Consider the following 112,149-nt stretch of genomic DNA (forward strand, 5'->3'; position numbering starts at 1 on the left):
TAGCATTAACTATTTCCATGATGTTTTTTTGTTATCTTCCCTTAGGTTTCCCTAAGCCCTTGCTAACTTAATGTAACTTTGAGGCTGGCCATACTTATAGGGCAGGGCTGGACCAGATGATCTCCAGAGGTCCCTTCAAACCTATATTAGTCTCTAATTCTAAGCACTGGGCACCTAGAAATTCAACACTTTGTTACTTCGGGCACCTTAGCAAGTACATAATCCAGCCCCTGTCAGAGTTTCACAAGTTATGTTTTTAAATAGCACCTTTGTAATTCTTTTGCACGTCCTTTTCCACAGAGATGCTGTTCCTCCTGCCAGGAATAATACTGTCTGTGCAGTTCCTGTTCCTTGGCTGCAGAAGCCAGTTTGGCAAGAGGTGAGATTGAATCAATGAGAGCCAGCCTGCAGTCATTGGCCACCTCAGTGATGTGCAGGAGAATCTAATCACAGCAGAAGTCTGGCAGGGCTCTCTTAAAGGTGGAGACTGTGCTGATATGAGAAGTGAAGAACAACATGAGAAAGGGAAGCTGCTGTTAGCTATGTTTCTGTGAGGCAAGTGGAGCTGTAACAGGTCTTCCAGACCAGTTAGAAAAAGATGAAATTGAAAGGGAGCAGCCAACAGAACTGTAGCTTTTGCCAGGCAGCTCTCTGCCTTCCTTGTCCCAGAAACAGCTTGTGATCTTTCTCAGAATGGCAACTGACTGGATCTTACCTGGGGAGGGAACAGAGATCACCCTGTGTATGCAGGGAGGCCATATGGGGATTTCCTTGCTTTAATTTTTGATGACTGTTGCATGCTCTGGCTAAAGGCATAAAGGCATGGTGCAAAACAAATTGCTATATCCTTCCAGATGTCATGATCTCTCCAGCAAGCAATATTCAAATGTGACTATTCTTGTAATCCTTGCACAGCATCCCTTGAAGAAACAAAGATTCTGCAGAGAAGCTCCCCAAGACAAGCCAGCACCCTTGATTCCTGACCACTGCAAGTCATCCTTGCTCCACAGACTTTCAGGGTAACTAGATTTCAGAGCAATAGAAGAGACGGTCTTGAAGGCATCTGTTCTGGCAAGGGTGCTGCCTTTGCAGTTAGTGCGGTAATCTAAATGTGTAGGTATAAAACTTCAGTTTTCTTCCCTCAGAGCAGACAAGTGAAGCTGGGAGTCTTTAAAAAGAGGCATGGATTCTCAAACGTGGGATAGATGTGAACACTGATAGTGGCTTTCCCTGGGCTCTACTGAACTAACATTTCCAAATAAGTAGTTATAATATAAGGTATGTGAAGCTACAGGTCCACTAGTCAGCAGGTCAAACCCTGAGGAATTTCACTATAGACCTTGGAGCTAAAATTGATCATCTCCTGCTGTCCTGCAGTCCTGCTGTGTCCATGCCAGATCAGCCTACACCTTATTTCTGCAAGTTAACACCCTGCGTTTCAACCTGCCTTTTTAAAGGAGACTTTGTCCTGCCTGTAAGTATACGAAACACTTTGTGATTTGTCTCCAGCAGTACAACAGCTATGGCATGTTCTTCACATAAGAACAGATGCTAACTTTCCTCTAAGATCTCTGAATGACCTTTCATTTTGGCTGTATTTTTCAAAAGAAACAGTTTATGAAGAGGGAAGGAGGGATTTTCTCCCCTACAAATATTCTAGCACTCCCTCTCATGATTGGTGCAGGTTATGTTGAAAATACTCTTTGCATGTGATATAGTGCTCAAGAAGCTCCTTTAAGTCATTTACCCTGCCAGAATGTTGTTACTTTCAGAATCTCACTTTACATTAAGGCTTTATCTCTAGCAAGTTAAACCTGCTGTAACTGGACTGCAGTTATCCCCTCTTTCCATGTATGGAAACCGCCTATCAGCATAGTTGTAAATTTTAAGACCAGACGATTACAACTATTTCTTCTAGTCTGTATTCTGCAAAACACAGATCAATGTAACACTGAAGTTTTTGACTGCTTCCTCAAGTTAAGCAGAGTAGCCCTGATCCAACAGAAAGAAGGGAGGTAAACAACTGAAGATTGACTCTTGTTCACGATTTGGGCATCACATCTCTAAAAAATGATGTTAGCAGATTTGCACTACAACCCTCAGCTGCAGAGCTTGTCATATGCAACAACAGGAGGGAATCTGGTTGAGGATTAATTTGTTATGTGATTCTGTCTACCCTCTCCCCAAATATTCTGAATTATGTATTTAAAGAGCAGTGTAACAGATACAAAGAGAGAACATTATATTGAAAGAACAAGTTCTATGTTAAAGTTTACACCAGATGCATCTCAGCAATCTGGACACAACTTGCAATAAATAGCTCCATTTTGGAAAACAGCATTCTTTACTGGCAAACACTCTTCTGTAAACTGTACTAATACTGATATAGGTGCTGCTTCTTACATTTTTAGGCTCTGTGCATGTGGTAGTCTTTCATACAAAGTCCTGTTTCAATCCCTTCTCCTTTCCCTTTCAAGAGGTTAATCGCTCTCTATGCAGAAAGGCCAGCGTGGGATTTAAATACAGGTTAAAAGAGTGAGAATCTATATTCAGAGGCTAAAGGAGTTAAAAAAATGCACTTTTCATGAAAATCCCTCTTCACAGAGAACACGTTTCACTGAAAGGCACCGAGGGTTTGCTTGGATGTTTGACTTGAACATCCTTGATTCCAAGGGCACAGCATTTTACAGGATTAAGCTTCACATTATGCAAATTACTACATTAAGACTGATTCACCTCTCCGAGTTGTTTTGTGCCTTCAGGAAGATATGATCTCATTCAGCTGTAGATATTAATCTATTTCCCAGATGGCACACAACCTTGCATTCAAGAACAAAAGGCAGCTTGAATATAGAAGTCCCCTAGGAAATCTGCAAAAACCCACTGAAAATATGTGGAAGTATCTCCCTGTTCAACTGATTACTTCACCACTTCATTCACTCCATTGCGTGGGATATATCCAGGTGCTTTGCAGCTTGCTGGGCTGATGCATCCTTTAACTCAGTTGATACACAAGCCTGCACAGTACTTAGCCTCCCACTGCTTTGTTGTAAGGGATATAAAATAAAGGCACTTATGGCAACCATTTCAGGTAAGCATCAGCAGCTCTAGTTTGAAGTTCAGTCTTTGTGAATACAAGCATGGGGCTGCACAGCGAGGCTGGGAGGCTCACTCAAAAAGAGAGATGTAATCTGGTTCTTGGTCCTCTTGGCCACATGGGTAAAGCAACAGCTCCTTCCCCAAGGAAGTGATGGGTTCATCCTGTTGATATAGGATATGATTAAACACCACCTTTCAAACAGACCCTACCTATCACAACATCATGGGGTGGACAGCAGTTTCCCTGCCTCTGTTATGGTGTGCACTTGTTCATCCCGCTGTGTGATACAGCTCAGTGCCCCAGGAAACCTGGGGAAGGACCCACATGGCCAACCTCTGTCTTCATAAAAACAGTGTCTGTGCTTGGTGCAGTAATCCAGTGACAGGATTCTGGCAGTTCTCAGAAAGGGCTGCGCTCGTCTCATAGGCAGCTGCAGTTTCTATGGTGTGAAATGCTGCCCTGCCTAGAAAGTGCTGGAGCGAGGACTGTGCAGCATGCAGGTAAGCAGGATGGGGTGGCTGTGGATCTTGGCTGCGTTTGTGGGGGGGACAAGGGTGAATCCTGGAGAGAGCACATGCCCTCTGCTCAGGCAAGCCCTGTTCTAACAACGGAATTCCCTGATAGTACAATCTCTGCTTCCCATCTCGTCCTCCACCCTAGCAGCAGATGCATGGTGGGAACTTCTTTCATGGTCAGCCGGTAGGTGATAAGCAGAACCCACTAGAGTGCTTCAGCAGAGTGGGTTCACCCTGCCCACACCTGCTGTAGTGCAGGGGGTCTGTAGGATGCTTTGCAGACTGTGGGCATGGCTCTATCTTTAGTATAGATATGTGCAGCCAGGCTTTAAATCCTCTGGCTCTGGTACCAATAGCCGTATAGCTCCTGCTTTCAATAATTTCAGCCTGAACTGTGAAACCCATGCAAGAAGCAAGTTCAGGTAGCCCAGGTAGAGCTCTATATAGCAAATGAACATAGATATTTTCCTCGTGTCCAGTTTTGTTTAGCCATGCCTGTATTAGTCTAGGCACTTATTTAAAAGAAACATGGATTTTAAATGAACCTTTAGGCAAAATGATTGTTCTGTCCCTGGGCAGATCTTAGAGTAAAGGAATGAACAATCCATCTGGCCCTCCTTGGAGCCCATGTAACAGCAGTCAGTGCTAGTAAACACTGCTGTTATTGTTGCAAGAACCTGCCAACCTTCTTACTTTCCTTCTATTTTTCATCTTTGCTCAGTATCACACCTTGCCTGCTTTGAGATATAAAGATACCTCATTCTCTTTCATGCTGGAGGCAAGCAGGATTTTCTGCTTACCCAACTTGCTGGGACCCCACAACCATGGCGAGAATGCAAAAAAAAAAAGGAGTCTGCATGAGTATGCTGTCACCTCTCACCTTATCAGCATTTCTACTACATGGTGTGTAAGTAACTTGAGCCCTGTGTGCAAGTTGTTCTGCGCACTTGAGGGGGAGTGAGTCAGGTCTAAGATGTTTGAGATGTGTTAGGTTACCTGAGATGTACCCATCAGGCTGGCATACCCTTCTGGAGAAGCACACAGGATAACCAATGGCAGCTAAAATGGGTCTAGTTACCTACTTTAAAACAACTGAATCTATTCTTTCTTATTTTTGAAGTGCCTTGAGTCAATTAAACAGTTAATGAATTCCTTGCTAGACATTCACCTTGTGGTAGTCTACAAGGTCAGCCAGTGTTGAATGTTGTAGCTGGTCCACTCCAAGGAAGCTGTAGGAATCACTGGAGGCATCAATGAGGAAGTGTTTACATCCTTCCACAGACCGATAGGAGAGCACATAGCCTTTGATTTTCTCACTGATGCGGACCAGAAAACCCCCTGGTACTGTTTTATTCAGAAGCTCCTCTGCTTTCTTAGAAGTTAGGATACCTGTTCAAAACCAAAACGCAAAACTGAAGGGAGAAAAGCATTAGTGCAGGACTGGATGGAACAGTTCTCTCAAGAAATCTGCTTTACCATGCTAAAACCAGTCCATGGCACTTCCGTCCCTTGCATTGTGTTCTTGACCAATAGCCCAGGAAGAACAGTACTGCCATTTCTAGTAAAAGACCATGGCCACGTGCTAACTGTTCTTTATGTTAACTGCTCCAGACTTGGCTGATTATGAATGACAAATGTGCAGGGCTCAAAAGGACAGTTTCTGTGTTACGAGAGAGAACAGCATTGCAGTGTGTTGTATGTTGATTCCAGTACAGCAGGGCTGCGCAGACAGTGATTGTAGGTCCTGTCAGAAGGCCATGCAAACATTGAAAGCCCAGTTACAAGAGGATAACGCTTTCATTGCTGCAGTCTTGGATTGAAGGGGTTTCCAAAGGAAGGGAGTTGATAGATGGGATTATGATGACCCATCAGAAATGGGATGGAAAGGCGATGTATGATGAGACGTGGAGGGAGAATGACCTGGGGCCAAGGATGAGTGCCAAGTGTGCCCAAATCTCTCTCACCCTGATCCAGACAGTTACTGGGGTGACCGTGCATCCAGTACAGGGAGGCAGGGGTGGCACAGAGGTACAGGGTATTTTGAAGATCTGGCCTCTGTTCTAACACTTTAGCTTGCCCTTTGTCATGATGCTAAAGGAATTTAAACTACATGCATAGATATTTAAAATGAAAAACGTAGCCACCTTTGAAAAGCTCCTGGGACCAGCCTGTGGCAGCAGCTATGTTAGCAGAAACAACTCCTTAAAGAGTTGGGTTGGGGCATAAATGCTCAGGACTCACCGTGGAACCAAGGCGCTATCGTGTCCGTGGTTTTCTGATAGCCAGCTCGGAGAGGGAATTGCTCCTCTTTGAACCACTTGATGATGCTTTCTTCAGTGGAATTGGAGATTGTCCTCTGGATTCCCTCTTTCCTGTTAGAAAAGACCATGGTTTGTGCATCAAGTTCAAACGACAGCTTTTGAGTCCTTGGCAGGACTTATTTTGTTCAGGATGTTAAGAACAGCCCTAAACAGAAGGCTTACACTAGTGCAGCTGTCAGCAATATTATATGGTTTTCAGTGGGCACCCAGCATAGAAGATGTGTGCACTCTAGACTTCCGATGCTCTACTAAATAAACCTGTTATCCTCTGGGGGTGAACAAATAAGTCTCGTCATGCCCTAGGCTGGAATATAGCCTAGACTCTGTATTTTTCCCTGTGGGGTGTCTTCTTCACACAAGGAGAGCTAACCATTCCCACCTCAACCATCCCATGCTAGAGCAGAAGAATCTCATCCCTTCTCCCCTCCACAGGGTTTTCCTTACCTAATTGCTCTCCCATTTGCCATCGCAGGAGGTAGAAGTTTAGGCTTGGGGGGGAGAGGCGGATATTGGAGTGGTCGCCGATCTCCTGCTGTGGCACCCTTGGAAATATCTGCCTGCTTCCCTCTGTGGATGCCCTGCAGTGAAAGCCTCCTGTAGTCATCCCTGGCTTGCCGTGCAAGGGAGCGTCTCTTCTCATCTGCTGCCTTGGATTTCCGCACTGGAACAAAAAAGGAGTCCTACAGGAGCGAACAAGCAGGCAAGTTTTAAGCTTGCTGCCCTTTGCCCATCTCCTGCTTGACAAAGTGGAAGAATAACCTGTTTCACAAGGTGAAACATGTACTCAATTATGAGACCATTTGCCACAGGTGTCCCATTACTTTTGGGCATCTGCTACTTAACGGGGTCCAGTTTTTATTCCTTCAAGAGATTAAAAATCTGAGTTCTTTCTGGACATCAGGTCCCTTTGTACTTAGAGACTACTTGGTTTTGTTTCAGATGCTGACTCCTGGTTCAGACATAGATTTCTGTAGTGCCTTTCATGTGGGCCAGCACAGGGGGAGGGCATTCGGAATAAAAGCTGCTGAAATGACCCCAAATCAATCCTTTGAAGGATTTTAAAGTGATGGTCATTTTCTGAGGGTGGGAGGGAGTCTTACTGAAACCATAGCAGAAAGTGGAGAATTTGGCTGGGTATTTTTGTTTGGTATAAAACTGCCTTGATTTTCTAGGTCCAGCTCATCCTGGAGTCTGTATGAGTAACCAGCTCTCCTGTTGGTCTGAGTTAGGCTAGTTCTTTCCTTGCTTTTATAATCAACTTCAGATTTTTTTTTTTTATCAGTAAGAAAATTAAAACCCTTGGCCTGAAGTAGAAACAATTGGTAGTACAGCATTGCCATCTACTGAGCAGCAGGGGAGGAACTGGGAAAAAAAAATGCATCAGGTTCTCCTCCAGGAAGTATTTTGCAGCAGTGACGGATACTACTGCAAGTCTCATACTGCTTGCTGTTTTCCTTCCTATCATTGGGATTCATTACACGAGACAGTGCAGCAGGGCTCTGCTTAGGTGGGATCATGCTTGGATAACAGGAAAGCCCTTTTTAGTTAGTCCCTGTCACTCATTATCCTTGTCCTCAAGAGCAATGGTCACTACAAAGTCCTACAAAAGGCCAGCTTCTAGTTTAAAGTTAATTATCCTGGCTATACTCATGTGGTTCCTATTTGTTACTTGTTTTAATGTGGTATCTGTAGGAAAAATTTTCCATTTCCCTGCCCAGCTCTAGTCTCAATGCTGTGTGAACTCAGAAATATTTCTGATAATGCAGCACTGTATTTCTTGGCAGTACTCTCCACCCACCGACCAATTATTCAGTTCCAATGTGGCAGGAGAAGGATTGAGATGATGCCACAGAGCCCTAGGATTTCTCAAGCCCCAGAGGAAAAAGTCATCCTAAGATCTTACAGGATTCCTGCCATTCAGGCTCATTCTCATCTGATTTCTGCAGTGTCGTCTGGCTCTCCAAGCTGGGGTGACTCTGTGGTATTGCCTCCTGGGGGGCTGTGGTCTCTTCTCCTGAATTTCTCCTCTGTGCTTCCTTTGTCTATGAAAGAAACAGCATGTTCAGCTTTGTCCCAGGCTAGTTTTAACCCTGCCTTTTAGCTAGACTTGAAATACTGGGATCTCCATTCTTTATTGTGAATCCCTCCGATTTCAACAACATACAGACCCTCTGTCTTTACTGCAGGTGACAACAGAGGAAGTAAGGGAAAACAGTCTACCAGCAATCATCAGGAGCATCTCCCTGTGCTGTTCCCCAGCCTGCCAGCCTGGCCTGTTTTGTATCATCTCCAAATCGTCGCACTGTACGTGAGGAGCATGGCAACGCTGGATAAAACTGGTCCAAGAGTTGAGGATGTTCTTGGGTCAGATGAGGCTCTGAGGCTGACTGGGACTTTAGGATAAAGTCTGGGCCTCACTCAATATGTTAGGAGCATCCTAGGTTGCCACTTACCTGTTGGAAGCCATGCTTCCTCACATGGCAGTCTGCCAGCATCTGGTGAACATCTCTGCTTTCCCTCTGGGTGGAGGAAAAGAGCAGTGAGAAATAAATACAGTGTTAGGACCATTGGTCTTTTTTTGGAGTAATAGGTGTTTAATGCAGAAGCAGTGATGAGGCATTTATGTTAAATTTTGCCAGCCTTCTCTGACAAACATTGGGGTTTTTTCATCATATTAGGCCTAATATGCCACAGGAGGAGAATTCAAGGGTGTCAGGATTGTCATAAGCATGCCTAGATTTGCTATGTGATGCTCCCAAGTGCTCCCAGAGAGCAGTTCCTTCCTCCCTCCCTCTAAAGCAAGCCCTAGCAGAACCTGCCATCCACAGCTTTACCTGCCTGCGCTTGTTTGCTGCTGTGGCTGGGGTGCTGCAAACCCCTTCTCATCAAACTGACCCAACTAGCTGCATAGCTTGTGTTCACTCTTCCCTGCAAACCAATCTAGCTACCCTAGCAGCAGTCGCTAGCCGAAACCTGCCTCTGAAGATGAACAGTTAGACTTGTCTTTGAGCAAACATCCACCCACCTCCCTGTTGGACCCAGACTGCCTCCCACGGCACAGTGAGCAATGAGTTAACTGTACTGTGCTGCTTACCAAGGACATGCTTTGTTTTATCTCCATTGCCTACTTGGCTAATATTTAATATGAACACAGCTTTCCAATTTCCTTCTCCTTGACAGGAAACTAGGAACTTCAAATGTGTGTGAAGCAGCTTGTGTTCTTAGATCAGACCCCTGTCCCATCCAGCAGACAAAGCACAATGTGCAGATCCCTCAGGTTAAATGGGAACTGGATCCCAGAGAAAGCACTTTAACGACAGAGGTGAGAAAAAGCCCATCTCTGGGCCTAGAAAATGCAACAGGGGTGTTTGGTCTGGATCCCTCCTTCTAATAGCAAAAGCCCCAGAAACGTGGGAAGAAATACTAATAATATAATGATAGACAAAACAAGTAAAGTATACAACCCCCCCTCTGTTTCCATGTGCAAGACTTTAAAAGGGGTTTAGATTTTTTTGGTGGTGGTGGGATTTTTGGTTTGGGGGGGGGGTTGCCCTTTTTTTTTTGTTAGCTGTGACTAATAGCTTCCTTTCAAAAGAAAAAAAAATCTCCCACATAGTTGCTCAACTTTAGCAAACAGTGCTAAGAAAAACCCCATGTGATTCAGAGGCTTTTGATAAAGGAGACAGCCACTCCAAATTCCCTTCAGTATTTTGGTAGCAGCGGGAGAGGCACTTTGCCAAAACCCAACCTTCAGTTATCATACTGAAATATGGAGTGGCTGCGTAATAAAAGAATGTACATTCATACAAGTTAGCAGCACAAGGCTGAATGAAAACTCTGCTGAATGAGATTGGACTTCTCCCATGAAGTTGGCAGGGTGTTCTGTTCCTTCTGTTCAACTTTGGTTGCATGGGTTGTTAATTTAACTCATCTGTTTCTCAGTTCTCTGCAAATGGCTTTTTGTAGCCAGTTAAAAAGTAGAAATGTATTTATTACTGGAGAAAAATATTTCTGTAATGAAATACCACAGCAAAGCAGACACTGTAGTTACTGCATTTGGAGTTGTCCTGTGCTATGGAGGTCATAAGCTATTTTCTAACTATTTTAGAAGAACAACAAAAAAGAATAACATAAAATAAGCGTGTCAGAGGATGATGGTAAAATTATCTTCATCTGTTCTTTTATACAAATAGATGATTTGTTTGAGGGCTGTGGCCTTGCATGTACAGATCCTGGGATAACCTCCCTGGTCTTGCCCCAAAAGCCTTCAAAACCAGCCACAGAGCAGGAGGGAAAGTACTGTGACCCTTGTTTTACTCACGAAGAATGGAAGCAAAGGAATCCAGAGTAACTTATCGATTAGTACAGAGCAGATCTATCCCAGCTGAGAATAATACTCAGACCTCCCAAGTCCTAAGGAAGGATGTACCAGCACGGCTTCTTCTCTGGCTACAGAAGAAAAGCCTTAACAGTTACCTGGCTTTTTTTCTTCTTCAAATTTCTATTTACAGCAATCAGGATTTGCTGCACTTCCTAGATCTCAAAGCACATGTTTCAGATAGTTATGAAGAGAAGGGGGAAAACTACCTTTGCGAGCTCCTGGCTTTTCCCTGTTGTAGCAGCAGCAGTTTTTCTCCCATCTTCCTTCTTTTCCTCCACAGTGCTTTTTTTATTCGCGTGAAGATCTGTCTCACTCAGGACTCCTGGTTGTGGATGTAGAGACCGAGTTACAGAAGAGTCAGTCTCTCTGAAATGCAAGAGAGAGAAGACTTAGGAACCCAAGGGAGTCACTTTCTGCTCTCTGAGCATCTTGTGAGGAAGCTGCACGTCAGCAGAGCAGTGCTGCGATGAAGCGACGTGCATGCAGGCAGCTATCATATCTCCAAATCAGGTAGGTGGAATAATTAAATTAATGACTCGTGGTGAGTAACTGTCATCTTGCTGTACATGGGCACCTGTCGGTGAATCAGTGTAATCCAAACTCATCTCCTGCTGCAATAACAGAGTTAGCATTTCCTGTGGTCTGCAGAGGGTACTGCGCAGGAGCCGTATCATCACGGGAGGCTCAGTGAGCCAGGGCAAGCCTCAGGCTGGAGCTGGTCTCTGCCAGCATTGTGCGTACTCACAGAAAGTCAACCTTTGCCTGTGCCTTTTGCCTGCGAGTTGAGTGTGACAGTGGTAATCACAGCCCTTACAGAAGACTCCAGCCTCTGGGTCCCTAGAAATGCCTTCTCCTCCATGTCTGCCCACTGAGTCCTCCAGCTGAAGGGTGCTTACCTGCCCTCCTTGCCTTGCTCTCTCGCTAACCGCTTTGCCCTTTGTGCCTGGATCTCTTCACAGATGGCCGCGTACGATTTATCTGAAGGATGCTCACCCATCACCCAGACCCAGACATCATTGTCAGCGCCAAGCTTCCATGTCACCGACTTCCCTTTGGCTGGAAAAGAAGCAGCTCTTTGTTAAACACAGTTTGCTCGGTGGCTCCGTGCAGGGCCTGTGTCCTGCCTGCTGTGCCCTCCTGGCTGCTGCCGATGGCAGAGCCTCTCCAAAAGTAGCTGTATGTGGCGACAGCTTGGCTGAGACGCAGCACGCACCTCCCATTTCATTTCATGGTGCTGAAGCCAGGTCAGTGAAGGAGGCATTTCTGAGTCTGTGGGCAAGGGAGAAGACTCACCGCTGTTTCCCTTCTTGCTTTAATTCCTTGCTACTGCCCTCCCCAAACTGTGTGACATGAACTACCTGCAAACAGAGCACGTGGGGAAGAGCTGGGAGAAGAGTGCTATCTTCCTAGCAGCCAGCATGCTGTGTAATCCTGGCAAGGGGACTTCAGGTCTAAAGGCACAACGGGAACCCCCCTGCAGATCTGGTGCCCCAGGACAGACGTTCAAGTCCATGGTTATTTTATAGACAGGTTCAGAGGCCCCATTTAGTGGGAAACTTAATGAGATTCATCTCCTGGGGGCAAGTAAGCCCTGTCTTCATAGCTAGGGGAGTTGAGCAATTTGGTCAAGGACAGAGTGTCTGGGCCAGGGAGTAAAACCATTGCGTGCCTGGCCCAAACTACCCCATTGCAGGTGGGTTTAGTTACGGTTTGGAAATATGACTATGATATGTCCCTGGGAGAAGAAATTAACAACACATTACCTCCTATTTCTAGGGAGCAGTTGACTTGGCCAGATCTGTGCCAGAGGGGGAAGCAGCCGGGAGGCAGAGCCTTACCTTTTCTCGGCAGTGGCTTCTTTGCTAAAGCCTTGTCTGCAGCAGCTTCTCTTTCCTTCCACCGTCTGATTTGTTCCTGCCTCATCTTGAAGAAGAGGATCTGCTTCTGCTCCTCGCTGAGTTCTGCCAGCAGGTCAGGATCAATGTACATGTCTGATAATATCTGTTTCAGCATGGCTGCAGGTTTCAGTTACACACGTTTGTGGCAATGATCTCCAGGGATCAGATCCTCTTCCTGGCTCCGACAAGAGTCCCTCCCCGCCTGAGCCTGGAGCAGGAATGCAGGCGTGCCAGAGTAATTATACTTCTCTCTCTTTTTTTTTTTTTTTTTTTTAGCTCAGACTTCCTGCACAGACCAAAAAAAGTAAATAAGTAGCTTAAAACCTGCTGTTAAGATTCTTTGAAATAAGAGGTGAGCTCAGCTCCCACGCAGCCCCTGTCCACTCTGCTGGGAGAGCTAGCCAGAAGGGACGAGTCCTGGAGTGGGGAGGTTGTGTTGATACTCTGATAAACCCAGCTGATAGTATATCAAAAGAGAGCAAGCGCTGCCTGTTACCGTCATCAGAGGTGGGGCTTGGCTGTGCCCAAGCAAACATTCCTGCTGGGCAGGGAATCAATGAACCCACGACTAGACAGCTCCTCCTCCTTCCAAAGAGGAAAACTTTGATGATCAAAAGCCCAGCCTGCCTTGTTTTACCAAAGAAAGATGGGGAGTGCTTTCAGCTCTGGTTTTGAGGTGGGAGTGGGAATTTTGGGGTGCTCCTGTCCATCAAAGGCAGCTTCACAGCAAGCCAAGGGATTGCAAGTAGTGCAGCTGGTTTGAAGAAAGACAACTTGCATGGTCAGCAGCTGAGGAGCTGAGGCAGCTCCAGTCTGACACGTCTTGCTGATGCACCTTGCCCATGCTGTGAGCCTGGCATGGGACATCCCTGTCTGACAGGATGAAGCAGGGAGGTATGGTGACCGGGAGTTGGGGATGAGCCTTCTCATTTCTGTTTTGTTTCTCTGGTTACTTTGTATTATCCCTATTAAAAATGTTAATTCCAGAAGCATGGAACTGGTGTTCCAAATATGTATTGCTTTTGTTTAAACAAATGGCTTTCTTGATTAAAAAAACAAAGGCTTTTTTGGGAGGTGGTCTCATCTGGGCAACGCTTTCTGAGTATCCCCCTGAGAGCAGAATTGTTCCAGCTCAGCAGCCAAAGGGGCTTGGGCTGTCCTTGAGCCATGGGAGGTGGCAGCTGTAGAGAGGGAAGAGCTTTTTGTGGGGAGGGTGTTGGTGAACAGTCCCTCATTCCTTGGGGTACCTGAACTGTCTGTTAAACTGCAAAACTGGGGAAGACTGCTGGAGGATTGCTGTTTAAGCTTCACTGCCTCCTGCTCCTGAGCACCACCTGAAAGAGAAGTCATTTGCAAACAGATCAGGGTGTCAGAAAAGCACCTTTAAAAGCAGAAATGGGTCCCTTAAGCTTTTAGTTGTGTTTTTTTTAAGATCAGTTCAACACAGGACAGTATAAAGGACACAAATATTGGGGTTTATTTTAGGTAAACTGATGTCTTCAGAAGGTACTTGGTGTTGCTCTGATTGGAGGGGACATGACAATCTCTTTGTCTGAGCCCAAGGTGGGTTTTGTTTGGAGAAACCACCAGGGTTGCATCCTTTGTGGGTCTGAAACAGTAACTGAAGTGGATGGTAGCTCTGGGCATGGTCTGAGCTTGATGATCTGGCAGAGATGCCTTCCATGGGTCAACAGAAATTAATAACAATGTCTAAAATTGAAGGGCATTTTAACAAAAGAGACTTGTTGCATGCGGGGAGGTGAAACACTTTTATTCCCTTCAGGTGAGAAGGTATCATTTGCGCTTTGTGTGGGCCAAACACTGAGCGGTTTTGTTAAACAGAGGACACTCAATACCTTGCCCAGGGGGAAAAAAGGCCAGCCAGCTGGTCAGGCTCTGTCTTCTGGCTCTGGATCAGCAGAATTACTTTTTCCCCAGAACTTCAAGACAGTCGCAGTTCACTAGCCAGAGGGATGCTTGGAAAAGAGGATGGCCAAAAGTCATCCTGTAAGGATGTCTTTGCTACAGCTGAGCAGTGGCTGTGTGCGGCTCTGGCTGGCAGGAGCAGCTGGAACTGGCTGGAAGTGCAGATCATGAGCTCGAGTCCTGCACTCTTCCTCTTCATACAGCAGTGAGCAGCTTGAATCCACCTCACCATCACATCAGTCCTCCTCCTCACCCCTTGGCTGCACAAGAGGCATTGGACACAGCCCAGAGTGGCTTATGTTGCAGAGTTAAAATTTGCAGTGAGCAAAGCTGCGGTGGTTAAGCTGTGTTTCTTTCCCCATCTCTCCCAATACTGCCTCTTGGTGCTCTAGGTCCCCTTCCTACCTCTGTTTGGGATGTGCTTCTGTCTTTGAAAGTTCCTTCTTGTATCTTCTGTATCCAACCTGACTCCTGCCTGACTGGGCTTTCTGTTTCCCCCAAAGCACTTGGGAGACATAGATTGTTTGTAATTATTGCAAGTCTTATCCTTAGTTAAATTAGGCTTCCTGGGACATGATGCATGAGAAGCCATGAGCAGAACACATGCAGCACATCCATGCTGCTCTGGCTTCTCAGGAGTGGGAATGGCTTTGCTTTGGCGTTTACTTAGAAGGACATGATGCACTCTGCCATATGCAGTGGTGACAAACCGGTCCCTCTTTCCACGCCTGGGGACACAGTGTGTAGGAGAGGTAGAAGGGCACTCAGCAAACAAGTTTCATGGTATTGATGTAGTTTTGCAGCGTCGGGTCTCTGTAAAGTTGGTTATAAGAGGAAATTTACAATGCTGTGTCCCAAAGGTAACCTTAAAAGCACCAGCTATTTTAACACTGGGAAGTCACATAAGCATTTTGAGAGGTTTGCAGTATTTCTTTTTTAGCAGTCACTTCACTGAAGATCTTAGGAGCTGGAAGTCCATATAATATCAGTCATATGCTGTTCCCAAATTTTGAATGAAAGCCATATTACCGACACTTGGCCAGAAGTGTTTTTGCTGACGCTGTTCCAGCTGTAAGTAGTATATTTACAGCTCAAACTTAGGGAAGCCAAGGACTGCAGTAATGGCAGTGGGACCTCTGAGCAGGTAACTTGTAGAAAAACTCTGCTAGAAGTCTTGTTAAACTTTCTACTGCTTGTATTTTTTTCATGAGAGTGAGGTAGGAGCTGTTTTTGTGGAGAAACAGGAGACAAGAGTAGCCCAAAATAGCAAAAATTAAGTGGGGAGAGGTGGAAAGCCAAAACAGGGCTTTTGGGGCTCTACCACTTGTATATAAGATAGTTGACTTGAAAGCCATAAGGGTAAACACAATTCAAAGGTTAAATGACCCTTCAAAAAGCAAGGTCACACAGCATTTAAATTGCCTGCCAGAAAGAAACCTCTTTGTGCTCCTGTAAATCATCTACCATTAACAGGGGAAACATAAGTCCATGAATACACATAAAAGTGCAATCACTTTGAGAAGAGCTGGCATGAGTTCCTGCTCACATGTGACACTTCGGCCACCGACAGTCTCACGGTACAAGCCCATCTGGCATCCTAGTCCTGGTCCTCACCATCAATGCTGCCAGCAGAGAGAAAGGTTCTCCAAGAAAACAACAGACAAACATACATAGATAGGCATTTGATATGATTCACACCAATAAATCAAATAGGAGGGTGTAAAATGAAATAGGGGACAAGTTGAATGGTGGTTCTTGGGCTGATTTTCTGGGAGGCAGCTTCTTCAACCTGCTGTACACATCTCTGCTGTAAATGTGACAGTAACTTTAAACTAAAAATAACCCAAGAAACTCAAAGATGAGAAGAAAAGCGAACACAAGGAAAGCTGCTTCAGGGTACCGTCTGATGAGCTGAGAGCATTTCCGTTGTCACAAAATAGCTTTTCCCATAAAAAGCAGATTAGACCAGAAAATGATGGGATTCAGAAAATGATGGGACTACATTGCTTTGAATCAAGAGCTTCTCCCTGGAGCTGGTCTTCTGCTCAGCAACAAGTGGCTGCAGAGGCACCATTGGGAATTATTTTCCCAGGCCAAGAGGATGGGCCAGGAGAGCATGATTGAATTTCCTTTCCCTTGCCAAACTAAGCCCTGCAGCACCGAGGAGATATTTTGCTTAGGTTTTGCTGTATTTGTTCAGTTCCAGGCACTCCAATGCCATCACCTCCCTGTCAGGCTTTAGGAAGGGCTTTCTAATTTTTTGCAGAAGTTGAAGGAAAGCAGAATTACCAAACCCACCTCATATCAGCGTGGCAAAAGCTAACTGCTCCCCCAAACCTTGCTCTCAGTATGCAAGCCTTCATGGGTTAACTGTCATACATTGGTTCATAAAATGCACTTTTGTTAAAAAATATTTATGTTAGCAGCTGCACCGGCAATGTTACTAACAAAATATCCTTCTAGGCTTTGGGTTTTTTAGTCTTTGTTGGCTGGTGGTTTATTTGTTTTGTTGGGGTTTTTTTTGTTGTTGTTGTTGGTTTGTTTTTTATTTTAAATCCTCATCCTGTTCTAAATAGGGGAGTGATTCATTCTTCTCTGTTTGATTTTGCTTCAGCCTACCATTTTCTGTTTCAGGCGGAAGGAAAACTCCTGGTTTGGTCATAATAGAAGGAAAATATGACTGTACGAGCTTGGCCCTCAGAAGACAGAACTAGACCTGTTTGTATCTTATTTAGCATAAATAGATTCTGTGTAAGGCTGGCATATAACACTTGAAAGAACAAACCCCGTGAAGTCACCACAACATGAACTACCTCGAAATTACCTGTATCTGAAATGACTTGCCCCATAGGTCCCTGATTTTGCTGGAGGAGGCACGGCTTATCTTACAGCAGGCACAAGTGGATGGGGATGGCAATAAGGAAAAATAATTTGATACAGCAGTGGTCACTGAACACAGTTTGAGGCCACATGGCTCTACTTTGAAGAAAAAGTTTCCTTCCCTGCTAGAATTAAGTACAAATACTTCTTGATCTAGACATAGTGAGAATCATCTTCCTATATCAAAATTACTTAGAGAATTACCAATTAAAAGGTCAGTGTGGTGAAAAGGGTGAGGGCTTCTATAGGTTAACACACAGGATCAGCTACCCAACCAAACCCAGCCACTCTAAGATGGGATTTTTTCTAACCATGACACCTAATTTAGTCTGTTTGCAGGTTTTGAACAACTTTGGGGTTTTTTTTGAAATGAAAACTGCAACATTTTTATTTGCTAATTGCACTGGATGGCTTTGCCAGGGAAAGACCATTCTTGCAAGCGGGAAGGAAGCTATTATGAGTAGCAGTGGGCACACAAAGCTGCCATTTACATTTTCCACATAGTTACTCATTCTTCTAAGCCCACAGTTGTTCTGCACTGATATAGTTTTGCCACTGTAAGCCACAGGGCAAATGAGAAGTGTTGGCCAGAAGCAGCTCTGAGCCCCTCAGCCCTGGCAAGCATAAGGGCTGTGCTGGTGGGACCCGGGATTGTCCCAGCTCTTCAGTGGGGACTGCTCTAGGGGGGAGAGGTGCACCCTGACGAGTCTGATCCTGTCCCAAACCTCTCCCATTTCAGAAATTATTTGCTGTTAATGCATTGCTTGGGCATTGTGGAAACGCAGGATAAAACCCATGTCATGTGTTGATATAAATTCTGTGAGAAGGAAGGGCATTAGTTCTTGCCTATAACTATAAACTGCTTTTAAAACTGCATGCAGTTATTAAATTGCATGTGCTACTAAGGGGAATAAATCATTTGTGTGAAGACGAGGCACCCAGAAGGCAGGGATCCGAGTCTGTGTCATCCCCCAGGGGACTCTTGGCGGGGGGGGGGGAATATTGGGACAGAAAATGTGATGAGAGGAAGGTAATGGGTAGAGAGGGCTCTGTTAGATGACAGGGGTGAGACAGAAGCTGTTCTGGAGGACTGGAGAGATGGAAATCTGTTTTCTCTTGCAAATAAAGTATGTTAAACACCTGTTGATCTCCCCTTTCTGTTAGCTCATATGTGACACTCCTCATTTGCCTGGATTTGGCACTCAACGCACAGCCCTGGTTGCTGCTGAAAGGATTGAATCCATCGACCAGGAAGCATAATGATGCCATGGGGTTTTAGCCAATTCTTGGAAGAATGGGTATGAAAGAAGGTCTGCTCCCCTTTCTATTTGAAGCACTTGGGAAAATGAAAGCATCACACCACTTCAACAGTGCTGGATGCCCCCCATGTGTGTCCCAATGTCACCAGTAGCCCTCTGCAAGGGGCCGGCCCCAGTGGCTCTCCCTTCCCCCAGGCATACACTTGTTCCCACGCCTTCCCCATCCTCACCTGGCCCCTCGCACCTACCTCCGTCACTCCCCAGCCTCAGGAATGGCTTTCTGGGCTCCCACCTGGCCTCCTACCTGATGGAGTCACTCACCCCATCTGTTTTTTCATGAAGAAGCCCCAGCAAGGGGCAGAGCCCAGCAAGGAGCTGCCCAAGGAGCCGTCCTTGTGCTAAACGCGTGCCATGGTCCTGGGGTGCCAAGGCCCAAAGCCCAGGGTGTTGGTATCGGTGTTGCGCCTTACCGGGCCCCTGCAACTCACTGAGTGCTCCTGTGCCCGTGGCTTCCCCCCTTTTCTGAAGCCATACTATCTGCTAGTGTCAGGGGCACTGCAGGATTTCCAGCCCATCCCCAGGGAATGTCCCAGCTGATTCCTGCACCTTGTACCTTGTGTCAGTATCCTGGAGCTGATTTCAGGGCGATGGGTCTCCCTGGCCCTGGCCCAGTGGGTGGGAAATACTGGGAAAGGTGCTTAAAAGGGTTCAGGGGAGAGAGACCCTTCAAGTGGGGAGGGTTTGGGCCACGGGTCCTGTGCCTGGAGTGCCCAGGGTGCCAAGAGCACGGTTTATCTCTGATTCCTGTCCACACTGATGCAACCAACACGGACCTTGTTCCCTCAGTTCTGGGATGAGTCCCCAGCGTGGCCCATAGCGCACCCTGCTGCAGGATGAGGAGAGGATCTGGACAATGCCCTGGTAGTGAGGCGCTGCTGGGGGGTGACCAGGGAAATGAGAGAGGACTGGAGGACGCTTGGTGCTTGGGCTGCAGTCATGCTTACCTACAGCAGAAGCTGTCCTGGGCAAGGCAGAGATCGAGCAGGAATGGGACAGGGGCAATGAGCAGGAGCAGCTTGGGGGCCAGGGAGAAGCGAGGTGGGGACCAGAACAAGGGCACCTGTGTGGAACCCCACTGGAGGTTGGTATCTGGTTGCGTTGGTCCCCAAAGCCTCGGAGGCCAGCATGCACCAGGCTGAACTCAATGACTGAGACAGTCTCTGGGGGAAAAGGTGCTTTTCACACCGTCTTCAGATGTCCAGCTCTTTACTTGAGGTGTGTACAACAGCTGGAATAGTCATTAACTCATTAGTCCCTATTTAGAAAACGTACAGTTATGACAGTTCATATGCAAGTTGTGACAGTGATTGATTTACAACCCTGTCAAAAGCCAAGATCATATGAACAAGCACAAGCTGTAATAAGCCAGAGCAGAAATGAACTGGAGCTGAAGCCGCACATCAACAGGAGATGGAACCAAAATGGAGCTGTAAATAAGCTGGACCCGAAATGAAGCCAGAGAAGATGAAATCCAACTGGAGCCTAAAACATACTGGAAGTAAAACCAAGCTGGAGCTGTCCATGAGGTGGACCTGAAACAAACCAGGGGCAGAAATAAATGATCTGAAGCTGCAAATGAGCTGGACCTGAAACGAATTGGAGCTGAAACTAACCAGGGCCATGCATGAGCTGCAGCCACAAACGAACTGGAGGATCCAGGAGCTGGAGAAGAAGCAAAACAGGGGCAGAAGCAACCGACCTGAAGCTGCAACCGAGCTGGAGCTGCGAAGTCCCTGCAGAGTCTCTGGGTGGGTAGAACTGGGCAGGGGCAGGCAGGGCTGTCCCCAGGCAGGAGCAGGGCCATGCAGAGAGCAGGCAGCAGCATTGTCTTTGGAGCAGGCAGCCCAGCTTTTTCCTGGGGGATCTATACCCCGTGCAAGTCTTTCTGGCAGGGTGGCTCCTGGTGTGGCTGAGGGTCCTCCATCCATCTGTCCATCTGTCTGTCCCAGTGCAGGGAGAGATGTGGGACAGTCAGAGCTCCCTATGGCACGGCACAGCCCAAAGAGCCCCTGGAGCTGCTGCCCCTGCAAACCCTGCAGCCTCCTGGGCATGGGCGACTCTTCCTGGCCCCTCAGCAGTAGCTCCCCAGTGCCACGCACCTGCAACAGGAGGGAAAGGAGAAATGGGGATGGGACATCAGAAACCTCCCATTTCTCCCCAGGAGAGAGCCAGGATCTGGTTGAAAAACCCACCCGCCCCACGCAGAAGCAGCAGCTGCACAGACAGATGACCAGCAGCCCTGGGCTGGGGCTGACAACTCACCAGTGCCAGTGGGATCTGGGCCAGACCCCAACACTGCCTGCCAGCCCCGAGGGACATGCACCAGCACCCACAGTGACCCACCAGCTCTGCCCCTCTGGCACCGGGACCCCTCCTTTCCCCCAAGGGCCCGGCGGGGAGCCCTGCCAGGAGATGGCATCTGCCCTCCCCATCCCTTGGCCGCACCACTGGCAGGACGAGGGGCAAAGCCAAAGTGCCCCGAGCACAAAACCACTCCCCAAGCTCTGGCCAGGTCTGGCTCCCTTGTGCCCGCTCGGTCCCAGCACCCCGCTCCCAGGGCCGGGGACATGACCGATGACCCCTGCCCACCCCTCCACCCGCAGGGACCATGCAGGGACCCATCCCCTCCTGTGGCACCGGAGATTCCCCAGGTCCCGCTGGCACAGTCGGTCCCTCCAAGCAGGTCCACTCAGCTGCCGCCTCAGGGCTCTCCCCTCACCCAGCACGTCCTTACCACCGGCATCTGCTCCCCACCTTGGCCCCGGCACTCTCCGCCGTGCTCGCCCAGGCGCCGGGATGAGCCTTCCCCACGCTCCGGCCCAGCCACGCGGCCTCGCCTGTGCCGCCAACACCTCCCGAGGGACCGGCAGCACCGGGACGGCCGTAGCTCCCCGTGCCCGGCCAGGCCGGCTTCACCGTGTCACCCGTGGGGCTGCAGGCGCCGGCGCGGATCCCTGGAGCGGCCTCTGCTCCCACCGCAGCACGTTTTGAGCGGGAAAAGGTGGTTTTCAGTAGAAGCAGGGCTTCGTGCGGGGCCCAGAGCCGCCCCAAGGCCCCACCGTGGCAGTGCCCGACGCTGCCGGCTCCGGCCCTCGGGCATCGCCTGCGAGGGTGACGCCGGGCAGCGCTGAAGGGCTGAACCCCGGCGGAAACCGGTTCCCCCCAGCAGCAGCTCCCACACGCACCGGTTCGAGCTCTCCCCGGGCCGGAGGGGTTTGTCCTGCCGGCAGCTGCTCCGGAAAAGAGCTGGGGAGAAGCGAGCGGCCGGGAGGAGGCAGCCCGGGGGCAGGAGGGGTCACCGGCCGCTCCGGGAGACCCCCAGCCCTGCCCGGGCCCCCTTCTCGCCCAGGGGACGCGGCTGGGAGCCGGGACCGGGAGCCGCTGGCGCGATCGAGCTGGGGCCGATCCCGTCCGTGGTGGAAACGCGGAGCTGCCGGGGACCCCCCGCCCCAAAGGCCGAGCTGCGGCTGCTGCCCCCGAGAGGGGACCCCAGAGAGCCGGTGCCGAGACCCGCCGGGAAAATCACCGGGCCCCAGCCGGGCCCCCGCGGGGGATCCCGCACCGGGGCGGGGGAGGAAAGCGAACCGCTCCCCCGCGGCTGCCAGCGCAGGCAGGGCAGGCCGGGCAGCGGCGGCAGCTCCCGCAGCCCCGCGGCCGGGAAACCCGGCGGGCAGCAGCCGGCGCGGCGCCCGCCCCCGGTCACCCGTGGGTCCCGGCAAGAGCCCCCAGCCGAGAGCCGGGGTTCCGGCCCCGGGAGGGGTCGGGGCAGCACCGCGCCGCCTGGGGGGAGCGGCAGGGCCCGCACCGACGCCCCGGCAGCGGCCCGCAGGCAGGGCGCGGACCCCAGCTCCGGGCAGCGGCCGGCGCCCCCGCTCCCGCACCGGAGCCAGCGAGCGGGGGGAGAAGGGAGGAAACGGCCGCGGGCCGCCGCACGGTTCGCCGGGTTCGCCCCGGTTTCCCCCGTTTCCCTCGCCCGGCCCCGTCCGGGGACCCCGAGGCCGGAGCCGCCCCGGAGGAGCCCCGGGGAGCCGGGACACCCGGGTACAGCGGCACCCTCGCCCCGGCTCGAAGCACGGGCGGGGAGACGCGGCGGCGGCGGCACCGGGAGCAGCCGTGGCGGGGAAGCAGCCTCAGCACGGGCCCCGGGCTCCCGGAGACGGGTCCCGGGCCCGGCAGGGCCCCCGCTGGCCAGAGACCCGGGAGCCGGGACCCCGCTTCCCGCCGGCCCCGGCCCCGGCCCCGCTCCCGCCGCCGCTGCGCTTCCCCCGCCGGTCCCGCGGCAACGGCGCCCCCTGGCGGCCGCGGCGGGGGGTGGGGGGTTGAAGCGGCGGGGCGGCCGCGCAGCTGCCCCGCACGGTGGCGCCCCCTGGCGGCCGCGGAGCGGCACCGCAGCTCCCCCCCCCCCTCCGTGCCGTCCCCGGTGAGACCGTCATGGCGGCCGGGCGCGACCCGCCTGGCCGCTCTGCGACACCCGTCCCGCCCTCACCCCACAGCGCCGTTGCCCCCCCGCCAGGCTACTCGCCCACGTGCCTGCCTATAACATGGCTGCGCCTGCCTCTCCTTTGCCAGTGACCAGCTGGGATGTGGGTCAGGGAGGCCCCACAGGCTCCCCGGGGGATGCCCACCCCAAAACCACCTCACGCCTCGGCCGCCGGCCCTTTAAACCTGCTTCCCACCCTCCGTGCCCCTTGGCCCAGCCGGCGGGTACGGCCGACGGCGGAGGATGGTGGGGCCGCGGGCGGCAGAGCTGTCCCGAAACCCCGCGGCAGCCATTAAAGGGGCTGAAGCAGGGGGAGAAGCGTGGCCGGGCGGGAGCAGAGGCGACGCAGGGCTCCTTTCCCGGCCCCTCACGGCTGGCACCGAAAGTTTCGCAGCGGTGTCCTGCCGGGGAACGGGGCATCGCCCTGCCGGCACTCCGCCGCATGTGATCCGGGGTGGACTTCACCTGACGGGGCGCTGCCCCGGACATGGTCCCGCCACAGAATCCAGCCCGTCCCGAGGTTGCGGCAGCTGCCGGCGAGGAGGACAGCCGGCACCACGGACACCCGCCGTCGGCCACGGGGAGGGAAGACGTGGCCAGGGAGGAGCTGGGCAGCCTCCACGGCGTCCCCCTCTACAAGTGCTTCGTCAAGGCCTGGCCACAGGTGGAGGCTTTCCAAGTCCGGCCAGCTGACCTGCTCATCGCCACCAACCCCAAATCGGGTGAGTGGTCCTGGGGAAGGGTGCAGGTGGGACAGGGTGACGCCAGCCCTTGCAACGCTTTCCCTGTGCTGTAGGCACCATGTGGCTGAGCAAGATCCTGGGTGAGATATACCACAACGGCGATGTGGAGAAGTGCCAATGGGATGCCATTGTCAACTGGGTGCCCTTCCTGGAAATGAAGGCCCCCAAGATGTCGAGCAGTGAGTCTCCCAGCCCGGCTGCCCCCCTTGGGTTGTGTGGGGAGGGGGCTGAGCTGGGGTGGGGGTGAGGGTCCTGGGGTTCACACTGCTAAGCCCCCTGTCCCACAGGCATCGAGATGCTGGAGAAAACCCTGTCCCCACAGCTGGTGAAGACCCATCTCCTGGTCCAGCTCCTCCTGACCTCCTTCCAGGACAAGAACTGCAAGATAACACCGTGGGTGCCCCCCGTCTCTCTCCCCATCCAGGTGGTAGGGAGGAGGGCATTGCTCTGCACCTCCCAACCACATCCTCGACTGTCCCCAGGTCATCTGCATGGCCCACAACCCCAAGATGTCATCTTTTCCCACTACTACTTCTACCAGATGGCCAAGATGCACCCTGACCCCAGCACACTGGGTGAGTTCCTGGAGACCTTCATGGCTGGCAAAGGTGGAGGGCTAAGCCCCAGGGTGCCCATCCTGAAACACCGTGGGGAGGGTGTTCCTCACCATGCTACTTTTCGGCTAACCCCTTGACTGCATCCTGCAGTGGCCTACGGGTCCTCGTATGAGCACGTGCGGGGCTGGTGGGAGAAGAAGCAGGAGGAGCAACTCCTCTACCTCTTCTATGAGGACATGAAGAAGGTGAGGGTGGGATGGAGGGGAGGGTAGCCCAGTTGCCCCCCCCAGGCTTTTTGCCAGCCTCCCCATGACAGCCACCCTGCAGGACCCACGGCAGGAGGTGCAGAAGATCCTGCATTTCCTGGGCAAGGAGGTGGTAGAGGGGACAGTGGCAAGGATGCTCCACCACACCTCCTTGCAGGAGATGAGGAAGAACCCTGCTGCTGACTACGAGACCATGCCCACTACCCTGATGGACCACAGCCTCTCCCCCTTCCTCTGGAAAGGTGGGGTTGGCCAGCGGTGGAGGCTTTGGGACAGGTGTCCCTGGGCTGTATTGCAGTCCCTATTCATGACTGCAAGTATTTTGGGGGTATCAGGATTTGCCCCACTCGTTTTCTTGCCCCCAGGGATCACTGGGGACTGGAAGAACCACTTCACCATGGCCCAAAACAAGCATTTTGACCAGCACTACCAGAAGCACATGGCAGGCTCCAACCTCAACTTCCAGATGGAGGCGTGAGGGGCTCATCCCCCTTCCTGGGGGGAGCTCTGCTTCTCCCCACTCCCCTGGCAGGGAGGGTGGGTCTGGACAGACCATCCTTGTGCCAATTTGCTTTTCCCGCTGTGATAAATTGGGATAAGTGGAGGGCAAGCCATTGCCTGTGGGGAAAGGTGAGGGGGCTGAACCCCCCAAATCTGGGACAGTGGCTGGGGACACCCCTATGCTCAGTGGGTGGGAGGGTGGGTGTGCATGGTGGATTTTTAGCTGGTGGTGGTCAGGCATCACCAAGGGCGGGCATCCTCCCAAAGACCACTGCTGGCCCCCAACGCCTTGGGCCACACCAGCTCCATCCTACCAAGGCATCTGGAGGGAGCAAAGATCAGTGAAGAGTGGAAAAACCCCAAAGCTCTGGTGAACCCGCTGCCCTCGCAGCTTTTGTGTGTGCAGGAGCTTTCATGCTTCTGGGTTGTGACAAGTTTCTTGACAGAGCGGGCGGTGTCGGGGCTCGCCCCAGGCTCCCTGGCCCCGCCGGAGCGTGTCAGCCCATGGTTTGCAGAGCAAAGCCAAAGGGAAACACCTCCCCACCGGTGTATTGGCAGCAACATCACCGCTCTTGCCAAATGGGGAACCCACTCTGCAATCTCCAACCCGGCTGTGCCCAGCCCTTTCTCAGACATGGCTGGAGCAAACCAGTCCCCATCCCACTGGGGGCAAGGGTTTGCTTTAGAGCCCCAGATTCCCCAGTTATGCCCCGTTTCCAGCCTGTTCTTGAATTTCCAAGATTGCAGCTTTTTGGCAAGGCAGTCTTGTAAGCTTGCTTCATCCCCAAAGAGATGCAACCCAGATCTGATTCCTAAAGAGCAGCAGTGCTATAAGGGAAGTTCTCCCACAGGAATAAATCCTTTCCATGCATCTATTTAAATGCCAATGGAGATCTCTGTGCTTCCCCAGCTCCTGGCTTTGCCTGCAGGGTTTGCACACACTGCCAGTTTTGCTGGCATATGTACAGCTGGATGGGCAGGGAGGGCATGTCCCTGCCAGCAAAACACCCAAGCGCCTGACATGGCCTGTCCCGCCTCACTGGGAACTTGGCTCTGGGGACAAATCAGGGATGTTTTTCTCAAGGTTGCAAACAGGCAAGCTGCCCCTGCCTGGCTGCCATCTCTCCTGCCCTCCCTCCTCCCTCCCGGCTCGAGCTCGCCTGTGGGAAGCAGGTAAGGAGGAGCATTTCACCACCACCGGCGCCTTTAAGCCCTTTTCCCAGAAGCATGATATTGGCTGCACTGGTGCTGTGCAACCCTGCAAACTTTGGACCCATATTTGAGTGCCTGGGGAGGGTGTGGGGGTAACCAAAGCCTGACTCCCACATTCCACTAGCAAGCCCTGCACCAGTGTGAGGAGCTGGGGACATCCACGGGGGTCACCCCTGGATAGGGACGGGGTGATGTTCAAACCCCCTGCGTTGTGGATTGGGATTTCCTCCCTGCTTTTGCTACTGTGGGTGGAGGGGGAAGCTGTGATTCCTGTCCCCCCCCCCCCCCCATCTGTGTGTTTACCGGGAGGCGCTGAGCACAGCACAGCTCATCACAGGTGTCTGGGGACCCTTCCCAGAGGGGCTGCGTCCCCATCCCCACTCGCCCCTTCCCTGCACTCCTCGCTCCACAGCGCCGGGACCAGGTTGCGTGGGGTCCCTTCCCTAATGATGTTCACCAGCCTCCTGCAGCCCCCAGCACCTCCCGGTGCCTCCATCTTCCACACAGGGAAGGGAAAATAACAAATCCTTCCCAGGCTGTGGGCAAAGCTTTGCCTCCTCCCTGCCAGAGAGCCCTATGCAAGAGGCAGGTAAGGGGGAGACCCTGGCCGTGGTCAGGGGGCTCAGCCCATTTTGGGGTGCCCTGGCCTCACAAGCAGAGCACCTGCGTGGGGGGTGCAGGGGGGCTCGGAGGGGCTCGGTGTCCTCGCAAACCGCTGGGAGACAGAGGCGAGCCACAAAGCGTCTCTCCAAAAATTATGGCATGGGGGTTTCACAGCTGGCATCTCCAGTGTTTCTGTCCTGGCCAGCAGGTGGAAATGTATCCCGGGGAGAGTCCTGCAAGCCCTGGTCCCTGTTCCCATCTCCTTCAAACCCTCACATATCTCCCCCAAGCAGGGTTTCCCTGTGACGCCGTGCAACAGCCGGGGGGCTGGCAGAAAGCAGCCTGAAACCCCAGCCAGCAAAGCCCCTGCGAGGTTTTACACCCCACGAACAGCGCTGCCAGCTTGGTACAGGCAGCTGCCTACTACCCGTGCTGACCTGAGCCCACCAGGGCCAACCGTGCCCCTCCAAGATCCCTGCAGCCCCCAAAATCCCCACAGAGGTAGATGCCACCTCCTGGGATGCCAGCAAACGGGGCAACAGGTTCCTTCCCATGGCTGGGACGGCTGTGTGCAGCAGGGATTTTGCAGACCCCAGGGAATGAGATGTCCCAGTGGTGCTCCCCGCTGCCAGCCAGCCCCCCCCCCGCATCCCTGTCCCCGGCAGGATGGCCAATCCGGACACCTACCTGCGGCAGCCCTGGCGCACGGTGCACGGCATTCCCATGGTCAACGCCTTTGCCCATGACTGGGAGCGGATCGACAACTTCCAGAGCCGCCCCGAGGACATCGTGGTGGTCACCTTCCCCAAATCTGGTGAGCGTCCCCGGGCACCGGAGAGGGGCAGCGCTCGGGGAGGGAGGCAACAGCCTGCAGCCCCCCCGGGTTGGGACCTGGGGGAATGCCGAAAGGCAACGCTGGTGGACGGTGCCCCTCTGGTGCCTGAGACGGGGCTTCGGTGGGAATGGCACCAGCCAGACGCGCGACCTCTCCTCGCCAGGCACCACCTGGGTCAGCGAGATCGTGGACATGATCCTGAAAGGTGGCGACCCTGAAGAATGCAAGTGGGATGCCATCGTCAACCGGGTGCCCATGCTGGAGTTCGCTGCCCCCGGGGAGATGCCGGCAGGTTGCGGAGTGGCAGGGGGTGGTGGGAGGCAGTGGGTGCTGCATGGGGGGCAGGCTTGGTTTGGGGGGGGGCCCAGCCTGCCGGCAGTGTGAGCGCTCCTGGGGCAAATCTCCTCTGCAGGCACAGAGCAGCTGGAGGCCATGGCGTCTCCTCGCATCATCAAGACCCACATCCCAGCTTGCATCTTGCCCAAATCCTTCTGGGAAAACCGCTGCAAGGTAACAGGCTGGAGAGGAGACACCTGGAGGGACCCAGCAGAGATAAGGGGGGGACCTGCCCTGCCAGGACCTTGCAAGTCCCGACGTGTCACCAAGCTCTCCACAGATGATCTACGTGGGGCGCAACGCCAAGGATGTGGCTGTCTCCTTCTACCACTTTGACCTGATGAACAAGCTGCACCCGCACCCCGGGACGTGGGCCCAGTACCTGGAGCAGTTCATGGCTGGCAGAGGTGGGGCAGGGCACACCTGTGGGGGGTCACCCCATATGCCTCCTCCAGCTCCCCCACTGACAGCCCTCTGGCTGCTCACCCCACGCAGTGGCATATGGGTCCTGGTACGACCACGTCAAGGACTACTGGGAACGGAGGAAGGATCACCCCATCCTCTACCTCTTCTATGAGGACTTGAAGGAGGTGAGGCACCAGGGTGGATGGTGGTTTGGGGTCTGGGGGGGCGTCAGGAGGGGTGAGCGTTGGCCTGTGTCCCACAGGACCTCCGCCGGGAGATTGCCAAGGTGGCCCAGTTCCTGGGGCGGGAGCTGCCGGAGGCGGCGCTGGACACCATGACCCAACACACCTCCTTCGACGCCATGCGGGACAACCCCACCACCAACTACAGCATGGTGCCCTCCCACCTCATGGACCAGGGCATCTCCCCCTTCATGCGCAAAGGTGAGCGGCCCCAGGGGGGTCCCAGCACATTGTCCCCCCTGGCCTCCGCTGAGCCCCGTCTCGCCCGGCCCCAGGCACTGTTGGAGACTGGAAGAACCATTTCACCGTGGCCCAGAGTGAGCGCTTCGACCAGGACTACGTGCAGAAGATGTCGGGCACTGACCTGTGCTTCCGCACCCAGATCTGAGGAAGCACCGCTGGACGCCCCCCAAATCCAACCCATGTCGATGGCACCGCCACCACGCTGGGGGCTCCTTCCCCTCTCCTGGGACTGCTGGAGAGAAATAAAATGTCCTCTCTGATACCCCCCCACAGGATGCTCACTGCCCTGTGCCTGTGCTGACCCCAACCCAGCCTTCCCCCGGGGCTGCTGGCCTCTCCTTGGGTTGGGGACAAGCCGGTGCCACCCCATGTCCCCTTGGCTGCCGTGGTGGGGGGATTGCTGCCAGGATCTTGCAGGATTGCAGAGGATTCTGGCAAAACTGTGTGCAGGGAAGGTGCCAGCTGGGAGCGGGCAGCAAGAGGCAGCCTCCCCGTCCCCACGTTGGAGGGGACACGGGCTGGGACCTGCGGGTGGGGTTGGTGGGTCCGGAGATGTCCGCCGTGGCTCCACAGGGAGATCAGCGGCCACTGGCTTCTCCCCGCGCTCGCTCCTCCCTCCCGGCAGCCGCAGCGCTGGCAAACATTGCTGCCCTCACCGGCCCTCCCTCTTCCCTTCTCCTGCCTGTAAAAAGCACTGTGGGGCCCCGTGTTTCCGTGTCCTCTGCCGTCACCCTCCCGGCGTCACCCTCCCGGCGCAGAGCGGCACAGCGTTAGGTGAGCTGGGTGCCCTGCGGGTGCCGTCTGGGCGCCCTGCCCACGTTCAGCTGCTTGGAGCCGTGTGCTGTGGGGTCCAGGGCAGTGGGTTTGGGGTACTTTGGGGTGCAGTCGTCACCCCTAAACCTTTCGCTGGGCTGGGGGCTGCTGCAATAACCCAGGGGACCCTGTTCCCTTCTCCCCTGGGGTGCTGAGGCAGGGGGAGAAGCGCCTGGCCTGGATGACGCTGGCACCCCACGGGCTCCCCCCAGCCCTCACTGAGGCACGGGGTGGGCTCCTGCACCCCCAGATGGGACCCCCATTCCCGATGCGGGCGCAGCGGTAGGGCTGCGGTGACCTCCGGTCCCTGCACAGGCAGTGTCACTGCCGCTCCCCGGGCAGGTACAGTGCCAGGTACCCGCGCTGCCCTGGCCAGCGGCCACCGTGGGAGGGCGAGGGGCCCCCCCTCACCCGCCAGCCCCCCACTTGCCCCCCTCGCCGGCAGGATGGCCAATCCAGACACCTACCTGCGGCAGCCCTGTCGCATGGTGCACGGCATTCCCATGGTCAACGCCTTTGCCCATGACTGGGAGCGGATCGACAACTTCCAGAGCCGCCCCGAGGACATCGTGGTGGTCACCTTCCCCAAATCCGGTGAGTGTCCCCACAGCCACCAGATGTGGTGGTGCTGGGTGGGCGAGCGTGTTGTACGGCTGGGACCTGCTGCCTGGGGGGTCGCAGGACATTCGGGGCTGTCAGGACAGAGCCATGTGGGATTTCCCTTTGCCCCGATGCTGCCCGGTTGGGGTCTGGGGGGCTGTCAGTGCTGAGCCCCCCAACACCGCCCTGTCCGTCCCCTTGGTGGGTTGCTTTCCTCAGGCACCACCTGGGTCAGCGAGATCGTGGACATGATCCTGCAAGGCGGCGACCCCGAGAAGTGCAAGCGGGACATTATCACCAAGAGGGTGCCCATGCTGGAGTTCTCTGCCCCCGGGGAGATGGCAGCAGGTAGCGGGGCGTGGGGGCTTGGCCGCGGGCACCCCACTGGGGGCTGAGCCCAGGGCGACTCCACAGAGGGCCTGCTGGGGATGTGCTTTGGGGTCCCCCAGGGACGGACCTGCTGGCCACCATGCCCTCACCCCGTGTGGTGAAGACCCACCTGCCCACACAGATCCTGCCCAAATCCTTCTGGGAAAACCGCTGCAAGGTAACCCCCAGCTCTGGTCTCTTCCTCAGGGGGTATTGCAGCCCCCCTGTTCCCCTGGGGCAGGATCCCCCACTGCTCCCTCCAGCATCCTAAATGGTGTTGGGAGCCCTAGGGGCTGGAGCATCCCCCCCTGTTGGGGGTCCTGGGGCTGCCCCTCGTACCCCACAGCCTCTCCACAGATGATCTACGTGGGGCGCAACGCCAAGGATGTGGCTGTCTCCTTCTACCACTTTGACCTGATGAACAAGTTTGAGCCGCACCCCGGGACGTGGGCCCAGTACCTGGAGCAGTTCATGGCTGGCAGAGGTGGGGCAGGGCACACCTGTGGGGGGTCACCCCATATGCCTCCTCCAGCTCCCCCACTGACAGCCCTCTGGCTGCTCACCCCACGCAGTGGCATATGGATCCTGGTACGACCACGTCAAGGACTACTGGGAACGGAGGAAGGATCACCCCATCCTCTACCTCTTCTATGAGGACTTGAAGGAGGTGAGGCACCAGGGTGGATGGTGGTTTGGGGTCTGGGGGGGCGTCAGGAGGGGTGAGCGTTGGCCTGTGTCCCACAGGACCTCCGCCGGGAGATTGCCAAGGTGGCCCAGTTCCTGGGGCGGGAGCTGCCGGAGGCGGCGCTGGACACCATGACCCAACACACCTCCTTCGACGCCATGCGGGACAACCCCACCACCAACTACAGCATGGTGCCCTCCCACTTCATGGACCACAGCGTCTCCCCCTTCATGCGCAAAGGTGAGCGGCCCCAGGGGGGTCCTGGCACATTGTCCCCCCTGGCCTCCGCTGAGCCCCGTCTCACCCGGCCCCAGGCACCGTTGGAGACTGGAAGAACCATTTCACCGTGGCCCAGAGTGAGCGCTTCGACCAGGACTACGTGCAGAAGATGTCGGGCACTGACCTGTGCTTCCGCACCCAGATCTGAGGAAGCACCGCTGGATGCCCCCCCCTCCAGTCCTCCCCCGCAGCATCTCCAGCACCACCCCAGCCTGCCTGTGTCTCACCGGCCTCCCTGCGCCAGAGGGACTTTTGCAAAAATAAAGAGATTTATTTTTGCATCTTTCTCCCAAATTTGCAGCCGTGTGGAAGCTGCTGCATTGCTACAATGTGCTGCGAAGCCTCATCCCACCTCGCATTGCCCCAGGCCCACATTGCCCAGCCAGGACATGCGTGGGAGATACACCTGTGCACCTTTTTTTGGAGGAATAAAAAAGGCAGTATGCAGTACAGAGGCGTTTCCAGCACGCGATGAATAAATGTTGTTGGCAGCTTCCACATGTGCATCTCTACCATGGCCGGGGCTCACACAAAGTCCTGCACCCACTGCCTCCTACCTCAGAACCCCCTGTGCTGATGTCACACTTTGGGAGGGACTGGACAGGACAGGGCACGGTGATGGCCATGTCCCCTCCTTGCTGCTGGGGCCGTGTGGAAGAGATGAGGTGAATGGGATGGGGATAAAACCAGCCCCAGGGTGGCCGGGGGATGGAGGCAGCCCGGGAAGCTTTGCACCAATCCTTCCACCCAGGAGCAACGAAGCTAGAGGCAAAAGAAGGATTTTGCCTGTCGCTTTTGTGCTGTTCAGCTCCCAGGGACCTGGAAGCTGTTATGCTGTGCCAGTCTTCCCACAACCACATCACCCAGCAGGTATTGGGGGTCCCCAGAGGTCAGAGGAAAGGGTTCTCTCAGCTAGTCCCCCTCCCACCGTGGCCAGAAAAACCACAGCTAAAGGGCACACTGCAGCATATGATGCAGCCAGGGAGCTGGAACAGCATTGCTAAAAGCTGGTGCTTTTAAAATCATTGGTTTTACGTTGCAATCATTTTAGGAAGAGGAAACCAAGTCAGATGGTTGTTGGGTCCCAGTTCCTCAGATGCCATCCTCTCCTGGCCATGTTCATCATCTTCTTTTTGGTTTGGTACACGTGCAAGAAAACTTGCCTGCAACCTGGAGGAAATATTCATTGCTCGTAGGCACGGAGCATCTCTGAAGATGCAATTTCTTTCCCAGGAGTGGGTGAACTAGGCCAAGAGGTTAAAAAAAATGATTGGCAACCTGGGGGACAGGCAAGGTTGACAGGGATGCAGCTAGGCACATCCCAGCACTGAAACAGGGGCTATTGGATGTGAAACAGCTCTGCTGTTCTCCAGGGATGAGACTGACAGTCAGGTGGGACCTGTCCAGCAATACAGACAGTAAAACTGAGTTACATCCCATCATTCAGCAAAATCCTTGGAGTCTGGCCATTAGGTACCACAAACCGAACAAAAGTGGGGGTGGTGGGCATTGCAGCAGAGATAGGTCTTGTCTCCTTGGATGTGTGGGGACAAAACAAGGAGAAAAAGAGAAGATACAAAACCGCGATCCGTCATTGGAAGAAATGTTATTTCAAGTCATAATAAAATAATTGCTTATGGTTTCTAGTTCTGTCTCAGATGCTGGGAGCTTCTTTGTGTTGTATGATGCAGTTTGTGTATTGCTTGGTTTTTGTGATTTTTCACAGGCTCTCAACCTCAGCTGTCCCCACTTACCATGCAGTCTCAGTACAAACCAAACTGAGCCAGAGATGCCAGAAGAGGATATGGTAAAAATAATCCAGGTAATTACAGGAGCAGACATACCTGAACTGGCGGGCGGTGGCTTCAGCCACTTCTGTCATACAGACAAGATGCCATGTAGGAAAGGAGCTCGTGAGCCAGATGTGGTTCCTTGTGTCTGCTCACTCTGTAGTTTTGTCTCCTACAAATCTACCTTCGAAACCCTGACTCTCGTGACATCCACCACATCCCCTGGTACATTGTAACTCCCCTGGGGATTCACTTTTCCCCCACAACTTGTGTTTTTTTTGAGGTCCCTTACTTCAGGCACTGAGATACTACCAGCAATTCATCCACATTGACCTTCCTGATCCTTCAGGACTCTATAGGCTTTCTTCACAACACAGCCTCCCTCAGCTTTGCAATTTGTTTCCATTTTTGTGGAAGCACGCAGATTTGTTTCTTGTTTCCCCAAAGCATCTCTGGTCTGTTAGATGACTCTCTAATGACACTTCTTTCCTCTTCATAATTCAGATAGCAGCTCCTGTGAAATGTATAGGGGCATCAAACACACTTCTGGAAGTGCTTTCATTCACTACTCTTAATGAAAACCTTTTTTTTTTTTTTTTTTATTTATATCTTTTGTCCCCTGGGTTCAAAGTACAATCTTAACAGCAGCTGCCCTTCCTGCTGTAGATATGGTCCTTGTTAGCAGCTGAAGACATGCAACATAGCCAGCTAGGGGAGGCTAAATTGCTGTGCCCCAGAAGTTTTGTGTGGACCCAAACTGCTAAGACCCCAGGAAAGAAACAAGTATTTGGTTATGAGGCCAGAGGAGTGATTGCAGAAGTGACTTTGCCCTTAAAAGCACTATCTGGCAAATCAGGGCAGGATGAGTGCAGCTCCCTCATAAACACCGTTGTAAACGCAGGACTTTGAATCCCTTGATATGAATCCAGTGCCTCTCTTCCCACTGCTTGTCGATGCCAAGGTGTGACGTGGTGGGTGAAAGCCGCGGCAGGGACGGAGGAGCCTTCCTTCTCATGGCCGCGTGCAGACACCCAGGAGTGGAGCCATGGACCACAGGAGGGGTTTTCTGCTGGCTTAGGGGCAGGAGCTCAGGGGAAGCGTGTTCACAGTAAGCGTGGCCAAGGGTGCTCCCACATCTCATGCAGAGGTCCAGACATCCGAGCTGATGACATCCAAAGCCGAGAATGTTCCCCCATCTCACTCCTCCACCCTCGAAACACCCCAACACCCCACACTGTGGGATACAGCAGCCCCAGCTGAAATCCCACCCATGCCTCCAGTGCAAACAGTGGAGGAAACACAAACCGATCCTGGTGAAGTACCCCCAGGGCTGAAATGGCATCCCTCACAGTTAAGAGGTGAAGCCCAAGTCCAAACCTCCAGACCTGACTTCCTGGGAGCAGAGGGGGTGCCTCCATTTGCCTCCCAGACAGACGTGCAGAAACACTCCTCCACGCTCCAGTTAGCAGCAGATGAAGTGCTCCGCTCTGCATCCGAGACCAAGCCACAATGGGTCAGCTCCAAACCTGTAATATCAGAAGAAAAGCAGTCTCTGCCTTCCCTGCGTGCTGAAACACAAGAGGAGTCGTGGTCACAGGCAGTGCTGGCAAGGAGGCTGTCTCCGAGGACGCGTGCCGAGGCCGAGGTGCAGACTTTCCACATGGATATACCTCTGGGGACTAAGTGGCAGGTGTACCGCTTGTGTACCGAGGCCCAGGTGCAAACCTTGTGCTAGCAGCTTTCCAGTGTCAAACAGCAAAGCTTCACTCCTCCAAGACACCAGTGTGGCTTAGGACCTTGGGCAGGCTGCATCCAAGTACGAAAAAGTTATTTCTGATAAATTTCCCCTGGCCAGAAATGAACTTTGCTCTACTTACAAATTTCTTTTTTAGACCGGAAAGCCAGCAAGAATCTACAGTACAGCAGCAGGGTTGTGTACAATTGGCGGATTGAGTCAAAATTTAGCAGGGATTTCAATCTAGTTTTCATTCCCCTGCAGAGCTGTAGACACACAAATGCATTGTAGCATGTGAATACATTACTACGTGGCTCAATGGGTGCTGGCCAACCATTCAGGGGGACCCCTGCTCCATGATAGCCTGGTCTTTGTCCAGCTTGTTCCTGGCCCAGGGTCATGGTTTAACCCCAGCCAGCAGCTAAACACCACGCAGCTGCTCACTCCCCTCCCCCCAGTGGGATGGAGGAGAAAATTGGGAAAAGAAGTATAACTTGTGGGTTGAGATAAGAACAGTTTAATAGAACAGAAAAGAAGACACTAATAATGATAATGATAACACTAATAAAATGACATTAGTAATTGTAAAAGAATTGGAATATACAAATGATGCGCAGTGCACTTGCTCACCACCCGCCGATTGACGCCCAGTTAGTCCCCGAGTGGCAATCCTCCTGCCCCCACTCCCCCCAGTTTATATACTGGACATGACGTCCCATGGTATGGAATACCCTGTTGGCCAGTTTGGGTCAGGTGCCCTGGCTGTGTCCTGTGCCAACTCCTTGTGCCCCTCCAGCTTTCTCGCTGGCTGGGCATGAGAAGCTGAAGAATCCTTGACTTAGTCTAAACACTACTTGGCGACAACTGAAAACATCACTGTGTTATCAACATTCTTCTCATACTGAACTCAAAACATAGCACTGTACCAGCTACTAGGAAGAAAATTAACTCTATCCCAGCTGAAACCAGGACACCCTGCAGCAAACTAATCCACTAAAATAAATCAGTGGCAAGCTGACCTGGCACAGGGAAAGGCTTGGCATGGGAGCATGAGCAGCAAACATGCATGAGAAGGTGGGAGGGAGAGAGCAACTGCCCCTTTCAGGCTGGTGAGCCATTAGACGAGGCCCACCATGTCTATACCCTCAGTATTTGTAGATTTGCATTGGACGGATGCTGGCAAGACAGAGGTGTGCTGTATCTGCAGGCAGCTTTGGCAAGTCTCTGCTGCTGCACCTCACTGCAGAGCTGGCAAAGACAGGGTGCAGCACCTCTTCTCCACCAAAAATGCACAATTCGTAGCAGGGACACAAAGCTTGGCCTGGACCTTCTCTCATTTCTTTTTTTTTTGGCATTGCAGAGTGTAAACGGCTCCAGTTCAAGCCACGCTGGTGTCTATACACTTACATGCCAAGGTGCCCCTGCAGCATTGCAACAGCAGTGAGAGGGTTCATAAGATCTTAAACTGAATCAATAAGAACAAGTGAAATGCTATAAACCTAGCCCGTGGTATTTTTGTCCTACAGCTGCAAGGTAGAGGTATAAAGATACAATTTAGCTGAGAAAGGTGGTTATGGTAAGGCTATTTCAGCTCATTAACCTTTGCCTGATTTTCCCTATTACCCCTGGGGATTACATGAAAGTAGGAGTTTTACTGAGCACTTGCACACGTGCCTCTGCAAACTTGCTCAATCCACTCACTTCTCTGTACTCAGGGATGAGCCAACCTTGATATTTTCCCCATCCAGCCTTCCCCTTACCCCCCCCCCCCCCCAAAACAAAAAAGAGGTAGTCAAGTCTTTCAAGTCTCCCTTCAGTCCAGAAGCTGCTTTATTGCAGTAAGTGACAGGAAAACCACAGTCATTCGGGCCTTCTCAGGGCAAAAGCTTCCCTTTTCTACCCTGGCACTGAATTTTTGAGGTGCTGGCTGGCATCAAGGTTTTCTAGAAATAAAGGTGCCATGTACACCATAACCCCCATTCAGCAAAACAGCAAAGAGACCTGTATGTGGAAAACACTACCTTGTATTGCCTAACTTTTGCATAACTCACCTTTGCCTTGAAAAGCCTGTCATTATTTAACAAGGCTGGAGGTTGCATCAGTGTCCGCAGCGCTTCTACTTAGTAATGCTAGATGCGTGAAATACAGACACTTAACACCATCTACTTTCTTCAGGCCTGCTTTTCTCTTATTTGTTGGTTTTTGTCCTTTAATCCTCTCAAAATGCTTATCTTCTCCACATTAAGAGTAATCTGAGTATCATCTATAAAAGCTGGCCATGGAAACATCACAAATTGAACCCTCTGGTTCCCCTAGTAATAGCTCTCATTTGCTATGGAGGAATTAGTTACTGAGGGGTTAGAAAGGAAACCCAAGTTCCCATCTGCCCTAACCCACATGAACATGGCCTTTCAGTAGTTGCTGGAAAAACTTTAAGTTTCTTATAGGACTTTCCCACATAAGGTAAATTAGCCTGAAAAAAGATATTATCATGAATACAAAGGTCCATGGAGAGATCGTAGCGAAACTCCTAGCTGTAAGGCCCAATTACTGTTGAAACATGCTGGCCTAATTGCCCTGAATTCGGAGGGTTTAGAAAAAGTCAGGTTGAAGATTATGCACAATATTTAAAAACCATGGAGGTGCATTTTTAGATTCCTATATTTGCAGGTCATTAAGAACTTGCCTGGATCTCCAGAATCAAAGGCCACACACCCAGCCCAGGTAACACGCCAACTTTCAAAGAACACTGCAAACAAACCACAGGATTTTCTCTTTGTTCCTGTGGACAGTTTATAAACAAGTCTATTACTTAACAAACAATTTTGTTTTGCCAGCTGAGACCCTAAAGGGAGTGAAAAATCTTTTTAACAGTCAGATATCAGATTTCTGAGCTACAGGATGCACAGTCCTTCTGAGAATCTAGCTCTGTAATAACATTATAATATACTCTAGCATGGGGAAGACCATCTTGACTGTTAAATTACTGGAGCATAACAAAGCAATGAATAATCCCAGAATACACGCCTTTTTGTGATCATCCCATATTGTATTACTTCTTCCTTTTGAAAAGCCCAGTTCAGAGAGTAACTTATTTAAGCTCCTTCTCCCTGATACCCAACCTTGCCAGAGCAGCCCAGGCAGAGAGCAGGTGAATAGCAAGAAACAAGCAAACCGGTGTAGCAAATTGCACCTTGCAACTCAGAGCACGATGCTTACGTACCTTGGAAGACTCCGCTAGGTAAGAGTTTCTTGCTGCATGGCATTCATTCCCCAAATTGTGTTGGATCGAGTGTATCATTATATGCATGGGTTTTAGTTGTCATTTTGGCTCCTGGTGGTTAAGAGCTCCTTCCAGGACACAGCGCCTTACAATCAAGTGTTGACTTTGCAAGTGAGAGCCACCCCAGAAGGTGTGGGGTTTGCTCTGAGAAGCACCTTTAGGGCCCAGGAGGGCCCCAGACCCATGGTTAGACACCTGAGCTGAACCCATAACATCTTTGGGTTGGTGGTGATATACCCTAGACCGTAGCAACGAGCTCCCGGCGTTAAGAGTTGTCTGGGAGCAGTCGGAAACCATCTGTCACATACCAGAACAAACTACATGTTATTATTGGCATTATCATCACCCAAATGAACGATTTGCTGCCTTCTCTCAGCATGGGAAACATCAACACTTCTAACACCTCACCCTGAAAAAGGATGCTGCTTCCAAGTCAGTCACTTAAATGTACCCTGTGGCCTCTCCTTCCTTGGCCTGCCTCTGGCATCGCTAGTTCAGGGCAGAAAAGCAAGTAATTTGCTTGAGTATCGGAGCTGGCATACCCAGGGGACTGGCTCACTTGCAGTTTCTTCCTCTGTAAAGATGCACCAGCTTGAATTAATGGTGAAGCCTGGAGAGGCAGCAGCTCTCCACAGGGGCTGGGGCACGACTGCCATTAATTCATATTATTTACCAGCAGGGACAGGGCTGTAGAAGGGTTGAGGAGGCTTAAGGATGACTATGGTAGCATTTGCCACTGCTAGTCCCATCACAGGTGTCCCTCCACCTTGTGTTGCCCGGGGCTGTTGCCCCAAGTCTAGCAATATCTTCAAGTAAGCACTCCCTGTAGCACTGCTGCCTGTCAGTTAAGTAAGCCCCTGTGCTGCTTCTGGAAAGAAAGGTGGAGAAATGTGGGAAACTCTCAGAATAAGAGAAATATATCTTTAAGTACAGGTAGGTTTGCTGCCATAAGTAATAGAAGCATTACAGTATACAGCTACCACGGCTCAGCTGTTGCAATTGAAAACAGGCATTTTAAAATCAGATGTGGTCATACATTCTCCAGCAAATCTCAGTATTCTCCAGTATTGGCAGCAGTGCCACTTATTTGCTAATACTTATAGTAAATCTGCCAGCATTTACTGATACAGTAATTACACAGCTAGAGGAGATCCCATTATTTGCTTTTATTTCACGGTAAGGATTCCTTGGAAAAACTACAGAAAGTATAAAAAACCAGAGGATTAAATTCTTCTTGTGCAAAGGGAGTAGTTTGAAGGCAGACCTTTGACAGCAGCAGGAATTGCTGCCACCCTACTAACCAGGGAAAGGGGCTCCCTCAAGGGGAAGCTAACAGGGTAGAAGGCAGAAAGGCAAAAGCAAATCACCAGGCATCCTTTTCTGTCTTTTCAGACCTGAGACCAAACGTGGGTTTTAAAAGCCCCACCTGTGCAACAGCAAACTCTTGCTTTTGCTAGAAGTGCTAGTAAAGAGCCATCAAACACAACATAAAGGTGCAACACTCCCAACTGGAACGGAAAACTCCCAGGCTATCTAGCCCTTAATCCTGCCATGGCCACAAAAGCCACTGGCTCTAAGAAATACCTCCAGCTGCTCCTTTTTCAGGTCGCTTTTCTAGGGCCCGTCTTCTGCGGGAATGTGCTGGTCTGGCCGACAGAAGGCAGCCACTGGCTGAACGTGAAGATAGTTATAGAGGAGCTCATCCGGCGTGGGCACAGCGTTACTGTCCTGGTATCCAATGCTTCCCTCTTCATTAAGCCCAGGGCTGAGGCTGCGGCGAAGTTTGAGGTCTATAATGTGCCCTTCAGGAAAGACACTGTTGAGAACCTGATCGAGGATGTGGTGGCACTGTGGCTGAATAATAGGCCAACCACCTTGACCTTCTGGCAGTTTTACAAGGAACTGGGAAAACTGTCCAAAAACTGGCACCAGATGAACAGGCTAATGTGTGATGCCGTGCTAACCAACCGAGAGCTGATGGCCCATCTGCAGGGATCTAGCTATGACCTGCTGCTGTCAGACCCGGTGACCCTCTGCGGGGACCTCCTGGCTCTCAAGCTGGCCATCCCCTTCATCTTCTCGCTGCGCTTCTCCCCGGCCTCCACTGTGGAGAGGCACTGCGGCAAGATGCCAGCCCCGCCGTCCTACGCGCCCGCAGCCCTGTCCGAGCTCACCGACCGCATGTCCTTCGGTGAGAGAATAAAAAACATTGTGTCTTACCATCTGCAAGACTACATTTTCCAGAGCTACTGGGGAGAATGGGACATCTACTATAGCAAGGTCTTAGGTAAGCCTTCTGCTACTTCACTTCTCATTACACAGCCTCCCGCCTTACAACCTGCACAGCTAGGAACCTGGCAGGGTCGCAAAGTCAAGGTCTGAGAGAGGTCAGCAAGAAGTTTGTCATTATGTCCCTATGTGGAAAAGGGAGTGGGCCACCAGGGTCCATGAGCTGCACCCACTCCCCTGTCAGGGTGCTGTGCTGCTATGCCATTGCATTGAGACGGGGATCAGTGGTCATCCCAACTGATGGATTTGACTGCTGTAATTATTTTTAATGTGGAGGTTGAAACAACTTCCACACCATATAGGGCCCTCAGCAAGGGAGCTCAGCTTACACATTTCCCCCTCCAGTGATAGCTTGCACAGAAAGCAGCAGGAACAGAGCTGTTTTCCTAATCCAAAGCACCATAACAAGGAAGGCGGAGCTGGTCAATTAAGAGCCAACCCGCCACCCTCAGTAGCAATACTGAAATGCGTTGTGGCTTTGTAATAGAGACTTCACTTACATCACCAGTCATATAAAGGCAATCCTCTCTCCACAAAACAAATTTTATTTAAAACACACCCTCCACCCACAAGCAAACAGTCAAAGTGACAAGTTTTCCTTTGCAGGCTTTTCTTCTGGACTGTTTTAAGTGAGTATGTAGAAAAATATGTTTATTGAAGTATTAATCACATGTGATCAACATGCCATTTCTACTAACCTCACACTGAGCTAATGAAAAAGAGCACTTGTAAATCTCTCAGGTGCAATTGGCTGCAAATACCTGCATGCTGCAGGACTCCACAAGTACACCGAACTGTTGTCATGTGCACAGCAGATAAGGTATCTCAGCTTGGCTTCTGTCCTGGTTTAACCCCAGCTGGCAACTGGCCACCATACGGCCGCTTGCTCATTCCCTCCCCAGTGGGATCAGGGAGAGAATCAGAAGGGTAAAAGTGAGAAAACTCGTGGGTTGAGATAAGAACAGTTTAATAATTGAAATATAATAACAACAACAACAATAATAATAATATAAAAATTGTAATGAAAAGGAAAATAACAAAAAGAGAGAGAAATAAAACCCAAGAAAAGCAAGGGATGCAAATGAAAAACAATTGCTCCACCAACTGACCGATGCCCAGCCAGTTCCCGAGCAGTAGCCCCCTGGCCGGCTTTCCCCCTAGTTTATACGCTGAGCATGGCATCACATGGTCTGGAATACCCCTTTGGCCAGTTTGGGTCAGCTGCCCTGGCTGTGTCCCCTCCCAACTTCTTGTGCCCCTCCAGCCTTCTCGCTGGCTGGGCATGAGAAGCTGAAAAATCCTTGACTTTAGTCTAAACACTACTTGGCAACAACTGAAAACATCAGTGTGTTATCAATGTTCTTCTCATACTGAACCCAAAACATAGCACTGTACCAGCTACTAGGAAGAAAATTAACTCTATCCCAGCTGAAACCAGGACAAGGACTGACATTATTTCCTAATTGCACATCAGAAGTGTGACCACAAATCAAACTGTTTAATAGATTTTCTGGTTCAACTTGTAGTGCGTAATAGGCACCTAGTGGCAGGCAGGACAGCCCACACCATCACCTACCAGCTCTGGCCTCCCGCAATGCATGCTCTGGAATAGGCAAGTTCACATGAAGACAGTCTTACTCCAATACTGGAGTCACTTGCCATGTAGTTTCATCCAGTTTGAGACGCAAATTTTTAGCTGCAGCCCTGGATCACCACCTTAAGTGCATGGATGATCAGTGGCTTTATAAAGCAAAAGGGTGCCCACACAGTGGGTGAACATCTTCGCTGCACACCCAGCTGTGCCCCAAAGAGCCAGAAGAATGAAAAAGTCACCTCTTCTACCAAACAGGTAACATCGAGACTGTAGTTAGACAGGCAGGAGGGCCAGGATGACCAACAGGACATGGTCCTCGCTGGGCTGAGCCCCCCAGGTCTGACAACTCTCCCTGGTGCTCCAGAGGAAGCACATCTTCCAGCTTCAGCAAGCTATTTACCACCAGATGGTACCAGCTAGTCCCAGTCACCTTTTTCCCCAGGAAAACATGCCATTACCCAGGACAGGACTTCATGGCAGCTACCTTGGCTCCCTGCCCTCCGGAGCAAGGCAGTGTCACGCATGCCCAGCCCAGCTTGGGAGCGCTGCTGCTCACGGTGAAGGAAGGCCACAGGGGCATTGCCACGCAGGGCAGGCTATGGCTGGGCAGGAGGTGGTGGTGTGACAGTGCTGTGGCTGCTGGCTGTGTTGGGCTGGGGGACCGGGGGGAAGGTGTTGGTCTGTCTGGCTGGCAACAGCCAGTGGCTGAACATGGAGTACATACTCCAGGAGCTTGTGGTCCGGGGCCACGAGGTGACCATGCTGCTGCCTTCGTGCTTCCTCATCCTCAACCCCACACAGCCCCTCACCCTTCCAGTTTGAGGTGGCTGAGGTGCCGATCACCAAAAAGGAGATAGATGGCTACCCTACTGGAAGAAGCTTTCTCTTCTTGGTGTTACCAGGAGAGAACGCTACCTGTCTGGGAAAGTCTTTACAAGCTAGCTCAACTGGTGTACAAGCAGGAGAACAGAACCAAAATAATTTGTGATGAAATCCTGAAGCATGAGGTGCTGCTGGAGAGACTGAGCGCAGCCACCTTCGATGTCCCCTTGGCAGACCCACTGGCACCCAGTGGGGTTTGCTGAGAAGCTGGGTATCCCCTTCATGTACACCATCTGGTTCTCCATAGGCAACATGATGGAGTGGCTCCGTGGGACACTCCCAATACCTCCTTCCTACCTAATAGCAGCCCTAAGCTGCTTAACAGATAGGATGTCCTTCCTGGAAAGGCTAAAAAACATCTTCACCTACACAGTGCAGGACATCACATATCATTACCTTCTCTGGGAAAGTTGGTGATGTTTTAGGTAAGACTGCTCTTACTTCCAGAAATTACATCATCTGCTGTACACACAAGAGTAAGTACCCAGAGCTTAGAGGTTAAGGCACAAGGTAGGAGCAAGACAGCTGTGAACTCACTCTCCTTCCCCCAAAACTCCTGTGTCAAGTCAAACAATCCAGGCAAGTACAAACGTTACCTGTTAATCCTGACCTGCTACACTAGTACAGCTAAGTCCAGGTACTTGTAGGATAGGTAAAACAGTTCTAAAGCCACTTGAAACAGAGCTCATCAGTCATATTCATAGATGAATCATGACAAACACTAAGAACAGCAAAATAATACTATATACCCACCAAACACTAGTACTGAATTAAACCTTTTGAAGTAGAAATAAAAAATGGTTTTGGAAAGCTATACAGCAATACTGCCTTTTTCCCCCTAGCACCCTTCTGGCTTGCTAGCTTAACTCAAAATGAGAGATAATGGCCTCCTCTGGTCTTTTAAAGGCTTAGGAGAGCAGCTGAGCCCCAGTTTGCAGTGATAAAAGGCCCTCAGCAGAGACATGGTTCTTTGCTTTTCTGAAAGTGTCTAAAAGAAATACTAGAAGATAGTTGTATTTATTTGTGAGTTCTTTTTTAAACAACAGTTGCATAATTATTTTCACATTTTTGCTCTAAGTGATTATTGTAATGCTTAAAAGGAAACAGGGCAAACATACATGCATTGTTGGTGGGCAGATAAAATGGATATTATTTCAATATGATACTCTAAATATTTTTATTTATATTTCACTAGTAGGGTGTAATTCTGCTAAGAGAGCTAAGTTGTTAACATACCCTACTATTAGAGTACCTAGCTGTGTGTTTACTTCTGTTGCTTATCATATTTGACGGAGACTAGAAAATCTTGTGCTGGCAGAAGCATGGTTTGCTGATGTCCTGTTGTGTAAGCCTCAGAGCTGCTTGGATCTTGTCTTGTCTTTTTTATTGTTAAATGTGGGGTTTAGTATTTAAGGCTACATGTGCAATACCTCTTTTATTAGCTGTGTTAGCTTAGCTGTTCTCTACCCTGACTGTGATATGCTTTGGTCTGGAGTGCATCCAGTCCTGAAGGAGGTGTGAAAGGAAGGGGCAAGCATCTCACAGAAAGTGGGCAATGTCCCAGCTCCGGCACTGTATGCGTGCACTTTCTCTTTCTCCTTGGAAAATCTTCTTCAGGGTTCTTATTATTCTAGTTGCTTTCCTAGAGCTACCTAAAGGCTTTTTCAAGTGATGAGGTTGAAGCATGATGAAAGACCGCTTGCTCCACTGTCAGTCTAGTAAGTGGAGCTCATGTGGTGGTGCTGAGCTCCTGCAGGAGTGTTCAGGCCCTGTTTACACTCAGTCTGAGCCTCATTCGCCTGCTGCTCAGGACAGAGCAGCTGCCTGTTCTTTTCCCTGAACACATCAGTAACACCAAGCATCTCCACTACATCTGCAGGATACAGTCAAGAGGTGAAGTCAGGTCTCTTGTCTTGGCAGTATCTGTCCTGGACTACATGATATGGATACACTGATGCCAGTGCGCAGCATCTTCCCAAGAGAAGGCAAAGAAGCAGCAAGGTGAGCAAAACCTCTGCTCCTCACCTCCTCCTGTTTCTCTCCCGGGGTGGCCTGATGCTGGAGTAATCTCTACCAGGACTGTGTCCTTCCAGCAGCAGTGCTGTGTGTCCACAGCATCTGGTTATAGAGAAGACAGAACTGGAGCACCCTGTGGGCTAGCTGTGAATCACTGCAGGACATTTTGCAACTAGTAAATGAAGAGAGAAAAATTGTAACCATCTTTACAGGTAGATTGGCTCTTACAGGACACAGAAACAAATCTAGGCTGTAGTGAAGTGATAAGATGGTGTTCATCCTGTAGCTGTCAAAAAAGTCCCATGGGCTGCTCATGTCCTTTCCCTAGCCTGAGCTCCTGCTTGATGCAGGAATGTGTATCATCTTCACCTTGAAGATCTGGTATGGGGGCATGCTGATTTTGGCTGGAACAGAATTAATTTTCTTCATAGTAGCTTGCAAGGGGCTGTATTTTGGATTTGTGATGAAAACAGTGTTGGTAACACAGGGATGCTTTAGTTATCGCTGAGCAGTTCTTACATAGCATCAAGGCTTTTTCTGCTTCTCACACTGCTCCTCCCACTGAGTAGGCTGGGGGTGCACAAGAAGTTGGGAGGGGACTCATCTGGGACAGCTGACCCCAACTTACCCGAGGGGTATTCCATACCATGTGGTGATATGCTCAGCAAAAAAAGCTGGGGAGGCGGGAGGCGAGTTTGCCAGGGTTGCTGTTGCTCAGGGATTGGCTGGGCATTGGTTGGCTAGTGGTGAGCAATTGTTCTTTTTGCATTACTTGTTTTTCTTGGTTTTATTTTTGGTTTTTGCTTATTAAGCTGTCTCTACCTCAACCCATGAGTTTTCTAACTTTTGCCCTTCCTTTTCCCCTCCTACTGCGGGGGAGTGAGAGGCTCTGTGGTCTTTTGCTGCCTATCAAGATTAAACCACAACACAGGGAAAGGGCTCCTGGTCCTCACATGCTGCAAAATGCACTTTGTAGTGAGCAGAAGCAGGAGTTGCCGTCATTTTGAGATAAGCTGTGGCTCTGCAGAAGACTCCAGAACGGGATTTGCTGCTTGCCCAGTCCTCCTATGAGCATTGTTTTGTGTTCTGACACGCCCTCTTGCCGAGCTTGGATCTCACTTTTATTGGCTGGCTCTAAAGTGTTTGCACACTGGAGCAGTGAACTGCTTCCAGCTCGGTCAGACCAGAGTTGTACATTGACTGCTGAGATGATGGGGCCAAGGTTCCCCTGGCTGCTCTGGGCCCACGCATGCTGCTGGAGTGCTGGCTTTTGTGGGAAGGTGGTGGTCTGGCCCACCGATGCAAGTCACTGGATCAATGTGAAAGTGCTGCTGGAAGAGCTTGTTCTCCGGGGTCATGAAGTGACTGTGCTGGTGGCCTCACGCAATCTGCTCATCGACTACCAAGACACCTCCTCCCCCTTCACTTTTGAGGTCTTGCAAGTCCCCTTTACCCAGAAAACCCTGAATGCTATCATGGATGACTTCCTCAATTTCTGGATGAATGAGGTCTCTAATCTCTCCCCCTGGGAGATCATGTGGAGGATGAAAAAGGACCTGGAGGTCTTTACCAATATGTCAAAGCAGACCTGTGACACCTTGGTGACGAACCCTCAGCTGATAGCAAAGCTGCAGCAAGCCAAGTTTGACGTTCTGGTTGCTGATCCCCTGTCTGTAGGCGGGGAGCTTGTAGCAGAAATCCTAGCAATCCCTTTTGTCTACAGCTTCCGCTTCTCAGATGGGAATGTGGTAGAGAAGCTGTGTGGTGGGCTCCCGTCCCCACCTTCTTATGTGCCTGCTAGCACAAGGGGGCTGACAGACAAGATGTCCTTCGTGGAAAGGCTACAGAACTTCCTCTTTTGCTTTTACATGGATCTATTTTTCTTGAAGTTTTGGCAAGACGAATGGGATGGGTACTACAGTAATGTCTTAGGTAAGGCAGCTGTTGAGTCGTTTCTCTTCTTGCATAGGTTGTGCCTTTTGAATGTTTTGGGAGCTCAATGCTGGTCTCTCAAAATACTCTTTCTCAACGGGCAGTAGAGATGGTAATCCTGTTTTGGTCACATGGAGGCTGTGCCTTCCCTTTTAGGTCTGGTCTAATCTAACAGACACCAATGCAGTTTTGCTCTAGTTCCTCCTGAGGATCTTTAGAGCACACAGTTCTAATTTTTGTCAATGACGATACTGTCGATGAGCTCTTGCAGTGAGCCGTATGCCCATTTTAGTGCTTTCAGAGGACAGTTGTTGCCTCTTCATCTTGATGACAGGCAGTTCTACAATTAAGATGGTAGTAGATAAAGGCTGGAGGGCAAAATCATTCCTTAACTAAGTGTAAGGCACTGGAGACAGCTCCACTGATAATGCAGGGATGGAGTTAACCCTCTTGTAACTAGGAATACTGGCTGTCTCTGGACAACTGCAGAACAAAAAACCACTCTTCATTCACATTGCATGCATCATCTGGAGATATCATCTTGCAACCCTGCATAGTACAGGATGCTAAGTGTGAGTTCATATTCTCGAACAATAAATGCTAAGAACTGCCAACTTTCCCTTTCAACTACCATTCAGAGTTTTAAATACTCTCCTTAAACTACATATATATCCGAAATTTTTGTTCCAACCTAGAACTCAGGCATGATTGAAAGTCTGTTAAAGAGACCTTTTAGTTCAATGGACTTTGAATCTTGTACAGAATATCTGTGTTTAGGCAGATAACGAGTGAACAGCAAGCACAAGGGCATCTATTCTGTTGCCCTCCAATCTCTTCCTGCATTTCCCAAGAACGCCTCTGTGCTCTGCAAACTAGTCCCTTTTCCCTGGATTGAATTTTTTTTTTTAATACCACATAAGACTTAATTACACACCTTTGTATCACTTTACTTGTAATGCAGGCTTAATTTTCACTCCAGTAACTTTGTAACTGACTCATTGCTCTTTACTTAAAATAAAATAAAAATTACTGGTATAGATTGTAACACTGATCAAGTAGTATAAGAAGATGCCCTACAGATAATTTTTATCTTGCTGCTTATTCGCTTAGTTCCTGCTTGCATTAGGCTGGCTTTGGATAATCATTTATTTACCAACACTTCTAACCCTTTTACTCCCCAGTTCCATTTTGTGAGGAAAATACTGCAAAGACAACTTGCAACATGTACCTGAGAATATATATTGTTCCAAATGGGAAGCTATAAAATTTTTATCCATTGGATTTTTTTCTATAGATGGATTTCTAGAGACACTGGATGTTGCATAAAATGACATTCAAAGCATCTATGGATTTGGCCAAATTTTCCTAATATGTGTCAGAAGGAGCTGACGCAGTCCCCAAGAGAACTAGGGATAGCTGTACCTGTCTTTTATTGTAGTCTGAGCAGCCACTGAGTGAGTCACCATTTGAAAAATGCCACAGAACTTTAAAAACTTTCCTCCTCCCTGACTGGTGATAATCACTTTGCGATTGATTTATTTTTTATTTGGAACTACATTTTCTGTAATTGTTCTCTTCCCCAAAGTGTGCTTTTATTACAAGCACAGGTAATGAAGTCTTTCAGTGGTACAAGAATTGCACTTCTGTATCACAGAAACTAAATGCTTCCCACTTACTCCTGTACTACTCTAAATTAATCCTGAAGGTTCAAAATCCCTTTAAAGATCGTATTGCCTTGTTCGTGGCAACCTGCCAAGGCCAAACACAGGACAGGGCAAAGAATACATCTGGATTTGTCCGTGTTTTCCTTTCATGCATGATTTGATAGACTACACTGACTGGGAGTGCCAAAAGACAAAGGTAAGGTTTATATTTTGCAATCTACAGCAAACAAGCCCACTCCCGTGCCTGTTGTAAACCCCTTGTACCTTGTCCATAGGAAGGCCCACAACCCTGTGTGAGACGATGGGGAAAGCAGAGATATGGTTAATCAGAACATACTGGGATTTTGAATTTCCACGGCCTTTCCTGCCTAATTTTGAGTTTGTTGGAGGACTTCATTGCCAGCCTGCAAAGCCATTACCAAAGGTATCCCAACTTTGTTCTGCCATTGGTTGGTTCTTTGCCCAGCAGAACAAAAACTGCTTCTCTCCCTGATCAATCATGCAAGCCATGTCCTGAGAAAGCTCATTCTAAAAGAAGATGCTCTGCTGCCAGTGGGGAGCATGGAGCTATTTAGCAATCTGTCTGTACTTATGCAAACTGAGGGCTGAGTTTACAACCTGCTGTCTTAAAAGAGGATAGCTGAGGTCAGCAGGAGGGAATACAGTGTTTGTTTCAGGAAAAATAGGTGCTACCTCAGGGTAGTTAAGTGTAATTTAATTCTAAGATGCAGACTTGGAGCTGATGGTAACACTGAAATACCTGATGCAAAAAAAAGCACTGTGATGGGACAAATTCTTTAGACAAAATGGAGTCAAGACTTGCAGAAAGAGACAATTGATGAACACTTTTTCTATTGTTGCTTAGTTTAAGACATCTTAAAGGGAGTAAAAAACTCAGCATCTCCAGCCTATGCTCTGCTGTGATTGGCAATATTCAGGTGGAATCTGAAACTCCCAGATACTGATGACAGCAACACAACAAGCTCTGGTCTAGATTATCACTCCTGTAGGAGCTTAGAGGAGGTAGGGTATTTTCAGTGTAAGTTGTCTACTTAAAAGAAACTGTCTAACTCTCTTCCCACTCCCCTGTAGCAGGGGTTGAGTTGGGGGAAATGGATAACCATTCTCTTTCGGATGCTATTGCTCCATTTCACATGATACTAACTAAAAAAAGGAACAGGAAGACCTATTAGTCTGATTTGTAGAAACTCTGTTTAGCAACATGTGCTGTATTGCAAGAAATAGAGAACTGGCTGACTAACAAAGTGAGAGCAGCAACTTGATGAATCTCTGACCAGGATGCTGAAAAACCCTGACAGTTTTCAGCACTGTCCCTTCCTGCAGAGCTATGAAATGCAAAGTACTTGTTCAGGGAAAATCCAGAACCATGACAGATTATGCTATGGAGGGTGTCACAGGGTATAGTCCTCTAACACCAGTGCCAGGATCCATTCCTGATGCTTGTGCTCTGAAAGAAATGTGTCCTGAAACTGCTTGACTTGCTTTCAAAAAGACAAAGCTTCTGTCACCTGTCCCAACTTGTCCTGCTCCTTCTTGGGGAGAAACTGCCTATTTTGCACAGGGCCAGGTCTATCTTTGTAATGCCCTTCTGTCAGCGGAGGTGCTCGTATACCACAATCATCTCCTTGATAAGCTAAAAAGGTTATGCTCTCTCTTCACAGAAATCTGTGCAATCTGTAGTGCATAATTACTCTTAGTATGTTTTCTGTCTCACCTAGGAAATGGAAGAATTTGTTCAGAGCTCAGGGAAACATGGCATCGTGGTATTCTCTCTCGGATCAATGGTCTACAACCTAACTGATGAAAAAAGTAATGTGATTGCCAGAGCCCTCAGCCAGCTTCCACAAAAGGTGAATTTCCTTTCCAGTCTAAAACAATTTGTCTTGGTTTTTTGTCACTCCTGTTGCCTTCAGCGAGCCTTTCGCATTTGGACTGGCCTGTTTTTTATCTGCATCTCTGCTGGATGTGCCACAGCTGGGAAGCTGTGCTCTGCAGAGAGGCAGACTGCCGAGTCACCTCACGGGGAGTTCTGGCGTTTCCCCTTCTCTGCACCAAATGACATGGAGGTGTGTCCATAGGCCAAAATATAAAAATCACTCTATGTGATTTTTATAATAAGCACCTAATAACTAATCAAAGAGCTAAACTGGAGCAAAGGCTATTTGAATTACTGGGAAAAGGTACATGGGTTTGAGATAAAGCCCTAGATTACATGTAACAATACAGAAGGGTACGTCACATGCACTACATTTATCTTCCTTTGTTCAAGGTCCTCTGGCGGTACAAAGGAAAAAAACCAGAAACTTTGGGCTCCAACACCAGGCTTTATGACTGGATACCCCAAAATGACCTGCTTGGTGAGACTGATTCTATCTGGGATGTGTTGCACCCTTGGAAAAACTGTTTCCTTCTTTGTTTTTTCCATTAAAACGGCTTATTCAGGCAAAAGAACCACATAACACTTGTGGCTACAATTAGTTTTGCAGCTTAAGCAGCAGAGGTTTGCTCTTGGGGCCTTAATTTCCTAGCCTGCTTTTGACTTTAAGGTGAGTGGCTGTACAAGAACCATGGAAGATACAACCAGGCTTTGAAGGGAGTAGGGAGCAGTGGCTCAAGAAGGCAGCAACTTGAGCTTAGCTATAAAGATGGATCTCTAAAGCAAACACCTCTGTCTTACAGAGCTCAGTGGCAATTGTCTGGAAAGGCTAAGAATCACGTCTAGGCAGGAGTAAATATCAAAGTAGACATGTATGAGCTGGATTTGGCCTCTGCAGTTAATCTCCAGGGCTCATTCTTCAAAATGCTTGACCTAAGCAAGGCTGCAGCAGAGGGCTGTTGTGAACATGATACCATGTAAAAACTAGAACTGCACAACAGCAGAAGGGCTGAAGTAAGTCTGGGGTAGTCTGGAGGAAAATGTTGATTCATATATTGCATTACAATAAACATGAATGTGTGAAAGCAAAGCATGCAAGCTCTGACGCTGATCCAGAGGTCGGGGCTTTTCCCTTCTCTAGCCATGCACTTGCCTGGGTACTTTGCAGTGCTCACATCCCCAGCGACCACAGTCTGCCGCAGCTGCTGCTACACATGCCTCTCCTTCCCTATTCAGGCCACCCCATGACAAAGGCCTTTATTACTCATGGTGGGACCAATGGGATCTATGAAGCTATCTACCACGGGATCCCAATGGTTGGGATTCCCATATTTGCCGACCAGCACGACAACATTGCTCACATGAGGGTAAAGGGAGCTGCAGTTGAGCTGGATTTCAGCACACTGAAGACGCAGGACCTAGTCGATGCATTGAACACAGTCATTAACAATTCCACGTGAGTTTTGTTCTTGCCTTACAGTAAGATGAGGTTATGAAAATTTTGGGCTGTTGATGTGAGAAATTCTGCTGGCTCTTCTGAGAACCAAAAATACTGAGTAGCTGGAGTTTGGGTTTCAGATGAAAACCACCTTTCATTTCTAAGAATGAGCATTTCTCAGAAAGGAGAGATCAGTAATGTGATTTTCCACATATTACATTTTATTATCCCTTTGAGAAAAATAGTTCTTGGAAAGCCCAGAGCAGCTCCTGAGACAGTTTTCTGCTCTCTCTCTCTCCCTTGTTCTCTGCTAGTAGAAATCCTCTGGAGGCTCTGGGCAACAATTCTACTTCTGTCTACTCTGTCCGTAGCCACAATTCTTTCTCCTGAGCTACCAATATCCTTAGGTTACTGTACCTATCAGTCAGGAATTACAGGCTAAGGAAGCCTGGCAGCTGGAATCCCTTGCTAAGGATAAGGCCATTGACAAATGGATTGGACAAAAGGCAGGAGTCCTCAGTCTTTGGCAGCAACTCCTGTCAAGTGTGAAGGACAGGTATCCCTTCAGGGAAGAACTTGCAAATTCCCAAAGAAAATGGACCAACATTGATGGAGGTATCCTGTATCTGAGGGAATTAGCCATGGTGGAGGTGATCTGTAACAACCTGGATGATGACAAGGCATCCAAAGACCCAGATGAAATCTGGTGCACGCAGCCCCCCCTGCCAACCTCCCTCCTAGTTTTATTGCTGAGCATGATGTCATATGGTATGGGATACCTCTCTTGTCAGTGGGGGTCAGTTGTCCCGGCTGTGCCCCCTCCCAACTTCTTGTGCACCCCCAGCCTACTGGTTGGCAGGGTGGTGTGAGAAGCAGAAAAGGCCTTGAGCTGTGTAAGCACTGCTCAGCAATAACAAAAACATCCCTGTATTATCAACACTGTCTTCAGCACAAATCCAAAACATAGCCCCATACTAGCTTATGTGAAGAAAATGAACTCTTATCCCAGTCAAAACCAGCACACTATATTATACTGGAACAGAAAATGCTGCAAATGTTTCCATGTTGCTTTTTTTAAAGGAGTATCTGGAATAATTTTGAATAACTTTTCTTTGCAAAAGATTGGCTTTCTCTATTACTGTTCATAACCCAATTTTATGCAGATAGGAGTAAACTGGGCCAGTTTCAAATATATTTACATAACACTGATGAAAGTAAAAGCAGGGCTGTCTACCTTCCTCAGGAGGATGGCCACGTGCTGAATGGGTTGTTTCAGGAATCAGTGACAAATCTTGGTTTCTTCTTTATTCCCCAGCTATAAGGAAAATGCTCTAAGGTTATCCAAGATACACCATGACCAGCCAGTTAAGCCACTGGACAGAGCTGTCTTCTGGATTGAATTTGTCATGCGTCACAAAGGAGCAAAGCACTTGAGACCAGCTGCTCACCATCTCACCTGGTACCAGTACCACTGCCTGGATGTTCTGGCATTCTTGTTCACCAGTACAGCCATTGCTGTCTTCACTCTTGTCAAGTGCTGCTTATTTTGCTGTAGGACATGTAGCAGGATTGCAAAGAGGAAGAAAGAATAGACATCCTGTTCCCATCAGGAGTTTTTCTTCTCCTAGGCTGATTGAGCAAGGCATATATGCACATTCTTTGGTGAATAAAATTATTAGGATATGCTTTAAGCTGGGCATATCACGAACCACCCTGTTGAACTGGGTCATATTAAAAAGCTGTTGTGTGGCAGAGCTGCTTGCTTAGCCAGCAAATTCCTTCTGGCCTAAATAAGATTGAATTATAGTTGCTTTATCCCTTGGGACCCTGTTAGCTGATCACACATGGTCCCTAGAACAGTAATGGCTGCTCTAACTTTTCAAATTAATTTTGGTATATTTCATAAATTCAGCCTTCCCATGTGTGTGGTACTGTGCACCCCTCAATCTGCAACTTGTCTCCTTACCTTAACTCTGTCCTCTCCTATAATGTCACCCAGGCTTTATGATTCACAACCAAAATGCCTCTCCTGTCAGAATAGCTCTCTCCAGATTGAACAGCGAAGCTAAGACCACAGGCTTCACAGGTGCCCATCTGAATGGCCAAGATCATAAAAAACTTGGAGCTGCAAGTGGCTGGTGAAGCTTGTATCACCACATTTTTACAAATGCACTGACTGCTTGGGGGCTGAGGGGAGACCAGAGTCCTAAAACCAGCAGAGAAATTACTTTTCTGAGAACCATTTATTTTCCATTCAGTCTGGAGTCCTGTTGCACAGGCCATCATTCTAACTGCAACACTGTAAGGGTGTGAACACCACCTCTGTCAGAAACTTGCCCATCTTAACCCTCAAATGCCTCTGAGCCACGCTAACTGATAAACACAGGAAAACCTTTAGAGACAGCACTTGCAAAGAAGTAACATTACATGTGGGAACAGTGCAATAGTCACTTGCCTTGCCTGAAAAGTTGGAGGGAAAATAATGCTGCTCTTGGCTCAGATAAGAGTGGTAGCAAACACAGCACTCCTGAAATTGTTCAAGGTGCACTTATTGATGAAAGCCGACTAAACAGATGCTAGGTTCAGGCCTCCTGTTCTAGGTAAGGTTATTCCACTGCTGTGCCCATTTATTCAAGAAAGAACCTGCCCCAATTTTAACTAATACTTGCTGTATTCTGGATGCTGCAGAATTGTTTTCAAACAGAACAAGCTGAGAAAACATGTTATATTTGTTTATATAATAAATTTCCCTACACTACATTAACTTTTTTATTAGCATTGTCAATGGTTTCAGTGTCTGCTTAAGTCTCTTCATACTACAACATTTACAAAAGCTCAAGTGAATTGTTTCCAAGTTAAAAAGGGATTAAAACAAGACTAGTGCTTCTCATGGTAACTTCTGGTACGCTGTTCCTATGGTCATGATGGGATCATATGCAGGAATATGCATATTGAAATACGCATAGTGAACAGAAAGCAGAACAGCAGGCCCCAGATCTTAGAAGACCACTACAGGCCCCAGATCTGAAAGGTGTTGCTATACCTGTTCATAGAGCTGGGTCCCTAGGCACAGCTCCACCAAGCTTGATCACTAACAGCCCCCATCATCCAGCTTCTGCAAGTGGAAGATTTGCTGAGATGTCAGTTTGGTTGCCAGAAGGCCAGCAAGCCTCCTAGCATACTGCATGGACACTGGTCAGATAGGCCTAACACAGGAAACAGGATAGCTGGGAAAAGCTGGACAGAGAAAGTGCTCTGCAGTCACTTTAAGGAGGTGCTTCTTTTCTGTAACATCTTCAGAGAAATTTGGCTTCACTCGTATTGAATTTAAGAAGTAAAAAAGAAAACCAACCAAAATCAAAACCCTCTCTTCTTTCCAGAATCTGTATATAAACCAGGGAAAGATATCAAAGAATGAAGGTGGTCCATGATGCATTTCTCCAATTAAGACACAGTACATGTACTGAATTTGATAGACTGACCTAATCCTACTGCTAATAGGTGTACCTCTCAGTGCATAATAAACTGTTTTGAGGAACCCGAACCTATGTTCAACTTTGTGTAGCATTTAAAAAATGCCAACATACTCGCATGCTGGAGGTCAAACTTTTTGCTTAGCACAAGTAGATGTTTACTATAGCTGTGTAGAGTAAAACATACAGAGGCCAAATTCTTGTCAGATCTAAACCCCACGTTTCCGCAACTGCCACACCATGGCCAATCCTGTATTGCAGTTTATAAAAACAGGTACAGCACTCAGCACTGTGGAGTCAGAGGTCTTTAAAGCACATGCTACAATCTGGTTTTGTTACATGAGAAGACACTGAAGAAAGGCTACAAAGAAGTCCACTGAGCAGTGCTACTCATACAAGTTTTGAGAACTAGGAAATTGTTGGAGAAACTTCCACCACAAGTTTTACTTCCCTTTTTTCACAGTTTTACCATTGACATTTAGATTCAAATATCTCCTAATTAAGAGAAATAACAAGTGATGCAGTAATCACTACAAAGAAGACATGGGGAGAGTCTGGATCTTGCAGGATTAGATTAACACACTCCTGGGAGACAGGTATGATTATGGCCAAGGACAGCCTCTCAATAGCCCAAAGATCATTTGATTAAGCTGAACATGTAAGGCCCTAGTAACTCCGGTTAGCTGCAGGAGCTGTAAGTTGACTACTTCACTGTGGAAACAGAAAAGCAATTACCTTTTGTTGCAGCAGTCCTTTTCCTAAATTCAGGCTTCAGAACAACTTCACCTATCAGAAGAACCTTTAAACTATTCTTGAACACAAATACTTTCCTAGAACTGCCAGAATCTATCAAAGCTGGCAAACTTAGAAGACCAAGAAACCCGATCTGGAGTTTTGATCATTTCAATAGTTACCAATTTATTTTTATAAAAAAAAAAAAAAAAAAAAAGGTAGCAATGTAGAATACAGCAATATTTTCTGGTTCCACACACGCAGGTTGTGAACATTCCAAGCAATGTGTACATTTTTGGAAAGAGACTAGACAAGAGAATTGACCAAAATGTTACTGAACACGGGAAGATTTTTAAAAAAGGTTAAAAATTAGGTATCAATAGTGTCTTCTTAATATTGCTTTCATTACTGAAGACTGAAAAAACACTTGACTTTACAGATAGGCTTTAAAAAGGGGAGGGAGAACAAAAAAAAAAAAAAAAAAAAAAAAGGCTGCTACAACACTGCCATACAGTCAAATAAATCATACTTCAATATTTGCATACTTGATAGCAGCATTCTCCCACTGAACCATGTGAAACTACAGGAAGAAAACATCAAAGCAAAAAAAAAATATGGCAGTTATCCATCAGTATTCAAAAACCTAGAATGAAATCACTAAGTAGATGAACACTTATTGAGAATTAATCAGTATCTACATTCTTAGCTGTTTCCCATTCTGCTCCAATAGAAACGCGAAGTTGAGTGTCAGCTTTGCGCATTTTATTTTTGGCCGATTTGAGTTTTTCCAGTTCATAGTTCACTGCATGCTTGGAATAGAGAGGGTCATTATAAATCCTTCTACACAACGAACTTTAAGTAGACAGCTGAAAATAAAATGTACTACTTGTAAACACACAAAAAAATACAAGCTTTTTTTGTTTCAAGTGAGCACTGGTTCCAGATAGATTATCTTCGGTATCTACCTCTTTCACCTCTGTCTCTGTCCCGGTCACAAATCCTCTCTCTCTCCCTTTCCCGATCACGACCTCTGTCACGTTCTCTGTCTCTTCTGTTATCTCTAGGACGGTCCCGTTCCCGCTCTCGGTCCCTCTCCCGAGGCCTGCTTCTCCGACCGCTGACAACTGCTTGTGTGCGGCGAAGAAAGTCGTCTACTCTCATGTCATAGTCGTGCTGTGATGAAAGGACAGCTTTGTTTATTTTCTTTCCCAGGTTAAAATCCCCTCCTTTCCCTTATCTGTAAGGCTGGTCGTAACTCTGGGGAAAGACCAGTATTTAAAAAAAAAAAAAAAAAAAAAAAATTATGTCCAGCATCCATAAGCACAAATTTCTTCTTTCATCTTCAGGGCAGCACCATGACTGTGCTTCCACTGTGCAGAAGCTGGGGTCAAATGCCAGATACCAGCAAGAGACCTGAAAGCTAAGCAGCCTTCAAAGCCAGCTAACAGAAATTATTTAACAATCTACCCTGTTTTTTGATGTGCCTGTAAAAAGTTACAAAACACAAACTTTTCTGCTGATAATTTGTTTATGCATGAGTGCAAGCATGTCCTTATTCAAACTGGGCTTCATCATGAAAAGTTTCAGAACTAGACAGCTGGAAGTCATTTTAAGCACACACCTCAGTTTAAGAGTATGTTCTCAGAATTTTGCACTTCTACATCACCTGGGAGAGAGAGGTTTTTTGAAGATGCTGGAAGTCTGTAGTCAGTCTAAATAACTGATCTTTCCAATGAAAACTAATACACGTCTTAAAAACACAGTTTATCAAAGTCAACAAATCTCAGGTTAGGTTACATCTGTACCCCCAAATTCCTACTCTGGCCTGCAGACTCTCCTCCCCCTCTGTCTCTGTGGGCACTTACTACTCGTTTGTCTCTGTATCTTGCTTCATGTGGTACAGGATGATGTCCTGAGTATGGAGGGTGAGCTTGAGGTGGAGGTGCATGGTGCTGATAGTAAGGGTGGTGTGGTGGCTGCTCCATACCTGGATATGGTGGCTACAAGAAAGTTACAGTAAGTTTGTTGAGTGTTTCAGAACAAAGGAATGCACACAAGGCTGAGTGCTGGGAATTAAGAGCAGAGGTTACTTTCATTCAGATGGAAAACATGACATCTACATCTATTCAATCACAGCCTCCTAACTGAATGGCAGACTATTTTTCATTAGGTTGGCATGCTTTACTACTTCTCTACCATTGCTTTTTTAGAAGTTTGGCCAACACCCTCCACAAACCCCAAACACGCCTTCTTTCCGTATCTGCCTCAAAGTGATACTGTATATAAAACTTCTGCTACTTAAATATGGTTGGTTTTTTTTTTTTAATCCATGCATATGGAATGTGAATTTTGTCTGAACCAGCAAGTTCTTAAAGAAACGAGTCTTTTTAGTGCCATTGCTTATGAATATATTCCTATTTTAAATGAACAAACTTCCACTGCAATTATTTGACAAAAGGCTAGCAGATAATTTTTTTTTTTTAACAGGACATCTCTTGCCTGTTTCCATTTCTTCAATCAGCAAGGCCTTTCTTTCCTTTATTACTGAAGCATCTTTACTTGCATTGCTGTCACAAAGGAAGTAGGTGGAAATGCCGGATTGCAGCATGACTACTTGGACAGCATTCAGAATGGGGAAGAGGGGAGAAAAAACCTGGGAGCTTCTGGAGGCTTAGCTGTGTTTGAAAAACCATTTTCCTCCCCATCTGACCACTTCGTTCACTTCCGTCAATTACAACAAACCGGAGTTGTGCTTCAGCTGAGAAAACTGAGAGGCTATAGCAGCACCTCTACATCTGGCACTGCCTTTTGCTCATCTGCAGCATACACAAGAGCCAAAAGACTCATTACAGTTAACCAAAATCAGGACCTTCAGGGCCAGAATTACTAAATATAACCAAAATAACTAGTTGTAATGACTGTTCTTCCTGATATGATGGCAAAACCACAGCTGTACAAGTGAACTATCAGTTAATTGCTATGTATGTAACCATAGATACGTGCACTCATACATATGCTCATCTGAATGGAAAAAAAGTGCATTTCAGTGGAGGCTGCAATACAGCAAGACTTATTTTGATTACGGTGTGCAGTACATTCTGCTACTTTCCTGCATGCTTCACTGCCATAGCCAAAAGCAAGCCACTGCACAACAATAGAGCATGCCAGCCTGTTCCATGAGCCTCTGCAGCAAGTCCACCTCTTTGACACCTTTGCTGTTTGAGAGAAAGCCAATTACTATGAATACTTAGCGGAGTACAAAATTTCATCACACCCTCATGTGTAGGTTAAAGGAGGGTTCTGCTATTTCCTCAGAGCTTTCAGTTCCTTGTAGGTTCAAACCAAGCCAGATTCCTGCTGCTGTACTGCTTACTAGAATGCTGGACTACTGCTGAGAGCTAAGTAAATTACAAAATACATTATATAAATAATTTTTTCCCCTAAAAATTTTACATACTTACAGCAAAGATACATTTTACGAAAAGGGAAGAGTTGAGCACGCATTGATATGCTAGGCTCCTCTAGCATGGAACAAAAAAGCGCCATATTCTACAGAGAAAAACTGAATTCAACAAGACACAAACCATTCCTTGCCATGGTGGTGGTGGTCCCATGTTGTGGAATTCCCTCACGTAATCGTTGTAGGACTAAAATGAAAGACAGTAATATTAACATTTGTGATGACTGTTCTTTGGAAGCGCAGAAAGCTGAATATAAAAAGTTCCCCAAAAGTCTGCATGCACCAACTTACCCCATTTAAAAATACATCTCGTCGAACTCCTGAAAATCGTCTGTTGGGAATAAAAATTTGTAGAACTAAATCCAATTTATCCATACAGACAAGTTACCAGGGCATAAAATGAATAATATGAACACACCTTACCTGTCTACTTCAGGATATCTGGGATCCTTTATATACCCTGTTCGAACATCAAGCAGTATTAATTCAATTTACCATCTCAAGTTAACAGTCTTAAAAAATATTCTCATTACAAACTGTCCTTTCATTTTGTGCCAGCTATGAAGTTGTGTCTACCTGCCATTACCCTCACTTTCAAAATAACTCTCAAAAACTTACTTCTTGTAGACAGTACAGAAAAACAGTATAATGTAGTGGCAAAAAAATGATACAGATATACCCACAGGAACTTGCACACAGTACAAACAAACATGCAAGGGGGTATCTGCAAATAAAGACTTGAATTTTAGTCAAATGAATTGGGAATGCCCACAAATTTGAAGGGTACTGTCCCTTGGCAGTGAGCATATGGCTGTTACTACTTACTAGCTGTGTATTGAGTAGAATGTGTTCATCTGGGCAACTCTTACGGCTGATTGCCTAACAGGTTTTGGACACACTGTTACACAGAAAATTAAAAACAATCTAAAAAACATCTGGAAAAGCCCCACAGGGCAAAGAATTCTTACAGCTTTAGTAAATCCCAGGAAGTAAACTTTAAAGAGCTCAGTAAAATGGTGCAAAACACCAAGCATGCTTATGCTAATAAAATAATGCTTCAATATTTTACGAAATTTTATTCTGTACTCTAAACAATGGTCTTGGAAACCCAGGGAGCAGCAACAACACTCTTTTTGCATCGAAGAACACAGTCTTTGCAGTCAAGCTGGACAGATAAAGGCAGGTTCTTAGGAAAGATTTAGAAATCTACTACTGAAATAACAGAATACATATTTCTAATAGCAGTGAAGCAAGATTCAGTAGATTAAAAGCGACAATTTCTTAATAATTGCTTTCTGAAGAAAAAACACAAACCTGCAATATTACCAGTATTGTTGCTGCATTACCGCTGCAAACATTTCTTTCTGGAGAACAAAATTCCTTTCTCAAACTCATCATTAGACCCTCTTATGAAATGCAGTGAAACTTCCCCCTCCCTTTCTCATGTCAAGCTTGTGAATTCTCTCTTGAAAACATAACCAAATGTCTACTGTCATCTCTAAACAACAGGCTGCTAGTCATGCAATCTCAGCTGACTTTCCCGGTTGGAAATTTGTGATAAACATTTTAATTTGATGATTAGTGCACTGACAAGTAGGTCAAACCAATTCTTGTGCCCATATTAACAAAGCACTTGAGAGGATCATTCACAACAATGTACACAATTCTAAGGCTCTTAAAAGGGCTCAGCCTGGATTAACTCAGTGCTCTTCTCTCAAACCAGTGAAACAGTGTCACTGACTTCTGCGAGAGGTGGGGTAAACCAGCAGGCAGCACTTGGGACAAGTCCCATTTTTATATCCCAGTCATACCAGTATTTTACTTTTGAATTAATGAGGATACGCTAAAAGAGAAAACATTTGTGAATTGGTGCACACAAATCTTCATAGTAAGATATTAACCTGGTCTTTGGTGAAACTCAGGGGGATAGTCAATCCTTGGTTTCTTTCTGCTGTTATGAATATCATAATCTTCTGGTCGACGCCTACACAAATTAGATATCAAAGATTAAACAAGGTTGCTTGGAGCATTCGTCACAGCAGAATACCTCACAGGAATAGCTTGAGCTGCCCAGGTTCTCAATTAAATCATTCTGAATTTCATCTGCTTCAAAATGTTCTACAGCTTTAAATTTGAACTCAAATAATCAAGAATAACAGTCTGATTAAATACCCTCCACTGTTACTTTCTGGCTACAGGGGCTTTGGTAGTTAAGGAAGGAACTCTACCCAACTGTACCTTCATACCAAACAAAGTGTAACAAATTTGTCTAAAACAATCTCAGACTTAAGCTTTAACATTACACTTTCCACATTACATTTTGAAACAACCTATTGGATAACAAAAGGATTTACAGAACTAAATACAATGAAAATAGATGGCAAAATATATCATCACAGTCAGAAGGCATGGACATTGCTGTATTTGACAGCTATGGGCTAAAGAATTCTATAAAAGGTCTATTTCCATAACATTTATAAATAGAACTGCACATACTTTGTGAAATTGCTTCCTTCACTGTAGCTTTTCTAACTGGGTAGGCCAATGATATTATTTCTAACAACTTCTGTTCTATGCAATTTACCAGCAATGCATTGGTGCCTTTTACAGAAAATTTAAGAACGCTTAAGCTTCCTAATAATTAAAATAATTGGGGCTCCTTTCTATAAAACAGCTCTTTGATGGAAGAGATGTTATTTTTAAGAACTTCGCTCTCTGGGAGGAAGTTTGATTATAAAACAGTTACATTCCAGTTGCTGTTATGTTTAATAAAGAACTGAAAACTGGCTGCTAATTTTGCTCCACCAAGGTACATAAACATTAATGGGAGACTCCAGTGCTAACATAACAGTGTTTCTAAACACAAAGCAGCTACAAATCCATTCCCTTCCCCCCCAGCAATATAATTCCTTATGACAAGACAAGAAATCAACACTTTCTTATATCGCTTAATTACTGTGCAACTTGCTCGCTGAGTAACAAGCTCATTTATAGAGTCATTTCTCCTCCCCCTTCCCAACTTCAGTCTTTAAAGCCCACCATACCCAGTTACTAAGCTTTTTAAAATGAAAGCAGATTCTTTACTATGAGCAAAAAGCCCAAAAACCAAAGCAGTTGCATCTACAGCAAAATCAGATCAAGGAAAATAAAAGCTGGTGTAAAGAATAAACATACCGCTTTCTTGTAGTTTTGAGAGTGCATTTACGACCGGTATAAAATATGATAGAAACAGTTCATATAGTAGTCCAACTACTGACTTTAAGCTGTAAGCCACATACATAAATGGAGGCCCTGGCAGGCTTGAGAAGGTGTGGTGGTGTTATATGTATAGTTTGCAGTCCATTGCAAAACCTTCACTTGTATATACTTTATTGCACTGGAAACCTCTTAGCTTAACTTCAAAAGCCATCTTGGTGTTCAGTCCTTTAAAGCCAAAAATATGGGGGCGCTGCCAGGTTTCCTCCTACCTACTCGTTACAGTGTCCTTTTTTAAGCTCAAGGAAATGGGGACTCTTGTTGGGTATCTGTACCTACCACAGGATGTTTCCACAAAGAGGAAACTTAATCAAAGGTTTCAGCCCAAACCATACATCAGTCTGTATGCAAAATGGCTACACGGGGAAAAGGTGTTTGGCAGGAGGGCTAATATCAGTTCTTTGCAAAGACTTCTCCAATTCTGTAACAAGTTATACCCCCTTTTTTTCTGGAAAAATGATGTTAAGTTCATATAGCAGTGATCAATAACCATGTCGATCCTCTAAAAATACTTTAAGTCCACAGGTACTGCCAGCATCTGGAAAGGTTGTATATACAGACACAGCAACAGCCATTCTTTTTGGTTTGTTGCCGGGTCTCCAAGGGCCACTTGATCCCTTTTGGAAAGAACCTACTGTTTTCAGAAGCTCAGCAAGATGTGTGAATTCAGTGGTTACATGTTAGAGAATATTTGGCAATGGGGTTAACACATCACGGTGACACAATTTGAAACAGTCCCAATAATGCTCCTCTTGAATATCAAAATAACTTAAATATTTTATCCTCAAAATGAGGCGGCATCTTCTGCAAAATTCTAAGTGATCCTTATAAAAGTCCCATATTTGATAAGGCTTATCCAGAGACACACCTGAAAGAAAAGGCTTTTACAAGATATTAACACATTTTTGGCATATAAATATTTCCTTCTCTCCATCTAGCCTGCTTATAATCAAGCCAAGCTTACCTACATCTAGCATTACACGTTGCATTATCTCAGTAAATGATCTAGTCTAAACTAGACAGCACTTTAAGAGCTTTTTTCTGCAAAAGCAAAGATCCCCATTTTCCTCTTGAAAAATGACAGACCGGGGAACCATGTGAAATCCTCAATGAAGCCACAAACTTGTCCATGCAGCTTGATTTGAGGATTTTCTCTCTTCTTTATCGCAGGGAAAGCTTTGACGAATCACATTCCTCCATCACGTTATTCTGATACATGTGCCTATTATCAGTCCAAAGAACGTTTCTAACCTTCCCACGTCCCGAACAGGGTCTCGACGGGATGGCCGTCCTCTTGATCGGGGTTGTGAGTGCATTCTTCTCTTGTGCCTCATTTTATGAATGACTTGATACAAGTCAATACTTTCATCAGGAGGGAAGAGAAGACAAAGTTGGGTTCCACATTCCGGCTCAATTTCCTAGAATTAGTTAGAAGTTCAGTAGTGGTTTATAAACTGAAGAAATGAAACTCTCCCCAAATACATTGACAACATACATTAAAAAAAAAAATAAAAAAAGACACTTCGAAGAGATTTCAGTATCACTAGAGACAGAGCAAAATTCACTTACATTACCTTTCACTCTTTAGGCACTACTTAGAATTTTCATAAAATAGTCCAACACTTGGGGCAACCATATCTTCCCATGAGACATACAGGCCACATCACTGTTTTGCTACAAAATCAGAGGACTGTTTTTCATCACAAAGAAAATGATCACCTATTACAGAGAGAAAAGTGACACACGTAGGAAAAAAATCCATCCCAGCTTCACATATAAAGCCATGGCCTGACAAAGTTGACTATTACCACTCAAAAGTGAGTTCTTCAGTGTATGATAGACAGGTCCATGAAAATACCAGCTCAATGCTTGACAGCAGTCAAAACAAGCAAATCGTGTGGTCAGGATTATTAGGAAAGGAACACAGAACGAGAAAGTCATTATACCACACTGAAAGTCCATGTTCCACCCACACCTTAAATGTTGGGTGCAGTTCTGACCCCTGCATCTCAAAAAACAGCGGGGCAGTAGAAATGGAAAAGCTTCAAAACAGGGCACCAAAGATAATTGAGTAAGTGCAACAATTCCTACATGGAATGACTGAGCAGGTCAGGTCTCTCCAGCCTAGAATAAAAGAGGATTACGTGAGGTATGGGGGACAAGATGGATACAATGGGAACGTCCGACACCACGAGCTGTTTGGAGGAGAGAGGGACAGCAATCAGCTTGTTGACTCCCCCTTCCAGTACAAGAACTCAGGGCCATCAAATGAAGCTAGCAGGAGCCAGGTGCAAAATAACCCAAAAAAGCGCTTCTTCAACTTGGTGACTAGCAGGCCTGTGGAACACCTTCCCAAAGGATGTCGCAAATGCAAACATGTCGGTGTACACATCCTCAGAATAGAGATCCATTCAGAGTTACACAAAATGTAAATGGATAAGCAACAACCACTTCAGGAAATAACCCGAGTTGAAAAGCAGGGAGAGCAAGCATCAGGCAATGCTTGCCCAGTACCTAACAGCACAGCAATTTTATGAAAAAAGATGAAACCCACATCTAGATTGCAACTCTACAGTGAAGTGGACAAAACATTAAAAAATTTATTTCCTTGACCATGTAACAGAAACAAAGTTAATTGAGATACTTTTTTTTTTTTTAAGTTCACGATGAGTTAAAAACAAGACCGAAAATATTCTTTTACTTCTGCCACCCAACAAACTGAACATGTCTGTGGGCAAAATAACACACAGAGCCTACATTTTCCGTACAGTATGGAGATTATGCAACTCCCATCTTGCCTTAAGAAAGCAGAACCTGTTATTTTAGTCAAGGCTGGGTTACTTGATGACAGCAACATACCTGCACTCTGGTATGCCTGACCAGACAAAGAGCCACCCCACTTAAAATTTACTTAGCATATACTTTATAATGGTAGAGTCTATGCCCTAAGCAATACAGTATATATAAAAAATGCAACACAGAACACAGCTAGAAACACCAGAACTTGCTCTTAAAAACTGATGCTATATAGGTTTGCACACCATACAATGCAAGGCATGTTACATTTCAAATCCAAAATATCACATAGTTTTGAAGCATCAAACACTGCTTATCCACAAAGATGACAACAGAATTGGCACCGTATTGTTTTCTGTTTCCTTCTTCCGCAATAACATTAGAAATAAGCCAAGTGCCTTTGTCACAGTACTCTACTGCAAGTAACAACTGATCTAAAAAGATTCCACATCTTCTGTACACACAAAGCTGAAAGCAAGCACTAGATGTGGGTCATAGAAAAAAAAAGAAATTAACAAACCTGTCCATCGCGTCCAATCTTTACTGGCTTATGTTCGTTCCAAGGATTGGTCAGGTGAGCAGACTTAGTGAACGGCAATTCACGCCTAAATATGCAAGTGGCATCATTTATAGTTTTGCCTCCATTTTTCTTTAAAAAAGTTTAAAAATGCATACAGCAGGACATTACATACAAAATAATCCTGTTATCCTTTGCACTGTCAGGTCTCTGAATGAACGTATTAGTACATAATAAGTATTAGTAACCGAAGATTTCCACTTTGACTTATTCCAGTATTAACTAGTATAGTCCATACCATTACAGCTTATCCTATTAAAGAATTGTTTTTTTGTCTTTGTACAATATTGAGATCGTGCTTGCTTATTATCTCACCATCTGAATATGCTGACCAGTCTCTACGTGAGGTGGTAGCTCATGGTACCTACCGAAGTAAATGCCTGAGCACCTGACCTAACTACGAAGCTAAAACCACTTTGAGCTTGAGGTGGGAGTCAGTAACTTCCAGAGGACCTTTCCAACCTAGATTTTTCACTAATTCAAAGTCTCACGTTCCCTGTATTTAGTCTTCCTGGCAGCCCAAAGTGCTTGTACAACCATGCAATGTACCTCACAGGACTGAAACAGCTCTTTTTTCTAAAAGAGGTTTAAAATCTTTTCTGTAAGACATACTCAGTTAAGTCAATGAACGTACTGCTCACAACCTATAAGTTATGCAAAATATCTGTACTATTTCTTACATTATTTTAGAGCAGTAGCATCTCCTTTGTTCAGTCAGATGAAGACAGATCTGTCCTCACAGGATTTATTTTTCCTTTTTATCCACAGCTGTCTATTCAAGTGAGCAGCTGTTTTTATTCAAAGACTTCAGAATACAGTTTTCTGGTTTCAGTGCATCAAGTGTTAAAAATCTCTAAATTAATTAATTGTCTACATAACCCCCCCCCATATTTTCTACAGTACATGTCAGGTACAGTAACACCTGACCCAAGCTCAGTAACATGGAGGCATGGATTTGGGGAGATTGGAGGACAGATCTCTGGTTGAATTGAATTTTCAAAAGGATTCTGTCAGCACTCGAGTGAGTAATACACATAAATGGTATTGTAGTGCCTTGTTACTAAACAGCAACATAAATGAACAATTACTTGCCTGCAAATCCAGTCAATTTTAAAGACACCTCCCAACATTTTTGCATTCATTCCTGCAGGCAGCACCCAGTGTATAGGTGATCCTCCATGATGGGACTCTGAAGACAGTCTTGCAAATCCTAAAGGATTTCACATGAATTATAACAAAGACACAACAGAAAAGCTACTGCACATAAAACTTTCACTTACCTTGGTAATAGCTCACTTTCCCTTACCTTGGAATTTGCCACTCTCTCTTACAGAAAATATCAAAATAACACTCCTCGCTGATCTAAATGCAGCATTAAGCTTCTTTTCATTCACTGGAAGTGTCGACCATACTCCCTAAAACAGAACAACCCCCACACCCCCACCAAAATGTAAGAGTTCATCTCAAGTGATTTAGCTAACAGAAGTATATAGTGCAGATGAGGAAAACAAGACCAAACTAGTGTTCTGGGACAGAAGATAATGGAAAGAGAAAGGTATTGCTAAATTCAGTTCCTTCAGAAAACACTTTTAGCCTGCCCCGTGAGAAAACTTTTAAAAAAATGGCTTTTCAATCCCTTTTTGAACACTGCAGATGCATTTAGACCATCTATAAGGTTCCATTTGTAATTATAATGATGGACATATATGAAAACCTTTGCCTTCAGTATTTTTAATGTACGTTTTAAATGACTTTGGGAGTTCATTTATTATATAATACACACAAATTATGAAAAACCAGCAGCAGATATACTGAAAGGTGGGCAGGCAGACTTCAGTAACCTTCTCAGTACGACAGATTTGTTGAGGACAGGTTGCAGACTTTAAAACTCTTTTAGTGAAAGGCCAGAAACATCAAAGACACCAGGCCAACATTTTAAATTGGCGAGATAACTTAAAACAGTTTGTTCAGCCACCCACGTCCCCACCTGCTAATTCCTACCTTTTCCCTTGCACCAGTCATTGTGTAGCCATGCACAATAAAACCTAATTTGTTTTAAGGTACCAACTGAGCTGAGCTACAGAATACCAGTTTGCTGTATTACTTTTCAGCAACATCAGCTCTCCAATCCATTCTCTGGGAAAACTCAGAGAAGCTTATGCTGGTTTAATATGTTCAGACTTCAGCCTCAGAATATGATCTGGGAACTACCAAAGAAAATGCTCCTCCCCTTCCTTTTTTATTGAAGATATGTTCTCATGTCCTACTCTGTGCTCAGATTAGTGCTTGCCTGACTCAGACAACTCATTAGAGTCACCAGAGAACTATTTGGGTTTTTTTACTAGCTTTCAATCAGATGTATATTGCTTTAGGCTGCTTGTGAAGCCCTGTTGTGAACTGGAACTTATTACATTGGAACCACAAAAGCCAGTTTCATGAAAGTGCAGTGGCAAAGCACTGACGCCTATACACTGAGAGACAAAGCATCTACTCCAAGAACTTTAGGAACAAGTATACTGCTGCAGTCCCAAGTGTGGATGAGGCACAGAAAGGATATACTCCTCTAAAGAGCTAAAGCAATCACCAGTTAGAATGGTGTTCGCTGCACAGATCACACCTAAAGCTGGGGGTGGGGGAGCCAAACCTATCCAGGATTTTTAAGATTCATGTAATTGTTTTAATGCTATTCTATTTTAGAAAATCTTCATTAATAGAATCACCTACTCCATGTATATTGTGCAACAGCAAATCAGTTATTCTCTCTACAAGCTGTTCCAAATAACACATGCAAATACAAAACCACCAGAGTGGCCTAGTGCCATTCCTCAGTAGCTGAAGTCCAGCGCACTGGAATCCCTCCCAAAGAACTCCCTTACACCAGCACTACCAGGCATACATTTCTGCAATAAGGCTTCAGATCCCTGAATCAAATGAAAAAAAAAAAATAACTTTTATAGCATTAGATGAAAGCCAAAACAACCTTCTGAACCTCCTCACAATACAGCGATATGAACAAAGGTGCTAATGAAAGGGAGAGAATACCATCACAGCATTCCCAATAGAGGTTGGCTTAGGACATTATCAAACAGACCTTGAGGCTCCTTTTTAACCATACTCTTATCAAGACAAATGCCTGATGGTCTAGAAACTTTTCTAGGTTACAGTGGAAGCAGAATAGCTACACTTGAAGAATCAAAGAACAGCAGCTTTCATCACTGCCTTTATGAAGATCTGAGCGATGGAGAAAAGAATGCATCTATTTATATGCTTTACTATAGTAAGGTGGGTGTGTTTGAAAACAGAAAAAGTGATCAGTTTGAAGAAAATTTAACATACCTTTGCTTTAGCAAGTGATACGTTTTCATGGTTATTACTCTTGATGAGAAAGAATCTTGCATCTTGGAGAATGTATTTAAGTTTACTTGTTTGGTCTGAAAAAACAAAGTGTCAAATAAGCTGAACTGTAAATGTTTACAGTTGTCAAAAATGTTGCTTTGAGTGTAGATAGTTGTTTGTTTCCTTCAAAATACACTGTATCCCACCCAGTTCCTACCTATGTATTATCACAGTCAACCACCCAACTTGAAACTTGAAGTCTAAGCTGTAGAGTACAAAATGCCAGGGGAAACCAAATCAAAACTAAAACTCAGATATTCAGGTAGAGAAAAAATAAAATAAAATCAGCATGATTCAGTGATGTTCCGATATACAGGACTTATTTCCTTGCTTAAGAATCTTTGGATAAATACTGGGTAACATTTGTATCAGCACGAGTCATTCAACAGAGAATGCTGAAATGTTCCTCTTTTCAGATGTAAGCACTTTATTTTTTTGCTTTGGTGCCTCTGCAAGGAGCAAAGTGACTGAACTTTTTGCATATCGCTCTGAACATATGCAAAAGTAGCTCAAGATTCACTTGTTATGCTCAGAACAATTACGCGCTCAAACTGATTTATATCGGAACATTACTAATTACAGGTAATTTAATGAACAGAGACAATGGCTTGCTATGGGGCATGCATTAAAAATTCAAATTTAAATGATACCTTTTTGGACAGCACGAACGGAAGATGATAATTTCTCATGCTTCTTTTCTGAACCTGTGTTTAGCCAAAGTACATTTGTTCAGATTGAGCCTTAATAGAGATAATATACAATTTCTACAGCCTTGTCACATACAATTTTCATTCATGACAAATTATGCTTTCTGGCGCGCACCCACACACACAAAAAATACTATTCAATGTGCACGAGTGTTTTGTTTTGGTTTTTTTGTTTTGGTTTGGTTTTGGGTTGTTTGGTTTGGGTTTTTTTTTTTTAAATAGTATTTGAACAATTTCCTACTCAGAAAACTAGTCACTGAATCATCATCTTCCAAGTTTAAAAAAAAAGTGAAAATTCCACTTAAGCAACAGAATAGCATTAAAGTAATAAGAAAGCCTACATCCCCCCAAAGGTATCCACACACAACATGCCAGAAGTCAATACCAAATTATACAAAGCTACGTACCCCATAAACCTCTACAGCCAGTTACATTTATTTTAGATTACACATTAAGATTTGATGCAAGTCAGGATGACAAGCAATAAAAGGAAATAATACCTGCATACGATTCTGATGCAGAACTTCCACTTCTGTCAAAAACAATCGGAGAGATACCTCTAGCTCGCTTCCTCTCCTTCTTTTTTTCATCTAAAAAAACCCCATAACAAATAAAAGCAGTATTTTAAACATCAAGTGGCAGGCAAAATTGAGGTAAAAAATGCTGAGACAGGAAAATAACATCTGTAATAGTGAAGTTAGCATTTGGCCTGCATGTGAAAATTGCAGTTGCTGCCCCAAAACTATCATGCACAAAAGAAGTAAATGCTAATTACTCAAGCTTTTCATTCATAAAAGGAAGCCAAATGCCACAAAATTAGTAATTCTGTGCAAAGTTTAGAGACACAATTTATCTCCTAGGTGTTTTAGTAAGGGTGGTTTAGCTCTTCAGCCAAATTTGCAACACAGAGCACAAATGGTGTTGCAATACTGATATGGACTCATTTGCTCAGAGCTCAACAAAATGGCAAGAGGTATGAAAACAAAACACTGTGGCACACAGGCAATTATTTCCACTCTTAGAAGTGTTATGTTATACTATGGAGTTTTTTAGAACAGTTACTACAGCTTCACTTGTCTTTAGGTTACACCTTTCTGTTCTCTAATTCCAAACAGCAGAGCTGAACCAAAAAAGGCATTATGTTAAGCAGGATGACCACCTATGGAGCCTTCAGACAAGGAAGATGCACAAGAAGAATCTTAACAGGATTGCAAGCCGCTTTCTTCAAAACAAAACAAAACAAAAAACAACAAACCAACAAACAGCCAAACCCAGAAGTATTTACATCATTAACACTTCACATCTGTAAGTCAGGACCAGTTATAATACACAACTGCGAAGCATTTGTTTCTAGTTTCTGCTTAAAACATTTCTCTCTTCCTAAGTTAGCCCTAATAGCTAATCATTTCAACTTAGTTTTAGATTTCCTATGCTGAAGGCAGCCACTATTTAAGATTCAACTATCCTTCCCCGGGGAGATGGTGCTTTTACTACACTGGTCTACTTGTTCACTCATCTAGATGAATACAGAACTGCTCAACACCAACTTAAAATGAATCATATGGGAAACTAAGCCATTAGATACTTAAGAAAATACTAATTCTAACATTTCAAAGCATTGAGCAGCAAGGCCAAAGCAATCAAGAACAGTATGAATCCTCAGCATGGTAAGCCTGATATTCACAAGTTTTGGTGTCAGGAAATAGCACTTTTCAGTAAATTTTTTCCTTGCCTATGGTATTTCATAATTAACATTATTGACTTGTGCTACTAAGGCTTGCTTTTGACATAGTCAGGGAGTGGTTATTTTTAAAAGCAGCTAAACTTTCAATGGCAAGGTATTTCAGATTAGCACGCTAGATGTTACCTACCTGATGCATCTGAACCAGACCCAGATCTGACTGACCCATCTGTGAAAGAGGCAGATTCAGAATCAGAATCACTGGCTTCACTTCGTGTGTCATAATCATTTCCTTCCTTCTGATCTCTCTCATCTTGTTCATACTCTTCTTCATCCTCCTCCCCATCTTCTTCCACCTCTTCATCCTCCTCTCCTTCATCATCTTCCTCTTCTTCCATTCCTTCCTCCTCATTCTCTGTATTCCCTTGTTCAGAGGAACCACTACTGCCAGTCTCATGATCTGAACAATATTCCTCAGAGTTCACCTCTTCTTTAGAAGAATGGCTGGATCTGCTTGGTCTTCTATCCACATCATGCCTGATTCTCTGATGTTTAAAGAAAAAGTGAATCAGCAGTCATATAACATTGTCAGGATGCACACACAGTCCTAAGAATGTGCCTTATAAAAGTCTCACATAATTGCTTTATTTATAAGGCAGCAAGAATATTTAATACCTCTGAGCCATCTGGTGTAGAAGACTTTGCCCTTCTGTCAATATCCCTCTTCCTCATGCAAGTTTTTTCTGGTTGTCCTTTATAAGGTTCCCTGGAACTGCTGGACATGCGTGTCTTTCGATCACCATCTGGGCGCTTGTTTCTATCCGACCTCTGATACTCCTCATTCTTGTATTCTGATACTGGTTTTCCTTTTGTACTCACTATCCTCTTGTTATTGCTAACTGATGAACTAGGAGGCTTTGGCATCATCTGCCTCGATGAATGCACAGAAGGTTTTTGTCTCTTGCTTTCAGCGTTTTCCATCCTGTCAGTTTTTCTTTTTGATCCTTAAATAGAAAGAGATACCAAGTTCAATGTTACTTTGTGTATCAAACCAAAAACTGTGCAGAGGTTTCTACTTTAGGTAATTCCCCTGTTGCTGTCATAGGTAGCATATTCCAGTTGTAGGCTTTGCAACAACACTCAGAACTGCTTGTTAGGAACAGCTCATGTTCTGAAACATATATTTTACTTCTAAAGATCAATAATTTGGGCCTTGATGGGTGTTTTCATAATTTTATATATGGGAATGCTGAATTAAATGCTTACAGGATTGGCCTAAAGCCAAATCAAGAACTGAGCTGGGACCAGTCTTTGGGACCCCCTTGCTCCATTTGCATTTCACTTTATGGAACAAAAAAAGACAGTAATTTTCTAACAGCAAATGAATTCGCAACAAGCCAGACACAGCAATTGCTTTTGAGATAAAAGGAAACCTAGTTAACCGTTTGCTTGGAAGTTCAGATGAAAAAGCAGGTGTCCATGAAATAAAGACTTTCAGAACTCTTTCACTCTTTGAATCAGGCTGTAAGAACCACTGCTTCAAAGACTTTAACCCTAATAAGAAAGACATTTTTTACCATTTATGTTCCGCAGGACATCCACTACGAAAGTCACCTACCCTTTTTCTCACTTTTATCTTGCTCGCTGTCAGGGTTATACAACTCATCATCTTGGTCAGGAGCATCAGTCAAAATGTCATCCAGAACATTCAGTTCACCATCTGAAAACAAACAAACAAAAAGTAAAAAACAACTGTAAAGAGTCCAGATATGTAAACTACAGTAGAACTAGTATTTACAAACCCAAACATTTCCTTTAGGGTTACATATCTGCCACAAGGCAAAAATTAACATCATCTTGATTTATTTCTACAATTTCAGCTGGAAGGATCAAGCAAAGCCAGTAAAAGAATTAAAATACACCACAGAATACATTTAGGCCTCTGAATAACGTCCAAATTGGCTGACCTACAAATGAAAGCTTAACAAAAGAGCCTGTACAAAATTTGAGAAAAAGGAGACTGGGAGATAGTCTGAGTGTCATAAGCAAGGAGGAGTGATGTCCCTCCTCAAAATCCTGAAGAACTTGCACCTTAAATCATCTTCCCTCCTGCTGTGCTATTTCTGTTGTCATTCCTGCGTTAGGAGGGTGAGTATTGTGGTTCACCTACAAGTAGAAAAATCGCAACACTGCAAGTTAACAACAAGAACATAAGCTAGGTCACCCCAGTGAAGAAGGGGAAAGTAGTACTTATTTGCTGCATAACTAATTCTGAGCTGCTCTGGGGGGGGGGGGGAAGTTACAACTAATTCACCTTAATCAAAAGGGCAAAAGTTTAAGAAAATTCATGCTAGAAGGAGTAAATGACCACCCTTGGTCACACAGCTTTTAGAATGTGTTACTGTTTCTGACTCTGTTTCACTTTGCCTGAAACCAAAGGGGATATATAGTGATTCTGGTAGAAGGATTCACCAGCTTTAAGACTGCAGATCTGTATTCCAAGCACTTTAAAAGGTAAGAGTGAACTAAGCCTAAGCACACAAAGCAAAAAATAACAGAAAAGGTATTAATTTTGGAACCTCATATTTCTTCTCCTAAACTCCAGAATTCTTAGCTCTTTCCACTTTAATATTACTATGATTGATTCTATTTTCTGTGTTCAGGAAAAGGAAAGCAGAGCAAACTCCAAGGATTCAGCTAGTTGACAGTATATGTAGAAGACACATTGTACAACATTATAAAGTAGCAGGTAAGGACTCCTGTACTGGATGAAATTGGGGTAAGGCAGCAAACAAAGTCCTCCAGAGTTTGGCAACTTGTCTATCTCTAAATCTTGAGCTGCGCCACAAGAGAAGTTTTACATCTTGGTATTAAGAAAAGACACAATCCACACCAGAAAAAAAGTTAGTATTGTAATTGGATTTCTACTATACACTACTGAACCTGAAGTCAGCATGTGTGCTAGCTTTTCTGCTGGCATTTCTCCACGTTTCCTGTGGTAGAGGAATGCAGAAGTGGTCCCTGAACTGCACAATTCCTGTAGCTGATGCAAACAAAGCAGTGCAGAGAGAGGTGGATCAAGCCTTTCCCTGGCAGTTTACAGTTAGAGGGCATTTAAATATAACACGGAGCTGCACTGTAATTCTCTTGGGAACAGCCCTTCATGTTTGTAGATACCTATACATCCACAGCAAATATTCTTGCTGATACTGATGAGATACATAACAGTCAGATTCATGGCTGTGCAACTGCTAAACCTGGGCTGCAATTTCCTGGCTTACACTCTGCTTCCCCACAGAAGACTAGGCAAGTTCAGAGCACAAGATATTTTTACTGGAGACTAATAAAAAAGAGGTGCACTAGGATTAGAATACTAAACATATCACCCATCTCAGATCACACATATTGAACTGTAGCTGTTTCCCGTTTGGTGAGGCAACAACATACTTGAGTAAACTACATTGAACTTAGCGACTGCAGCAGCATTCAGAGGTGCTAAGACTCACATATTAGCTGGTTCAGAAATAAATGATACGGAAAATTTAATGGAATAAGCAAATCTGACACATACTTTCTGATAAATCCCTTCTGGGTTAGGTGGGCCTGGTTTACAGCTGGAACATTAAACAACTACGTAAAAGACAGGAGCAGGATGAGTTCCCCCCTGCCCCACTTCTGCAGATACATCTACCTGATTTATTTAAAAATAAATTTCTCGATTTATCTAGCAGCCTGGTGATGCAAAAAGGGCAACCTGAAAACAGAGTTCCCATCTCTCACTTGCATCGGGTATACTGCTCAACTGACTTCCACAGGATGATTCCACTCACTGAACTGTCACTGTTGGTGTTCAACTTGATGAGCTAAATTATCTCAGACAGATCATGATAAGCATCAGGAAAAGCACAAAAAAAGAAACAGAAAAACCATAGAGGACAGATTTCTTACAGTTCATCACTGCTGAAGGGGGAAGGTCCAAATGAGTCCTTTTCGTTACAGACACTCCCAACTGGGCTCTCCTGCAACTCATCTTTTGTTGACTCTGGGGTGTGTTGGATCCTTCCATGAACAAACTTAACTCACCTGAAACAGCAGGAAAGTAACCTGGGGAGGCCATTTTTCCTCTGCTGGCCATGAGCGTTAGATCTATTCAAGGAAGGGTCCAAGTAAAAATCTGATTTGGCAAACAGAGGAGATAAGACCAGGTGATTTCAAACTAAAAGGATATCCGAGATTTATTTTCACTTTTTAAAGCAGTGAAACAGCATTTCTCTTCCAAAAGGAGAATAAAAATAATATCGCATTTACAGTAGAAATAAGTTCAGTTACAAACAAAAGTGCATGAACACCTGCTATTCAGTCAGAATCATCCCTTTCATAGGACAGAAAATTAAACCAAAATTAAAATACGACACATAAAAACATTTCTTGTCTGCTACTCATGACTTGACCACTGTCAGTGATTAAAAAAAACCCCAAACGCGCCCCCCAAAATAAAAAAATTCAAGCCCATCTGGATAAATGATTATATGAGTAGAAATTTATAGATGACAACATATAGATTTCAATTTCACTGCTTATCGATGGTGGCAGCTCACATCTGTTTTAACACAACCTGATTATATCCTACCCCACCAGTCTTACAATAATACTGTTAAGAATCAAGCACCAGAAATAATTTTACTTCTCAGTTCTAACAAAATCTAGTGGGAATTTTCCATGTGATCTAATTTCACAATAAATATTAAGAGACAGCAAACTTTCACCACTCTGACAAAAACATTTTACGGACATCTATCCTGCAAAAAACTTTACATGAAATATATACCATAGAAATCCAAAACAACGTAAACCAAACTACAACACCACAGTGATCCTTTACCTTTTTTGTAACACTGCTATAATCTGCGCTAACCACCAAACAGCAATCTTCTACATCTAAACTTTGTTTTTACTTCTTAACTGGATTATTTTGTGATGACCGACTCATATAACCTCATAGATAACACGCGGATCACTTCAGCTTTTGTGTACAGTGACAAGCAGTTATAAGAGTTGTGAATATACGTTACCCTGGAAACGTTCAATTCCTTTAATTCAAACTTATTTACCCACAAGGCCTAGAAAGCATAACTGACTGCAAAAAGCCGAGCGAAAATCACCAAAATAATATTCCAACTCAGCTGCTGCTTGCTAAAGTAACTAGGTCCTTCGGCACAAAATCCTGCAAAAAAATACGGCTAGGCATCAAAGCAGAACTAAACAAAAACAGGTATTTTCTGCGAGAAAATAACCAGTAGTAACCCACTGCCAATAATGTTCAACTTACGGCCCACGAACTTATTCCTATTCCCGCTGCTCAAGTCACCTTGCCCTGAGCCCACTACCGCCGTGGTACCACATTACGGCACGATGGCCCGATCACCTCCAGCACCCCAGCGCACAACAGGGACCGCTTCCCCACAGGCCACGTCTAAAGACTACGAAAATCGCCCTCGAAGAGGGCCTCCCGGTCCCGCCGCCCCTCTGCTCCCCTCACGGACGTCTCCCAGAGTGAAGGCCCAGCACCAGTAACCAAGCAGGCCCCGGGGAGGGGGGGTGGCTGGGGAGGGGGCGCCCCCCCGCCCAAGCCACCCCCCTTCCCCAGGGCCTAGCCATCACCCCTACCCTTAGCACCGGATACCTTTTTCCTCCCGGCTATCAGCCGCCATCCCGCCGCCGCCGCCGCGACGCGTCGAGCACCTAAGATGGAGGCTCCCTCTTCCTGCACGTAACGATTCCCTCTTCCCAGAATGCACCGCTTTGTTTACGCTCCGCGCGTCAGAGGGCGCCGCGGGCGGAGGGGGCGGGCAGGCGATGGGCGGCGCATGCGCGGTGGAAGGCGGGGCGGGGCGGGGCGGGGCGAGGGCGCGCGGGTGAAGTGGTCCCGCTTTGAGGAGGAGGCCTCGGCCTCCGCCTCCATTTTTGTCTGTTGGCGGCGTAGGTGGTTGGTGTCCGGTGTTACTGCGCGGCGGGCTCGTTGTAGACCGCGGCCCTGAGAGCTGCAGGGATGGAAGGAGGTTTCTGCCCTCTCAAAGCGAGGGAAGCTGAGGGGAAGGCCGCATCTCTCGTTGTTCCTGCACTGTTGTGACAGCTCTGTGAGGTGTTGGAGCTTTGCCTTGGGTCTTGAGTGGGGTAAAGTAACCATGGCCTTCGCCAGTGTTAGGTATTGCTGTTCCCCAGGTTTCCTTTGGCTGTTTTGGTTTTGGGTTTTTTTTCCTCAACCAAAATGGTTTTGGTTTTTTTTTTCTTCTTCCTGGTGATGTTCAGCTTGTTTTGTAATGTATCTGTTCAAATATGGAACAAGTGTACTTTATCAATCCAAATTATACTTAAAGAAATTTGGGCTTAGGGCATGCTGCTTTCCTACCATAACCTAGATGAAAACTTAATCACCTCATCATAGTTACCCTTTCAGGCAGCTCGTGAAGAGGCCTGGCCACTTGAGTGGCCTTCAGTAGTTTATTAGGGCTGTGTGTAACTTGCAATTATCAAGTTAAGAGCTTGTTTTGTCCACTGTGGTATTTTAAATACTGTTAGCTGGCATGCTACTGTTACAAAAGCTCTACCTGCTTCTTTTTTTTTTTTTTTCTTTTTAACTGGTATAGATACGTAGCAAGGTGATTAATGCTGTAGACTAAATGATGATTTTTGTTTTAAGGCTACAGATAATGGCTAGAGTAGCCTGATGGGTGCAGTCAGTCAACTCAATGCCTCGAATTCCTCCCTCCATAACAATGCCGTACCAGGATGCTTCGCTCATGATATTCAGTGTGTGTGCCTGCGCTCACAGAGTGGACAGGTTAGTAAAAATGTCTGGTCAGCACAGTAGTTGCTGGTTAGCTTGAGGAAGCACTTTTCTTTTCCAGTGATGAAGGCTGGACTGCAAAAGGTACTTTATAACTCAGGTTGGTATTGTGCATCTCGCTTCGAAACTGTGAAAGCAAAGCCTGAAAAGAGATAAAAGCATCCCCTGAAGAACTGAAATATTTCTGCAGAGAGATGATAGAAGTTGGAATTATGTGAAGAGGTGAAAATTACAAGGTGATTGTGAAGCTTATAGAAAGAAATAAAGATACCTGTTCTTCAACTTTGTATTGGCTTCTTGATCTGATTGAAGGTTATTATTGCTGTAGTGCTACAACTGATTCAACATTTGCTCATCCTATGAGTCTTTATCCATTCTCTGGAGTTTTATTTTGTTAAATATGCAGGACTTGACACAAGTAGTTTTACTGGCACTTAACCTCTTGATTCTGTAGTCAAAGGCTGAAGCAATTCTTGTGTGTCTTGCATTCCTATCACATCAATTGGGTAAGCTGGTTGTGGAGTGACCTTTCAGCAACGGGCATGCACACGAGAAGTTTATTTAGCATGCGTTAGTTATAAGCAATGCCTGCATTCTCTAATTTTACTAGAAATTACCCTGTGGTGTTACTTTACTGGGTGTTCTGTTACTGATCAAAAAAAAAAAAAATTGTCTATCTGCGTGTAATCCACTAGATGGTGTCATTAACATGAGTTAGATGGAAGGGCACTTAAACGGAGCTGCAGTTTATGTTGGTTTCTGTACTTCTCTTTGAATCTGCAGGTGCACCAAGACAGCTTTGGAGAAGGCTGTGCTTTAAAGCCAAGTGTGGTCTTTTTGGTGGGTTTCATGCCTTTCATGTGGCACAAATTGGTAGCATGAGTCTAGCACCTTTGCTCTAGTATGGTTGGGTTTTTCTGAGGCGGGGGGAAGCCTGCAAGTGAGGATAGCTGCTGATGCTGTTCTTAAGGGTGTAGTGGGTCTAGATAGGCTAAACCATCTCCAGAGGTCCCTTCCAACCTCAAGTATTCTTCTGTTACTGATGGCCTCTTGTTCAAGAATTACAGGGTGAGAGAGACTCCTTAGTGCAGCAAAGCAGCTGGTAGCTGTGGCTTCCCACATAGATTACAGTATAGCAAATCCCAATGGAAAGGAGGGGAGGGGCAGAGGTTGCTAACCTTTGTAGTGGTTTCCTTTTAGTTCTTGCTGTGGCAGAGATTTGATATATACACTTTTATTTTAGGAGACACATAATTGCTTTGCCCAAACCTGTTTTAAAAGGAATGTTGAAGAATTCCCTTGGTGTCTGCAGAATGCCTTTCAGGACCAGGTTACAACAGTTGCTTGAAAGTTCTGCCCTTAAAATGGTCTTTAACATCTTGCTGTTAGCCCATTTGTCCATGGGTTTTGTGCAAGTGACTGCTGATAGGCATTCTCTGAAGACTGCATATTAGAGATAGGCCACTGTTGGGGAGTGACTAGGGTGACTGAGAATAATTGTATCTTGTGTTAGAGACAAGATTTGGCCCTGCATTTATGTCCAGGCCTTCTGCTGTCTGTCAAGAGACTGAGTGGGGATGGTTGCTGACTGCTCAAGAGGTATACTTTTGAAAATTATTTCTTTGTAGGCCTGTTGCAGCCTGTATAACTTGGAACTGTAGAGAACCAAGATGAGGTGGGGATCTCGCTTTTGTAAAATAGGTTAGCTTATCTAAGTGACATTTAAAATGCAAAATCCACTGATTCAGAATTTGTTTTCCATATTGGAGGATGTTGTGGTTTAACCCCAGGCGCTAACTAAGCACCATGCAGCTGCTCACTCACTCCCCCATCATCCAGTGGAATGGGGGAGAGAATTGGGGGGGGGGGGGGACGGGACTAAAACTCGTGGGTTGAGATAAGAACAGTTTAATAGAAGGGAAAGGAAGAAAATAAGGACAATAATAACAATACTAAAATGACAATAATAATAATAAAAGGATTGGAATATACAAAACAAGTGATACACAATGCAATTGCTCACCACTTGCTGACCAATGTCCAGTTAGTTCCTAAGCAGTGATTTCCCCCCCCAGGCCAACTCTCCCCAATTTATATACTGGACATGACGTCCTATGGTATGGAATACCCTGTTGGCCAGTTTGGGTCAGCTGTCCTGGCCGTGTCCTGTGCCAACTTCTTGTGCCCTTCCAGCCTTCTCGCTGGCTGGGCATGAGAACCTGAAGAATCCTTGACTTAGTCTAAACATTACTTGGCAACAACTGAAAACATCAGTGTGTTATCAATGTTCTTCTCATACTGAACCCAAAACATAGCACTATACCAGCTACTAAGAAGAAGATTAACTCTGTCCCAGCTGAAACCAGGACAGAGGATAAGACTTGTTACTGCTCCTGGTCTTCTCAAAAGGCAGGCTTTCATGATGCACGTCAGCAGGGAGCCATTCATGTAGCTGCATCCTGGTATGTAAGTCGCTACTGATACACCTATACATTCGGCTGGTGTTATCATGTGCGTGATTCCCATAAAGTCTAATACCTTTCAGAATGTATGCACAATAACCCTTGTCACCTGCTTACAGTCCTGCAACAGTAAGGTGTAAGTTATAACAAAGATTTCCTCTATCTTGCTGTAATCTGCTTATGCCTAAAAGCCTTTCTAAACTTTCTAAAGCTACCCTGTGATGCCTGAAAGTATTTTGGCTACATCGGCACATGGAAGATGTTTACAGTTTAAAAAAATAATTGTGATTTTTGAAGAAAGCTACAGAGAGTGCTGGCAATCACTTGTTGGTGTAGATAGCCATCAAGTGTTATTTGTATTTGATTTACTTTCTGATTTGCCCTTTAAGCTGCAGGAGGTGCTAGTGCAGCAGTATAACTTCTACGTGCCTTTTGTTCCTGCGCCTAGCGTGCTTCCTGTTTACAAGGTAATTACTGTATTCTGGACTGAGTGTGTGTCAAGGCCAGGTACTTCAGGCTGCTGAGTTTATTGGCTCACGGAGTTACTGCTGTGTAAACAGGAAACTCCCTATAGGTATTACTCAAAAATATATTTTTAATTAGTAAGTTAATAAGATGGAGGAGGGAGAAAAAAAAGGGGGGGGGTGGAACTTAAGTTCTTGGAAGCCAACAAGTTTTTCCACTGTCTCCCAGAAGATACGGGTTTGGCTGCATTTTCCCATCCTTGTTCCTGTTTGGGTTCGCTGCCTGTTTTCTTTCCCTCAGGCTTCTTCCTCCCCCTTCTCCCCTTAGGTAATGTCATTCTCATGCTGATAGCATTAAGGGTGGTATCTATTTGTTTGCACTGGGTTTCAAGGAGGGTGAGGTTTTTCTGAATAAATAAATAAAACCTGAGAAATGCTTTTGGAAGTGCTTTTGGAAGTGTGAGACAGACTGACCCTGGAGAGCCTGAATAGTCACTTGGGTGACAAGCGAGTTAGGACAAAGCTGAGTTTGCTGGGTGGTCTCATTGATTCTGGTTTTGCGGAGAGACCTGAAGAATCTGCATTTCACAATCATTGCTGCAATGTTCCCTTGTTTGAGCACTTCCACTTTACAGAGTAGACTTTTTCCATCCTTTTCAAATCCCCTAAGGTAGGGTTAGGTGATACAGCTGAGGCAGTCAGGGTATTGCTGCTGCAGGATGTGGTGACCCTCTCTTCTATCTGTCCTGTCCCTTGCTTTCAGCTGTGCTGCCCCAGTTCTCATGGTCATCTCTGACCTGATTTAAATTGCTAATCTGAAAGAAAACAGTTTCATTTTTCTTTCCTGGATAACTTTCCAGAACGTGAGTTGAAATGGCTTTTCAAGAGGCAGGATGAACACAGGAAAGGCGACTGACCCCTTTTGGTAGCAGTGAGTAGTGTTCAGAAGCACTCCAGCTGCAACTCGGTACAGCTCTGTGGGGTTTCTAGGTCAGTCCCCGACTGAGTCAGGAGGTGGCAGCATCTTGCGTTTGATGCGTGAACGATTTTATTTTCTTTGCTCCAGGAAAGTGGTCTGCAGTGGTTATGGCTAGAGGCAAGGAAATACAGGGTCCACTCTAGATCACTGGCATGAAAGCGCTGCTTGACCTAGCTAGACCTTGTCTGGAGATGGCAGGATTTGTTCTGGGTGATATTTTAAGTGGTAGATTTTTGCTCCTTGTGCTGTATCCGTTTCCTGGTAAACAGGAGAGGGTGCAAGGTTGAAGTTAAGGTCATCCCTGAGATGTATTTCTCAGATCTGTTTTTGACATTTGCATTTGCTTGGCCTGAGTTCAGCCGGGCATTTACAGAACTATGAGAACTCCTGCCTGAGCCTTATGGAAGCCACGAGGTCCTAACCAGATACTTGAAGTTGAGCATGGCCTTATGCTCCTTGCTGAATTGTGTTACAGTTAGCTCTTTATTGCCCATGAGCCCTATACTAGGAGCTCAGCTTACATGCAATGCTGCACTGGAGGGGTGAGGAATGTACTTGGTATTCTCTACTCACTACCCTCTATCTGCTGTGATTTATAGTTGCTGAAAAGTACAGCTCTCTTCTTAGTTGTCATCTCACTGGAAGTGTATGAACAATTACTGTGTGGTACAAACTGTCTAGCCCAATTAGGCAGGGGTTTAAAGAACAGGCTGGACAAGACTAGGTGTCTACATGGTACTATGATAGACCCTATCATTAGCTAGATAGCCCTACCTTAACTTATCCTGAAATAGATGAATTGCACCGTGATGTGAACCAAGGAATTTTTCTGGTCACAAAAATAGCGTCTAGTGCTCTGTGCACAGTAAGTATTCACACCCATTGGCAGCAGCATAGTTTAAAGCTGTGCATGATGGACAGATAGCTTCCAATAACATAATGAAGAGAACACGTCAGGTTTCCCTGTCTCGTGCCAGCATATTTTTCCTCCATTCTGTCCTGTCTGAGGAAGAAATACGGAGGGTTTTGCTGTCTGATGGTACAGACTTTCAAACAAGAATTGCAAGAGAGGCAGCACCGCATGCTGCTTAGGCACCAGACCATAAAGGTCACCTTTTCCAGCTCTTGCTGTTGGAGCCAAGTACAGCGAGGCCTTCAGCATGGCAGTTCTGAACATCTCCTGCTTAGTTTCTGGCTGCAGAGAGCTGCTCAGGGTTGATTAAAGACTGAATATAATCATTGGGATAGTGTTGCTGGGAAGCCATCTTTAGAGAAAGAAGGAAGCTTGTGTTTGGTGAGTTTGTAGGGGGTTTTCTGTTAATAAGTAGTTCTTTGGGAAACCTAACCAAAGCAAAACCCAGTTACCCATCTGCCTTTAGCAGAGTTTCTGGTGTCTAACAAGGTGTGAGCATAAATGTCTTTCTCGCAGCAGGCGCAGTAGCCTCTTTTCCTACTCTACTCCCCCTCCGCCCCCCCTTCAAGTTCTTAAAATTTCAGAGCCTGTTGAGTTTGTTGGCAGACACTGCCTGCCTTAATGGTCCTTCTTTAAGAAAACAGGTTCAAAGTAGCAGCTTCTCAGAGGTTTAGACTATTAGAAGCAATATCTGAGGGGAATTGAAGGGCAGGAAGCAGCTAAGAAAAAATTCAATCCACCTCATAATTGTTGAAATGTTTGTTTAGCATACATGTCTGTGGGTTTTGGGTAGAGGTTATGAATGTATCCATCTCTTGACCCCAAAAACATGAACCCAGCAGAATGGGACCACATGTTATGTTGTTCATAAAAAAGGGGCAGTATGCAAATAGACATTAGCAATTGCATAAGTAATTACTGTCTCATTCTGCCCATATAAGCATGTGGATAATGGTCGAGACATATATGCATATTCTACTATGGCAGGAAATTCCTTTGCTCCCAATATTGTTCCTTCTGTGCATCTGTAGTCTTTATGGTCAGACTCTTGGTTGTGAATAAATGTCTTGGTTCAAATTACAAAGGCTGTGCTGATTTAAGAAGTGGCTTACTGTATTTGTTTGCGGATGGCTGCAGTGTGCATCACTATCAGTAGATTAGCTGGTAGTAGCCATTTGTGTTTGTGGTGGCTTTTGTTTCTGTGATGGATATAGTTTTTCCTATGATTTGTTCTCATGAAAGTCAGGTTGCCCTGTTCTTAACCTCTCATTCCAGCACCAAAGGAGCTGTTAAGGCTGTGACTCTGTGTGTTGTCATTACAGTGCAGGTCTTGGCTTGTCTCATGCTTTTGTACTCTCCTTGTCTTCCAGGTGAATCACTGCTGTTATCTGGTATCACACCCTATTTTTAAACCACAATGCTTTTCTGTTTCTAGGGCTGGTGGAATACTTGTGCTCCGTAGGATTGGAGTTTAAACTGGCTCATTCTTTGTCCTGTTTCAATTATTTTAAGTTTTGTTTTGTTTTGTTTTCTGTGTGAATTTGCTTTGAATTGTTCAAACAATTTGTTTGAATTGTTTATCAAATGTGTTGCCCTCATTGGATACTTAGAATCATGAGTCAGATAGCAAAACTATGAGATTTCATAGATGAACAGTAGAGCTATAATAGAAGCTGGGGCTGAAAGGATATTGGTGGGTCGTCTGATTCCTCCTCTAGCACAGGCATGATCAACTACAGTTTAAGTGTTCCTGATTGTTTATTTACAGAAGCTTTAGAATATCTGTAACTGAAGCTTGGAAGAACAGGTTGGACAATTATTAAGTGCTCAGAAACCATAAGGGTGGGTATTCTGTTGCCTTTGAGTTTTAGAAGTAGGATTCATACTTAGTGCTTTGCCGCACCATAAATGTTAAAGGAATGAAACTAAATTACCAGGAAGTATCTTACCTACAGTAGACAAGTGGGAAGAGGTGGAATGGTGGAAGGAAAACATTAGACTCTGAATCAGTAATCTGAATCAGTATTGACAGGACTGCGTGTGTTTGAAGCCTTGATCTCATATAGTAGGTTTCAGTATAGCACTGAAAAAGTTGAAGCTCAAAGAAATTGTTCATCCTTCTCAGGAAACTGTCCATGAATTGGATTCAAGAAATGTTTCTTATCGGAGATGGCACTTCTCAGCCTATGCATATGTCCCTCTAGAATGATTCAAACTAATAACACTTTAAATTATGTCCTGAAGGGCTTCTGCACATTTGGAGCCTTTAAGTTTTCCCCAATTATGCATATGCCTCCCCCACCTTCCCCACCAAAAAAACCCCAAACCATTGTAAACGAGAATATGAGGTGGATGACCCCTTCTCCTTGTATGGTGTGTGTTTGTGGTACAATGCTTTGGCTGGATAATGTATGTGAGCTAACTTTAAATGACTAAGTCCTGCTGCTGGAAACCATGATGCCAGTTGTGTCGCAAGGCTTCCCGTGGGACTTGATAAGCTTTGCTGAAAAGCAGTGATTTTTCAGAGGGACAGCACATGTGTCAGAGGTAGCAGGAGAGGTCTTAGGCAACTCCTGTGGCTTCACAGGGTTTGTCCCAGAGAAGAGTTATTGTGGGAGCAGGTAATGAAATGGAATGAAAGAGATTAGAAATGCAGGCAATGGTGGTTCGCTCCAGAAAAGCTTAAGAATTTGACTTGGCCTCTCAGATATTCTTTGGGAGCATCTACTCATCAAACTTCTTCATACAGCTCTGTGTTGATGCATATGAAATATTGCTTATCCTTTTCTTCTCAACCTTGGTTCTTTATCCATCGGTTGTTGGACTAATCTGCTTTTGCAGCTCAGTGCAGCTGTACTGTGAACTGTCTTTTGTTCTGTATCCTTTGTGCTCTTCCTCTGCCACCTGACTTTCTCTGCAAGGCACCAAGTTCTGCTGCAAAGCAAGGCAACTAAGTACAGCTCACCTTCTCTGACCCAGGTGTAGAAATTCTTGCATGCTGAGATGTTTTTTTCAGGCACAGCTTGCTGGGCAATTATTCAGATGAGTCATAGTACATAGGTCTAATTTAATCTGCAGGGTTTTTTTGAGTTTGTCAGCACTGTTGGGTCACAAGCTCCACTTCTCTGCTTGTTTCTGATGTAGGATTTAATGTTTAATTTTTAGGACACTTTTGCAGGTCTTGGACTCCTCAGGCATGGACTTTGGGACCCAAATAAGCATATTTGTGGGGTTTGGTACTTTGAGTCTTGGCTTTTTTTTTTTCTCAGAAGTACCTTGCATTTTCCTGAAAGCAGTTAACACAAGCCTGAGGATCTCTGTTCCACACCTCCTAAAGTGAAAGCAGATGCACAAATATGTATTGTTGCTGCACTGACTTTATCTGCTTTATCCTTGTCCTGGTAGTTTAGAAACCATTCAGTTAGCTGGCTTCTGATGTAATGGAAAAACTACATGCTCTTTTTGTTCTCTGCTCTTGAAATCCCTAGCTATTACAATAAATTTTCAAGTCACCTGTAGTTTTTCTTTCTGGTGCCCTAAGTCATCCTAAACTTTCTTTAATCTGACCTGCATGACTCCCAGTTCCTTGGTTTATCAGGGGCAACTCTGTCTTGTGTGACTGAGGGGAGCTGACCCTGGCCAGCAACTAATCACCCATCAGCTGATGGCTCAGGCCCACCCAGTGGGATGAGGGAGAGAATCAGAAGAGCCAAAGCAAGAAAAACTCATGGGTCAAGATCAAGACCATTTAAATGAAGGAGTGTGGGGGGGAGAACAACAAGTGATGCAAAGGCAATAACTCGCCACCTTCCACAAGCAGTGGGATACCCAGCCATTCTCTGAGCAATGACTACTTTGGAAAATATTACCCACCATTTTTTTGCCAAGTGTGATGTTATGTGGTGTGGAATATCCTGTTGATCAGTTTGGGTCTGTGACCCCTCCCAATCTTTAGCCTACTTGCTGGCAGGGAGGGGAACAGTAGAGTGAGAAACAGAGATGGTCTTGTTGCTGTGCAAGCACTGTTCAGCAATAGCTAAAATATTGGTATGTTTTGATCACAAATCCAAAACACAACACCATATGGGCTGCTGTGAAGAAAACTAACTCCATCCCAACCAGACCAAGTATGCTCTTCTGTGACAGTAGTGTCTGCAATGAGTTAAACTGTTTTAATTGCCTCCTATTTTATTTTATAGCCTACTAACTGCTACTTTTCAAGTTCTCTTTAAATTTGTATCATGTAACAACATGTCAGTGCTTCCTCACAGTATTGAAGTAGAAATATTAATTAAGTTTATATGATAGGTTAATTATCTTAATTATGGCTTCCTTGGGTATTATAGTTGCTTCAAATGTGGATATATTAGATAAAAATTTGACAATCCAAAGATCAGCAAAAATAACTTTGCTCTGGGAACAAAAAAAGTTTGGGTTTTTTTTGCTCAAGGTCATTCTGACAATGCTAGATCACTTCAATTTTAAGGCTTCTATATTTTTCCTTAAAATTAAACCAAACTTAAACTGAATTGTATTTTTTTCAAGCTGTCCTATAGGGCAAAAGCATTTAAAAAAATTCAATATCTGAGCTACTCACTTCAACTTAATCAATTCCGCTTACTCTGCTTGTAATGCCTATAATTTTGAGATGTGGCTGCAGGATATTTTGCTCAATTTAAGTAACTATCTCCTAATCTCAAGTCTGACAAGGAAGCTGTGCCACTGAGGAAGCCAGGAACCTTCAGACTTGGTTCCTGATCAATGTTGTCGCCTCATCTTGGAAGGCTGGATCACAGCTGTCCCTCCTTGGAATAAACATGCCTAGTTTTGGGGGACCGCTTGGTTCTCAGCTGCCCTTTTTCTGTGGGAGGGCATGTGGCCCTATTTTGTGGCTCAGCCATCTTACAGTGCTTATGGGATCAATTGTGAGAGGTACTGGTTTCAGTTCCTGTGTTACCAAGCAGATCATATCACATCCAGGTAGTTTAATTTGGGCAGCGAATTAAAAACTCTTAAATGGATGGAGTTAGATTGTGTACACAAATATGGGCAGTATGAAGGCAACCCAGACAATGCAAAGTTTGGTTTTCCCAAAGGAAAGGGGGGAACAGTACAAGGTCATGAAGCCTAATGCTTAGGACATAATCTCTGCTTGATTGATAAGTGGCAAAAGGGATGCCAGAGCCCTGGGAACCTGCCACTGATGGGGAGATGCTATAGAGTTGGGAAGCAGGTGGCCAGATCTCTTGTGATGGAAGGAGCAACTTCCTTGGGGGAGGGTTTGTACAGGATTTGGTGCAATCCAGAAACCCACTAGAGTGACCAGAATCAAAATTGCAAATGGGGAGAAGTCTCTTAGGAGAGACCTGTCCATAAATCTGTTTTATTTCTGTTGTGTTTTGCATAGGCGCTTCGCTGTTCCTGCTTAAAAAGTTAATTTAGGTTCTAGTAAAACTTGTCCTTTTGAGTTGAAAAGTCTCTTAAATTTCTGCAGAGCTTGCTACTCAAGAGATGTCTAGACAGATGCAGCTAGGGAGGCCACCTCACCAGGTGAGACCTGTTACAGATGGCAGCAGACAGTGTGCAGGCAGGCTGCTTGGCAGCCCCAGATTGCCTGGGGTGCATAGACGCTGGCTTCTTGAGAACCTGCTGGCAAGGAATGGTGCATTGTGATGGCTTTCCCTTCTGTTATTGTACGGGAGAGCTGGACTTGCTTTCTTCCGAAATAGAAACTAGGCACTATAAGTGGATTAACAGACTTAATTTTTGGATCAGAGGCTTTAGCTGGTAGGCAATACGTCTATGCCTGTCCTAGCTCCTGCTGTCTGTCTGTCCAGATGGCTAGCACTGCTCATGGAGTCAAGGTCAGCATTTTTACTGCCTTGTCAAAACACCAGCTGTGTGCAGTGAGAGTGAGGAAGTTGGGTATATATGGATCTTTATCTGACTGCCTTTTGGTCAGTGATGTTGGCTGTGTCATTGATCACCTTGCTCATGAGTGTTCCCTGGTGTCTAGAAGACCTGAGTTCAAACTCCAGCCTTTCTCTCAGTAGAAGTGTAAATATCATCTCCCTTTCATTAACATGGGGTGGCATCAAACTATTGAGGGTAAGTACAGAGGAAGTATGATAGAGGAAGACTTTTTCCCGTAAGAAACCAGGCTGGGGTATTTTTTCTTCCCATACCAAACAGCGTGGGTACGATACCAGTCTGGTAAAGATCCAAACCCAGATTTGCTAATTCACTTGTAGTTCAAAAGAAAAATGGAAATACTAGAAGTGAATATAGTCAGATGATCGGGTCATTTTGGCAGTAACGCCGTGGGAGATACTGTAAGCATATGCTTGTTCTTTCTCTTTTCCTCTACAGCTTTGTAATGGAGTCATCTAAGTGCAAGTTGTGTAGACCAGAACAGTTGTGCCTTACAGTGATCCACGTTTAACTAATATGGTAGCTTGTCTCTTAGAGGCCAATGCCAGTTGTGCAGGAGATTATGTCCTTGGGAGATCCTTGTTTCTGTGACCCATTTGCTGATTGCTTTGCAACATGCTAAGTGAGGACTTCTGCAGCGTTACCACAGCTGGAGACAAATTCCCTCCAGTTACAAGTAAGAGTGATGTCAGCCCAGAACTGGCCTGTTGTTTAAAGCCGGATAGTCAACTGCTTTATATTTTTCATAAATATTACAAGGTTGTTTGTCACATTCATATCCTGCAGCAAGGTAGTAATTGTATAATGTGTAAAAATCCACTGTAAACTCATTAATTTTAATTTCACTAAATGGCTGTAGCATTTGCATTTGCATACACTGATAATTTTCCAAGTGCTGGAACTTAAACCTGGTCTGTAGATGGTTAAGTATTGTCTCTCGCTAGTATGTGGAGACAAAGCTGAGTGTTTAGTGTTTTAGATAAAGGCACTCCACGGTGTCATGTTGTAAACGCCTATATTCAGTTGCTTGTTTTCCAGTTTTGGATGTGATTTATTTCCATGTCTGCTCTTAATACCAGTAATATGTTTGAGATAAAGTCAGTCTAAACAGTTCACTCACTTAAAGCCAGAGAGAGTGATTCTGTCACACTGCAGCTCTGTAATTACTCTGTAGAAAGATTAAAGGATGTAAAAGAGCAGGCAAGCTGTCTTCCCCTTTTCCACACAGCTAGTGTTACAGTGAGAATTCATATTGGCTCTGTTCATTTTGGGGCATGAGAGTTAAAAGTGAGAATGATAGTAATAATCCTTCAGTCACTACTAGCTCTTCTGAATGATGCTAGGAATGAGATTGTTAGGCTGTGTACGTAGTTGACAGTGTTTCCATGCTGACCTTGTTCTGAGACTCTGACATTCAGGAGGGAATCCCAGCCCTATCCTGGACAAGGCAAGTCTGTGGCTGCACAGGTTGAAGCAGCCTCTTCAATGGTCTGGGGAAAGGCCAGGTGCTGTACAGCCTTGTTTAGATCAGTGCAGTTTCTGACCTAGTAGAGTTAGCACGGATTTCCCCCAACTCCTCTCCAGTGTGATATGTCTGCCTGTGTGTCATGCTATCTCAGAGAAGAATCTGAGAGGAGGTACTTCCTTTTTTTTCTTGAGAAAGGGTGAGGCTTGTTCTGACTACAGGTGCCTAGCAATGTTGGTGGAGATATCAGAAAATACAGACTGATTAAAACCATCACACTGCATGGTTGCCTGCTGTTTTGGAGGCATGTTTGGTTGCTTGCCACCATGCTAGGTGGACTCCTGAGGTTTTCAGGCCTCTGGTTTTTCATCCCGCTCCCTCTTGAGGTTTAGCTAAGAACCTGACAGAAATTTTGATGCCTGTCCCGCTTCTGCTCTTGTGTTTATTGCCATGTGCTGATGGTCTCTGATTTGTCAGCTACCTTATGTGCATGGAAGTAGCATCTTGAGAACCAGCTCAAGTTTTAATATAGTAACTCTCCCTCCTAGATGCCCTCACAAGTCTCAGTCTTCAGGAGGGAAAGCTTCTGTTCTCCTCTTCCTCCTGCTCCCCTTTGAGGGAGTTCTCTTTGAATGTTTGGGTGAATATTGTCTGACCTTAGCAAGTGGTAATGGAAGAATGAATAAAATAAAATTCTGTTCTGCTGACACTTATATTGGGGAGAACATAGGAGATAATCTATTTCTAAAGAGAGGCTCCAGAGTATGAACTTGCCTAGGCTGGTGTGAAGAACTTCCTTAACTTTTTGTTTTGAATGCATCAATACTCCTTTAATAGTCTGATAGTCTGTTGATCCTATGGACTTCCTGCTCTGATGTGCTGGAAGAGGATTTATTAGTCAGATTATGTCTTGATCACACTGTTCTTTGAATCTTTACCTGAGCCTTTGTTATGTTGTGTTGGCATTTTATGAACTAGAGTTTGTTATTTTTGTCATCTGCATTTGGACATACCTCCAGCTTCTTGAAGGGCATCTTCTTAATAGACTTTCTTCCTCTGCTCTGTGTTGTGTCTTTCTTTCCTTGTTTCTAAAGTCTTTTTTGTCACAAGAGAATAAACTCGGTCCAGGCTTCCAGCATGGTGACCTTAAACAACCTTCATATTTCTTACAAATGTTTAACCTGTTTAGTTGTCAAGACCTGATGGGAGAGACTAACAATAGGTCCAACATGCCTACGCTGCTGTCACTCACAGGACCAGATGTGTGACAGACCTTCTCAGGTAGCATTAAATTGCTTAAACTGCATTCGGGAAGGTGTCTGACCAGCTAAGCTCAGTAGAGGCTGCCAGAGCTGCCTAAGAGGCTGAGGGAATAAATTGAACAGTTAACCTGCAATGGTGCTACATACCTGCTTCTCTTCTTGTTTGGGTTGAGCCACTGTGGTGTGTTTTAAGCTGGTTTGGTTTAGGTACCAGCAGCTACCTAGAGAAAGTTCTGTATGCACAGAGGTAAAGGCTCTGTACAGTCACTGTCTCATGTCTGGAAAAGTCTTCACAAGGGTGGAGGGGTTTGCCTCCAGCACTGTCTTTTTGTTGTTTCCAGTTTCCTCCCTTGTCAGGGAGACTCAAAGTTGATTTAGCCTTTCAGCCAGTTCTGCAGCATCCTTGCTGTGGAAAACTACTGCAAAAGATGGCCATGGACAGCCTTGGTTGCTTCATAAGGGCGTGGAAGGAATGACTGGTGGTAGCCCATGTGCCAGAGGCAGGGGTGACTCTTGGAGGAAACAGGAAGAGCGTGGCTGGTGTGGCACTGGAGACTTTGAGCAAGGAAACTGCCTGACATCTACTGTGTTGGGAAGGAAAAAGTTAATATATTAAATTAGGTGCAGATGAGACTGACAATATGTCTAAACTGGGGGTTTTTGCTCATGTGAAAGCATCTCTACCTTATGCATAAGATGCTCAGACCAAGGAGGAAGAACAGTTCTTCCTGCTGTAACTGAGTCTGGGCAACAGTAACTGTGAGCTGTGTCAGTAGCAAATGTGGCCTTTCTTAATCCTTTGCAGAGCTATTGTGTGGGTTCAGGGTTTAAAGACCCAGCTGAAGTGGCTGAGGATAGGTAAGCACAGGTGGAAGCCAAGCTTGGCTTGCGTTCCCATGCTAGGCCTTACCATTTCTGGTTTCTTTTGTGCATTGGGGAGAGGTAGGTCATTAATCATGCATGTGGTGGAAGCAGGACTGTTGGGTAAAGAAAGGGATGAAGGTATTGCCCTTGCTCTTGCTGGGTTTCCCTGTCCTTTCTTCCCTCCTGCAGAGCTGGGAAGTAGTTGGCACATGCTCAGCAGTGACAGACCTGGGTAATGTTTGTAAGCTGTCACAAGAAGGGGCTCAGAGTTGAAACTGTCCCTGTTAAATTGTGGGTATTGTGGACAGTGATACTGAAGCTCAGTAGTGGAGCACTAAGTAGATTTATCCCAGGAAGTAGAGCATGCAAATGAAGGGGAAATAACAGCTTTGAAAACCTTAGTTTATTGATAGGATGAAATAGCTGAATATAAATTGCCTCGCTATAAATCTGTAAACTCCAGGCAGATCATCTCCCTGTTCTAAGTGTTCAATACCAGTACACAGAGGGTCCCAGAAAGAGACTGGCAGTCAGAGCCACTTCCAGTCAGAGGCCAGTTCAGGTGTTGGGGTTATATGCTCTAGCAACAGTAAGCCCTGGTGTTTTCCCAGCTGGAGCCAAGTGGCTTCTTGTTCATGACAGTAACATGCCATTGCAAGCAGCAAACTGATTTTCCTTTCCGTATAGAAGTTGATACAAGTTTTAGGCAGTCAGAATCTAGGTCCTACTGAAGCACCTTTCAACCAAAGTGTATTTTGATCTTCCATTTAATTTTCAGTGGGCTTTTTCTTGACCACTGTCTTAGACGTATGTTCAGGCAGTAGCAGTTGGTCCTCTCCATCATGGAAGTGCGACTGAATGTAGCTGGTAATCAATCCGTCATTTTAAAACCTGCAATCTACAAAGAAAGAAGTGTGGTTTTCACCAGAAATGAAGGTAGGGGCAAGGTCAAGGAAGACTGGTCTTCAAGACAGAAAGGTGGAGACCTTTGTCTGGAATATAAAACAGTGTAACGTGTGCTATTCCAGTCATGGGTTATGGTTAGAACAAAGCAGGCTGCTTTACTTAATGGTTAGGAATGTCTAATGAAGACCGAGTAGCTTAAATGATATAAATGAGTCTTCACTCCTCACACAATTAATTTTTCCATATTATTGGCAAACATTACACTTGGAGTAGAGTAATATGAGCTTACATTTCCTCAAACTGATTTATTTAGATTTTTGTCAGGCCTTGCTAGAGTGTGTGGGAGAATTCTGCCTGTTAGGTTTTTATCTTAAATCTTGTGGCTAGTGACAGACTGCCTCTTGCTCTTACAACAGCAGCTCCACCTCTTTCCAACATTAATTAGGAGAGGTTATGTACAACTTAAGTAAGCTAGTCCTGGGGCTATTTGTGAGGATGACCACAAAGATACAGGACATGGAGGGGAGAAGGGAGGGAAAAGATTAATGGTTAACAGGTTTGTTAGGTCATCTTCTAATTTTTTTTGATGTCTTTTCCTTCAGGATAGGGGAAGGGGTTAATAGTGAATTACTGGTAATGCTGTGAAGGTGCCGCACCCCAGTGTTACAGGAAGGATCCTTGGGATGCCGGAAAAGGGGTGACCTTTGGATTGCTTTTGTTCAACACGGTACAGCTCAGCTGAGTCATGTTGACCTTATGCTTACTTCTATCCCATCACAGCACAAAGCAAGATTATATTAGGTTAATTTATTATAAATCAGCTGCAAGTAAGTTCAGGTTACCCTGCAATTGGTGGTTGACTCGTTAATACAGTTTAGCAGATAATTAGTAGCTAGCTAACATGTGGTGACTTGGCTGTTAGGAGTCATCTGTCCTTAGCCTCACCTCCTTACAGGACCACCTCACAACGCTTGTCCCTTGCGATCCGAACTGCCAACATACAGGGTTAAAGATGGGTGGCTTTGAAAGGCAAGCTTTTGTGTTCAAACATAGGACTCTCAAAGGTGCTAGGCATAGACCTAGCTGTTTCTTTCAAAAATCCTTGGAGCTGTTTGTGTAGAGAAATAGAAATGTGTACTTAAATGCCTACCAGGTGAAAGCTTTTGGTCTTGGTCCAAATTCAAGCCTGAATGAATTTAGCAGTGTCCCCCACAGGTTGCTCTCAATGGAAGGATCCTGGATTATTTAAGGTATAAACAGCACTTTCCTGCCTGATCATACCTGGGAATTAATTTTCCTCCAGCAGTGCTGAACTTTCAGGGAGAATACTTGAAGTGCATTATACCGCCAGTGTAATGATCTCTGTCCCTGCACTGCAAAGAGCAGCATCCCCTTGGGTTTGATTCAGTTGTCATGATATGGGCTTCTAACACTATCTGAGACACCTTGGGGTATCTGAGATGTCCACTTGGGTCTGGCACATAGGACTTGGGCAGAACCTCACCCTTCCTGAGCAGCAGTTGGAGTCTGTGCATGATAGAGATACCAGCACAGGCATAGAGCTGCCTGCTTTTGGCTCTTTTGCCTGGAAGAAAGAGGCAGAAGAGCCAGTCCAGCAGCACCTGATTGCTAGGCTAAGGGGACAGTGGGGGGCAGTTGATGCTTGTGAACATCAACTACTAGTAGTTTTACCATGAGTGTGTCAATGTTTGAAGTATGGCTAATAGTAAGAGAGTTTCTCCCTCCCTCTGTGGCCAGAGATGGTGGAAACTTCAGTTTTCAAGTGGATTAGCACTCATTCTGGTCTTGGTGGTACCAGAGGCAATTTGAGTTAAGATATCTTTGAAAAGTTGTAATTTTTTTATTGAAGACTTTTAGCTGAAGACTTTTCTTTCTCCAAAACCCGTGTCTTGCTGACTCCTGTAGCAATGTCATGTATGGCTGAATATCTTGAATACATGTACCTTGTCTCCAGCGTAAGATTTAGGGTTGTCAAGCACTTCCCAAGGGTTTGGCCTGGGGAAGTTGTTGAGTATTTGAGCTAAAACACTGTTTACAATGGATGAGCACTAGTTCGTGCAAAGTGAACTGCCAAACCCTTGTAGAGTCACCATCATTGCAAAGTGTTTGTTTTATGGACTATGTCAGTTTGAGTGAGTCTTACTGACTTCTGGCAGTAACAATCATGCAAACTTCTAGACTTCTGCATTCTGCTAGTGCTAACACCTGTGTTAGATGAGCTTTGGATCAAGCACAGAGGGCATCTGCATAAATATTGGCTATCTTTACTAAGCATCATTCATCATGGAGGGAAAGAGATTTCCTGTTTATATCAGCAACTAAGTCATAGAGCCATGAATGCTCTTGGCTAGAACATGTGTCTTGCAACACTTGTTCTTACAAAGCATTTCTTCTAGAATGGGTGCAAGACCAGTTTTTAATGAATATTATGCACTGACCCTGACAAATCCTTTATGTTCACCTTGAGACTCTTAACTCAGTGTGTAAAAGCTTTTGAGAGTGGGCTTCACAGATATTCCTGTTGATTAGCTGACTGAGGCTAGGTGATGGCCTGAGCTCACCTTGCAGCAAAATTCTTCTTCTTTGTGCTGTCCTACAGGGAAGCCAGCCTTTGGGAGAGGCAACCTAGAGATGAACAGTGAAAAGTCACCCTTTGTGCATGTTTTCCTCTCCTGAAAAGCACTGTAGTTAGTCTGGCAAAGCTCAGAGCACTTCTGTCTGTGGCCCAGCAATGAAAACTGCTGGATGAGCTGAGACAGGTTTATATGGAGTGATTTCTTCCTGCCCTGTGGCTTCAAGCTATCAGCTGTGTGCTGAAATATAGTTTACATAATTAGAAACCATGCAGTCAGTTTTATTTAAACATCATGTATCTATTTCTATTCCCTTCCAAATGTAGTTCTTTTCCTCTGCTCCCTCCACTCAAGTCCAGAGAGTTTGGGGAAAAAAGGACTAGCCAAGAGGGAGCTGACTACTTGAGGATGAGCTACCATCCAGGAGGACCAGTAAGATACTCTCCTCCCTCTAATCCCCTGAAACCAGCCAAGGAGTGCGTTCCCCCTGCCACTGAAGACGTTTGTGTTTCAGAATGTAGGCAATGCCATGCAAAAGAGTGCTTCATTGTCTTAATCAAAATGATTGCATCAGGTGCAATGTCAGAATATGGCTGTTTCCAGGAAAAATGCATGGCTTGCCATGTAGTTAGTGGCTGCTCTTCCAGCAGGTGGCTTGGTGTTTACAACACTGCAGCTGTTTCTAATTCCAGCTAAGTCTAATACTGGAATAACAGCCTAAGTAGATTTTGATTGTCTAGCTCTTGTCCTGCATGTCCTTCTAAAATAGACTTTGAGCTTTGTCTTGTCTAGTTTTTACCCTCCTCTTGTAAAGAATAGCTTTCCATTGCTTTCATTCTCTTGACAACCCTCTTCGTTGTCTGCACTAGGTGTAGTTCATCTGTGGCAGTAGAATTGCAGGTGATGCTCCAGAGGGAGTCTGTGTTGCTGTGCATGCCATACTACTTCTGTCTCAGAGTAACTCATCTGCAATACCGACTAGATTTGTATTTTCCTTTTTTATGCATGAGTCACAATTTTGGCTCCAAGCCATTTCTGGATTGCATACGGCATGGTCAAATATTTCTCCTTTTTCAGCGGGGGATCTTTCAGAATTTAAGAGTTGTTTAGTCTACAAGCATTTGATCTTGCGCTGCGCTTCACCCTATTGCATACTATTGTATTTGTTACTTGATTTGCTTCTGAATTAAATCCTGATTTGTTTCCAAATACCTAGGACCCACTTCAGTCTTGGTGTACTCCCACTTTAGTCTCTGACAGCTTTCAGAGCTGACTTTTTTTCCTCCTCTGGCCTTACTTGTAGCAACTATTTTGATGAGGCCATACGGTTAGGTGTATCACCCCTTTAAGATCTTTAGGGCTTACCAGCAGATGACTGAAGGCTGTGCCTCCAGGAGGGAGGGTGGGTTCAGTGTCTCTCACGCTGTGCGTACCGCCTTTGCCCGCTGTCCATGGAGGACAGGGGTTAATGAGTGCAGCAGCAGCAGGCCCGACAGCAGGCCCTTGGCTACCCGCTCAGCCCAGCTCTGCTCCCCTGTCAGCACGGAGCAGAGAAGCGAGGGGTGACTTGTGCCCGTTCGGCTCAGAGCGGTCGTCCCTGCATCCCTTGCAAATGTCAGAGTGCTATTTCACCCAGGTCTCCAACCTTACCTAGATGGTCTCGGAAATGATCTTTGCTGACTTGTCCCTGCACAGGTGCAACACAGGAGCTGGCTTATCCCTGCCAAAACTTCTCCCCTTGTAGTCGCCGTGTGCTGGCCTGCCTCCCTGAGCGCGTGCTGCCTGGCAGTGTCTGTGCATAGCAGAGGTGATTTGGAAGAGAAGGAGGCTCCTTCCCCTTAAGTCTGAGAGCCTCACCTCTCCACAAGTAAGGGAGGTACCCAGACTGTTCGTAGTATGCAGACAGCCTGAGAAACTCAGCTGTCACCAGCGCTGTTGGATTCCATCTCCCCACCCAAATGCTTTGTAAGACTGGCTCCCTGCACCAGCCTTCTCTTTTTTTTAGCAACCCAGACCAGGGTCTGGCCCACCCAGTCTCAGCAAGCGGAAGGGTGGAACATCCCGAGAACCCTGCCTGTCTGCGGGGAGATCACCCATATGCTCAGCATAAAGACATTGCCATATTGTTATTGCAGCCCTTTTATAGCTAAGCATTCCATATGTATGTGTCCTTCTGTTTTAGTGTAATTATGTGAAAGTACTGGTATGGGCTGGGGGCGGTCCTCTTCTTTCTGAAAGAAAGAAAGAAATCATTAAAATGCTGTGTTCCAGCTAGTAAAAATCTTGAAGCACTGACTCTCAATGTTTGGAGTGGAAGGTTGCTGGTTATAGAAAGATTGTCTCCTGCCACGGTGTGCACTATCTGTCCATAGTATTGAGTGTTACAGGGTACCCTAAGCATGGTCTGTACCTTGCTCTGTTTCCTGTGTAGGGGATGAAGCTCCAGGTTTACTAGAGAAGTCATCTGTGCTTGCTGCTAGTCTTTGCTGCTGAGGCACTTCACGTGCAGGATGAAATTTGGATTGGTCTGCAGGAATAAGCCCTCTCTGAGTACTACTGGAGCTGGGAGTGCAGGCAGTTGGGTGCAGCCAGGGGCAACACTGGGTTCTTGCTGGTGATGGTCTAGTGCAGCTCTGCGCAGCATGGATGAGAGCAATGAAATGCAACAGGTCATGGGTGGTGTCCCTCACATGCTGGTAGCTACTTGCATGGTGTCCTTGCTCTGTATTCCCCAAGTCTAGTATCTCTGTAGTGCAACTGTGACATGCCCCTCAGTGTGGCAGGAAGATTTCTGGATGCGTGAGACTGCAGGGTCTACTGGGCTAGTACTGAAGAGCTGTTCCTTTTTGCTGTCCAGCAGTTCAAACACTGATACTCCTTCATCTGTTGCTGTAGCCTCAAATTTTCCTGACTCCTTTCTGGAGGCTAAAAATGGGCATGAGAATGACACAAATTTCTCCCCACCCCATTTAGCTGAGTTTAGATCCTTGTCATTCATGGCAGCCTTAGCCTTCATGGGCAAATGCTCCAAGGTCTAATTTTCAGTATTTTTGATTCTTATCTTACTGTTCCTCACCACCACCTTCCCTTTCCTGATTTAGACACCAGAGCTGTGCTCAAGATCACGTCCACTTCCATTTCCTTGAGTCTCTTTTCTTAATACAGACTAATTATAACCTGGAAATAATTTGTCCCATCACGGGCATGTTGTTAATTTCCTCATTCACAATAGGAATAAGGTAATTAAATTTCCCTCCATCTTAATACTAGCTTTGTAGAACAATTGTGTTAAACAGAAAAAAGAAATGTAAAATTGCTTTACTCTTTGGAGTCACCTTTCATCCCCTAGAGATGAATGTAAATCCAAAAACAAATTTTAAGGAGAGATATTTTTTCTTAATCTCTCTGTTCTTTCATACCCCAGAGATCAACGTAAATCCAAAAACCAATTATAAGGAGAGATATTTTTTCTTAATCTCTCTGTTCCTTCTCTCTTTTTTACTTTGCCTTTAACAAGACTTGGTAGCTTAGTCTCCAAGCACATGCATCATTGCCTGTACCTGAATAGCCATCCCCAAAGTAATGGGAAGAAATCTTCAGCTAGTGGGTATTAGCACAGCTCAATATCGGGTAACCCAGTAGAGATGATTTGAGTCAGCTGTAGACCTGTGCCTGCGTATCAGTTTCTATTTTTGCACTAAATTCTACATGGGCAATTCGTTACAAGAGTAGATGATTGTTCTTGCTTCTCTGTCTTTCAAGAAGAACTGCCCAAGGAGAGGTTAAATACTATAGCAATAGCAGGTACTGTAGGAATGTATATGTCTCAATATCATTTAAGAAAGAAAACGAGAGATGTCGTGGCAAACACGATGGGGAGGAGTCACAAGGATTGTTGAAGCAATTCGGATGACACATTAGCATGGCAAGATCTTGTTAATGGCTTAGTGTTTAAGACAATTCTTCAGCATTCTGCAAGTCAGGGCAGTTCTGGATAATGTATGTTTCTCAATTAGGGAAGAGATTGACAAGGCAGCAGGAGGCTCCAACCAGGAAATTACTTCACAGTAGTTTAATAAGGAGGATTTTTTTTTTTAGGATTATTCTAAGTGAGAGACTGAGTAAATGCTGCTTGACTCAGAGCCCTAGATGAAACTATACAGTTTACTCTTAAGGGCACAGTAAACAAAACAAAATTAAAAAAAGAAGTGAAGAGTCACAGGCGTAAAAAATTACTTTTGTATCCACTGGCTTTGGATCTCTCCCCCATCTACTTGCAATATGCATGAGTTCAACTAAGTTGGTAGTACAGCAGTAAAAAAGGACAGCTGAAGACTTAAGTTTGCTTGTGCAGTAAACTCTGCTTTAAGTAATTTCCAGCTTGTACACAAGCTATTTAGACTGGTTGCTGCTGAACAGAATTCTGGATATTCTATAGCTTGTGCTGATACATTTCTAGCAGAGCAACCTAATCCTGTTAGTGTTTTGTTACTGACAAATCAAAGCAGTGTGCTAGAAGGAGGTAATTAGCAAATGCCTTTCCAAAGGCTGAAACAGCATTTACCTTTGTTTTCTTATGGCTTTCTTACTGTGTCCTTTATGCAAGGAATGAGACTGAAGTCATAGGATGTTGGGATTATTTGGGTGACCCTAAATGTACCAGAGCATTTATAGACCAGATGGGATGGTGAGCTTTTTGTGGGGAAACTCTGCTCTCTGTGCGCACCATGTAGGAAACTTTGGTGCTTAAGATGGAGCTGCGAACCTACTCTGGGAGTCAGCTACATGTCCACCCCTTCGTGGATTTTTTTCTCTCTTTAATAACAGAACCAGGGTTAATTGACATATGTGCCTTGCTGCCATAGGGTGTCTCTGTTCAGACACCATCAAAGAAAAATAATAGTCTAGCGTTGGGTCAAGATTCTCCCAGCTTCAGTTCCTGCAGTTATTGTGCCTCACTATTACCTTGAATTCACATGGTCAGGGGGACCTGACATCAGCAAGATGATCTGGTTTGAACATACTGTGTCGACCAAGTGTCAGGTTAGAGCAGGGTCCAAAGCTGGACTGAAGGCTTCAAGTTCCAAGCATATTTTAACTTGAATTAAACAGACTATTAGTAAAATAAACTTGGCAGCAAATCCTCTGGCAATTGTAATCAAACACAGCCCTGTGACAGTCTCAGCTGCAGTGGCACTACCAAGAAAAAAAGCAAAAAGTGGATGAAGGTCCCTGTGTATTGAAAGCTTCTCTGGTTTCCTGAAGTTTCATAATGAAAGATACTACCTCAGTAAAATCAGAAAGGAAAGCGAAGGTTTAGTAGCTATTGTTTGTGGGTCTGATTAAGGATGTTGACAGCTTCCAGAAAAGTGACTTGATTTTGTTTTTCAGGAGCTTTGTTTTAACTACTAGATGAGGATTTGGAGCTAGGTCTTCAGAGAAGCGCGGGCAGGTCTGTACGGGGATAGTTCAGCACCTGCCCTGCAAAGGCCTTGTGCCCACCTGGCCTAACCGCTAGCCCGCGCAGAGGAACCTGGGCACTGGTCAGCGTGCGAGGCTGCAGGCACACGGTGTTCTTGGCTGTGCTTTTGTGGTTAGTGAAGTCGTCTAACTAGAGTTTATCCCCAGGAAATGCTGCATCCTGAAAAGGTTCCTGCTCTGAAATATCTGGTTTAAAGAATCATGGTCTGGAACTGTGGGTTTGAGTCCTTTGTTAGGAAATTTTGAGTTTATTTGAATATGCAGATTTTCTCTTTGGAAACCCACTTGTACAGAGATGAGCCGAGATAAGCTTTGTGTGCCAGTTTGTGCAGTCTAATAGTTGGTGTTTGTACAGGCAAATGAATGTGACTGAAATCCAGTGGCAGATACACTTGAGCCACATGCATCTTGTGGGCAAGGACACTCAGACTTAGGGACAAGCCAAGTTGTAAGGTGTGTTGGGTGTATATTGTGTTTTTTCCTCATGCAAAAGTTTGAATATGCCTTTTCTGAATACTTTGAAAGAACTATTTTAAAATATATTCATGCTGAATATTTAAAATATTGCTAATATATTGGAAGATACTCATGTGTAACCATGGGGAAAAGCATAAGCTATGAAATTTGGACTTGTGTCTGTAATGGGTAACAGCAGAGCTGCATTGCAAACTTTTTTGTGACTTTAATTATACAGCTCTAGGCTTTTCCATTCCAACTTGCACAGCCTGTAGGCAGTCTTCCTTTCTTTCCCAAATGTGTCTGCAGATCACAACTGTGAAAGAGTTGCAGTGTCCTGCACTGGGGACTGGACTCTTAAACTTGTGGCTACAAAGGTGTAGCCTGAGTTTCCTTCAGCTTTTCTGTTCAGGAAGGCTGCCTGGTAGCTGCCTGCCTCAAGAGCTGTATTTGGGGTGGCAGCACTGGATCAGTATTGACTTTTTCTTGAAGAAGGAGTTATTGTCCCAACAAAAGAGCTAAGCAATTTGTCTGGAAAGAACCTTTGTAAATGCAAATATCCTCTCAGTAGTTTTCTATCCTAATATTGATTTAGGATTGTTATGAATAAAGTGGTTTTTTTTTCCTTGGCAGGCGCCTTGGTAACCGGACACATTTGGAGGAGAAAAGATGAAGAACATGCTTGGCTCATTGATCACTGATGAACTGATGTCATCCCAATGTCCACATGTGACAGAAAAAGTAATTTTCTGCCTTGACTTCAGGTAAGTGTGTGTTGTGTACCATACCTCACTTGCCAAGCTTTGGGGAATCTAGGAAATTAGTAGTGCGTGTCTGAAATTAATTTCCAAAAAGACAGTGGCAAATTTCGGTCATGTGCAAGACATGAGGTGCTGTTGCTTTTGTGACACCCCTTTAGGCTCTCTCAGATCAGAGAAATACCATTCAGTTTACTTGGGGGCCACAGCCCCTGTCTGGAGTCTGATGTGTCTTCAGAGACGGATACCATAGAGATAGGGTGATCTGCAGCCAGGAATGCATGCTGCCGCAAAGCACAAGCTCCCTCTGTAAACTCAGCTGAATGTGCTGTTGAGTGCTGAGAAACATGGTGCCTGTAGTTTCTTGGCAGTTGGGCTAGATGATCATTGTAGGACCCTTCCAACTGAACTTATTCTGATGAGAGGGCTGCCATGGTTCCTGAACTGCCTGAGAGCAAAGACACCAATACATCCTTCCTGTGGCTACTGATCTAGCTAGGCAGGTCTGACCACATTTTGCTCAGGAGACACACGGGGAAAACATTGATCCCAAGCTGGCTGTTGTTCTATCACAGGATTAATAATACTTCATTATTGCTATGAAGGAATGTCTGGCAGCTAAATGAACTAGAGACTTGTGGAGTAGTCAGTGGAGGACACCTAGGAAGATGAGAACACAGTAGTTAGATTATGGTGCTTCCTGAGAGTGTTTTTTAAACTTCCACTGATTTGAGTCAGGAAATTCTTGGATCACAAAGGTGAAATCATCATATTTAAGAGCTCTGTGTGGAATTTTCTTCCAGAAAAGTGATTATTCCCTTCAAATGTGCAAAATATTTGACATTTTACATACCTTGCAGCAAGGAGTCGCATACCTTACCTGTATATTATATGACAGTATCTTCTTGTGCTTGTTTTAAACCTGCTGCTCTTGTTTGAAGTTACTGTATGAGAAGAAACAGTGAATAGTGTTTTCCTGTTCATTTTCACTACTCCACACATTACTCTCTAGACCCCTATCTCTTCCTCCATACCTTTTTAGGTTGCAGAATCCTGGTCTGTTCAGGCATCCCGTGCATAGAAGCTGCTTTGTTCCTCTGATCAGCTGTGCTGCTTCTTTTGGGACCTTTTACGGTTCCTCTGTATCAGCTTTGAGATGGGCAAATGGACCAGAATTTAACGCAGTATTCAGGATACAGGCATAATGTGGATTAATGTTGTGATATAAGTTTGTTCCCTTTTTGCTTTTCTATTTGCTGTTCTATTACAAGTAGTTTCTAGCGTTCCTCTTGGTTTTTTTGACTGCTCCTGAGTTGATATTCTCATAGGACACTCTACCTCAATCTTATTCCTGAAAAGAATAACCAACCAACTCAAAACCTGACACTTAGTAGGTAAGGTTAGGGCTGTTTTTTCTGTATGTGTGTCACTTTATAGTTTTTCATTCTGAAGTTCATCTGTTGTTTTATTACATAGTATCTCAATATTATGAAAAGTTTCTCCAGCATGTTGTAGTTTTTCTCTTTACTGGCATGGGTAGACAGTTATCATTGGATGATGGTCGTCTCAGTATTTCTTTTTTCCAGACCATTTATGAATATAGCAGAGATTCCTGTGAGATAGTGACCTGCCTTCACAAAAAGCATTATCATTTATTTCCTGTGTTTCGTCTCTTAAGAGGTTTTCCATATCAAGCCTTAATATCCCATGGCAGCTCAGATCTTTTAAGAGGCTTTTGTGAGAGATCTTATTTAATTTCCTTTGGAAATTCAAGCAGACATTATCGATCAGATCTGCCTCATGTACCAGCTGTTGGTCTGCTCAGGAACTGAGGTAGGTTTGCAAGCCAGCACTTTGCTATACAAAAGCTGTGATGATTCTACCCTATATAGAGTATTTATAGAAACACCAGCTACTTTTATTACTTAGTGGCTTGTGCTAATGTGGCCATTTTGTATATCATACTACACTGTCAAAGGTTCCTCATGCTTGCTTTAGAATGCTTTTTTGGAAAGATTTGCTTGGTCTTCTGGCAGTAAAGTAGTGTTGGGTGAGAGGCTGCATACCATCATCAATAATGCAGTTTTTCCATCCTTCACCCTGGTTGAGTGCTACCTGATCTTGATCACTTTGTCATTGGCTTTTACCCCAGTTTCTTATACTGATAGTTTGCTCCCAAGAAATATCAGCTAGATGGTTCTGGTATGCTTCTGCCTAACTTTTAGGTTTTTTTGTTTTGTTTTGGTTTTTTGTTTGGTTTTGGTTTTTTGTGGGTTTTTTTTTCAGTTTGTGCCTGAGTTTATAACTTTTTTTCCTCAGCTTTTCTGAAGTATGCTTTCTTGTTCCCAATGGTTTGTTTGGGTTTGCATTTGTTTTTTTTTTTAATACCTTTATGTTTAGCTTTAGGTTTCCTGAAGGCTTTTTTTTCTTTGACAGACAGGATGCATTTGCTCTGAGACTAACATGTTGTCTTGAAATAGTCACTCTGTCTCCAGAAAACATGCAGTTCTTTAAGGTTGCCCTTTAAGGTTCATTGATTTTTCTACTTTTGTGTGTCTCTGTGTATTACTGTCTTGGAAATTAGGCACAGGAATAGTTGATCTTCTGGCTTTGGGGGTCTGTAGAAATGCTGAATCTGATGCTGATATAGTTCAAGTACATGGCAGAAATATGGTAAACCAATTGTGTGTACTAGTCAGGACCAAATCAAGAGTTGCTTCCCATTTTGTGGGTTTCCTAGCTGCCTGTTCCTGAAACAGTTATTCACAGCATCTAGAAATCTAGTATTATCTGAATGGTCAATGTAAAGATTTTACTTCAGAGTAATTAAAATAATTGGAAATAATAGTTCCCTGGGATTTCTGCATTCCATTGCCTTCCTGCCACCACGTTTCCTTTATACCTGCTGTGTCCATGTCCTCGTTTAAGGTAAGCGTTCTGTGTCTGTGCCATCATTATCTTAGAGAATTCTGTGAAACACAGAAAGCATTGTTTTGGCTTATCGTGTTTATATCAGACTTTTTCCTTTTTTTTTTTTTTTTTTTACTACTTTTGTTTACTATTTGACTTTTGTCAACTTCTATCCTATTCTTTACTTGAGGTTGCAGTGTCTACCATAGGATGCAGAACAGTGCATCCTGTGTGCACCAGTCTGCTTTTTCCTACTTGTCAGTTTGAAATTCCTGTACGATCTTCCTGATTTGAAGTGCAGATCCCGTTTCCCTCTCAGCTCAGGTGGAAGTCTGGTCATCCTTTGCCTAGGCTTAATCTACTCTAGAAGCTTCCCCAGTCCCTGATGAACCTGAGCCTCTCTTCCTTACTCTATTGCTTTAGTCATGCATTGAGACTTTGCCTCCTCACCATGTGTTATGATGGGGGTCCTGGTCTTTGGCATCCTACGTTCTGCCTCCAGAATCTCTATTCTTTCTTTTATGTGGTACCCTGGTGGACCACAACCCCTGCCTCCTTCGCAGCATTTCCCAACTTGTCCCGGCTTTTTTTGAAGTTTGTCAGTGTAGCACTGGCAGGCACATCAGTACACCCCCTCTGGAATCAGGAGCCAAACCTGTTAGGTACCTGGTAACTGAACTGCTGGTGGCTATTGCCTGTCCCTTTTTCTCAGCTGGGGCTTCTGCCCCAGGGAAGTATTGTCAGTACAAGAATATACACAGACACCTCGTGCAGAGAGGGGACCATTGACCAGGATTATTACATCTTAATCAGTTTGGTGCCTTCCTGCCATGAAACTAGGGCTGGAAGAGCTTTCCAGTACCCTAAGAAGCCTCCTCAGTTTAACCTCTTTCCTTAAGCAGCAATAGGTTTTTTTACCTGCAGGTAAGACTGTTCAGAGATTGCCATGAAGCCTCTGTGTTGTGCTTTCTTCCACCTATGCCACGATCAAGTAACAAGGAAGGGCTCTATCTCTGAGGATCATGGGCCGCCTGGAATGAATACATCTTCGCACCACCTACGCATGGGTCAGGTAATCATATGACACTTGATACTTTACCCTTGGAAGTTGTAACCCCCTAGCCAGGCTTCTGACTGCATTTCTCTTGCACGTCTGGACTGACTCAATGGAAGTGTTCTATATGGGATGGCAACGCAGCTTCCAGTTGAAGTATTGAAAAGCAGTGATGTTATGTGCGTCATTAGCAACTGTATTAATTGTGTTTCGTAACAAATTAGGCTGAGACGTTGACTGAATCCAAATTATGAGAAGCTGAGGCTTATCTCTAGCCTATGTTTCATTCCAAAGAAGCTGGCCTTCCCAGAAAGGCACTCCTCCTGTAACTTGGCTATGGGCATGATATAAGGTGGAAGGAAGACCTCCAGCCATGTAACATGTAGTCTCATCAGTGTGTTACTAAGCTGGTGATCCCTGAGCTGTAGAGGGGTCAAATGAAGGTCATTAAGGTGGAGGAAAAGAGTCCCTAGATGTTAGAAACTTCATTGCAGCAAAGCAGTATGTGCCACAGGTATCTTGTGGTGATGTTCTGTCTTCTTTATTTGCCTTCTGAAACAAATCTGTGTTTAAGGCTATGTGGGCATATATATCTTCTAGTAAGTTTGGAACTGAGAACACTTACAATTGAAAAAAAGGGTTCCCCAGAAAAGATTGAGAAATGCTACTTTAGGTTAGAGTTTGTGCTTGTGTTAATTGACTTGCCAGTTAACTTGCTGTAACTAGTACAAGTAGAAATGCTTATCTAGACAACCTGCAAATATTTATATCACAAATGTTTATGACCTGGAAGAATTTTTCCAGGACAGAAACGTGTGTGTGGCTAGGTGGCCACAATTAGAATTAACATCTAAGGAGGTAAAGAAGAATGACAAACTTGAACGTAGCTGTTGTTATGGGGGCAAGTTCTTGTCTGGCCAAATGACCAATGTCAAGGGAGTCAAGAGGCACATGCCACTGAATCTACATCAATTTATGTCAGCTCTGCATCTGGCCTAGGACTGAACATTGTCTCTTTAGAACATGCAAATTTTCTGCATTGGTCCTGCCCATAATTTCTGATTTGTTTTTAATTATACCAAAGAAGGAAATAAACTCTGCGTCCTTGCAAAATTTTCATGGCTTTTCTGATTTGGGGTGTTGCAGGGTGTAGTTAATGCTCTGAAAAAGCTTCAGGATTCCTGGATGAAAGGTGTGATGAAAGAAGTGTATTGTTATTGTTTTAGGGGAGGAATCATGCTACTGGGTAAGCCTCTGTCACTGAGACTTGCTGGACTTGTTTGTTCTGACTTGCCTATGACTCCTTTCTTTCCTAATTTGGGAGATAAAGCCACAAGTCTATGCTGAGATGCTGCACACTGCATTGTGGCATTCGGGACAGTGCATCTCCCAGACAGAAGAGCTTCTTGCTGACCTCTCAGTGGTAGCCAGAGGTGAGTGCCACGGCTTTCTGACTTGCTCCTTGGTAGTTTGGGCAGCACGGCTATATCGTGCGTAGATTTATAGGGCAGAACAGCACTAGCTCTGAGCTTGCTTCTGATTTGAGCTGCCTTCCATGCATCAGTAATCCTTCTGATATTTCACCCTTTCTCCTCACTCGAAATGCATTTGTTTTCTGAGAATTCCCCGGTTCCTCTACAGCATTGTATGGTGACAAATCAAGGTGGCCTATGGCCACCAAAGGTTACAGTGGGGGAGCAGGTGAGAGTCATCTCTCTGCGCCCCAACTCTGATCTGCCATTTGTGCTAGTGCGGTTAGAATGTGTTGCAGTCACAACTGCTGAGCTAATAGCGTGGTATAAAAGGGTGAGCAGAGTAAAGCAGGTAAAAGTAAATTCTTGTGCTCTTGTTTATTTTCATGGGCTTTGTGTGCAACCAGTGAAGCGTTAATCTGTGCAGAATCAGCTTGGAAACGCACCAAATTTGGCACCAGACCGTTTCACCCACCCTGCCTTGGAACGAAAATCAAACCGAAACCCCACAAAGATTATAACTGCTTGTTTAGTGTCTCGCTTCTAGAACAGATTTCAACCAAAGCAGAATGAAGGGAGGTGGGCAGAGCTATTTTCAAAGACTGAAAAGCAGACATCTACTGCTATGTTCTGGGAGTGCTAACCTAACAGGATAAGATACTTGTCTATGACCAATGCAGCTGGAAGTGGAAACCTGAGAGGTAAAGATGATGTGGAAGTTGCAGAACCTTATCCTGAGCTGATTGCAATCAGTGGCCATGTACTTAATATTTCATTTACACTGGGATGGTGTCTTGCATGTTCATGCAGATTGTAAAGTCCTTATGTAGTGAGTAGCCCTCCTAGTTCTACTAAAGCTTATTTCAGAACATGGGAGTCTTTCTCAAAATGTTGGCTGTGGCAGTCAGCTGTAGAAAGATGCATTATTGATCAAGGATGTTTCAGTTGTCAGCATTACAGTTATGTCCCACAGACTGTTGTAGTAGTACAGGACGCTAGCTCTATCCCAATAATTAAAGAGCTCATAACCTCCAAAAAGCTGTATGCAAAATGGATGAGAGACTAAGGAACAACAAGCCTTTTGTACTGATTGCAAAGGTGATCAGATAATCAGGGAAGCCTGTATGAGCAGCGTTTTGGCATCATGGATATAGTTACTGGTAAGCTCTGAGTTAACACATCCCAAAGACTGAATGCTGCTCTTGAGTCATGATGCAAATGACAAGAACAGTATTTGGAGCTGTTGTCTTTGCCCAGCTGAAGTGTGCTCCTTGGAAGCAGCAAAACCTTGGTAGAATTGGATGGTTATGGGGAGGAGCACAATTAGTAAGTGGCAAATACATTAGTGATGCTTTATCTGACTGCAGAGGGGTGGTATGCAGCACCTACTCTTTTTGTGGGATGTTCAAGGGTGTGGGGAGATCGAGCTGATTCAGCGTGACGCATAGAAACACCACACATATTTTTTTCCCTCAGCAGATCCCTTCAAAATTTGGAAGTCTTCCATTGTATCAGAATTGCTTTGGGAGATATTGAGTGATCGAGGCTGGTAGGTAACTGACCTCATCCAGACAAGGGTCTTGCAGTACTTAGGCAGGCAGTAGCTGCTTCTGTTTCAGTGCCCAATGTAACAGAGGTTGTTGTCCCATTCTCTTAGAAGTGTGTGTCCTGAGTATGCCACAACAGCGGAGAAGTGTTAGGTTGGTGTGATTGCTTGTGGCAAAGGTGGGAGTGGAATTAGCATGTCTTGCTATGTGGCCCTGTGCTTTTGCTACAGGACTCCTGGACTAAGCCAGACATATTTCAGTTGCTGCCATTCCCACCCCCCCGCCAAGACAGATAGCTTCAGGGACCTAGCCTGGATTTTCAAATTGCACTCACCAGGCCAGCAGATTAGTCTGTTCAGTTGTCTTGTGAAAGGTCCCATTTCTAGGAAGAGTGATTGTAGGGTTGTGCCCAAATCCATCTTCGAATGGAAAAACTTGTCATGGCTGTAAAGGTAGAGAGACACGCATCAGCAGATGTGCAACCCAAGCTCTGCCATTGGCTCTTCTGAGAGTACTGGAATATCAGTGAGCTAGGGTATAGTAATAAAAAAATATAATAATAAATTTATTATTGGAAGACAGCAGCAGATCAGATAGAAGAGGTTGCATGTTTTCTTCTATGCAGAGCATGGCAAAACACCTTCAGTAAACAGCTGGTTCCAGAAAACATGGTTTAGATTCATCTAAAAGCAAATCTAGGTCGGGGTGCTATGAGGGCTTAGCTTAGGAAATCAAAAAATGTCAAGGGTAGATCTGTAAAACAGAACAGGGTAGCTGTTCCCTGCTGTTCCCAGTGCCTAGGGCCTTTTCTTAGGACACTTGATAAAGTACAGTTGCTTTTCTTGTCTGAACAGACATTTTCTGATCAGTTTTCTGGTATTGTTCTAACTGAGGCTTTTTATAATGCACAGTAGCTCAACTGGAAGAGATGGATTAGCTCAATACAGTGGATCAAATCCTGTCAGGCAGAGGTGGGAGCTGAACTTTCATCACTTGCATTGTGAGTGAACTTGGTAACCTTAGGGAATTTGGTACAGGATAAGAGAGGAAAAACCAGCTTGTCACCTGTGTATTCTGCTTGTCTTTTGCTTTTGGGTAAATTGTCCAAGTTGGAAGGTGAAGAATTCATTTAGGGTTGATCAGAAATCCAGCCCGAAATCCTATCTGTTTTCCCCTTGGTTTCACAGGAAGACCAGACAATTTTAGCTCCATAAAATTTCAGTACAACTCTTCTTCCTAATGTCCCAATAACTATTAATGTAGCTTTATTTCTTGCTGTATTTCACTCGAGGCTTGATTTAATATCTCTGACACGCGACTTGACTATGTTTAAAATAACTTAATTCTATACAAACATAGCTATTTCCAAAATGGTTCATTTGGATGAATTTTTTTCAGTATGGAATAACTTAAGTGATCAAAACACATTTTTTGGCTCTGAGCCAAGGCGTCTAAACTAGGAGACTTAATAGTTTGCATTTCCAGACCCAAATGAACTGTGATATGAAATTGTCAGATGCTGCTGTGGATTGTCTTGGGCTCCTTGGGAATGAAATGTGTTTTAAATGAGGACAGGGATTGCTGGAGGAGGTCTCACGTTCATCTATGGTATTGCCAAGATAAGCAGTTTTGTACTGAACTAAAAGATCTTGGGTTTGAAACTTCTCACTAATTCACT

At 45.7% G+C, this 112,149-nt stretch overlaps 7 protein-coding genes and 1 long non-coding RNA gene across 18 annotated transcripts in view; 6 read left to right on the plus strand and 2 right to left on the minus strand.

Annotated features, from left to right (window-relative positions):
• Positions 1–1,233: 1,233 nt before the first annotated feature.
• On the minus strand, positions 1,234–12,508 carry SH2D4A (SH2 domain containing 4A). Its single transcript, XM_075033256.1, has 9 exons — positions 12,156–12,508; positions 11,214–11,373; positions 10,524–10,683; positions 8,390–8,455; positions 7,840–7,978; positions 6,381–6,597; positions 5,857–5,987; positions 4,784–5,004; positions 1,234–3,261 (listed from the first exon to the last, which is right to left on the minus strand). The coding sequence occupies exons 1-9, from the start codon at positions 12,328–12,330 to the stop codon at positions 3,169–3,171; spliced, it is 1,362 nt and encodes a 453-aa protein (XP_074889357.1). The 5' UTR covers positions 12,331–12,508; the 3' UTR covers positions 1,234–3,168.
• A 10,799-nt stretch (positions 12,509–23,307) lies between these two features.
• Positions 23,308–24,996, plus strand: LOC142027036 (sulfotransferase 1 family member D1-like). The gene is made up of 7 exons (XM_075020996.1): positions 23,308–23,542; positions 23,617–23,742; positions 23,851–23,970; positions 24,067–24,171; positions 24,271–24,365; positions 24,448–24,628; positions 24,752–24,996. Exons 1-7 carry the CDS (start codon positions 23,308–23,310, stop codon positions 24,862–24,864), a joined length of 975 nt encoding a protein of 324 aa, XP_074877097.1. The 3' UTR covers positions 24,865–24,996.
• An 805-nt stretch (positions 24,997–25,801) lies between these two features.
• Positions 25,802–29,032, plus strand: LOC142027532 (sulfotransferase 1B1-like). Its single transcript, XM_075022092.1, has 8 exons — positions 25,802–26,060; positions 27,368–27,516; positions 27,701–27,829; positions 27,950–28,047; positions 28,154–28,280; positions 28,369–28,463; positions 28,541–28,721; positions 28,796–29,032. The coding sequence occupies exons 1-8, from the start codon at positions 25,909–25,911 to the stop codon at positions 28,906–28,908; spliced, it is 1,044 nt and encodes a 347-aa protein (XP_074878193.1). The 5' UTR covers positions 25,802–25,908; the 3' UTR covers positions 28,909–29,032.
• Positions 29,033–29,452: 420 nt separating this feature from the next.
• Positions 29,453–33,155, plus strand: LOC142033360 (sulfotransferase 1B1-like). Its single transcript, XM_075033267.1, has 8 exons — positions 29,453–29,537; positions 30,022–30,170; positions 30,396–30,524; positions 30,626–30,723; positions 30,903–31,029; positions 31,118–31,212; positions 31,290–31,470; positions 31,545–33,155. The coding sequence occupies exons 2-8, from the start codon at positions 30,023–30,025 to the stop codon at positions 31,655–31,657; spliced, it is 891 nt and encodes a 296-aa protein (XP_074889368.1). The 5' UTR covers positions 29,453–29,537; position 30,022; the 3' UTR covers positions 31,658–33,155.
• A 6,713-nt stretch (positions 33,156–39,868) lies between these two features.
• Positions 39,869–54,777, plus strand: LOC142033371 (UDP-glucuronosyltransferase 2A2-like). Of its 2 annotated transcripts, none has more exons than XM_075033286.1 (6): positions 39,869–40,604; positions 48,970–49,118; positions 50,434–50,565; positions 50,985–51,072; positions 51,828–52,047; positions 53,345–54,777. In XM_075033286.1, exons 1-6 carry the CDS (start codon positions 39,869–39,871, stop codon positions 53,619–53,621), a joined length of 1,602 nt encoding a protein of 533 aa, XP_074889387.1. In that variant the 3' UTR covers positions 53,622–54,777. The 2 variants fall into 2 exon arrangements, with proteins under 2 accessions (XP_074889387.1, XP_074889379.1); XM_075033278.1 differs by lacking the exon at positions 39,869–40,604 and adding an exon at positions 44,396–47,030.
• Positions 54,778–56,433: 1,656 nt separating this feature from the next.
• YTHDC1 (YTH N6-methyladenosine RNA binding protein C1) lies at positions 56,434–77,934 on the minus strand. Of its 6 annotated transcripts, none has more exons than XM_075033301.1 (18): positions 77,790–77,926; positions 76,055–76,189; positions 73,725–73,826; positions 72,782–73,110; positions 72,297–72,651; positions 70,926–71,015; positions 70,369–70,422; positions 69,659–69,753; positions 67,629–67,737; positions 67,415–67,532; positions 66,266–66,350; positions 64,201–64,367; positions 61,596–61,678; positions 60,118–60,154; positions 59,986–60,025; positions 59,819–59,881; positions 58,100–58,234; positions 56,434–57,407 (listed from the first exon to the last, which is right to left on the minus strand). In XM_075033301.1, the coding sequence occupies exons 1-18, from the start codon at positions 77,815–77,817 to the stop codon at positions 57,183–57,185; spliced, it is 2,250 nt and encodes a 749-aa protein (XP_074889402.1). In that variant the 5' UTR covers positions 77,818–77,926; the 3' UTR covers positions 56,434–57,182. The 6 variants fall into 6 exon arrangements, with proteins under 6 accessions (XP_074889402.1, XP_074889420.1, XP_074889426.1 ...); XM_075033319.1 differs by lacking the exon at positions 76,055–76,189 and adding an exon at positions 76,190–76,280 and having other exon boundaries at positions 77,790–77,902; XM_075033325.1 differs by lacking the exon at positions 76,055–76,189 and having other exon boundaries at positions 77,790–77,934.
• A 76-nt stretch (positions 77,935–78,010) lies between these two features.
• Positions 78,011–79,211, plus strand: LOC142028556 (uncharacterized). Of its 2 annotated transcripts, none has more exons than XR_012649643.1 (3): positions 78,011–78,280; positions 78,807–78,947; positions 79,054–79,211. It is a non-coding gene; the product is annotated as an uncharacterized LOC142028556 (long non-coding RNA). The 2 variants fall into 2 exon arrangements; XR_012649630.1 differs by having other exon boundaries at positions 78,011–78,248.
• A 24,117-nt stretch (positions 79,212–103,328) lies between these two features.
• LOC142033415 (transmembrane protease serine 11E-like) overlaps positions 103,329–112,149 on the plus strand; it is a 24,900-nt gene continuing 16,079 nt past the window's right edge. Inside the window, exons 1-3 of one of the 4 annotated variants that reach the window (XM_075033362.1) lie at positions 103,329–103,494; positions 107,307–107,470; positions 108,679–108,885. Coding sequence is in view for 1 of the 4 variants with exons in the window: in XM_075033353.1 (XP_074889454.1) it covers positions 107,345–107,470 (126 nt within the window). In the remaining 3 variants the exon portion in view is untranslated. The remainder of the gene's footprint in view (positions 103,495–107,306; positions 107,471–108,678; positions 108,886–112,149) is intronic. The other 3 variants (XM_075033369.1, XM_075033353.1, XM_075033377.1) reach the window with 3 other exon arrangements.

The sequence above is a fragment of the Buteo buteo genome, chromosome 1 (genome assembly GCF_964188355.1).
Source record: "Buteo buteo chromosome 1, bButBut1.hap1.1, whole genome shotgun sequence".
Taxonomy (NCBI): domain Eukaryota; kingdom Metazoa; phylum Chordata; class Aves; order Accipitriformes; family Accipitridae; genus Buteo; species Buteo buteo.

Coding starts and splice junctions, on each gene's coding strand:
- LOC142033360 (XM_075033267.1), top strand. CDS start 30,023: ATGGCCAATCCAGACACCTACCTGCGGCAGCCCTGTCGCATGGTGCAC. Junction 30,171..30,395: donor GGTCACCTTCCCCAAATCCG/GTGAGTGTCCCC, acceptor TGCTTTCCTCAG/GCACCACCTGGGTCAGCGAG. Junction 30,525..30,625: donor CCCCGGGGAGATGGCAGCAG/GTAGCGGGGCGT, acceptor GGGGTCCCCCAG/GGACGGACCTGCTGGCCACC.
- LOC142027532 (XM_075022092.1), top strand. CDS start 25,909: ATGGCCTGTCCCGCCTCACTGGGAACTTGGCTCTGGGGACAAATCAGG. Junction 28,281..28,368: donor GCAGTTCATGGCTGGCAGAG/GTGGGGCAGGGC, acceptor CACCCCACGCAG/TGGCATATGGGTCCTGGTAC. Junction 28,722..28,795: donor CTCCCCCTTCATGCGCAAAG/GTGAGCGGCCCC, acceptor GCCCGGCCCCAG/GCACTGTTGGAGACTGGAAG.
- YTHDC1 (XM_075033301.1), bottom strand. CDS start 77,817: ATGGCGGCTGATAGCCGGGAGGAAAAAG. Junction 70,423..70,925: donor TGCATCAGAATCGTATGCAG/GTATTATTTCCT, acceptor GGCTAAACACAG/GTTCAGAAAAGAAGCATGAG. Junction 60,155..61,595: donor TGAGTTTCACCAAAGACCAG/GTTAATATCTTA, acceptor ATGTTCGAACAG/GGTATATAAAGGATCCCAGA.
- LOC142033371 (XM_075033278.1), top strand. CDS start 46,166: ATGAGCATTGTTTTGTGTTCTGACACGCCCTCTTGCCGAGCTTGGATC. Junction 49,119..50,433: donor CTGCAAAGCCATTACCAAAG/GTATCCCAACTT, acceptor TGTCTCACCTAG/GAAATGGAAGAATTTGTTCA. Junction 51,073..51,827: donor ACCCCAAAATGACCTGCTTG/GTGAGACTGATT, acceptor TTCCCTATTCAG/GCCACCCCATGACAAAGGCC.
- LOC142027036 (XM_075020996.1), top strand. CDS start 23,308: ATGGTCCCGCCACAGAATCCAGCCCGTCCCGAGGTTGCGGCAGCTGCC. Junction 24,172..24,270: donor GACCTTCATGGCTGGCAAAG/GTGGAGGGCTAA, acceptor TGCATCCTGCAG/TGGCCTACGGGTCCTCGTAT. Junction 24,629..24,751: donor CTCCCCCTTCCTCTGGAAAG/GTGGGGTTGGCC, acceptor TCTTGCCCCCAG/GGATCACTGGGGACTGGAAG.
- SH2D4A (XM_075033256.1), bottom strand. CDS start 12,330: ATGCTGAAACAGATATTATCAGACATGTACATTGATCCTGACCTGCTG. Junction 6,598..7,839: donor GCCTGAATGGCAGGAATCCT/GTAAGATCTTAG, acceptor TTTTTGTTCCAG/TGCGGAAATCCAAGGCAGCA. Junction 3,262..4,783: donor ACCTTGTAGACTACCACAAG/GTGAATGTCTAG, acceptor CTATATCAACAG/GATGAACCCATCACTTCCTT.